Source organism: Neovison vison, chromosome 6, assembly GCF_020171115.1.
Source record: "Neovison vison isolate M4711 chromosome 6, ASM_NN_V1, whole genome shotgun sequence".
Classification (NCBI taxonomy): Eukaryota; Metazoa; Chordata; class Mammalia; order Carnivora; family Mustelidae; genus Neogale; species Neogale vison.
The window spans coordinates 25,839,867-25,981,578 of NC_058096.1; the positions used below are offsets into that span (position 1 = coordinate 25,839,867).

Here is a 141,712-nt window from a genome sequence, read left to right on the forward strand (position 1 = left end):
GTTTGATTAGTTGAGGTGCCTGGGTGGCTCAGTGGGTTAAGCGCCTGCCTCCTGCTCAAGTTATGATCTCAGGGTCCTGGGATCTAGACCCTTACTGGGCTCCCTGCTCAGCAGGGAGTCTGCTTCCCCTCTGCCCCACCCCGCAGCTCTCTCTCAAATAAATAAAATCTTTTAAAAAATAAAATATTTAGTTTTACTTTTACGAAAAAGTACCACATTTACCAGAAAAACAGACACAAAAAGTTGTATTCTTTCTCACTTACCCTTAATGTTAAAGGATTATTTCATAAAGGAAATTATGAAAATCAGAAATGTAAAATTTTGAAATTTTAAAGTATATCTAACTCAACAGGCACACCAACAGTTAACTCAGAAATATGTCTGGATTTCAATTTCTAGCTGGAGTACTCCACACCCAGACATCTGATATTTATACAATGAAATATAAAAATAAACATCTAACAAAATTTTATAAAACAGACTCTTCTCGAACTTCAGACATCAATCCCCAACTTTCCTTTTATCACCTTGAATTTAACAGTGGGCACTGTGCACATTACTAAAGACTAGATTTGGCCCACAGTGAAAAAAGAATCAATAGCTTAGTAGTTAACTCCCAATCTCCTCCCAGCAATGCCAACAGTGAATTTATCCACAGACTGGAAAATAGGTTTGGTTTGTTCTGCCTGCACAACAGGACAATGGATCAGCAGACAGCTAACCCATAATGTCAGCATTACTGAAACTATAGGTGGTAAATCCCTTTAATGCAAATATCTGTATCCCAAGCTTTCAAAGGGATGCTTGTCTAAACGTAAGAGGAGACATAATTTTAAGAGAGACATTTTCTTTACAGTTAAGGATTCCAATATGGCAGCACTAGACTCCATCCGGAATACTGTGAGGGTTAGACTTTCAGAAAATGGATCAAGAAAACTGAAAAGAGCCTGCCAACACTGTTCAATTTCAACTCAGAGCAAAAAGAATTCTAAAACAAATCATCCACTTTTGCTTTCTTGCTTTCTAAAAATGAGAAATTGCTTAAATAGGCATTGAAACCTTAAGTATCTTCTTTAAGCCTGCCATGCATCTAAGGACGAAAGTTTACTCTTCGGGGTTTATTAACCACCTTTAATTTTTAATATGTGATTCAGCCACTCACACTCTGATACAACAAATATTTACTGAGCACTGCCGCAGAGACGGCTTGTTGTCTACTCCAAAATCCCCACCCCCTCTTTCAAAAGTCCTGGCTTTTAGGTGGGCACATGGAGGCTGGATGAAAGACCTGTTCCCTGAGCTTCCCTTTCAGCAAGGCTCTTCCCACCACAGGAGTGAGAGGTGAACAGAAATGTTATGTGGCCGCTCCTGAGAGATGCTCCTAAATAGCAGCTGGCAGGCATTCTTGCTCTGCCCTCTCCCCTTCCTCCACCCTCCTGTTTGGAACGCGGTGCCCATGAAAGAACCTATGTCTGCACACCAAGAGGAGCCTCACCTCACAGGATGACTGAGAAGAAAGCTGGAAGTTGCACAGATGCCTAAGGACTTGGCAAATCAGCCACCACACCCACCCTGGAATGCCCACCTCTAGACTTTAAGGCAAAAGAAAAAATTCCCACCGTTTAAAGTCACTGTTGTTTGCCAGTCTCACGGTACTTGTGGTGAAACCTAATCTTAACTGATTTAAGTCATTTGTGAGATACCTCAAGTGTTGGAATAAACACAAAATGAGTAAGGCAGAATTCCTGCACACAATCAGCTTAAAATTTAGCAGTGAATACGGAGTATAAAGAGCACCAGGGTAGATTATGACAGTTTTTGCCTGTTTATTACATTTTCAAACCAACTCTCCTTCTCTGATTACAGCAACCACTTTCTTTTGGAGTAACTCTTCTCCCATATCACAGGATCAAATTTTAATACCTGTAACCCCATTCCTGAGCCAACCTCAGTTTTTTGGGAAGGTGGAGGAGAAAGAAGAAGTGGAAGGTAGTCCAAGCCTGGTAAGTTAAGGTATCAGCCATTGTAACAAATTCAGGAATGAGCACATGGATTGAACTTGGCCATTTAGAGTCCCACTGCATTAACAGCTATCACTGCAATGTATTGCATAACAAAACAAACCACAATTCAGTGCTTATAGCAACCAACCTCTATCCAGTGTCTCTAGGTCAGCTGGGCCTACCCAGCTTTAGGCCGCAGATTAAGCCCAGTTCTGCTCCATATGGAGTGAATTCACCCAATGGAGTGAATTGGAAGGTCACGTGGTAGAAGGAGCATATGAAAGAAGTAGAAAAGACAATGTAATAAATTGTGCCACATCTTGAGTTCCCAGTACCTTCAGAGTCATGGTATTAAAAAGCTCTAAGCCAGTGGCAGCACGCACCCCATCTTCCAGGCTAAATGGAGGCACATCGCCAACAGCAGAGAAAGAGATAATGTGACAAGAACTGAAGACAGACGGTGAGAAATGAAGGGACAGATACACTAAGTATACTGACTGCTTTACTTTAAAATGGAAAAATGCACGAAAAATATACCAAAAAGAGTAGTGACTTGAGCAAGGTTGTGGGAATTCAGAAAAGTGAGAAGACAAGAGAATTCCTTATAGCAGACATTCATTGAATGATAAGTAAGGATTATTTTCATTGTTCCACATACAAAAGTGACTTTTAGAAAAGTATATAAACTCTCTAGCAGTCATTATTGGTTTGTCAATCTCTCTTCCTTGCCTTCTGTCAAAGAGGCTAGAAAATCTAACTACTCACTTTCCTGGAATCCACAGTTGTCATCTAAGTTCTGGTGATCAGATATAATCAGAAATCCACCAGGGTTTCTCAGGAAAGCTTTTCCTTTCTTGCAAAAATGAAAAAGGCAGCTTTTCCTCCAAATTCCCCTACCCACCCGTCACTATCCTCTTGCCTGTTAGAAAATAGGTTACCTAATTGTAGGGTACATTCTCCACTCTTCAGAGGATACCCAGAATAGTTCCAGAGAGGATAGTCTTGACAAAAATTAGCCAATGAACAACAGCCAGCAGTTGGTTCCTCTGACTTTGTTCTGTGAAACAAATGATTCGATACTGTTAATCAGGTTTTCTGTTACTCGTATTGGAAAGAATTCCTACCTGCCGTAGGCCTAAGTCGAGTTAATATCTGTTTCAGGTCAAGAACCAATCATACACCTGGTCTTTGTACATTATTTTACAGCTTATAACACATTATTGCACACTCTCTTGAGTTACCAGAGTTGAAAGGATTGCAGTTAAAGACAAAATCCTTCACTATCCAAGAAGTCAGGTCTTATCAAATGAGATGGTAAACTGGGAAGCCCACTGTAGCCGTCTAAATGGTAAACAGATTTATGTATTACTGTTATGAGAAAGTGAGAAAGTCATGACAAGTTTTTGGGAAGAAGACTTCATCTGTGTTTGTTTCAGGATGGATTGTGATGGGTGAACTGAAAGAACAGGATCAGAAGCAAAGAGACCCTGTGAAGAAGCACTTGTCTGGTGAATGAAGGATCTACTGACAAAATAAGGCATTCTAGCCAGGTTAGAGTAAGGAGTACCAGAATAGCTGTTAAAGGTTAGAAAACTGGGCAAAATAGATGAAATCTCTATTTTCAAATACTAAAACACAAGAAAGCAAAAGATGTGTTCACAAATACAAAAGAAAAAAATGAGATGAGCCCTACAGTTTACCCCAGTTTTATGCCTGGAGGTACTTCTGGACCATGGTCAACATAGGGAGATGCAAAGCTGGGCTGCGGAGACAAACACTGAGTTGTGGGTGAACAAGATGTCTGGAATTTGCAATAAGTAAATTTTAAATAAGTAAATCTTTCGAAAGGAAGAACTATACAGAAAGAATTTCAGAATACTCTTTTAAGTCTGTACCTGTATACTAAGCTGTGCATGCATAGAGTGAGGGGCTCTGAGAAACTGGACAAAAATTAACTACCGGGGGTGGGGGAGAACTACTGGGGAACTACAATCTGAACAAATGGAACTCACAGAGGAAGGTGTCATTTGAGTTTTATCCAATGAGGATATAGAAACTTCAATGAAGACCTGCTACATACAAGAGAAAGCCTAAGCCAAATTCTTCAGGAAAGGACAAGAAAATCCTTAAAACAAAAGGATAATCTAGACCTCGGAAAGTTTAAAAACAAGCCTCAAAAGATCAAGCTGATCCACTACTAGATATGGAGAATGACCTCTCCTAAGAAACAATACAATCTCAGGGAACAAGGAACAACATCATTAAAAGGCTGAAAGACAAAAAGCTATCTTCATCTTCCTAGAATTCTATATATACAGAATGATTCCTTCAAAACTGAAGGTGAAATAAAGACATTGTCAGACAAACGACAGCTGAAAGAAACTGTTACCAACAGAGCAACACTACAAAAAAAAAAAAGGAAGTTCTCCAAGTAAAAGAAAATTATATGAGCTGCAATATGGATAAACCAGAAGAAGGAAGAACATTGAAATTGGTAAATATGTGATAAATATAAAAGTTATCTTATTCTCTTATTCAATTTATTTAAAATATAGCTCATTAAGGAAATAATGCATTTGGAGTATATAACACATTTGAAATAAAATATACAGCAATATATGATCAGAATAGAGAAATATATTATTGTAAGCTTCTTACATTTTACATCACATGTTATAATTTTATCCCAGGCGGGTTGTGATAAGTTAAAGATGAATCCACAAAACCATGCCTATATTCTAGCCCCCAAATACATACTTATATCCACCTACACATACATGAAATGTAGATAGTAGAGGAGATAAAATAGAGACAAATACTAAACAGAAAAACAAAACAAAACAAAAAACTAATCCAAAGAAGCCCTGCAAAAAGGCAAAAGTAACAAAGAACACATAGGACAAATAGAAAACAAAAAGCAAGATGGTAGATTAACCCAATATATCAATAATTACATTAAATGTAAATGGATTGGACACACCAATTAAAAGAGACCCTCAGACTAAATTTAAAAAGCAAGACGCAACTATGTTTGTCTTTAAAAAAAATGTAGTACTATAAAGACAGGGGAAATGTGGTACTATAAAGACAGACAAAATAAAAAGAGAAGAAAAGATACACATGGAAACATTCATCATGAGAAAGCAGGAGTGGCTATATCAACCTCAGAAAAAGATGATTTCAGAAGAACTATTACCACAGATAAAAGGAAAAGGGTTAACTCATCAAGGAGACATAACAGTACTAACTGCATAAAATGGCATAACTCCTTGGGAAAGCATTTGGCAATTTCTTTTAAAAGTAAATATGTACTTACCATATGATTCCACAATTCCGCTCCTTGGTATTTACCTGCAAGAAAGAAAACATGAACACATAAAGAGATTTTTAAGTGAATATTCATACACTAAAAACAACTCAGGGGGTAACAAATTGTGCAATATTAATAATAAAAAGGAACTACTACAAAAAAGCATCATGAATCTCAAAGTAGCCAATCACAAAAGAATATATACCATCTAATTCCATGTACAGGAAGTTCTAGAAGAGGCAAAACTTGCCTTTAGCGATAAAAATTAGATCAGAGGTGGGGGTGCTTGACCTGGAAGAGGCACAAGGGAATTCAGGGGTTGTGGAAATATTGAATAAATTGATTGGGGTGGTGGCTACACAGTGTATACATTTGTCAAAATTCCTACCTTTAAAGTGTGAATATTTTATTTCTGTAAATTAGGCCTGATTTGTTGACTTAAAAAAAAACTACAAGGGTCGGGAATTTTAGAAAGAATTAACAGGGCAAAATGTCACAGAAAAAAAAACATATAACTATGAAAATTGAAAACAACTTGTTTCGCTCTAGGGAAAGTCCTGGGTGATTTTATAAAGCACTTTCATTGAAAAGATGTGTAGAATCCATGACGCAAGACATTTTAGTTATAACTACCTAGACTGAGAAATTCAAATAGAAAAAACACAAATTATTCTATTTCAGTTAATTCTTCTCAAACTTTAGGGTGCATAGGAATCACCAAAGATGTTACTAAAATACAGGTTCTGTTTCAGGAAATCTTGGGTAAGGGCTGAGGTTCTGCATTTCTAACAACACCAGGTGATGATGATATCACTGGTTCATTTACTGCACTTTGAGCAGCAAGAACACATCATTTTCCTGAGGCATCGATGGTCTGTATCAGGTACCAGTTTGGTCTAGAAGTTTCTCGAACCTATGGAATCCATTCCTGCTATCCGTCAGGTGCAGACTGACAACCCAGTCCGCTTCCTATGTGGTAATGTAAACAGTCCAGGTGCTTACGATGCTGTTGAAAATACCAGTAATTGTCCATCAGCAGCCTAGGGTTCAAGTCCCAGCTCTGTTCGCAACCAACTATAATCTGAGTTAGTCACTCCTAGGCTGCAAAATAAGAGAACAGTTTCTGTTTCTCCTCTCTAGGCGGTTGTAAAGATTACAATAGAAAATGTAAGTGAAAGTACTGCATGAACTATAACCTAAGGGGGGGGGGGCTTAAAACCTCAAGCAAAGTGGGCAAAGGAATTTAAGTAGCAGAGTTTGAACACTAGGCGCAACCTAAAAGTAATGGGAACGGGGTGTCCTGGGATTTTCCCCGTGGGCGTGCAAGGAATGGACCATATTATAGGGGAGGGGAGCCCCATCAAAAAAGTAAAGTTCTGTATTTAAATTATCCCTAAATTACGAAACCTGAAATACGAACTTTTCTGTTATTACATATTTCAACTGGAACCTAACTCGACGTTCAGTGTTAACTACCGCTTCAGTCTACTTATTTCAAACAAAATCCTACCCACGCATCTCTGTCCCCTTCTCCCATCCAACCGTCACTTTTCAGCCCCCGCCCCGGGGCAGTAGTTTCCACTACGCAGAAGGGGGAGGTGGCAACGGACTCCTCTATCTATTCGCCTCGAAGAGGGGCCGTATCTGAGTCGTCTGGTTCCGGAGAGCCGTGAGAGAGACGGCCGGGAGAGGCGGAGTCACGAGAAAGTCCTAGCCCAGGACGCGGCGTCGGTGCAGGCGGAGAGAAGGCGAGTCCGCAGCCGCCGCGCTGGCGCGTAGCTTTACCGTGGACCGTGCCTCTCCGCGCCTCCCCCCAGAAGCCTTCGCGGGATGGCATCGGCGGGAGGGGGCGGGGCCGGGCGCGCGGCTGCAGCCTCCGCCGCGGCCGCCTGCGCTGCGGCCGGAAACAATAGTGGAGGAGCCCGAGCCCCGCGGAACTGCTCCTGCGGCGCGCGGAGCCCACGGTAAAGACCTCGCGCCCCGCATCCCGACCCGCCTGCGACGCGGCCCCGTGGTCCCGCGGTCCCGCCGCCTTCGCGCTCCGAGCCCCGCGGCCCTTCGCACCGGTCCGCGCGGGGCGCCCCGACGGAAGGAGGGACAGACTCCGGTCCGCGGCATCCTGAGCGGCGGGCGCAACCCCAACGCCGGATGTGGACTGGGGGCCTGGCTCCCCGAGGCGCTAAGTCCGGGGCTGACTTGGCCCTTAGACGCCTTCTTCCCGGGTGGGAGAAAGTCCGGGGCGAGGGGACCCCAAGGCACCTCCCAGCCCGGCTTGGACACCCCGGCGCCGGCGGTGCCGGACGCGCACGGGGGAGCCGCTGCCCTGCCTTCCATGCGGGCGCTTGAGACGCTGCCGGGACGGCCTCGGGTGTGCGCGCCTCCACGTGTCTTTTCCCGCCGCGCATCTCCGATGGGAAGTCTCGCAACGTCGAGTTAGCGAAACGCACCCAAGGGTTCCCACAATGAAGACAGCAAAGCGGTGGCCCGAACAGGTCGTTTTCCCTGCATTTAACAGCGTTCAGTAGGTTGAAAGACCCCTGCTGGCGCCGCTAAGCTCTGTGCCTGGGCCGGGATGGGGCAGAGCAGAACCCCCGCATCTGCTTTCCTGCGGATCCCCTCCGCAGCCGAATGAAATACAGGAATCAGAAAAAGGCACTTGGGCATATGACGCCTGTGGCAAACCTTAAGTTTTACCGGCTTCGTGTCCTTACACAGGAAGAGTGGCACTGAAGCGCAAGCATGGCGATGCTCCTTAGAGGGGTCTGTTGCATGAGAGAAACCGCATCCTTCTCCCAGAAGGTCCTAATCCCACCCCGCCGTCAGGTTCTGCAAATTGCATAACTCTCCCTTTCTGTTTCTTGACAGGGGCACTATGAACGAAGAGGAGCAGTTTGTAAACATTGATCTGAATGACGACAACGTTTGCAGTGTTTGTAAACTGGGAACAGACAAAGAAACCCTCTCCTTCTGCCACGTTTGTTTTGAGCTAAATATTGAGGGTAAGGACACGGCGTAGATCATTGTAGGGCATGAACTTGACTTTTGCTGAACTAGTTTATAAGGTAAAATAAAATTTCTTGAATGGTTGGAAATTGTGCCAAGTATGATGTGTGAAGATCTGTTAAAGATTTATGGAAAGGAAGCTGAAGTTCTCACCGCTGTGAACTTAAAAATCTTTTTTTTTTTTTTAAGTCCCACAGTATTAATCCCGTTTTTCCTAATCTAAAAACAAAGTATGAGTATTGACTAGTGAACATGTTTTCTGGGTTGAGACGTTATTAAGTTGTCAAGTTTAAAACAGACCTGTGTGGATGGTTTTGTTCTTTACCTTGTTGGGTAAAATGTAATTGAATTCCTTTGGCCTTCCATGCTGGTACCTGAGGTGAGCTAGAACTCTTTTCCTTAGTGTTGTCTTATCTGGGAAAACTTTTTAAAATTTTTAGATAACCTCTTTTCAATAATCACACACACTTAATAATTTTTAAAAATTAAAAAGTTTTTTTTAACATTTCTTAATATTATCTCAGAAAGCATATGAAAAAGAATTCTACAATTATTAAAAAAAAATGTTACCATGTATTATTTGTCTGGATTGGCGTACAGTTGATGCGTGTATGGACATGAATAGTTTGCCCTCAAGAAAGATGTGGGAGGTGTTTCTTTAATCTTAATGTTATGGACCTTGATTTTTAAAAAATATTTATGACTCTAAAAAGAATCTTAATATTTTTATAATAAAAACATAATTATATGATACTCATTTTCCATTTAAGATCATATCGGTTATAATAGTTTTGCCATTTTACTCTCTGGAAGAATATAGTTGCTGAACATGATCACTGATGCAAGATCTTGAATTTCATGGGGGTAAATAGAATACATACAACTTCAGCTTTAAATAATTATAACTAATTTAAAGGGGCTCGCTTAGAAATATGATTCTTGTATAGCATCTGAATTACTATGTCCTTAATACTACAGTGAAAGATCTAATTTTATGTTCTTTGAAAATCGAGTTGGCCCTATATATTCTTTTACATTGTAGATTTTAATTTGGGGTGGACAAAGGCATTAGACATGATCCAGCTCAAACCTGTATTTTACATGGAAGGAAACTGAGGGCCAAATAAGACTGTTCAAGGTTGCTGTAGTGGTGATACCATGCTGTTGTTAGGGCCAGACACTATAATAAAACACCTTACGTGGATTACCTTATTTAACTTGGAATAGCTCTGAGATGGCTTCTGTAATCCATTTTAAAGGTGATAGATCCTAACCTTTGAGACCTAAGAAGAGCACTTTGAAGTCACACAGCAGTAATTGACAAGCTGGGGTTTGAGGCCTGGTGATCTGTTTCCAGCATATATGATCTTAATTCCATTGATCTATTGTCAGTAGTTATTTTAGTTGATAGGGCTAATATTAGAAACCCCTTTCCCTGAATCCTAATTAGCTATCCTTGCTGCTCCAGCAGCCAGCTTTTCCTAACCAGTGCTTCTGACTAAATCATTAGTGATTTAGTGATTTAGTGATCGTGCTGTGATAGACTATTTCCACAGAAACCTAAACTTCCATAAGTTGCTTTTCTAGCCTTTTTAAAATATGCCTTTTAACTGGCTTTTTGTCATTATATAGAGAGAATATACAAATACTTCTCAGGTACCACTTCTGTAAATATTTCATTTCTGATAGCATCTATTTTTTCTTTAAAAGATTTATTTATTTCAGAGACGTAGCACACTTTCTAAGAGCATGGGGGGTGAGGGCAGAAGGAGCAGAAGGAAAGAGAGAGAGAATCTCGAGCAGACTTCTCACTGAGCATGGGCTATATTTCAGGACACTGCAATCATGGCCTGAGCCAAAATCAAGTCTGACACTTACCAACCAAGCCCCCCAGGTGCCCCGTGATAATGTATTTCTTTTAATTTAATTTTTTATATTTTTAAGATTCTGTTTATCTGAGAGAGAGCATGAATGATGGGGGAGAGACAGAGGGAGAGGCAGACCCCCTGCTGAGCAGGGAGCCCAACATGGGGCAATGTAGGGGTTGATCCCAGGACCCTGAGATCGTGACCAAGCCAAAGGCAGATGCTTAAACAGGCTGAGCCACCCGGGCACCCTGCCCCCTGATAATATTTACCTTAATATGTAAGTAGAAGTTATATGTTGTTGAAATAATAGTTACATTTAACTTAAAAGACAGTTCTCAATTTAAATTACAACTGTTCCATTTTGTACTCTACTACACTCAAGATTTTATATTTTAAAATGTGAATGAAACCTTCATGAGGAAACATTATTTTAGAATTAAGCATTCATCTCAATTTATCTCAACATTTTTATATTTATTGCAGTGACAAGCTAGTTCTTTTTTTTTTTAAGAATTTATTTATTTGGGACACCTGGGTGGCTCAGTCGTAAAGCATCTGCCTTCAGCTCAGGTCATGATCTCAGGGTCCTGGGATCGAGTCCCACATTGGGCTCTCTGCTCCGCAGGGAGCCTGCTTCCTTCTCTCTCTCCCTCTGCTTGTGTCTCTGACTGCTTGTGATCTCTGTCAAATAAATAAATAAAATCTTTAAAAAAAAAAGAATTTATTTATTTATTTGTTTGTCAGAGAGAGAGCGCGCATGCACACACAAGCAGGCAGAGTCTCAGGCAGAGGCAGAGAGAGAATCGGGCTCCCTGCTGAGCAAGGAGACCCATGCAGGACTCAGTCCGAGGAACCTTAGGATCATGACTTAAGCCAAAGGCAGCGGCTTAACCCACTAAGCCACCCAGGTGTCCCAGTGACAAGCTAGTTCTATTATAACCACTTTAACTTACAGGAGAAAAAGGAGGGAAATGAGAACTCTGAATTACACAAAATTTTGGTTTTCATATCAGTATACAGGTTTTTTAAAAAGTCAGTTAAAAAAATGTGATAATAAAGTAATCATATACCTGAAAAATAACAAGGTTAATTCTTATGTCAATAAATGTATTAAAGTCTTTTAAGGTTTCTTTCCCCTGCAAAGCTGTTATCACAATGCCAATTAATGAATGTTAGAATGTAAGAGAACTTATAAAAACATGACATTTAACTTTACTAGTTAGGTCTAATATTTCGCAGTATGGTAATGTTGATCTTACCTGGTTTCTTAGTTTACTAGTGGCTAAATTTGCCCTAAAGCATGCTATTTTCTCTGCTAAGAGACCAGTTAAAAATTTTCTTGAGGAATAATAACAATTTACCTAATTTTGAGTCCACACATTTGTAGTAAACAAAAATATTTTACAGCTTTGGGATTGCTGATTAGGTCACATCAAAACTGGTCTAATCAAATGGCCTCTTGTTTAAAAGTTGTGTGCATGCATATATTTATAAAATGAAAACAAAAGGAGAAAGAGAAATAATAAGACATTTAAATCTTACTGGATTTCGTATTCTGAGCATAGCTTTAAATTGCCTTTTTTCTTTGACTTTATAGTAATTAAAAGGAAATAGTACCTACATTTTGAATACTTCTTCTATACTTCAAGGACCTAAGAAGTGTATTTTGAGAATTCAACTCTTTTAAAGTGCTCATAAGATTGATTTTTCTTTGTACCTGTAATTCACCATTAGAATAATTTGCCTGTGAATTAGAAGACAGATGAATAAACTTCGTAATATTCGTGGCCTATACCCATGGCTCTTAAAACACTATAAACTTGTTTGTGCATCTATGACCAGATACTCTAATATGCCTCATAGTCCATTGTGCCAGAATCTCTACAGTTAGTGACGAAATTGCGTTGCCTTAAGCTATTGAGACTGGGAGAAAGTTAGCCCAGGACGGTCAGGAGCCAGTAATGAAACTCAGTTGTACAAGGTAACAGAGTCAGAAATGAAACTGGAGGGGAGAAAGATCCAGAATTCATTTTGTGCCAAAAAGCTGTGCTGATAATTCTTAGAGCATCCCTACCTTCCTCTAAGAATTGACTTCCTTTCTTTTCTGTGGAGATTTTTTTTCCCCCCCCCTAAGACTGGATCAGTTCCTCTTATGCCAAGCAAGGTTCTAGGCTAACTTGATGGTTGATTAGTAAGCATCACTAATGCTTACTCGTGCATTTCAGCATTCTCCCCCTAATTTGTTGAACTTTCTAGGAAATTTTCTAGAAGCCAACCCAAATTCAGATCCTCGGTATCTTTCTAGCAAGAAAAATCCTAGGTGTTTTTTCTTGGTTAAGGCATGGGTGAACTTAGTGATTACTATTAATCTTGTTCTTTCTTGATTCTGTGTCTTTGACCAAAACACTATTCACATGGTTAGTAGTCAGAGAACAGTGTGAATCTCATCAAGTCCTGATTCGGTTTGGATGTGAAAACTGGTTATTTACTACTGAGTCTGTCGTTAGTTCTTCCACTGTCCTGCTTCTGACATTCCAGCATCTTTCCGCTTCAGTAAAAGGACCCACCCCTTGTGATAGGGAAACTGTGTAAGTAGCTAACTGAATCTGGCATTAGCCTCTTTCACTTGTGTCACATAATTGCAGATATCTTACATTGGTATTAAATAAAGAGAGCATTTTTAAATATAGAACTTATGTGACTTTTGAACTTTAACTGGGTTATCTTTGATATACTTAGAAATACAGCCACGAGATTATTATTTTTTTTTCTTAACTGCCTTTTTGATGCCTTTAAAGTACCTGTGACACTTTAAATAAACTGAATACTTTTTAGTGGCCGTTAACAGTAAAACCTCATTATATGGTCAGAAAGAGGAAGGATGGAAGTTTTCAAGTGGGTTTGGCTGGTGATAAGTTTAAATTGTAGAATGTTTTTAAAGAAAAATAATTGAATCTAGGCTAACAACATCTAATGAAGACTTGGGACTTAACTGGTAAACCATTTATGAGGAACCAGGTTCCACAGTCTTATCCCTGGCTGCTTTGAAGTTACTCCTAACTTTCCCTCCCTTTTAACTTTGTTACATTTTCTAATTCTAAAGTCTAGGATAAACTTAAAACTTAGATTGTACACAAATTTTGGTTGGGAAGTTTTATCCGTTAGGAATGAGATCTGGCTGTATATAACAGGAAATCCAGGTAATAACGGTAAAATAAAATAGAATGGATATTTATATCTCCCATATAAAAAGAAGTTGAGTCTGAAATTGGTATGGTAGCTCCGTGATTAGAAGGTCTCGAGCTGTTTCTGTTTCTCTATCCCACCTTCCTTACCACGTACTTAACCACCTTCAGGGTCATCTGTTAGTAGTCTCCTGCATCTAAAAAGGAGTTTTCCCTGAATTTCCACCTAGTAGTTTCTTAAACATTTCGTTGCCCTTTAAGAGAAGCTGCTCCAAGTAAAATCAGTGTTTTTCAAAGAAAGGGACAAAGAATACTGAGTAGGCAACAGGTGAAAGCAGCCATAGAGAGGCCTTTCTAGTAATTAAAGGTTATTCCACATCGAAGACAAACTATTTGAGCTCCAGCTCCTACCAACAAGTCATGCTCTAATGATTATTCTAATCCTGGAGTTAGAGCTAGAAGGGATTTTAGCAAAATGAAGGATTGTATTCTGAGGATGGGTATGCAGCCAGATCACATGTGGACTTGTTGCCAGAAGGATTTAAGAATATTCAAGTTTTTGACCCATCTCAGTATATAACATGTAATGATTAATGCAACTGTTCTTGAGACATCCTCTCCCAGTATTTTACTCTGTTAGAAGCTTGTGGGATGAAGGAAGTTAGAGATTAGAATCTTAGAAAAACTCTTCCTGCCTTCTCCCTGACTCTGTTGATGATAGACCAACATGGTAATTCCACCTCCCTCACACCTTTACAAGGAAGCTTGCTTTTCTACGGCTGGACACATCTGTCACTGCTCCACTTCTGCTCTGCTGATGAAACATGTGGGCCCGGGACTCAGACCTGGCCTTGCATCTTGGTCCTACCATATCCTAGTTGGCTTTTCTTAGCCAGATCTCTAAGTTTCTGTGTCATACTGGTTCTCACATGTAACCAGGAAGAGCAGTTCATATTTGTATTTCTTAATCTTGAAATTATTGTGCCAGAATCTATTTCAGAAGGCCAAACTCAGTTGTTGCCATTTGTTCCAAGAAGAGTACTTGGCAGAATAACTGTTGGAGCACAGATTTGTTTGTTCCTGATGCTCAGGCTGGGGCTGCACAGTCACCAAAGCGTAGTGATCAGGAGCACAGGTTCCTGAGACCATGTTCCAAAGGTCCAGAAATGCCAGGTCGGGCAGACATTCCAGGGCAGACTGTCGGCATTCAAATTCCCATTTATTAACTGGGAGAACTTGGGCAAGTTACTTATGGGTATCATTACTCTGTCCATTCAGCTAGAGGTATATGCCCATCTTAGTTTTATTTTTTATTTATTTATTTATTTTTAAAGATTCCATTCATTTATTCATCAGAGAGCACAAACGGGGAGCAGCAGGCAGAGCAGACAGAGGGAGAAGCAAGCTCCTGGATGAGCAAGGAGCCCGATGCAGGACTCGATCCCAGGACCCTGGGATCATGACCTGAGCTGAAGGCAGGCTTTGCTTAACCAACTGAGCCACCCAGGCGTCCCGCCCATTTAAGTTTTAAATAGGAAATGATTCATATTTATTTTCTCCCATTTAGAGACACAGTATATAGCTAAAGTGCCAGGAGAAATGACTAGGAAGGTGGGAAACTCTCACTTTGCCAAAGATTTTTAAGCAGAATCAAGCGTTTTTATAGCTAACAGAGCTCTCCCATCAGGACTAAGAGATAAGTGGTAGTAGTTCCATTTGTGTGTGACAAAATGAAAGCTCTGAGGTCAAGTACAGTTGCCTTAAAGTCACATTGATAGTAAATGACACAAGGGATTCAGATCAGGTCTCTCATGTCAGAGTTGTACCACTGTGGGGAATGAACATTTCTGTTTGCCATTTGTCATATTTTAAGAGCTTAAATTATAGACCATAGCCTGATGCCATTCACTCAGTGGTTTTCCTGATGTTTCTGATTAGTTCTGATCATCTATATAGGTTTTTGTTTTTCTGTTTTTTCAGTGTTGGCATACTCTGTCCTAGGCTTTTTATCCTCAATCTTTGGGCTTTCCTAACCTTTTATGTAATGAAAACTAGCAAAATAACTCCTGCCTCCTTTCCCGCTTCTTCCCCAAGGTACACATCAAAATATGCAACTAATTTTTAGACATTTTTATCTGTATAACCCATAAGTTCTTCAAACTAAATGTCCAGATCTAAGCTATTATTCCTACCCTGTCCAGATCTCTTTTCAGAATGAGTGAATGAATAAATAAGCGAATTCCCCCAACATCCTTTTAACCAAAAACATCAGGGCTGGAAGTCAAGCGTGGAGGAGGTGAAGACTTTACAAGCCTAGCTAAAAGATAGGCAAGGTGGCTCCACACAGAGAACCCAGCTATATCTTTTTTTTTCTTTTTTTAAGCTAGAATTTACAGATTTTATTTTTTTATTAAATTGATTTATTTATTTTCAGAAAAACAGTATTCATTAGTTTTTCATCACACCCAGGGCTCCATGCAATCCGTGCCCTCTATAATACCCACCACCTGGTACCCCGACCTCCCACCCCACCCCCGCCACTTCAAACCCCTCACATTGTTTTTCAGAGTCCACAGTCTCTCATGGTTCACCTCCCCTTCCAATTTCCCCCAACTCCCTTCTCCTCTCTAAGACCCCTTGTCCTCCATGATATTTGTTATGCTCCACAAATAAGTGAAACCATATGATAATTGACTCTCTCTGCTTGACTTATTTCACTCAGCATAATCTCTTCCAGTCCCGTCCATCTATATCTTAATTCTTAAAAAGTTCTTCTCAAAGCAGCCTTCCCTACCTTTCCCTGCCCCTTCCCCCCACCACCACTACTCTCCCCACTGTTCTTTTCCTCACAGCACCCTTTTCTTCATGGTACTTGTTAAAATTATTTACTGTAATTGTTGTTTCTCTGTGTGTTTGATGTGCTTCCTCCCCCCATTTGTAATTCCATAAGGGCATGGATTTCTTTTAGAGTCTCTTTTATTTGCTAGTACATAATCAGCAGCAGTACGAGGACTGTCAAGGAATAATGAATATCTGACTGATGAGAGAATCAGTCCAACGGAAACTTCAGAGTACCGCTTTTCTTTACATTTCTTTCCCTTTAAACTTGCTTACAGTGAAACTTCTCTGCTGTTTTTCTGCCCTTTTACAGAATTTCATGAGATCTTTCTGGAGTCTACTAAAGGTTTTATGAATCTTACTAATAGAAATTTGTACCATATTCAAAAAAATAAAATATAGCCAATAATAGTAACTGATGATAATTGGCTCTTTTTCAATCAGGAGGATAAACAGTATTTTTCCCCAAAGACCTTTAACAGGGCTGTGTTTAGAAAGAGGATTTCTAGATTCATTTGATATGTTGCATTTCTCTTATTCTGGACACCCCAGCAGACCAATTTGTGCTCATAATGATGACCCCAAAGCACTGGATGGTCCTGAGTCCTTTTTAAATCAGTGATAAAAGCATATTCCTTAAATCAGTAATTTAAAGTTGAAAACAAGGAAGCAGAATGTACAACCCAGAATATCTTGGAAATAGCATCACAATTTTATAATTATATAATTATTTATAGAAAAAGGGTTAGTTAGAATATTTTAAAATGGCATTCTGATTCAACTTCATAGTTATTTCATCCCATCCTGTGGTCAAAGATGAAAAATGTTTTATGAGATATGGAAATAAGTATAGATTGAAAATCTTTATTATGTAGGTCAAAATTATTCTCAGTAAAGGGATAGAATTTTTGTGATTAAAATAATTTAAAACTGTTACCGGAAAGTTGATAAAGAGAAATCAGCTACCCAGAAATAAGAGTAATTTTTCTATTGCATGCAAAGTAATATTGGCCTGTAAAGAAAGAAGACAAAGATAGGTTTCTCTATTCTATGGAAGAAGTGAAATATCACTCTCAAGTTGGGAAAAGCTTGGTCAACTGTCAGTAGATACTTAAGGCACTTGGACTTTAGATAAGGGACTTACCTAAATAATGGGTATTGTTTGTCAAGTATTATGAACTTTACATGCATTGTTTTATTTCTTAATATAACTGTATGAAGTACTGTGTTATCCCAGTTTGATTAATGAGGAAAGTGAGCAGAGTGTTTAGGTAACTAGTCCAAAATTGCACAGCTTACATACTCAAACCCAGTGCCTCCAACTCTAAAAACCAAGTGCCTAAATCATTTCTTCCTCCAAAGAAAACTGTGCGAACTACTAAAATTTAGTAGGTACTAACTAACTTTTAGGTAGAGTTAGAGATGAATTATACAAATGTGAATATTGAGGCAAGGAACAAAATGGGGTCTCGAGACCTGTAATTTTTAAAAATTATTTCTACCCATATATTATTTGATTCATCCATGTTCATTGGTATATCTGAAAATGTACATTTTCAGATGTACATGAAGAGAGTGGAGTGATGTTGTCTCCATATAGATTATAATCTCAACAAACAATCTGTCAAGAAAATACAGTTTTTAGAACTCTTGGGTTGGACTGGTAATGATCAGAGAGAAGGGACACACACATGTGGCTTGTCTTGTCATCTCCAGAAGAGATTAGCTAATGGAGCATAGACTGACATTTTCTAGAATCATGCAGATGCCAGCTGTTAATGAGGGTAGTGGCTCTGTTGCTGTTCTCTTCCTCTTAACCATCCAGGTAATGGAGGCTCACATTCCCTGATTAGTCTTTCTCTCAAGAACTAGGGTTCTGAGTAAAGGAGGCAGTCAGTGCAAACACAAGTGAAAATGTTAGCACCATTTCTGGAATTGCACACGATGTTCCTTTTGCTCATCAGCCCCAGTAAGTGCCTGGGGATGCTGTGAGAGAGGGAAACGGGTAGTTTGTGAAGTGAGTTTTCTAGTTTCTGAGTTTAGGGGATAATGAGCAATGAACTTAACTACATCAATAGAACATTTTTTAAATATTTAGGACATACATAGAAATACTGCACCTCTGTTGACATTGTAATAATAAAACTTGTAATTTTCAAGGGTTTATTACTAAATATAATATAAAAACAACATAATCTTTATATTTGTATAGCACTTTGGAAATTAGAAGGTACTTTTACAGCACCTTAAATTTAATCTCCACGTTATACAGGAAATTAACATTGTGTATTTCAAATATAGTTGAATTTCAGATATTTTCAAATATATGAAAATATGAAAAATGTATGTGATTGAAACCAAAGTGGCTGACACTGAAAAATTGTGAAAATGTGATATTAACTATAGTTCTAGTTAGAGTGGGTTTAAATTATGCTAATCCAATTTGGCACACCATCTGTTAGGCTTTTGATAAGGGGAATAAACCCATTAAACACAGCCTTGGATTTATAGTTTGTGATAAGGGAATGTCATTTATTTACAAATAAATTTAAATTAGTGTATCTATTTTTGGTTGCTTTTTGCCATTACTTTCTCAGTTGTATACCAGTAAGGCAGAATAATGATTTGTGCATACCCATTAAAATCTAAATTTCATAATTAAAGCTATGTGGTTGGGTCCATGGCAATTTTTTAAGCTCAGTTATTTAGTAAATATTAATTAAGCAACTGCCAGAAATTATTCCAGTATCTGAGGATAAAACATTGAACAAAACAAACATAAATCCCACCATTGCAAAATTTACTTGCGAGGAGGTAAAAGACAGTAGAATAAAGGAATTATATAGCATGTTAGAAGAGGATAAGGAATTATTTCCCTTTATGAGGTATAAATTCAGTCACTAATATATTTTTCCATGTATTACCTTACTTAAAATTCACACTTAATGTTCATTTCCTATGTAGTAATGTGGAGATTTTAGTAGACACTAAAAGCACCTTCCTGTCTCTATAAAGTATTCTATAAATATATTTAAATGACATTTTTAATACCTAAAACTTAGGATAACTGGTGGAATAATATCTACACTGAATTTAAGGAACAAAAATTGCCAGTCTGATTTGAAAACAGCCTAGTTTAGTGGCATTGGGGAATATTTCAAAATTAATATAAGATACTTACACATACATAAAATATGTTAAAATTTTTGTATTCTTTTTACTTCTTCATTAACACTATTAATATTTACCCTGAGAACATTTCTGTTTATTATTATTAAAAAGTCTCCTTTATAATCTTGACTATGTTACTTTGGCTTCTCAGAATATTTTCAGGATATCAACAATTTTCAACTCAATGTCAAGCAACATTCTGGCTGTATTTCTACTACAAAGTAGAATAAATACAATATAGATAAAATACAATTCCTACATACTGTATCAGAAAGTTCTCCGGAAAGCTTTTAGATTACCAGTGTATTTATTAACTGTGTCTGATGAATACTAGCCATGAGTATCTTGAGAAAGAAATTAAGATCTTAATTCATCCAGTTAAGTGTGGATATAGAAAAATTTCATGCTTTTTTACAGACCGTCTTCTTCCTCCCACTCTTCTTAATTCATTTATTTATCCTCTCCTCCATTTGTTTTAACTTGGGTTTACTCATCATCTTACCTACCTACAGTTATCATCTCTGTACCCTGCCAGATTGACCAAAAGAATAATTAGAAGGGCAGAAATGCTTTTGTCTCCTATATTTAAAAGGAAAAATCAAGTGAAAATTCTTTCTTTCCTTTAAACCATAGTTCTTAAAACAGTAGTGTCCGTTCAAGGTCTCCTCTGTCCATGCTCCCATTTCACTCTTCGGCGCCCTATAATTGGTCACCATTTTCAAAATCTGACATTTAACATTTCCCACTTTTTTGAAATACTTGACTCCCTGGATTCTATGATAAAATATATGTCTTCTTATTTCTATCCAGTGTTCTGTCTTTCCAGGTTCATTGACTGTTACAGGTCCCTGAAATACTAGTGTTTCATTGAATTTTGTTCTTGTCTTCTCATATTGCACTACTTGATTTCTTTCACTGCAGTGTCTTCAACCATACCTCTACTTTACCACAGACACAGTGCCACGCCAAACCAAATCTTTCTTCTAAGTGCCAGATCTGTACATTCAACTGCTTGCTAGACCTCTCCAGTTAGATATTCTGAATGTGTCTTGAATTCGTTTCTTGAACTAAATTTATCTCTACTTCCATATACACATGTAATTTATATTTCATTCATCTTTTGTTCACATGAAACTGTGGGCTCCTTATGCAGAGATTTTGGTTCAGTAGGTCTAGAGTTGAGTCTAGAAATTTGCATTTAATAATAATCCCAGGTAACTCTTCGGCAGGTGGTCTCAGGAGCAAACTTTGAAAAAGCACCATTAGTGAATGAAGAGTTCCAGGTTCTTTAGGACTTTCCATGTAGAGTTTTGTAGGTGCAGGGATGTGTAGAGCAGAAATCTTACCTAGGCTCTGCTGTTCAAGCTGTGTGCTCTGGCCGGGATGATTTTCTGATACACAAAGGCAAATTGGCCTGTTAGTTAGCAACAGGTCCTATCTGCTACCCTGCTCCTTCCACCCATCCTCTTTTTGCAGTCTGTCTTTGAGCCCTATTGGTTCTCTCCTGTTTGTTCCTACTTTTCATTCCCACTGCTATAATTTTGTCCAGGCCTTTTTTCCTCCTTAACAAGTATTTCCTCAAGACCATTTAATTCATTTCATAAATTTAATCCCTTTATCCCCATCACTGCCCTGCACCCCCAGTTCTCTCTCAGTATTGAGAAAGGTCTTTAAAGTACAGATCTCTTCGTGTCATTCATTGTCCTAGAACTATCCACTGACTCCTTGCCATTTTCTTCAGGTTAAGTTATTCGCTCCCTAACGTGACTTTTTTTTTTTTTTAAGATTCTATTTATTTATTTGACAGAGAGATCACAAGTAGGCAGAGAGAGGGGGGGAAGCAGGCTCCCCACTTAGCAGAGAGCCCGATGCAGGGCTTGATCCCAGGACCCTGAGATCATGACCTGAGCCGTGAGCAGAGGCCTAACCCACTGAGCCACCCAGGTACCCCTCCCTAACATGACATTTAAGATGCGTTATGATATCCGTTCAACTGGCCACTTGGATCTTTCATTACTCTTCCAAAGGGGTGCCCCCTCCATCTCTGCCCTTTCCACTCCGGTTCCCTCCCTTTCTTTCTCACTTCCATGTCTTTGTCTAAGTTTTTCCTCTGTTCTAAACACCATTTACTTCTCCTTTATCCTAATGTGCGATGGCTCAACTTTTGGGAGTACATATATTATATAGAGGAGATGATGAATATAGAAGCCCTGTGGTAAATATATTTAGTATATTTAGTATGTGATGCAAATGTTAGTATTTAAATTCAGATACAGAAGGATTCTGTTTGCATTTCATCTCAAAAGATGAAATAGTACTGAAAAGATTCCTGTGATTTGTATATTGAACAGCTTCTCCGTTGACAAAATAATGTTTTATGTACATTGAGGAGGCTTGAATTTATTATGAGTTAACCTTTTTCGGGGGGGGGGGTTGGAGGCAGAGAGAGAGGGAGAGAGAAAATCTTAAGTAGGCTCCACGCCCAGCACAGAGCCCCTTATGTGGCTCAGTCTCACGACCCTGCAATACCCGAGCTAAAATCAAGAGTCGGATGCTTAACCTACTGAGCCACCCAGGTGCCCCTGAGTTTACCTTTCTGTGATATGATTTCACTAGGTTTTTCTGCTCTAGCTTTCATCATTTCCTTCATGTAGCAGCTGCTGATTTTTGGGGGAGACAGGAGAACTGTTTTCATTTGAAGGTGGATCCTTTTCCTTGCTACATAAAATTCTCACAGTCTTTTTTTTTTTTTTTTTTTTTAAAGATTTTATTTATTTATTTGACAGAGAGAAATCACAAGTAGATGGAGAGGCAGGCAGAGAGAGAGAGGGAAGCAGGCTGAGCAGAGAGCCCGATGCGGGACTTGATCCCAGGACTCCGAGATCATGACCTGAGCCGAAGGCAGCGGCTTAACCCACTGAGCCACCCAGGTGCCCAAATTCTCACAGTCTTGATAAAACTTGAGAATTTTAGGCATGTGTGTGTCTTTTACAATTTCAGTAACTCAGTCTTTATTGTTTCACTTAGTCCGTTGGAACATACAGTACAATAACTTAAAGCATAATTTGTCTTGGACTAAGGAATGCTGTGTTCTTTCCCAAACCAAAATGTATTTCTTCACAGGCATTTTTTAAATGTTTTTCATTGAAAAAGCAAATTATGCTTATTATAGAAAAATCAAAATACAGGATGCAACAAAAATGTTAAGATTCATAGGCCCACCTATCTACCTTCAATCTCTTGATACTTTTGTTATGTTCTAAATGATTTTCTGCAGTAGATTATGTATGTGCATGTGCACACAGGTATAGTATATTGTATTTAAGATTTTATTTATTTGACAGAGAGAGATACAGAGAGAAAGAGAACACAAGCAGGGAAGTGAGAGAGGGAGAAAGCAGGCTTCCTGCTGAGCAAGGAGCCCAATGGGGGGCTGGATCCCGGGACCCTGGGATCCTGACCTAAGCTGAAGGCAGATGCTTAATGAGCCACCCAGGCGCCCCAATATATTGTATTTAAAAAATGAAATCAAACTTTATGTACCAACTAATAAGCAGCCTTTTCATTTACAATATTCGGAACATCTTTTTCATGTTAGATTAAATTCTACCACTTTTTCTTTAAGGTTGCATCCCATTGTACCCTAATTTATTTAACCACTATCTATTGATGAATGTTTAGGTTCCTTGCAGTTTACCAGTACCAATCTTTATATGTACATCTTTTATGCTTGTCTGATTAAATCCCCATTCCATTGTAGCTTAAATTCTCAGAGGTAGACTTTTAGATCAGAGGCATGTCCCAATTCGCAGCCCTATCATTTGTTTTAATGGCTTCCATTACTGCTGAATTAATACCATGTAATCTTCCAATTAAAAAAAAAAAACTATTTGTTTTGTGAAAGGAAAACTTTGTCATATGTCAGTTCTCTGACCCCTTTGTTTCGTTCTTTCTACTGTAGAATTACTTTGATGCAATTATAACACATGGTCACAATTTTCTATTTTAGCATTTTGCAGTATGATTTATCACCTATCATTGCTTTTTTTTAGCTTTAGTTTTTCTTATCAACTGGTTAATGAATTGTAATGATTGTTTCCCATTAGCCTGAACTTTTACGATTTACTACCTATAGTGGTAAGTGAATTATACATGCTTTCAAATTCACTAATTAATATATCTCTACTAGATTCTGCCAGTTAGCATTTACTTAAGGAATAGAATTTTAAGAACTTAAGAGTTTTAAGAACTGTGATTCCAATGTATACACAAAGTTGAGACGTAAAACTGAGGTTTTAAAATAACTATGGGACAGCTTTTCAGTTTGTTTTTCTTATTTGTAAGATCAATCATTCAGAACCTTAACCAGGTTTCAGGAGATAAAGAGCAAAGAATTCATACCCCTATCACATTTCTGGCTTTTGAACCTGTAATTTTAGGAAAGCGGGGGGCTTGGGGCGGGTGGGGGGAGGGTGGTTTCTGCAAATTAGAGTCTTTCTGTGTCACATACAAGTAGATATTTAAAATTGATAGCTCACAATCATACTACAGTTAATTTGAGTAGCCTTTCAAGAGTCTTTTATGACAGCTTTGTGCACAAAAACAATTTTAGAGTAAATGTCTACACTCAGTTAAAGTTTTGGGGAAAATGGAACAAGTAGAGGTTTACTTGGGTCACTTGGATTATTGACTTAAAACTTTTTATAGTGCAGCTTTAATTGTGCCACCTAAAAAATAGTCTAAATTTGACATATTTTAATGTACTAGAAAAACAAATTTAGCTTTTTGTATTGTGTGCTACTGTGAGCTTAGTATCCCATATGAAACCATCAGTAAGAACATGGGTAGCTTCCATCCATGTTCTCATGCCAAGTACCCTTTTGCTTAATTACCTCTGGACAAACTGCCCTGTCCAGTTTGGTAATCTCGCTACAATGTGGTAATTAAACTTAACTAAAATTAGATAAGGTTAAAACTTTAGTTCTTTGGTCATATCAGCTACATTCAAATGCTTAATAGCTCCAGGTGGCTAGTGGCTACTGTATTGGCTAGCACAGATACAGAACCTGTCCATCATCACAGAAAGTTCTACTGGACATGGCTAGTTAAAAAAACAGGTAGCTAAATTAGGGAATTGTTGCTTTTTGTACTGTTAGTAATAAACAGTCCTTACGTAGGTGTGTCTCCCAAGGGTGCCAGCTGTTACAATGAAAAAGTAAAATTCACTGAGAGGTTCTCTTTCCCCCATCCCCGCCCAAAGATTTTATTTATTTATTTGATAGGCAGAGATCGCAAGTAGACAGAGAGGCAGGCAGAGAGAGAGGAGGAAGCAGGCTCCCCGCTGAGCAGGGGATCATGACCTCAGCGGAAGGCAGAGGCTTTAACCCACTGAGCCACCCAGGCGCCCTGAGAGGTTCTCTTTTTAACAAGTCATTTGCAGTTTATAGATCTCCTTTCCATCCCAGACCTCAGTTCCTTGGTTATTAGAGATGGTGGTTTATCTTTTTACATTCTCTCTCTGAACTCCTGCTCACTGAAATTTGCCCTTATAATTCATTCACTGGATTAAGCTGTTTAACTGCTCAATCCTTCTCTTAGCACACACAAAACTTTAAAATGGAGTAAACATCCTAAGCTGCAATCTGCTGTCTAAAGTCCACCTGTTAGTATATCTTTCTTTAGGGCGGTGATTCTCCCAAATGTGGAAAAGCAAGTTGCTGAACCCATCTGTGTATTGGCTTATTGTGGTTGCCAGCAATTCCATCTGCTAAATGCAGAGATAAGCAATTACCTATTACTTTTAAACAGTATGTTTGATACTTGAATTTGACACACTCTTAAGTGACTCTTCAGCTAAAGGCATAGGGTAGGAGGGAATAGGACACTGTTAGAACCACAGACTCGCGGTGCCTGACTCATGAAGGCATGTAAGACAACCAATAAAAATAGAAGCCTAGCTTGCCGTGGGTGTGGGAAGGAAGCAGGTCCTCCAACTTTCTATTCTTGCCTTCCCACCGCTGGTCTAATTTCCTACCTTTAGTCTCATGACAGGATAGACTATCTGAGCATCCTCCACTGTGAGTGGCTGTGATGGGCAGTAGATACAATAGTAATAACTCATCTTGAATCCTAGCTTGGCTGCTCCTGCTTGCTTATCAGATGAAGAATAGCCTGGTCAAGTGAGGTGTCAAAGCATCATTGGGAAAAAAAGAAAAGCATCATCAGAACAAGCAGTTTTTATACCAAAGCAGTTCAGACCTGATATCACTGCATAGTCTCAGTACAGTACAAGTGTCAGTAGTGAACACAGCTGCATAGCCTGCTGGGTCACAGGTTCCTTACACACTCATGAAGGAAATGATAAAACGGTTTCGAATTAAACAGCACTTGCCCTATTTTCAGACAGTAGCTTCTTCTCATAACTAGCCCGTTGCTGCCAGACTTCTGATTTGGTTCTTAAGAAAAACCAAATTCTAAGTGGAGATATATATGTGTGTGTGTGTGTGTGTGTGTGTGTGTGTGTGTATTTCTTTTTCTTTTCAAATACTTGTAGGCTAACCAAGACTTGTCTGCAATATGGTTGTGGGTGTGCTATCCCTGCTTATAGAGCTATAGAGCTTTTCCTCTCTTTCTTTGGTACAAAATTGGAATCATCCTCACAAAGACTTACCCTCTTAATCCCTTCAGTCTTTCTTGGTTCAACAAAGTTGAGCTCCCCTCCCATTTTTACAATGTACACGTAAGCTCTGGATTCTTCTTCATATGGCCAGCACATAAACGTGCAGGTACTTGTCCTTGCTCTCTTAGCAACCAAGAGAAGATCACCAAATAAAAACACCTTAACTGATAAAATTCTTTAAACTGGGCAAAACGTGAGCATCCATATAAAAGATTTTGAAGCAGAACTGCGTGAAATGTTGCACAGATGTTGGTCATATTGGAAGGCAGTGTGTTTAAGATTTCTTCACAGCATGTTAACAGCCTGGAACTCAAATTCCTAACTCCATTTTCTTGCCTTATTTAAATATTAAGAAAGAACACACAAACCCAGAGTTTGGAAAACCAGTACTGCCAGTTGTGTAATTCTGTTTTATGTCTGAAGTAACTCATGGATGCTCCCTTCAGACTGTCCAGTCTGCTCCTGCCGTGTGTTACTGCTTTACATCCAACTACCGGTGGCATTAGACATGCTGTGCCTGGGGAGCACCAAAGTGGAAGAAGCCATTCCTTTGATTGGGAAATGAAATAAGTAAGCAAATTCAAAATGAAGTCTAATTGACAGAGTAAGCACAAATAAGGCAGCCAGATGATAAGATTCAAGAATGTATGAAGCATAAAGCCAGTAACATCAGTGTAGTCGGCTGAGAAGCATGCTCTTTGACAGGACCAGCTGGTGGACATTAAGAAAAAATTGCTTAGCCTACCTCATTACCACCAAATCATAAATGAGAGGTCTTCCAGCAACTAGGGGTAAAATCCAAGGATGATGGGACATGTAATAGGACTTGATCAGTGTTTGGGGTTTGTGCCTATTTTGTAGCACCATTTAGAGTATCATCTGACTCGGGGGAAAAAATATGTTACTATAAAAGACAGATTAAATATAAGCATGGAGATATCCTTGTTTTAAAAGGGCCACCCACGGTGGTATGTAGACCAAAAAAAAAAAAAAAATTGATTATTTGAGTGGTTTTGCACTTCTGTGGGTTTAACCAAATTTTCTTAAAAGTAAATTTATCTTAAAAGAATAGAAATGAGGATAGCATGCCAGATGGGTTAGTGGGAGAGTTTTCAAAGTATGTGAGAATGGTATAACAAAATCAGAGCTGGAGGTTGGAAAAGATAAAAAAGAAAGATATTGAATAGGAACTTTTTAAAAGACCACTGTTCATATAGAAATATACTGCCTATATAAATTTCTAACTGGCCTCTATCCAGAGGAAACTAGTACTTTAATAAAAGCAATTATGGTTGCCAATTAAAGTCTTGGTTCTCTAATAATAATGACCTCATGATAAAAAAAAATTACAAGGACATTTTTGAAGTATGTTTTAAAGAAGTTTTCATAATAGTTAGGATGTCAATTACATTGGCCTTCAACTTCTTTATTAGTAAGGGAGTTGTAATGCAATTTTTGTTGACCTGGTTCGGAAACTCCTTATAACTCAGCTCCTCAAAAATATCAACTCATTTAATTGTGTTTAGATTCATTCCCTCTCAAAAGCTGCTGAGGGAACAAATTAGTGCTCAGAGCTGTTTATACTTGTAAATGCAATTAAAATTGAAAAGTCAGTAGGCAAACTCACTGGGATCTCTGATAATAGCAATGGTTGTTTCACTTACAATAATTCGAACTGATGAAGTGGAAAAAAACAAAATCACTTCAAGAGTTTATAAAATGGCATGTATATCACAGATACAAATTAAGTGTGCTACTCAGCATTCTTTACTAGACTAAAAAGTAATCTATCTGTTCAAATATACGAAGTAGTCAATATATTATATATGTATAATGTGTTACACTTTTACTTTTTATATTATATTTTTGAATTTTTGTTAACTCTGCTGCTACGTGGGATATTTTAAACCATGTTCATAAAACTAACATTTTCAAATTGAACCTTAAAACTCAGTCAAGTTTTAAATTGTTAGAGAGTTTAACAAAATTAAAGGTAGTGAGCTACAGTCAGCATAAAACAGCCACCTTATATATTCACTGTGTGTAAATTCTATTAAAATTATACAACGGAGAAGTTCATGATTTTGCCTGTCAGATTGAATGATGCCACAAGATTGCCATCTCTTAATCAGTGCCACTCATGAGTTCTTCAGACTAATGGCCCATTAAACTCAATGTAGGAGTAACTTCACTGGAAGATGGCTTTTTTTCATTAACCTCTGAGTACCCTGGCAGAACTGCACAGCCTGGCTCCCTTTACTTGGATGGGCAAAAGTTCATTGTGTAGACTTTGAATGATAATTGGTAGTAAGTTTTGTTTGTTTGTTTGTGTAATATAATTTAAATTCTCCCTTATTTGTTTAATGACTTTTTCTTGAGTACTTACCATGTGCTAGGCATGATGCCGAGGGTGCATGTAAAACAGATATGGTCCTCTTTGTCACAGAACTTCCAGCTGGAGAAGAGGCACCTGCAAAATCTAGTCCGATCAACCAACCCGGGTACATTGGGTAAAAGAAGCTTCTTGGAGTAAGAACTGGACAGGAGATGGGGTGACCTGACAGTGCCGTGGGAGAGGTGATCTGCGGGTGAAGCGAGTTGGGGTGCTGTACTGCTAGATTTTACGGCAGAAGAAAAGCCATCGAGATGGACGGCAAAACATTTGGGATGGGTAAGGGCAGGAGCTGTCAAGGACTGTAGGTTTCCTTCTTGAGCAGTCTTTGGTGCCAGACTGAGGAGGAGAAATGGATTTGGGGTTTGGGCACTGAGAGTCGGGGAAAAGGCATTTGGTTGAGGCAGGGTTTGTTTGAGGAACCACTTGTTTTCATGTCTTTTGTAGGTGACTTTTTCTTGTGAGTATCTCAGAGAATCTGACATTTATGTTAAATTTATGTATTTGCACAGCAAATTGAATATTGTAGTTCTCTGATTTGCTCTTTATCTCAAAAGATTATTTATATGCATGTAATCATATTCTTCTCTGGGTTCCTAGCATTCATTGGGGTAATTTAAGTAAAAGTTAAAAGAAAAATTATATTTAAAGAAAGAGAAGTTATATTCCATGCACCTGAGTGGCTCATTTGGTTGAGCGACTGCCTTCAGCTCAGGTCATGATCCTAGAGTCCTGGGATCGCATCCCTCATCAGGCTCCCAGCTCAGCAGGGGGTCTGCTTCTCCCTCTGACCTTCCCCCTCTCATGCTGGCCTGATCTCATTTTCTCTCTCTCTCAAATAAATAAATAAAATCTTTAAAAAAAAAAAAAATAGAAAAGTTGTATTCCACAAATTACTAAGAGGAACATTGGATAAGAAAAATCTTTACCTTCAAAAGCCCACATTATTCTTTAAATAGACATCTGTTGGCCTGCTGTTAAAGTGCTGGGTATATCACAAAATTCATCATTTCATATAATTCTTTATTTTTTTATCAATAAGTTTTTGAAGCTTCTATGTAAATGCCAAATCCCACAAAAGTAACAGCAAAAAAGTAATTTCTGTAGCATGATTTAGAACCCATTTCATTTAACAAAGAATTTCCTTTCATATAGACAGAAGGAGAAACCTGTAACTTACCATGTTTATTAGATTCAACTAAATCATTGCTCAGTGGATTAAGCTGTGGCCTTGGGCTAACGTTGACGGTTTCAGGGGTTGGCTGTGGCCATGTGTTGGCAGTGACACTGAAGGGAAGCTGCAGAGTAAGGCAGCTCTTTCATCGATCTTCGAATTAGTAAAATAAGCAAGTTCAGGTTCTCTCTCCCTACCTCTGTTTATCCAGAGCAGTAATATTAGAATCAAATAGCAGAGTGGAGCTATTAATTTGGTCTATAATTTGTACTACCTACTTTTTATCTTACCTATGGTCTTAAACATATATAATAAAACTTTAATGTTTTATTCTAATAAGCCAGATTTGTAAATTTCCTTTTTGTGTTAATGCATGGCAGTCTCAAGAGTGTACACCGTGTTATCAAATAGAGCTTTGAGAGTTTGCACTTTAAATATCTTAATGTTGCTGGAAATTTGACCTAATCAGACAATAACTGGTTAAAAAACAGAAACATACCCACACACACAACTGCAGTACAGGTAGCAAAGGCGTAAATAAAATGGGTATGAAAGTCAGTTTAAGTTCAGTTTTTGTGCTCAGTGGAAGACACAAGTCTCAGATATTTGAGTTTCCCGTAATGCTTATTACATTACCACTGCTCAGCAGGTGCACTCACATGGCTTGCTCATGGAGGAACCACCAGTAGCCCGTTTGCACTGGTTTTGGCAAACTCAGCAGGTCCCACCATTGGCTGATGTTACATCATTTTAGAATAAATTAATACAAGCACTTTTATACCTGCCTTAATACCATTAAAGTGCAGATACTTCATTGTCTTACTATTAGTCCCAGAGTTTGGAGTTCAGTTAATAAAGTTGTTACAGCTTCAATTTTTAAAACAAAGGATGAATGCAGAATGTAATTTTTTTCTGAGGAGTCAGCTAAAACCTTTTTTTTTTTTTTTTTTAACCTAGCACCTGAGTTGCTCTCTACTTACCCTGTTGTCAACACTAAGCAGATTTACACTGGTTAATTCTGGCAGGTGTTAAATTTCAGCTCCCCATCCCTTACTCACCTTCAGTATAAAAGCACTGCTGTTTGACTTTAACAATGCAGTTTGAATTTGTGAAGATGTATGAAGGTCTTCTATGTTAAGAAATGTATTGTGTTATTTGAAAATGTATTCAATCTTTAAAAAACAATTGAAATGAGCTACTTAAGCTCTGTTTAAAACTTGGGAGCTAGAAGGGTGCCTGGGTGGCCTAGTCAGTTGGCATCTGCCTCTTGATTTTGGTTCAGGTCGTGATCTCAGGGTCATGAGATTGAGCCCTGCATTGGGCTCTGTGCTCAGTGCAGTCTGCCCGTCCCTCTCCCACTGCCGCGCTCCACACTCAGCGTTCCCCCCCACCCCTCTCTAAAATAAACAAATAAAATAAATCTTTTTATTTTAATGGCGGGAGGTAGAAGAGTGTAATAAGACTATTTCTGCTACTTACGGTATATAATAAACATTTGTGAGTTAAAGAATTATATGGTTATTGTGTCCTAGTGGATTGACTTTACTGCTGTATGAAAAATAATTGTGTGTAATGTGTTTCTTCTAGAAGGTAAAACTATCTTGATAAAGTTTTAGTAAGCTAAAACCAATGTGGAGATATTTTTAGATGCTTTCATTTTCTTAAATAAATCTAACCAGTTCATTGACTTTTTGAGGCTTTCATTAGTGTATTTTTCTGGTTCTGGTGTATCCAGTGAAACATGACTAATTTAAGAATATGATTGCGTGTTTATTGGAAAAAAATTGTCACACATTTCTCTTATAGAGCCTTACAATAGAAATTTTTACAAGTGTGTACTTGAAGGAGAAGTAGTGAACAAAGCACCATACTGTAAAGGCCAACATTTTGTAAATGTAAATTGATGGCTTGCTAGTACTTTTTTATAATTCTGTGCAATAGCATACCTCTGGACCAGCATCCTGGGAAAGGCCTTTATTATTTATAAGAATTTAGTTTTACTGAATATATAGTTCAATTGAAAAAGAAATTATTAGACCATGTTTTATATTATTAACAATATTCTTCAGCATTTTTCCTTTAATATACAAACTACCACAAACTGACGTCGGTGTTTTACTAAGATTTTTGGATAATCTTATTGAAACTTTTAAACAAAATGTTAAGACTTCTGTTTCTTTGTTTTTCTATAGGAGTACCAAAATCAAATCTCCTGCACACCAAATCATTAAGGGGCCATAAAGACTGCTTTGAAAAATACCATTTGATTGCAAATCAGGATTGTCCTCGATCTAAACTTTCAAAAAGTACTTATGAAGAAGTTAAAACCATTTTGAGTAAGAAGATAAACTGGATTATACAGTATGCACAAAATAAGGATCTGTATTCTGATTCTGAATGTTCTAAAAATCCCCAGCATCACTTGTTAAATTTCAGGCATAAGCCAGATAAGAAGTTACTCCCACAGTTTGACTCCCAAGTTCCAAAGTATTCTGCGAAGTGGATAGATGGAAGTACAGGCGGGCCCTCAAACGGTTCACAAAGAATATTGGAGCAGAGGGGAAATACAGACTTTGAGCTTGCAATGTTGCAAGATTCAGGTGCCACTCTATGCCACAACAGTGTATTGTGGCCTCACAGTCACAACCAGGCACAGAAAAAAGAAGAGATAATCTCTAATCCGGAGGCCGATGTCCGGACCCAGCATCCACGGTACAGCAGAGAGGAATGTAAGTAAAATGGGGAGAAAGGTAATGATTGCAGTTTTGGTGACTTTATTTTCTTTTTACCTTTTTATACATGTGGTATGTCAAGAATTTGGCTGTAGAATTATAGATTTTTATAGCTTAATTAAATGACAGGATCACCCTAGCAAAAATGAGGTATCTTGGGCACCTGGGTGCCTCAGTCGGTTAGGCGTCTGACTCTTGATTTCAGCTCAGGTCATGATCTCAGGGTTGTGAGATGAAACCCTGTGTTGGGCCTGTGCTGGGCGTGGAGTCTGCGTAAGAGTCTATCTCTCCACCCCATCTGCCCCCCAAGAAGATTCTCTCTCTCTCCGTCTGCCCTTTCCTCATCTATCCCCCTAAAAATGAGATGTCTTAGATTCTCCATCAGTTCTCTGAAATACTCCTTATTGTGTCGTAAAGCATTCTAATTCTACGGTCCATCATATCTTTTGCCATTTTAAGTTTATTAAACTAAATGTAATTGACAAACAGAAGGAAGTTCCTGTAGTTTTACAAGTACATCTTCAAGCATTGGCTTACACACACTGTCCCCATTGCTCATCCCTACAACACTAACTGACTGTGGGTGGCATTTCAGAAGCCACAATCTGACATTTCACTGAAGGACAAAGGTAATGTGTGCACTTATTTTAAAGTTGGAAAAAGTGAGCCTTTCAGTTTGCATTTATTTCTGCAAAAACTCACAGAAGCTGAGACAATTTTTTTTAAAGATTTTATTTATTTGACAGTGAGAGAACCCTAGTGGGAGTGGGAGAGGAGGAAGCAGGCTCCCTGCTGAGCAGGGATCCTGACGCAGGGCTCGATCCCAGGGATCATGGTCTGGGCCAAAGGCAAACGCTTAACATCTGAGCCACCCAGGTGCCCCAAAGCTGAGTTAATTTTTTTGACTCTAAGTCAAGGGATTTTCGAGCTTGAAGGGACTTTGGGTATATTTTTATGCAATTTCTCGATTCTACATATGAATTACCTAAGGTTACATAACAAGGTAGACAAATCAGTTTTTCAAACTATTTCCGTGGTACTTTTTTGTTTTTCCAGCTGTGCATCATGAACTATGTATTGCTTAAGTATAATCAACTTGATAAGTAGTGACTTCTAGCACTTTTTAAAAACTGAAACAAAGGGAAATAACAGCATCCAATGGATATAATACGAAGTATTCTCTGGCATAACTTTTGATTCAGATGGTGGAGGCGTACTGGGAGTGACGTAAAATGTTTCTTACTGTGGGTTGAAAATGTTCTCCATACTTCAGGAGTTCATGAATGGCTCCTACTAAAGTACCAGTGAATATTGTAGTAGCAGATAAGTGCAAATGTTTTTTAAAAAATTAACTATTAGTTAATTAGTTAGATGTTTTATTTCCCCATGTTACTATGGTAATAATTAACATATTTTCATGTTTCAGTGAATTCGATGACTCTTGGTGAGGTAAAGCAACTGAAAGCAAAGCTCCGACAGGAAATACAGGGTAAAGAATCAGTGTTAATATCTTATGCTTGTGAAAATGTTGATACAGAAAATCCCCTGTGACAGGACACTATTAGCTTTATCTGCATTTAAATTTGGAAATGGGATTAGAACCTATTGGAGTTTCCAGAGCAAAAAGAATAAGAAAACAACTTCTTCATGAAATCAAGAGGACTTCGGTTTTTCGTGTTTCAGTAAAAATGGAGACCTGGAGACCTCTACCTTTGAGCTGAACCTCTGCCCTTCTTAACAGTTTATTGTGCCAGGCACCATATGCTTGCACTCCCTAAGTTCCGCTGGGTTGTGTTTGCCCTGTTTCGTGGGTGTTTTCAAATTAAAAACAATTTCAAACACAGAAGTAGTGAGAATGACCCATCTTTAACAGCTTCAGCTGTTATCAAAAGCATAGCTCATTTTCTGTCATCTCTACTTGCACCCGTTCCTTTGCCCCACTCCCACCCCCAGCATGGATTATTCTGAAACAGGTTCCAGACAACATATTGTTTCTCCACAAATACTTCAGGATTTTCTCTAAAACATAACTTTTTTTTTTTTCAAGTAATCACAACCTCATTATCACCCCTAAAAAAAAGAAAAAAACAGCTAGTAGTCAAATAGTATACTAACACTAACAACAGTTAATGTTCAAATTCCCCAATTGTTTCCTTTTTTTTTTTTTTTAAATATTTGATTCCCATTTTGGTGAGGAAACCACTTCAGAGACATTAAGGTGCTTATAGAGATCACACATTCAATTAATAACAGATTAAGGATTATATTACGTTCCTTCCTTAACTTCACAGCCAGTGTCACAATAATAATCGTAAATTAATAATAGTAAATAGTAGTAACAATTTGTATTTATCAAGTGCTTATTCTATGGAAAGAACTTTACAGGTGTGATCTCATTTACTTCTCCCAGTAGTCCTGTGAGATGCTTATTGTTAATATCAAGGTTATACATAAGAGGAAATGAAAATGTGGTTTAAGTTACTTGCCTGAGACTCATAAAAGCATAGGAACAAGAATTCAGAAATGAAGGTACTCTGATTCCAAAGCCTCTTAGAGGGGTTTCCAGACCTGGGTATGAATAGGCACTTCCTATCCATAAGCCATAGTAGATACTAATTGAACCCATTTATGTATTCAACTACCTTTTAAATCTTTACAGAAGTTTTTGAAGAGTTGACGCATCAAGTTCAAGAAAAAGATTCTTTGGCCTCAGAGCTCCATGTCCGCCACGTTGCCATTGAACAGCTTCTCAAGAACTGTTCCAAGTTACCGTGTCTGCAAGTGGGGCGAACAGGAATGAAGTCACACCTACCCATGAACAACTGAACTAAACTTACACTTACTTCCTTTGCCCTCATGCCCCTACCATTTATTGGGCTGCTAGGCATGCCAACTTTGAAGACGTTGAAGAAAGTTACAGTCCATTTCTTTATGGTCATTAAATTTGCAAAGCTGAAGGCAGTATTTAACATCTTTGTCAAATAAAGCAGATCATTACACTCTTAGTCTTCTAGGATTAATCATTATGGTTTGTTTTGGGAATTTTTCTTCCCTTAATTACTAAATGGCCCCGCTTAATTTACCACATGTGACTGTTGTTACAGTGTGATTTTATTAAACATATTTTTAATGTAATTCACCTATCAAGACAATAGAAAATTTTTAAAAAACTCTTTAGATTAGTCTGAACTACTAAAGATAATTTTAAGAGGGAAATGGAATTCATAATACACCTCTTATTTATTATGAGCAATATTTTAATATGAAAATTTTATATATAAAAATGCTATTTTAGGTACCTTTCCATTCTCTTTATAAATGTGTATTTGAATGCCACTGTATATTATATTTACACTTTCCTGTGTCAGTATGTTCATCCATATTTCATATCACTGTATTTTATTCTCTTAATACACTCTTTTTACTATTACCTTGTTATCCAAAGATAAATGTATTTTGGAGTAGAAATCTATCTAGTTGAATTGTTTTGACTTCTGATAAATCTATGAAAGAGGAATTAATAACTTTTTAAAGCAAGTATCCAAGAAAAAAAAAAGAACATTATTTTTTGCTAACAAAAGCAGTTCTGAGTTAGTTAAGAAGGAAAATGCTAATCTAGTTTTCATATGTCACCTTGTCTCCATAGAAGTAAAAGCCTCTCTACTTCATTATTATTTCCATTCTAATGACTTTGATGTGTTAGAATTTGGACAGAGTAAGTCAAGCCTCACTTCCAGGTCAAATGTAGTATCTGTCAAATTGAATGTGCTGCAAGATTGTTGTCCCATCTTTATAAAAAGCTTCAAATTCTTCTGTTTGCCACTGCAGATACAGTTCAAGAATCCTTAAACTGTCCACATTCTCTTAGCAGCATCACTGAAATTAGTGCCCAAAGAAAACATTGTGAGATTTTTTTTTCTAAACTTTAGAATTTAAAGGAGAAGAGAAGACTGCTTGACACAGAAAAATAAAACTGATTCAAAAAAAAAATAAGCCCATTTCGAAGGGATATTCTTGTAAATTGCCTGTGATGTTTCCAAAGAATTCTGAACTAGTTGGTCATCTCAAACAGCTAGATATGTTTTTTAACAGTGTATTATGTAGTAAAAGCTATAACCAGTGCAGAATTAAAATGGGCTCTAAATTCTGTTTTTAGTTGGTGCTTAGAATGTATTTATGAGGTAAGATTTTTGCTTGAAAGAATCTGCAGAAAAGCCCATTAGCTTGGCAGCTTCATGCATAAAGATACGAATGACTTCTATCTTAAATCTGGCAGCCTGCCCTGGCTTGGGTCAGATTTTAGTCTTGAACACAAACAGTATTTGACTAAGCAAAGAAACGCCTCAATCTAGTAGAAAACAACTTTTTGTAATGATAAGATGTGTTAAATTTGCCTCAAAGTATTAATTGATATCACAGTTGATTTTGCTTTGTTTTGTTTTAAGTATGATGTAACTGTTTTTGGAGCTTTTGAAAAATGTTTTCAATTTTTCTCGATTCTTTTGAGTCATCCAAAATGAATTTAAGATCCAGGGAGTGGGGATACATTGCCTTAGTTTTGATAAGCTTTAAACTGAATGTGTGCAATATCAAAATCTTTATAATTTTACAAGTTGAATAAAGACATTTCCTGATGATGCCAGTAAAGTGCTTAGTTGTTAGGTCACATTTTTTTAATTTGACTTTACTCTTATTTGGCATAATTCATCAAGAATGTTACAAGCCAGTGTGCTTGCACACGTTTGTGCTTCTACTTCTGTCACTTAGGGACAGCCGTCCAAGTTTGGGATGTGTTGCACTTGATACCAGTAGTAGCATATTTCCAGAGTATGAGCCATATGGGGCAGTCCTAAATGCAACAGTGTTAATCCAAAGAAAAGTGTTTGCTTTGTTTCTGGCAAATATGTAGCTTTACTAATTGAGTTTGGAACAATTGGGTGGGATTGTGCATGTACTTATGGTCTTAATTGGAGAGTCTGGTTATTCCATTTAGATATTTCTACCTAAGCTCTTCAAAGGAAAGGTGCTGTTAAAAAAAAAAAAAAATCTGTGGTGCTGGTACTCACATTAGTATTTTATTTGGATGAATATGGCAGTAAAAGAATTTTTTTCTTGAAAGATTTTGTACAGCAGCTTATCCACATATTTGGTAAACTGATTCCTGGGTTAGTTTTCTTTCTTTCTTTCTTTCTTTTTTTTTTTTAAGATTTTATTTATTTATTTGACACAGAGAGATCACAAGTAGGCAGAGAGGCAGGCAGAGAAAGAAGAGAAAGTAGGCTCCCTTCTGAGCAGAGAGCCCCATGCAGGGCTTGATCCCAGGACTCTGAGCTGAAGGCAGAGGCTTAATCCACTGAGCCGCCCAGGCGCCCCTAGTTTTCTTGATTGAATATGCAATTATTGTATATATGCAAAAATAAAAGTAAGGGACAGAGTTAAGTTCTATCTTGAGAGAACATGAAATACTACAAATATTAGTTACCATACTTGGCTATTCTTCAGTGCAGTGGTTAGTACTTTTTGAGGAAGTTTAGAAGAAAATCTTGTATATACCATCAGTTTCAAAAACAGCAAAAGGAAGAAGACTGCCATCAGCTGTTACTAACATTTTCAGAGCTTATATGAGTCAGAGGAGTGAAATAAGACTAATGTTTTTTCATGGTAGATTTCATAATTAGACAAATTGAGTTTTAAAAAATCAACTTGAAGTCGAAAGCAATTTTGATCACACAAGACTATTCACTTTCAAGATTAAAGTTTTCAAATTTGTTCAGACTTTTAATTAAGTTAAAAATCTATTTTAATTTGAGATTATCATCCTTTGATCAAAGCATTTAATACCCAAATTGGTGTCTTCTTTCTTTCTTTCTTTCTTTCTTTCTTTTTGTTAAGGAAAAAGACAAGGCAAGCACTTAGGACCCAGTAACAGGTGATGCAGAGAGCGGATTAGTGGCGTTTTGTTCCATCATGTAGTTCCTTAGATGTTGGAGCAAAGAAATGTTCTTAGTTCTTCAAGTTTTATGCTCATTTCACCACAAAGTGCCCATTTTTGTATACACTTGAGAATTATTTTTTAAAATAACAAGTTCATGTTGGAAAGTGATTTCAAAAGTGTAATCAAATTGTCTTCTATTTTGTTGGCATCTCGACAGGCATCTTGAGATTTCTTGGGTTTTTCATCTGATCACATTCTTTACCACTGAAAATGGTCTAACATGCTTTTCTTGTTGATACATATTTTACCTTGGTGTTTACACTGTTGAAGCTTGTCAATTTTTGCTAAGTTTTTTTTTAATTAATTTTGAGGATCTATTTGTATGTGTGTTGATGCTAACCAGCTTGGGTTTCATTTTGTTTTAGAAGAAATCTGCTTGTGTTATTAAATATTATAAAATGCAATTCAAAATGTATATGCTCTAAACTTAAGAACTTTTAAAGAATAAATTATTTGTGTAGCTTATAAGGAGGTTCAGTTGGTGACCATAAAATTAGGTTGTGACATGAAAATTTTCAAATGGTACAATGTAAAGTTCTTACAGTGTTTTTTTCTGATTTACTGGGATATTGCTTATGCTAAAGTAAGATATATGAGTATTTTTAAGTACTTAATAAAAAGTTTAGTACCCTACCAACTTTTTAAAGATCTGTTGTTCAGATGCAGCTGTAAAGCAAGGGCGATTGATTTTCATTTCAGTGTTTAATTGCATTTTTAACTTAGGGTTGGTGGAAATAATTATTTGAGGAAAATTGTGATGAGAATCAGTAAGGGCTAAAACCTTCAACAGGTTATTCTTGCCACATTAAGTTTTGTGGTAGGGAGGGAAAGAGTTTATTTAGCAGAATAATAAGGTACTAGGGCTCTGGCACAAGCAAAGGGGTGGTGGAGGAGGGTTCTAATACTGCAGAATAACGAGGTCTTGTCCGACACATCAGTGTTCGCCTTCACTTCCTCCCTTCCTAATTGCTCTTTTTACAGTTTAGTCTCACCCCTTCAGCAGCTTGGTTACCTTGCTATGAAACAATCGGAGCAAGGCTCTAGCACTAAGATTGTTTTTAGCACCTAGTTTGTAACATATACGTTCCCTATTCTTCTTAGTTTAAAAAGAACCCAAATTATTAGTGCATTTTGGCAATATTGAATTAGTACACAATTTTAAGCTTACCAAAGGAAAACCAAAAAATCTTGAAGATGAATACTGAGCCCTCACTCCCTCCAAAAAAGTGTTAGTTGGACTTGCCTCAGTTGCATACCCCTCAAAAGGAATTTTGGTAAATGTGTTTTTCTTCAAACATGTAGAGTATTTCCATTCTGCTGCCCCCAAAAGTGGCAATTTAGAAAATGTTCCATAGTGATTTCTGTTAAGTGCCATCATCCCTGCTTTTATAATTTGTATGTGTGTGTTAACCCTGTTTTGAAGCTGAGTAACCTATACTGTGGCCATTGAACCTAGTCTCTCTTTGTTGTTAGAAATTTACTTTACAGAATTGTGCTAAGGTCTTTGGGAAAAGAAAAGGAAACTAGTGGTGAAAAACAAGTCTGTTTTAAAAGCGTTTTAGACATTACCTTGCATTTTTTTTCTTTTAAAACTGCAATAATTTATGTATTTGTATTGTTCTGCCTTGGAACTGTAACTACATATGCTTGTCTACTTTTTTTAATTTTGCAACAATAAAATAATATTTTGTTATCAGCTTCAGCGTGTATTTTTAAATGTACTTTTTTCTTCTTAAATTGTTGACCTATAAGAAGGATCTGGTTTTGCAGGCTTAGGGAATCTCCTTAACCATCATTTTCTAACAGTTTATCTTAATGTTTTGTGAAAATCTCTTTTTTTTTTTTAAGATTTTATTTATTTATTTGAAAGAGAGGCAGTGAGAGAGAGCATGAGTGAGGAGAAGGTCAAAGGGGGAAGCAGACTCCCCGTGGAGCTGGGAGCCCAATGCAGGGCTCAATCCCGGGACTCCGGGATCATGACCTGAGCTGAAAGCAGTCGTCCAACCAACTGAACCACCCAGGCGTCCCATGAAAATCTCTTTTTGATAGTTAACTATTGCCTCTGTCCCAAGAGCCCAGAAACAGGAAGTAAGATTCCTGTGGCTTGTTAGATGTCTGGGTAACTTTTTAAATTGGAGTGTAGTTTCCATACAATAAATACACAGATTTTACTTGTGGTGTTTGAGTTTTAACAAATATACATAACTGGAGAACCATCAACCTTTGCACCCCTCGCTAGTGTCTGCATTCCCTATTTCCCTTCCACTGTTGTGATATCTAGCCCCATAACTTGCATTTGGCTGCTTCAGTTCATAAATGTTATCATAGAGGATGTACTATAGTCACTTGCCTCTGGCTTTTTTCACTCAACTGGATGCTTTGAAATTCTTGCATAGTAACTCAGAGATCACTAGTTGTGACTTCTTTTTTTTTTTCCTGACTAGTGTTCTTTTATTGTATGAATGTATTATAATTTATCCATTCACCTGTGATGGACATCTGAGTTATTTCCAGTTTGGGGCTCATATGAATAAAGCTGTTGCGAATACATTTAAATTGGCTGTGAAAAGAAAATCAGAAATAGAAATTAAAGTATTCGAGGTTACTTGTGGTTAGCATCATGAATCTATTTACAATTAACTATTATTCCCCACAAATGATTTTTAAAATAATGTATATCCTTTTGGATAGCTTAAAATTAGGAAACAAGGACAGTTATACAGAAGATCAGAGGCAGAATACAAAACAAGAGATGATGGAGAACTGGAACATTTAATGGGTTGTAAGAGAACAGGAACCATCCTTGAAGCTCTTTTGAATGTCTAACAATCTAAGTCACACCACTTTGTTTTCCAGAGGAGGCAATGAAGACCAATTGAGTCTGGTTTGGAGAACATACTGGAAAGAGCATCAGACCACAAATGACATTGTTCTCCTGTCTAGCTTTAACTATTTTGTGATGTTAAGGGAAGTTGGTCACTTCACTTTTCTAAGCCTGAATTCACCAAGCTGAAGCAAATAGTAGGTAAAATGCAAGCCTACTGCTCCTTTATCACCTTTGTTCTTGCCCACTTTCTAAGCCTTCATGGGAGTTCTTATAAAATGATTTGTTCTCCCTCATTTTTAAATGTCACTATAGGGCCTGGAATTCTTTGCAGGTATCTTAGAGCCTAGCAAGTAGGTGTGCATGTGTTGGATAGAAAGGGAGAGCAGCAGGCGGAATAATGTCCTTTTCATATCACATGTACTGGTATTCTGAGTTACTGCAAAAGGTTTTACAGGTTTTCTGGTTTCTGATACAGATGATATCTTAGATCACTACTATCTTAAATTACACATGACTTGCAAGTTTGTGTTAGTGGATTTCTCTCTCTCTCTCTCTTGTGTGTGTGTGGGGGGGGGGTGATAGGGGAGGATCCATCTTGAGAACAGCAGTGTCCATCAATGGGAAAAACACCCAGTATCCAATATCCAGTGAGGGCAGCAGGTAAGCTCCTGGCACCTAGTATTGAGTAGCCATTGCTCTGTGTAAATCTGCCCATGAATCTTGGATATTTTGTTCCTGCTGGTTTCCAAGCCTTCTGGGTGATCTCTGCCCATTGAATAAATTCCTTTTCCACCTAAGTCAACTAGTTGCTTTCCCTGGCTTGTAACTGAGAAGTCAGTTACTCCTCACTTCATCCACTGGGTCCATGTCCAATGCCTTTTTTTTTTTTTTAAAGATTTTATTTATTCATCTGACAGAGATCACAAGTAGTCAGAGAGGAAGAGAAGCAGGCTCCCTGCTGAGCAGAGAGCCTGCCTCAGGACTTGATCCCAGGTCCCTGAGATCATGACCTGAGCCCAAGGCTGAGGCTTTAACCCACTGAGCCATCCAGGTGCCCCTGTCCAATGCCCTCTTGCTCTGAGATCTTAACACAGTTGGTTTCTAAAAGTGAACTGCTGAAAGCCCTCGGGACCACCTGGTCTGCCTGTTGGGTCAACTGAAAATGATGGGGGGAATTCTGACAAGAAAGTAAACTTCTGGTAATGAGGATATCCATTTTCCTGTTAAACGTGTTCATTGTTCACACTTGGGGTGACACCGTTCTCCACTAATTACTGAAAGTGCTCATGGTTTTTATCTACCAGGATCTTGGAACAGATGATTTAATATAAACAGTGAAGATCATAACTTTAGCTCAGGGCTTTGCCTGTGTGCTCCCTGATAATACTAAATGACCTTCAGCCCAGTAAGCATCTTTTGAACAAATATCCAAATGAGATCTCAGAGGCAGCACTAGGATTGCATGTCCTCTAGAAAGAAGTAAACCAGTAGTTACCCAAAAAATGCCTAAGGCCTTCATCCAGTGGTTGACTACATTTCTCCACGTATCCCATCTTCCTAACACCTCCATGACTATTTCAGGCCTTCGATAACTCACACTTGTTCTGTCTCTGTTTCTTTTCTATAACACTGGTTCTTCTGAATTTCATGGGACATATGTCACTTGACTGCACCTCCAAAGTTTCTGAATCAATAGGTCAGAGGTGGGACCTATGAATTTTTATCTGACAAATTCCCAGGTGATGCTGATCTGCTGGTCTACATGGCACTTTGCAAACAGCAATCATCCATTGCCCCAGAGTTTACTTTCCAAAAGATGTGATATTACTTCCCTGCTCATACTTTTCTAGATGACCACTGCCAATAAAATGAAAATTAATCCTCAGAGCTCAGTGTTAAAAGCCTTCACCATTTGGCTCCTGCCTATTTTCCATTTAAATTTTTTCATCAGATTGAGACTTGGTTATGTGCCAGAAATTTTCACAAGCCCTTTAGGCTTTGGGCCAAGGGATACAAAAGCCAACAAGACTTTCTTGGTCAACTGAAAAGGATTCCAGCCCATGGTTAAGTTAATAAGGACTGAAAAATGTCCACTGGATTTAGCAACCAAAAATTCAATGAGAACAGTTTTAACAGACCTATGGGAGCAAAAGATCACAATAAATTTAAGTGTGGGTAAAGATGGTAACATAGTGGACCTGGGTGTGATCTCTAAGAATTTTAACCATAAATAAAGTTGAAGTTAGGATGTGGATCCAAGGTTATGTTTTTTAAGTTGAGAAGTACTTGATCATGAGTAAACATTGAGAAGACAGATGTAGTGGAAAGGCTACAGAGGGAGAAGCAGTCATCATAAAAGCAGTAAAGTAGGAAGAGGCAGAACACGGTAGCACATCTAGAATGATTTGTCTTTGAAGCAGGTTAGAATCATCTCAGGCTTTCACATTGGAGAAAAGGCAAAACTACAGATGAAGGTGTTTGAGGGAGATTCATTGGAGAGTAAGGTAAGAAAGTCTCCACCTGGCTGATTCTATTTTCTTTGAGAGAAAAGGAAAAGATGGCGGGGTCGGAGACTCAAAAGTGGTGAAATGCTAACTAGCTGCTTTCTGAGGAGTGAGAGAGGTCCTGGCTCCAAGAGACAGGCTTGCCAGACTGTTCAGGAGAGAGAGCAATCGTGGTCCATGACTTGCCGTTGATTGAGTTTCTGCATTTGCATTCAGATTTTGTTGCTGTAACTATGTACAGAGTAGGACTGTTTCTGCAATTGGAGTAAACTAAACTGAAAGCGCTACTGAAAATCGAATCTGAAACTCAGATAAATTTGTGGCTCAAAAAGGAAATTCACAAAAACCTTATCCAAGAGATAAAATTTCAAACACGGGAAAAATGAGAAATTCGAAGAGCTACTACAGATAGTGTATAGCGGGAAAAAATCAATTCTGGAGCTTTAACTCAAGCAAGCTTTTCAAGCAATTCTTTTCATTCGAAGAGCAGACTAAGACTCTTGTGAAGGCCAAGACCTTCTAGGTCAGTTGGTTATCAAGCGTCAGCAGGGGGAAGTGTCTAACCCACATAAAAGGCAGTTTATAAGTTAGTCGGTATACAGAATGTGAAGGAAAGCTGAGGTGCAGGTACACAGAGTTTCAGATCTGCAACTTTGAAGCAAAGAGAAGGCAATGTAAAAAGAGGATGGCACTTCTAAGAGAAAGAGGTAACAAAATGGGAAGTGAGGGAGGCAGAAGAGGAAGTTCTAAAGAGGAAGGCCATTGCCACACTGCATTGGAGAACTTGGGTTTTAACCCTCCTCTGTCACTGCCGGGCACCGCTCTACCTGTCTTCTCTTAGCGTCTGCTCTCAGCTGTGAAGAGTGGCATTGAACGCTGTGCTCTTTAGGGGAACCGCCAGCCGATATCCTAAAAGGATCACACACTTTATGAAGCCTGTCATGGAAAATCTCCCCCACCCCTGGCGTGAACAGCAGAACTAAGCTGAAAAGGACATAAAGGAAGTGTGGTTTCATTCAAAAAGAAACTGTGAGGTGTTTTTGCAGCAAGATATTTCTATGATCATCTGTGACAAAAGAGAAAAAATGGAAGAATTATCCTGGCTCATAAACAGTTATATGATTGTGTATGTAAAGTCTGGAGAAAGGAAAACCGAAAAAAAAAAAAAAAAAAGCCTAAGTCCTACACCTTATTACTCTCCCACAATCTTATATCCGGGAAAAGTATTTCTCTTAGAAGTAAGGGTGGGATGATTCTGCCACATAATCAGAAGTTGGATCACCTGCAGCTCAGCTCCTGTGACCTGGTTCGGACATTCGCACCTGTGTGCTGAAAATGAAAATGTCAAGCAGTGTGATAATCTGTGTAGTAGAATATCATTTATTCCATCAGCAGAACTGCCATGTATCCTGAGATTACATCTTTCCTATTACAGGAGTAGAAAATTAATTGTTCTTTCTTTCAAAAAGTAATAGCCACAGTAGATGGTAGGTTTTTACTTTTATTTAAGTCCTTAGTTGGTAAAAAGTTAAAATCACAATCTTATGTAAGTGATTAACTTAGTGTTCTCCAGAAAAACAGAACCAGTGTGTTTAATATATACATACATATTCATATTTGTATGAATATGTATATATGTGTATATATGTACACACACCCAGAAAAGGAGATTGACTGATTTTAGGGAATTGGCTCACACAATTGTGGGTGCTGGCAAGTCTAAAATTTGCAGGGCAAGCTAGAAATTCCAGAAAGAGTTAATGTTGCAGTCTTGAACCCAAAAGCAATATGGAAGCAGAATCCTCTCCCCTTCAACAAACCTCATTCTTTTCTCTCAAGGACTTCAACTGATTGGATGAGACCCACCTACACTATGAAGTGTAATCTGGTTTTTTTTTCTTTTTTTTTTTTTAATTTCTTTTCAGCATAACAGTATTCATTGTTTTTGCACCACACCCAGTGCTCCATGCAATACGTGCCCTCCTTAATACCCACCACGTGGCTCCCTCAACCTCCCACTCCCCGCCCCTTCAAAACCCTCAGGTTGTTTTTCAGAGTCCATAGTCTCTCATGGTTCACCTCTCCATCCAATTTCCATCTGTTTTATTCAAAGTCTACCAATTTAAGTATTAACCATATCAAAAAAATCCTTTCACAGCAACACCTAGACTGGTGTTAACCAAACAACTGGGCACCATAGCCTAGTCCAGTTAACACATAAATTCAACCATCACATTTGGTCACTATTTTTTATTTTATTCTAATACTCACTGCATTTGATAAGTCTGAAAACCATGGATCTGACATTACCTTATCCAGGCAGATGCCACTAAGCCACACTACCCCAAAACATTCAGCTTAGGTTATGATCACTAGAGAAGGAACTGTACTCAGTAGCCTCTTCTACTATTCTGAATGTGTCCATGTGCTCTAAGAGAGCTTAGAGGAACAACTTTTCATTATGTCTTAAATAAGTTTCTGAGTAACAAAGGCAGTTATCTACCAATATGTCTCCTCTTAATCCGGTGTTGGTCTTAAATTTAAAAACTGAGTGTTCTACGAAAAGTAAAAGATATATATATATATAACCTCTAGTAGATGCAATAACCAATAATTTTAGGCAAATTATTGAAGGTTTTAGAATATTGAATGTTGGTTGGTACATCTCTTATTATCTTTGCTCTCTCCTACATCCACCAAACAAATAATTCTTTTAAGAGTTATTTTATTTCGGAGAAATACCACCAAATCTCAACCACCATCACCCCAAAGCAAACATTCTTGAAACAAATTTACTTAGTCCTGGGAGGGGGGGCATAGAGTACAAGAGCCCTAGTGCTCCCCAGAACTAACAGGGTAAAAAAAATAACTAGTTTTTGGATATCTCACTGTGGGGAGTTTCTTCCTTTTTGTCCTAATCAGCTAGCTCTGAGACTAGAAAATGCAGTGGCCCCCCTTCTAAGTTGCTGCCACACTACTTCTCAGAAAAGTACCAGAAAAAAAAAAAAAAAAATGTGAAGGCCTTGGGTACCTCTGCTGTCCTTCTGAGAGATTGGGGGAGTTTCCCTTAACAGAAAAGAAAATGCAGGGGGAGTCAAGGGACTGACATGGAAAACCACATTTCCTTTGCTGTCTCCCTCTCTTTTCATCTTCACACCTGTGTGAATAAAGCACCAGCAAACAGAAGTTCACATCCTGCTGGGCTACCCTGCTTTTTATCAAAGTACGGAGGGAATTTGGGTCTAGGATCAACACAAACTGGTCTCGTCTCAGAGAACAAAGAAACCCAGGATGTGAGATACATAAATATCATGGGAAACCACTAAACATGTGGAGCTAAAGGGGCCTTCAAGAGTGTCACAGCTTTGATTTGATTTGATTTCATTTGATTGCAGGAGAGCCCTTCAAAACAAAAAGATTTTTTAAGAACATAAGATGTAACATATATGAACATAGAGATGTTGCTGCTGTTCTCTACATTGAAGACAATGGCGATTCTTGGAGCCAAGCTCCCTTCACATCCTTCTCCACGACTATCCCTGCTGGTACCCCCAAACTGTCACCGGCACCAAACCAATAGGTCCGCTCAACCGACTACAGCCCAGGGGATCTTACGAAACGCTATAAGAAACTGCTTAATCTAGTCTCGCATCCTTCACTTAAGAAAATTCCATTCTACAGAGCTTATTAGCCTCAAAGGCAAGGACCAAATCCCAAATCTCCTGATACCATTTCCAGAGTTCCTGCGAAATACCACCTATAGCTCAGTTCTTACTTTTTATTTCTATCACATAAGATCTTCTGTCAAGGATATTCTGTAAGATATTTATTCACACTCTGATGGACCACAGAAAAAAACCAGGAGAGGAAAACACAGGAAAAAGGAAAAAAATAGAGCAAGTTTTCCCTGCTAAGTAAAGCAAGGTTTTGTCTGAACCAGGACAACTGCTAGTAAATCCAGAGTGTATCCTAGATGTCCTCATTCTGGAAGGTAACCAGGATAGGCTCCAGGAACAGTTCCTAGCAAAACCTGAAGACAGCAAGTGCCTTCCTTACATCAAAAGCCAGTTTCTGCAAGATTTATTCCGAGGAAAAATGAAGGCTTAGAAATACCCATTGCTATTACCTGGGGCGGGGGGGGGGGGGAGCATATGCCCCAATGCTCCTAACTGGTTCTTCAAAACAGAAGAACTTTAACAAGTGTTAAAGTCATGTATTACTATAACTGTATGTTCAAGGGACTGTGCATGACATGAGTGGAATTTCCTCTGACAACAGAAGGAAATGATAGTAGCATGTCTAAAATCCAAGTGCCCCATATTCCATATATATTATATTAATCTGTTTTGCGAGATGATGTATTTCTGAATCACACCCTAGAATCAATGAGAAGAAGGCTAAGCTAAGGTAGTTGGACTAGCAGAGCTCATTAAGCCAAATTCCCCCATAAACAAGTGAATTTGAAATGGAAGCCTAGTTAGAAACAAAGAAACTTTAGAACAAGATCTGAAACTGTGAGGTAAGACACCCTCTTTTGATCATTACCACTAACTTAATGTTCATTAGAAGTAGAAGGAGACCCTACCCAATTACACGCTGCCTTGTGTCCTGTTGTGCTAATGGACAGGAAGAGAAAGAGAGATGACTGCAAAGCAAGAACTGGCTGGTGTCTGAAGGCAGGCCGCAGCTGGCCACACATCTGGGTGTGCTGGATTGTTCTGATCAATTTAGGTGAAATCTCATTCCTGGAGATGCTAGAAATAGCATGAGTGAAATGCCCTAAGAAAACTCAGGAAGTTTGTGTTCCTTCTTCCCCCTTCCTTCTGGAATAATTCGGTATAAGAACTACCAGATGAGACAACTAAGTGAGGTGTCCAGAGGGTGGGAGGGAGGCCTGCTGGTGTGAAGGTTAGAGCTGGAGGTGGGGCCTCCTGATGCTGACAAACCACCTACAAGATAAGGAGAGCACCCATGAGGGCATCAGGGGAGATAAAGGTTTGGCTGTGGGTTGTCAGAGCCTCTGTGGGTTAAAGAGGGCATCTGGGGCGCCTGGGTGGGTCAATGGGTTAAAGCCTCTGCCTTCAGCTCAGGTCATGATCCCAGGGTCCTGGGATCGAGCCCCACATCAGGCCGTCTGCAAAGCAGGGAGCCTGCTACCCTTCCTCTCTCTCTCCCTGCCTCTCTGCCTACTTGTGATCTCTGTCTGCCAAATACATAAATAAAATCTTAAAAAAATAATAAAAATTTAAAAATAAAAATAAAGAGGGTATCTGGAGGAGGAAGAGGGTTACAAACACAGAGACTGATATATTAAGGATAGTGGAAGCCTGGTGTCTCCTTCCTGAAGAGTTACAAATTGGAAAGGGGAAATTCTAGACTGAATTCTGTGGGCTTCATTGGAATTGAAGATAATAGAGTAAACTCATAACTTTCAAGGTGCGTGATAGGTAGGTAGATAGAGGAATACAGATGCAAACGGGTATAACCACACATATACATGCTTGTCCACTGAAAGGGTTGGGACACTAAGCCTGGACAAAAGCAACAAGTATCACCGATTATTCTCTACTGAATCAGGTCCCTTGGGGGAAATGATTAACTTTAGGGCTAGGGCAGGAAAAGAATATGATGAGTCCTTTTGTTCCAAAAAGTAGAAAAGTGCTCAAAAACTGATGTGCACGTGTCAAAAGAACACAGAAGCCCCATTAAAGGGACCCCATCAGCTACATCAGAGACCATTTAAATATCAAAATAATTTGTGAATCAATTGAATAAAATGGGAAAATAGGTGTCCACACTGATTTTTAAAAGTGAATCAATTGAGTTTGTCAGAAGAGATGGAAGAGTTACATAATCTCAAAACACCTCCCCATGAATAATTATGATTTACAAAGTAGAAAAGAGTAACTCTACAGCTCTACCCTGATCAAGTTAATCAAAGCGAGGCTGGGGAGTGAGGGCAAAGGTGGGGTTGGAAGAGGCGCAGACTGCTATTTTCCATCAGAACATGCAGTTTGATTTTTTTTTTAATGATATAAATGTAAAACTGATAAAAATACCAAATTGGGAAAACATTCTCCAATTCTTAGGTGTTATTCTTTGGTCTGATTCACTGAAAGTTAGAAAAAGAAACAATAAATTTTATGAATTAAGGCTATCCCATGGTAAGAAAGTGCTTGAACCAAAAATAAATGACAAGTTTTTTACAAAGAAAAAAATCATATAATGGCTCTCTCAAAACAAATCCTGACCCTTAGGGTTTCAAATGTTACCAATCTGAAAGAATCAATTCAAAAATGTAGTGAATACTACTATGTATTATTGTAGGTCATAAAATACTGTCTGACATGTAGCATCTTCCTGACGAGCAAGGGTCATTTTCCGTGCTTTCTACACCTTATGCAAAATTTCTGTAAGAGGCAGGTATAATTATTATCCCCACTCTACAGATGAGGTGCAGAGAATTTAAGAACCAAGCCCCACATCACACAGTGACAGTGAACTTGGATAGTTTCAAGTCTTAGGCCTATGAATTTAATCATTACACAGGCAGTTTTAACTCTTGACTCTAAACCTCACATTTAATCTGTCATCTTGTTAGGTCCATGATCAAAGGACCAAGACTGATACAAAGCGAAGGTCAAGCAAAGCTTTATTTCACGCCAAGCATTGAGAATCAAACCGACCGTTCGGGGCCACCTCTTACAGAGAGAGCGAGTGACTCCCAGCCTCACAAACTAACTTTCATACAGCAAAGGCCATGTGGTTGGGCCTGGCCACACACAGGTAGCCAATGAGATTGCAACACACAGAGAAAGCTGCACAGTCATGCTAGGTCACACACGGGTGGCCAATTGAATTACAATTCACCCCATAGTAGCTATTTGAACTAGCCTAACACCTTGGTCAGAACTGGAGCTCAAAAGGCGCCCAAAAAACGGGGCCACACTCTATGGTAGCTAGGGAGACAGTATGCGCCCCCACTGATGGGATGTCTCCACCTGACCTGACCCATCCCTGCATTCGGCTGTTATCTCCACCTGACCTGACCCACTCTTGTATTTGGGCTCTGTTATCAGGGACTGGTCGACCATATTTTACTGGATTCCCAGACTTGCTTTTAAGTAAGTTCCCGGGGTGGGCAGGGTCAGTTTAAGTTTTACTGCATAAACAACAAAATCACTGTTTAACCCAGATGAAATCGCTCTGGCTAAATAGGCCCTTAGAATCTAAGGTCTCTTAACATTGTTTAGGAGCTAACTCTTGCCACCAGTAACTATCTCAACCTTAATCCTAACCCTACTATTTAATGTCTTGGTTATTAAGAGGCCTTCTAACTCTGTTATGCCCTCAATGTTTGTGTGCCTCCAGAACTCATGTGTTGAAGACTTTAACCCACAATGTGATGGTGTTAGGAAGCAGGGGATTTGGGGGGGGACTAGGTTTAGGTAAGGTTATGAGGGAGGGGGCCCACAACAGGATTAGTGTCCTCCTAAGAAGAAGAGAGACCAGAATGTTCTCTCCTGCAACACAAACACCCCCTTCCTCCTTCAGCCTCCTCAACCTTGTGAAGACATAGGGAGAAAGCAGACATCTGCAAGCTAGGAAAAGAGCCCTCACCAGGAACCAAATCACCCTCTGTCTTGATCTTGGCTTCCTCAGCCTCCAAAGCTATGAGAAAAAAAATATTTGTTGTTTAACCACCGACTATGTGATTTTTGTTGTAGGGCCTGAGCTGACCAACATTCTTTCCTGAGGCCCAGCCTCTCCCCATCCTTATCCATAGTCCAGACTATCTTCCAAGTCAGCTTTCGGAGACATTTACCAAGTCACATTCATACTTAAAAATGTGTGATATGTTGCCTGAGGGTGAGGTAATCCAAAACTCCCTTTCTTTGGATCCAATTACTTTTACTAACTTTATTTCTAACTACACTCTTCAATGAAATGTTCCCCCCAACTAAGTCGCCAAGCACATCTCATACAACCCCTCCTCTCTGCCTCTATAGATGCTCTCTGGCTGTTTCTGGAATGTCCTGCCCCCGTTCTCTCTCCAGAAATTATTTTTACCTTTTGAGACCCATTTAAAGTGTTTAATCTTCTAAAAAGATTTCTTCAAATTTCTGTGCTCCCTTAACACTTTGCTTATGGCTCCACTTTGGAAAGCCTTTATTTAGGATCTGTTTCAGCCAAAGACTAAAAAATGCCTGAAGGGCAAGGACAGTATCTCCTTGTCTTTGTATCCTCAACTCCTGCACAGAGACTAGTAATAAATGATCATTAAATTAATGCTGAGGGACTGCATTGAATCTATGAATGTACTCTTTCCAGATTTTGGTAGTCAGTAACTTTGGCGGCAGTGGTCATTTTAATGAGCGGAGGTTTATTTTAGAGATAATCTTGCTTATCTAATTTCCTAACATTGCAAATTTCCTGCAATTCCACATCCAGTCCACTGATCAACTATCACACTGAGGATAGCTTGTCAGTACATCTGCCGTGAGTCACTTGCCTGGGGACAAGCGCCTGTCACACATTTACATTTTGCCCTTAAGGTAAAAGCACTTTTTTGTTTTCAGAAAAGGGCAAGAGTCTTGAGAACTAAAACAGTAAATCCAATGCTGACTGTGGTCAGTGATGAAAACCTGGTATCATTTACAAAAATCTATGGTTTTTGGAGGCATGTTCCTGGTTTTACAACCACTGTGACTACTAATGAGTTGCCAATTCCCATGTCCCACTCAGAAGACTTGTGCAAACGGAGCGTGGAACAAGCTCTCTGGCCAAGGTGTTCCTTTGAGAAGGTTTTTCAACTGCTAACTCCAACACTGATGACCTTCAAACTCAAATGAGACTCCACGTTGTATGAAAGGTCACTCGAGGGGAGGCCAGTGAGAGTGATGGCTAAGGACACATCACTTAGGAAGCTCCTACAATATTGTAGATGGCCTGCTGCCATGGAAGGAGACAGAAACATTTCTTTGAAATACCCTGCTATATCATGATTGGAAGTACAGACTGCAGGACACCAAGGTGGCTAAGTTGGTTAAGCGACTGCCTTTGGCTCAGGTCATAACCATGGAGTCCTAGGATTGAGTCCCACGTGCGGCTCCTGCTCAGCAGGGAGTCTCCTTCTCCCTCTGACCCTCCACCTTCTCATGCTCTCCCTCTCTCAAGTAAATAAAGTCTTTTTAAAAAGGAAGTACAGATGTATTACAACACACACACACACACACACACCCTCTAGTTTCTGTGTTTACCGCATGATGTAGCACACTTGAACCTACAAATTAGATTCTTTTCTGGTTAGCAGTAGTATAAAAGAAGAGCACTAAACTAGAAGGCAAGATATTTGACAGGAGAACTTGGGATAAACGCTAATAGCAAATAATGATGAAACTACAAACACCATGGGTCACAAGTTGCTCTAATGGTTTACAACATTAAATTAGTTAGTCCTCTTAACAAACCTAAGAGATGGGTGGGTCCTGGGATGCCTGGGTGGCTCAGTCAGTTAAGTATCTGCCTTCGGCTCAGGTCATGATCCCAGGGTCTTGGGATTGAGCCCCTCATCGGGCTCCCTGCTCAGAGGAGGTCTGCTTCCCTTTTCCTCTGTGCTCTTTTTCAAATAAATAAATAAAATCTTAAAAAATAAAAATAAAAAACCAAGGGGTGAATACTATTACTTTATGGATGGGAAACTGAGGCACAAGATTGAGCTGAGCACTTCATGAGGTTGTAAGTGGTGAGGCTGGCATTTGAGACCAGGCATTCTGACTAACAGGGTCTGGGCTCAGCTGCCATCTCCAACATCTAGTAATTCTAGCATCTGTGTACAAAATGTACTACTGCTCTTCTCGCCTGCTATTATTCTTCCCATTTGTTTGGGTTTTTAAGCACCAGAAGGTTTGCCTTGCAAACAGCCCTCATGCTAAAGAGTATCTGAAAGAAGACATTATACATTCAATTATATTGTGATATTAACTCAATGGATCAGATCATAGATGATCTCTTAGTTTAAAAACTAGGTGACAACTATTAAAAGTTACTACTTCTCTAGCCAGCATTCAAACGCCTGTTCATCAACCTATCCCGAGGTCATAAAAACTCCCATTTTGGGCGCCTGGGTGGCTCAGTGGGTTAAGCCGCTGCCTTCGGCTCAGGTCATGATCTCAGGGTCCTGGGATCGAGTCCCGCATCGGGCTCTCTGCTCAGCGGGGAGCCTGCTTCCTCCTCTCTCTCTGCCTGCCTCTCTGCCTACTTGTAATCTCTCTCTGTCAAATAAATAAATAAAATCTTAAAAAAAAAAAAACAAAAAACTCCCATTTTGTAACGGACACATACACAGGCATCTCCTGTAATTCAACAATCTGCTCCCAACCATCATTACCCGCATTCCCTTTAACACCAACGAAGTGAAAAGTGCTTCTCTTAAACAGAAAGACCACATTGAAACCGCGCTAGATTCAACCCCTCTTGTATGCAAGCATGTTCTCCATTTGGAGAAGCTCTGGAAGCTCTACTCAGCTCCATCATCACTTACAACATTGCATCACTTGATACTAAGGATCAACACAAATCAGGAACTAGAGCGTATCATGCTTAGCGAAATAAGTCAAGCGGAGAAAGACAACTATCATATGTTCTCCCGGATATGAGGAAGTGGAGATACAACATGGGGGGTTAAGGGGGTAGGAGAAGAATAAATGAAACAAGATGGGATCGGGAGGGAGACAAACCATAAGTGACTCTTAATCTCACGAAACAAACTGTGGGTTGCGGGGGGGGGGGGGTTTGGGAAAAGGGGGGTGGGGTTGTGGACATCGGGGAGGGTATGTGCTTTGGTGAGTGCTGTGAAGTGTGTATCCCTGGGGATAAAAATATATGTTTATAAAAAATAAAAAATTTAAAAAAAGAAAAAGAAAAAGAAATGCCACCAAGTGAGAGCAGTGGAGCCTGCAGAATGAGAGAGGTCCCCCCGAGGTGGGGGGGTTGTAGTGCTCCAGTGTCTAGCGGCCTGATCTCAGCAAAAACGTCTGCTGAACTTGATTTGTCTTATTTCACAGCTCTGCTGCCACTAAGATTAAACTTCGGGATTTCATTTCTTCACCCGAAGTGGGGACGTATCCGACTGTCGCTGCTTCTCCGCCTGCAGGTTTTATGGGGGCAGTGAACTAGAGTATATTGTGTTATTAAGCCCTAACCAGGCGGTAAATTACAGGGAGAAAAACAAAAGCGAATTCTGCTGAGGAGGACGGTTTTTGTTTGGCAAGTGAACGGCCGACTCTACTTGACCGAGTGAGCGAATTGTGAAACATTTCTTAGAAATTTATCATCAAAAAAAAATATTTTGTCATCATACTTCATCTTTTTTTTGTCTTTAGGTTAGCCGTAGAAGCAATATTTAAAAGAAAGTTTCCACACGGCTGGTGGAGGGGGCGGTGGTAGGGAAGGGACGCTGTGGGAACACTGGTGCCCTGGCAGTTGCGACAGTTACCGAGTAAACCCTGTTTTGGTAACTGTTAGAATTTTGCTTTTAAATCCATGGATAAATAGGCAGGGGGTGCAGGGGAGAGAATCAAACCCAAATGAGCTCAACCTTCTCAGCTGTCCTGAAACTGCTGAGTATGGGTAGCAGCATCTTTGGCTCACAGAGTTCCAATTTTGTGAAGGGAGGTGATGGGGAACGAAAAAGACAGAGCAATGCCACAAAATAGACAAAAACCGTTCTTTGTCCCAGTTGTGTAAAGACAGTGGGGGGGCAGAAGGGTGAATGGCATTTCCCTGGGAAGCTGAGAGTGTCGGCCTCCCATCAAACCTATTTCTCTGAGCCTTTTCAACCCCTGGCACCCCTAAGGCTGGTGCAAAATTTGGGAGATAAACGGTGAGGCATCTTTGCACCCGAGAAGCAGAAAACTCAGCAGCCTCTGTGCTGCCTTCAATATTCCCTGCTTCCTTCGCTAATGACACAAGCAATGCCCAAAAGACCCTTATTAAACACTTCTGTGTGTTACACTGTAAAACAAACAAAATTCATACACAGGCTATCCCACACCTATCCATGGCCCCCACGCCCATTATTCAAAACAATGTTGAGGGAATAAAACTGAAGCGAGATCATCAAAGATCATGGGATGGGAATTAGTGTTTTAGTTTAGTAAATAGAGAGCCGGAGGGCCCAAGAAGTTGCTGTACTTTCCATTCCCACAAAGCTTCAAAGGTTCCATTGTAGCCATTTTGAGAACACAGAATTATTGTTCAAGGTTAAAACCACCCATTGCAGGAGCCTCCTTTTTTTAAGGCAAGTTCTCAGACTATAAAGAATCAGGATGGGGGCGCCTGGGTCGCTCAGTGGGTTAAGCCTCTGCCTTCGGCTCAGGTCATGATCTCAGTGTCCTGGGATTGAGCCCCGCATTGGGCTCTCTGCTCAGCAGGGAGCTTGCTTCTCCCTCTGTCTCTGCCTGCCTCTCTGACTACTTGTGATCTCTCTCTCTGTCAAATAAAATAAGTAAAATCTTAAAAAAAAAAAAAAAAGAATCAGGATGAAACTTTATACCCTTTTTCTTTTAAAAAGAGTCGCACCAAAATGTTGCCCCAAATTAATGTAATCATAAAAGTCTAAGTATTACATGGTTTCTCTGGAAACAGATTCTCTTCCCCCCTCCAGAGAGGGAGGTAAGCAATCTATTTGCATTACAAATGACCATCTGCAAAAAAATTCATCAGAAGATAAGGGACTCTTACTGGAAATTGGAGAATTCAGAAATGTGTAAAGGTCTATGAGTTTCAAAGATGATTCACCTTTAATTTTGCTGAGAAAACTAATTAGCTCTTCCTCAAGAGGGTTCTGTAAGAAGGCTTTCTCAAGGATCTTTTACAAAGGAAAGTGGAGTGAAAAGAGGAACCCAGTATGCCAGTGGAGAGGGTGGTGAGGACAGAAATGATGCTCCTTAATAAAAATACTGAGGACAGTCTGCTCACCACAACAAACAGACCCATGTGGTCAAAACCATCATGTCTTGGAATAGGAGCTAGCTGAGTGCCTTAGAGAAAAAAAGAGGGTGAAAGCTAATATGTGTTGCTCCCAAACATTTTTAGGCCATCTTTTAAATCCTATGCGATCTCTGCAGGGAACTAAAGGGATTCTTCCATTTTGACCCGCATACCTAGAAGTTTGAGGCCATTTCTGGGAAGCCTAAGCACCACTCCGGGAGACAATTCCCCTGGTGCACCCCCTAGGCGGGGGTGGGGGGATGGGGGGGTGGTTTCTCCCCTGGGTTCACAGAGCCCTTTTACAACCCCTATCATTTCGGCGCCTGTCAGAACCACACTGTTCTTTCTTTACATGTCCAAGAGCACTAACTGATAAGGTAAGAACCAGTGCTTATGTCTGTTTGCATGTGTGAAGATCCTCTGTGCTTAGCAAAGCCTGTGGGTGTTAATTGATTGCTCAATTAAAAGACAAATTAATGAATGTGAAAAAGGCGGCCAGACTTATTAATTGGCTACCCAGATCACACAGTGACTTTGTGTCAAATTAAATCTCAAAGGTCTTAATTTTTTGGCATACATATTCTAGCGAAGGATTTTATTATAACAAGAAAAATTCTGTAGCAAAACTAGCAAAACTTTAGCTCATAACCCAAATGTGTGCCTCAAATTAGCATTTTCTTTTAAAATATTTAAGCAATGACACTGTGCTAAACACTATGGAGAATATTTGAAGATTCAGTGCAAATGTCAGAAAGAATTCTATTCAATTTTTCAACATAATTGTACCTCACTTTGTCTGTGGGCCTAGTACTGTATTGGGATCAAGGACACCGACTCGTGGGACAAGATCCCAGCTCTCAAGGAGCTTGCCAGCTGGTAGGCATCTAACGGAAAACCTAGGGATTCCTTTATATTTATTTATTTACTTAAATAAATACAATTTTTCAGGATACCTGGGTGGCTCAGTCAGTCAAGCATCTGCCTTTGGCTCAGGTCATGATCCCAGGGTCCTGGGATTGAGTCTCACATGAGGCTCCTTGCTCAGTGGGGAGCCTGCTTCTCCCTCTGTCTGCAGCTCCCCTGCTTGTGCTCTCTCTGACAAATAAATAAATAAATACAATCTTTTAAAAAATTTTTTTAAAAATACAAGTTTTTTCCAAGAAAAAAATTTTCCACAGGAAAATAATACATGTCATTAAAAAAAAAAAAAAAAGAAAAGTGGGGAGAAGCCCCTGAAGAAAAAGATTCACTAAAGGGGGAAAAAGGCATCAACTCTAAGTTCTGGTAGGTTCCTGCGAAGACCTGCTGATCCCAGGCACCTGGCACTTCTCAGACTCTTCCCTGCTCTGAAGGGGGTAGCAGGTTGGTGGTGTCCTTGGCATTGTTTCTTAACCCATCATGGCACATATATCTTGAGGCACAGACCAGCCCTTCGCTGCTCTCTCTTCTGGGGTGGCAAGGGTTGGGGGGAAGGGGGGGTAGCACAATAACAAAGCAGAGAGAAAGAAGGGCCAAGAAAGTCAGCTCTAACTCCAGCTCCTGCTCCACCCTCTCCACAGGCGTCATATAATTCCTCTGCCTCGCCCAGTCTCTTCCCCTGGCATTTGTTTTCTGTCCCAGAAATGGCTGGAAACCCTTGCAGGACCACAGTCAGGACCAACTTCATGGACAGGTCACGGTGAAGTTGGACAGGTCACACCAGCTCTAGAGTGAGAAGGGCCTCAAATGCGCTTTATGTGCTACTGTTGCCGCTTGAAATTATTCATTATTCTTTATCAAAAGAGGTCTCATTTTTATTTTGTGCTGGGTCCCAAAAATTATGTTCTCGTGACCCCATTTTTTAAAAACTGAGACATTCAGATCACACGGGCTCCATGTCAGTACAGTGCCTTACCTCACCCCACGCATTATCACGACAGGTCACTGAAGTTTAAATAGTGCTTGACCTTCAAGTCTGCAGTCCTTCCTCTGGGAGGTAGGGAGCATGGAAAAAAGGATTTTTTTGGATTCACTCATAGGATCAACAATGTCCAGACAATGTCAGCCACAAAGTGTGGTCTTCTCATCCGTCACAGTCCACTGACACACTCACAGCCCAAACCGCTTCTGGCATCGACCAAACATCCTCCTGAGTAAACAGACTAGAGCTAATTGGACAAAAGTGACCAAGCAATAATGATGTCACTAAACTTACACAATTCATAGCTTATTTCCTTGGGTCTCAACCTGCAGGTGCCTGAAACGGCAGCATTAGCAACATCTGGGAATTTGTTAGAAATAAACAATCTCAAACCCACTGAATCAAATTCTGGGGGTGCGGCCCAGCATCCTGGGTTTTAACAATCTATGCAGGTGATCCTGATAGCATTGAGAACCACCAGTTGATTAGAAATGGAGGAGACAGTATCTTCTGGTTGCATCAATTATAATAAATGTCTTCCACCCATTCAACCTACAAGAAAAAAATTTATTCATTTCATTCATCCATTTATTTCAATCACAATTACTTTATGCATATGCTAAAATATGCTTGCACACACCTGTGTGTGTGTGTGTGTGTGTGTGTGTTTAAACCACTCAAGTGTGGGGCACCTGGGTGGCTCAGTGGGTTAAGCCTCTGCTCAGCAGGGAGGCTGCTTCCCTCTCTCTCTCTCTCTGCCTGTCTCTCTGCCTACTTGTGATCTCTGTCTGTCAAATGAATCAATAAAATCTTTAAAAAATAAATAAATAAACCACGCAAGTGTGTCAGGCAGTGCAATGAGTACAAGGATAATGGTTTGTGCCATAAAAAGGCTTATATAATGCAATGCAGGGGCAGATGAGAGGCAAATTCATGAACACGAACAGCTCTGCCCGGAATGCCGGATGAGGAGTATTAGAAAGTGAAGCAGGCATTTGGCCAAGAGAGAGATTCCGTGGAGTTTGTTGGAGCAGGGTTAGGGAACATTTAATGAATGCACAGTGCAGCGAGAATTTTGATGTGTCATGAATGCGGAAAGAGTCTTCCAGGCACAGGAAGACCTTGAAGACATGAAGTGGAAAAGAATAGAGTATGTTACCAGATGAGCATGTAATTCTGTGTTGAAATGCAGAATCTGTGAAAAGGATTCATCTGAGAATGAGTCAGAATAGTGAGAGATGGACTTTGGGAAGAAGGGCCCTGGGTTCAGGGCAGAATTCTGGCTTCTCTTGAGAGTGAGAAGACAGGCCTGAGCCGTATAATGGAGGCAGGTAGCACAACCTTCTCAAATTCTTGCTCTGTTGGCCACGTCTGCACTGTGGGATCCCAGGGCAAAGCAGGGAAGCTCTCTGAGACTCTGTTTTAGCAAAAAGAAAAACATATTTGTCCTTTTATCTCACGGATAAAATGAGATGGGCAGAAATGGAGCCAGAGCTCTGTTGCTAGGCCCAGCCCTGGGAAGCTAGAAGTCTCTTCCTGACTCCTGCCAGCCCATATGCCAGAGATTGTTTGTGTATTGCTCTTTTATTCTTTCACATCAGAATCCTCTGTGGGAATGGAGATTCCAAATCTCTGTTGGAGATTTTTTTTTTTTTTTTAAAGAGTAATTTGTAGTTTGGAAAGTTTCCTGAGCAAGGCTATGTTTAAGCATCCACTTTTAGACACCAGACTTGGAGCTCCGCTCTCCCCACCCTCACCTCCCGCAGCCACAGGCCTCTTGAAATCCAGGAGCAGGACACTTTGCAGACAGCAGAATGGGCCCTGGGGCAAGGGAGAACTACCCTTGAACTACCTTTCTAGATGTTTCTGCCAGTTTCATATGCTCAGTCACCCTGACTTTTAAAGCGACAAAGAAATGTGGGCAAGTAAATTACAAAAAAGCTGAGCGGTCAATGAAAAATACATGCGTGCTTGGAAAAAAAAATCCATCTCTTTTGAATGCTACTTTCTTAAGGGGAAAGACCGTCTATGGTTAATTCTGCAGAGCACTTAAATGATACCAAGTAATTTGATGCTTTGAGGGCCTCATTTAAGAAGGAAAACAAAAATAGCTGGGGAAATGTAAATTAGTACCATTTCTATGGACAGCTAGTTGGCAAGATCCATCAAAACTTGAAATACATGTACAAAGTGAGCTGAAAGTTATACTTGTAGGACTATATCTTACAGATATACTCAAATAGGCAAGCTGGTTCTATACAAGGTTATCCAATAAAATATCGTTTGTATTAATAATTTTTTAAAAGATTATAAACAACCAAAATGACTGTGAATAGAGAAGTAGCTAAACAGGTATAACCATAAGATCCTTGACAACTAGAACAAAGAAAGGGGAAACACTCTGCACTGGTATAGAGAAAGCTCTAATATATGCCATTTTTGACAAAAGAGGAAGGCAACATAGGGTGAAGAGTATATTACCATATAAAATCAGAAGAAATAGTTTATATATATTTGTTTGCTTATACAAAGAGTATACCCCAAAATATATAGTACAAAAGAAACATAACATTGGCAATTTCCAAGGGAAGGGAACTTGGGGACTGGGACATGGGTTGGGGGAGAGTTTTCATTCCATACTTGTTTGGGTTTTTTGTATTTAGAGCTGCATGGGTGTATTACCAATTTTTAAAGAATGAAGTAAAGTAAGAGTTCTAAACATGTTTAAAAAATAAGTAAGTCAATTGTTATCCTGAGAAATAAAGTAGAAATTCCAATTTTTCTTTAAAAAATCAATATAAAAGACTATCAACTTTGAAGCTCTTTCTCTTAAAAACTCAATGAAACTTCTCCACTCTTAAAAAAAAAAAAAGTGTTTTTGTTTGTTTTTTATCCTGCTAAGAAAAACAGAATGAACCAACTAAACTTCTTTACCCTTAATCCAAAGAGACAAAACCAAAGAGATGAGCCAAGGAAGAAGAAGTCACAGGAATAGAGATCATGAAAAAGGAGGACAATATATGAAAGTGTGAAACGGGAAGCGACGGTAAACCAAGGGTTTATTCTGATGTCCTCGTTTCAGAAAATTACGTCATTAGACTTGGTAAACTACATGCCACACAAAAATGCATAAAATAATCCATAAAACAAACTGATTGCACAATAAAAAGTAACCAGGCACTTACTCATATAAATGCACAATTTTGCAATGAAACCAAAAAGAAAGTTATTGCATGTGAACTCATAAAGAAAACACCATGCCATGAAATGAATAACTGAGTCAGCAGTAGCCATATAGTAATTATAATAATTTCACACAGCTATTACTTATAATATCTTTAAATGTAGGCAGGAGTCATAACAATAAAACATAATTAAATAAAAGCCATGTACAAGGGACCAAAACAATGGAATCTAGACAAACAGCCCTGAGAGGATCTGTTTAAGTTGAGGGCAGATTGCAGATCATCTGAAGAGAAGAAGGCCTGCATATTCTTCAAGCTGTCCTCCATGAACATTACTCTTCTTGGAGGGCTTCTGCATCATACTAAGTGGCTGTGAATGTAATGTTATACTTCCTGACAAGTGCCTGGAGACATTCTCCGGTGCTGCTGTTAGACAGAATGATAGGTTTTAATCATCAGCAAAGCTAGAACAAAAGCTGAAGACTCTTACAGTCCCATGTGGAAACAGAAGATCTAGCTACCACTGCATAGAAGTGAGTCTATGAGAGGGTCAAGATGTCCCTTAAGAACACTATAGGCCCATTCCAACATATGCATTAATGGTGGATTGATGCTCAATGTGACCAGTGTTTAGTATTTTTACCTGTAAAAGATAAAGACATGGGTTATCAAAAGTCCATCTTCGTCATTTTTTAAAAATATTTTATTTATTTGTCAGAGAGAGAGAGCACAAGCAGGGGGAGCAGCAGGCAGAGGGAGAAACATGCTCTCCCCTGAGCCAGGAGCCCGATGCGGGACTCAATCCCAGGACCTTGGGACCCTGACCTGAGCTGAAGGCAGACGCCTAATTGACCGAGTCACCCAGGCATCCCCATCTTAGTCATTTTTTAAACCCAGAAAAGCACCCAGAGGACATTTAAATTTGAACAAATGTTAAAAGACCAAAAATAATCTGGTCACAAAATGCATGATTGATAACTAAATAGTTGACTTGCATGCAGTACATGGGTGTAAGCAAGAAAAAAAAATAGTTAAATGTTAAAGGATACTTAAATAAGAAAGTTGATTTGGATTTATTTTATCTGAAGTTATTCTTTCTGGCAGTGTATCAGTTAGAATAGCTGATTCAGACTCATATAACAGAACAACCAAAATAACAGTGGTTGAAACAAGAGAACTTTATTTCTCTCTCACATGAAAGAAATCTAAAGCTAAGCAATTCAGGGCTGGTACAGTGGCTCCATAGTCATCAGACTCCAAGTTTCTTCCTTTTTCCTCAACATCTTAGCCAACACAGGGCGGTTTCTATCTTCAAGGTCACCTGCAGCATCCAAGATGGCAGCCACAGCTGAAGAAGGATGAGGGGGACACAACACCCAACCAAATGTGAGGAAATAGAACTATAAACAAAATCTTCTCCTGATCCAGAAATCCTCTCCACAAAGGTAGTAGAGAAAGAAAATATTTTATCATTGAATAAGCATTAAATCAAAATGTGATACACATCACAGGGAATCAGATAAGACACTGCAAAGGCAGAGAGAAATCTCACCCTTCAGCCACATAGGCAGATACAACCCATCATGGACATGTTCTCAAGATAAACAGTAACTAGCCCTTAAGTCATGAGACTTAACAGCACCATTTTATTTCACATAATTCATCCTAAATTTACCTTGCAGCTGAATGCCCATCTGTGCCAGTTAACTGCAGGAAAAACAAACTTCTCACAGTTTTATGACAGGAGGTAGTTTTACAACTGGGAGCCAGGTCAGCTCAAGCGAGGCTCCTGCCCTCCTACTGAAACTTGGAAAGAGTGTGCTATCTTCCTTGGAGGTCTACATGGAAAAGAGATGGTTCCCGAGTTCTTGAGAAAGGCATTCCTGAGCGGAAAAGCTGAAAAAAGCCTATCTAGTTTTCATAAGAATTTATATGCAGTTCAAAGAGAAGAGAAAGCACCTCTAATTGTAAGTTTCTAAAGGAAATGCTCTAAGAAAAAGAAGGGAAGGAAAATCTCTTCCCTTGTTGTCAACAGGGAGAATCAAAACTCATACTTTTCTTTTGTATTTGTCCATATATGTGTCAACGGCTTTGAAGGGATGATCTTATTTACAACAGCAATAAAAATGTCAGAATACCTAAGAATTATCTTAAGAAATGCGCAAAAGCTAAAGGTAGAAAAATTTAAAACCCTCCGAAGAACACAAAATAACGGATCAAAAAGAACGGCGTACTTCTGGTATGAGAAAAAACTCAGTATTATATAAATGTCAGTTATTTGTAAGTCTTTTTATCCTTTCAATACAATAAATAATAACCTTTTTTTTTTAACTAGACAAGATAGTGTTGGAGTACATTTCTAAAAAGGACATGGGCAAAACAGCCAAGAAAACGGACAATGAAGGGCAATGCAAGAGGAGGGGAACTTCTAGATGTTGAAATACAGTTACAGTTGTGTTGTCTGGCTCATGAATAAACAGACCAAGTCACAGAATAAAATGTCTAAAAATAGATCATAATACATAAGAGGATTAAGGATTTTAATTCAGATCAGTAGGGGAAAAGACTCACTATTTAATATATGCTGCTGGGACAAGTAGGTAGTCTTCTGTGGGGGGATTAGCATAGAAACTACATTTCACAATGCACACCAGAAAAAATTTTTAATGAATCAAAAAATGAAATAGAAAATAGAGCCATAAATCTACAGAAGAAAACAAGGGAAGATCTTTCTGACGAGGACTCCAACATTCAGAAATTTTAAAAGGAGAGCAAATTAGGGGTACTTGGGTAGCTCAGTCCATTATGCATCTGTCTTCAGCTCAGGTTATGATCTTGAAGTCCTAGAATCGAGCGCTACATGAGGCTCCCTGCTCGGTGGGGTGTCTTCTCCCTCTCCCTTTGCCCCTCTGACCCCACCCCCCCTACTGCTTGTGCTCTCTCACTCTGCTCTGTTTCAAATACAAAAACAAATAAAATATTTTTAAAAATTGATAAATTCAATCACATAATCAATCAAAATGTCTGTGTGATAAAACAAAACAAACAAGAGAATCAAAAACAGAAAGCCTATAAGCTAAATCAAAACAAATGACAAATTAGTAAAGATATTCAAGTAGATAATTCACCAAAAAGGAAATATAAATGGGTCTCAACTATATGAAAATGAGGTGCAATGCTCCTCATAAAATAAGGAATAGAGATTGAAACTATCATTTTTATCTGCTGGATGGATTTAAAAACCGTAAGTTTGATAATACACAGTGTTGATTAAAGTGTGGAAAAACTGGCACTCTCATAAATTGGTGGGACTATAACTTGGTACAACCCATAATGGAATGTAAATGGACAACATCTACAAGAATAACAAATTCATAACATACTCTTGGAATTAACAATTCCAATTTTAATTTTTTATTTTACAGAAATACCTGCACATTTGTAAAGTGGTATTTGTACACAGTTACTCACTGATGCAATTTTTGTAACAGCATAAAACTGGAAACAACCCAAAATAATATAGTGCAGCTATAAAAAGAATGAGAAAGCTATTTATGTACTCTTATATAATTAGCTGCAAAATATATCAATAAATATGAAAAAATGTAGAACAATTTGTATCCTATGCTGTCTGCCATTTATATAAAAAGGACAGAGCATAACAAGTGCATTTATTTATATATTATAAAGTTAATTCTCATTTCATTCTCTCCCTCCCTCTCTCCCCTAAAAAAAATACAAAAAAATTTCAGGATTAATGAAATAAATATGGTTAACTTATTGGAATGAGGGTGCCAACTGGGACAACAAGGGAGGATGGGATGGGAAGGATACTCCTCAGTGCACAGAATTTCACAGGTATGTTAATCAAGCAGGTCTGGTTTGTTTTTTTTTTTTCAAATTTTTATTTAAATTCTAGTTAATTAACATACAGTGCATGTTATTATTTTTAAAATAACAATTTAAAAATTTTAAACAGAATCGCTATAAGCACATGCAAATTAGGCCATAATTAATTTCCTTTCAGTCAAAGCTGAAAAAAATGTAAATTAAAATCATAAGTGTCTATAATTTTTTAAAATATTTCTATACTTAAATATGTAGAAGGCCAGTAGCAGAAACCCTGGGTCTAAAGCCTTTTTATTGAATATTTACCTGGGAAGCTCAGATTTATAGTGTATCGGGAAAGGAATAGGCATGTGATTTAGATGTTTCTATTTGTTAATGTATTTATAATTTAGTAAAATAAATTACTTTCTCAATTCAGCCAGATGGAATTTCATCGGTAAAATTGATTTTAAAAAGAAAAAAAAACTTTAATTGGCTAGGATTTGATCATTCCTATTTAGAATCTTCCCAGAGTACCTTCTTGGAAAGTCCTCAGCATCTACAATGTTGTGGCAATTGACCTCATTATTAATCTTGGTAAAAGAGAGCTTTCCAAGAAATGAGCTTCTACAGCCTCACTCACATAATTTGTAATTCAAGTAAGTATTGCAGTATTGCACAGAATTTGCCCAGATTACTAAATCTGATATCTTTCTTTATAAATTTCTTTAGACCTGAGTTTTTTTTTTTCTGAGTAAATGCAAAGCTTCGCATGGAAAATGTGAATGCAGGAATGCCTGGGTGGCTCAGGTGGTTGAGCATCCGACTGGGGCTCAGGTCATAGTCTCGGGGTCTTGGAATGGAGTCTCATGTCAGACTCTGCACCCAGAGTCTGCTTCTCCCTCTCCCTCTGTGCGTGCGCTCTCTCTCGCTCAAGTAAATAAAGATAAATAAGTAAATCTTTTTTAAAAAATAAAAGTAAATAAATAAAAATAAAAAGAAGGTTCTCGGCTTCTATTGACAGGCACCTGGGTATTGAAGACGCTAACTGAACAGAAAAGAGGATGTAGCCATCTGCCCCTGGTTTGGAGGCAGTGATGGGAGTTTGAAAATATCCTGTGGAAACTTCTGAAATGTTGTTTTTTACATTAGCTTACTGATGTCAGCTCACTCAGCTGACCATGCTTCTTTGTTTCATGGGTTGTGACCAAGAGACAAACTCAAGTAGCTTCAGGTATGAGACTGGTAAAACAATTGTGTCATAGAGTAAGTAAGGCAAACTGAAGGGAGCACCTCCCTTCCAAGGACTCAAAATTCATCGCTTTTTAAAAGTCTGAGCTGATTAAGCCAAAGACAAACAACAACAACAAACAAGGATCCGAAGTCTACGGGCCAAATTCAGCCCCTCGGCTAACACTTTGATACTCTACGACTCATTATACCTAGAACCTGTTTTGACTCATTCAGATCTGTTTCTGCTCCCCCCAGGTCACTATGGAAGACTTTTAAAGGATCCTATCAAGAAGAGTCAACACTTCACTGGGCCACGAATCTGCTCCAAGTTCTAAGTTCTAAAGACCCAGAGATGATTAAGACAAGTCCATTCCTCGAGGAAGTCCCAGACCCAGCTGGATACTGGCAACATCCTTTGTTCAGTCTCCTGTCTCCTGTCTCCTGCAATCATCAGGAATACTTCTCTGTAACATTACTAGATAAAGCCAACTTTACTTTCTTTAAAGTCAGGGTTTGGTGTAATATTTATAAGACTCATTTCCTTTATGGTAAATAATAAAAACTCATTCATACCATTGCCTGCTCTTGCCTACCCACATCTCACCTTCTCTGTTCTTCCTGTCGATGAAGCCCTGGGACACCCACAGACCTAGATTTCAACTGAGTTCTGTTAGCCTACAATTCTGGTTAACGTTTTTGATCTTTTTCTTTATGAGTCTCTTAAAATGGACCTGAATCTTTGGATATCAAACCCACTAAATCCAGACCTAGTTTCCTGGACTCTCAACCTTGCCTTCTCTCTCATGTTAAAAAAACAAAACTCCACTGAGTAAATTTAAAGATCAATTTGACTTTATGATTCATGAATGGGGCAGCATCCCATTTTAGCAGATGGGAAGGAGTTCCAAGGAGCTGGACAAAATGGAAGACTTAGAGGCAGAAGGAGTCAGAGCAAGAAGTTCCTCTGGCAAAGACTGGATAGTTTCAGGCAAGGTTACCCCCCTTTGGAGGAATGCAGAGGTCCATCAGGCAGATTGCCTCACTAGTGCTGGCCAAATAATTCCAGACCGACTGGTTAAAGATTACATTTTTGGGACAGGCTGCAACTACAATTAGGATAAGTAGTAAGGGGTGCCTGGGTGGCTCAGTGGGTTAAAGCCTCTGCCTTCGGCTCAGGTCATGATCCCAGGGTCCTAGGATCGAGCCCCACATCGGGCTCTCTGCTCAGTGGGGAGTCTGCTTCCTCCTCTCTCTCTCTGCCTGCCTCTCTGCCTGCTTGTAATCTCTGCCTGTCAAATAAATAAATAAAATCTTAAAAAAAAAAATAAAAGGATAAGTAGTAAGTCTTCATTTGCAGACATGGGTCTTAGTACAAGTGACACCATTTGGAGCCTGTTATCTCTTTAACACTAGTTTGCATGACATTTGACTTTGATTTCCTTTCTGTAAGCAGGGCACCCTTCACCACCTTCTCTCCCCCCATAACAGGTGTTTCTATACAAAGATGCAGTCTCCTTTCTGCACTCTTAGCTCCTCAAGCTCACAGTTTGTCCTGAGACTTCTCAGCCTGTCCCAACCTCTTGTTACTCATGATTCCCCTGATACTTCGGAAAGTATCATTCTATAGGGGCGCCTGGGTGGCTCAGGTGGGTTAAGCCTCTGCCTTCAGCTGAGGTCATGGTTTCAGGGTCCTGGGATCGAGCCCCACGTCAGGCTTTCTGCTCAGCGGGGAGTCTGCTTCCCCCTCTCTCTGTCAAATAAATAAATAAAATCTTAAAAAGAAAAGAAAAGAAAGTATCTTACTATAAAGCTGCCTTTAGAAAGGCAAAAAAAATTAAAGTGCAAATAAAATATTTAAAGATGTAACTCATACACTAGAGACCTCCTCTTTAAAGAAAACTTCATTTCCATGATCCATTAAAAAGGGTAACACAGCAATAGGAAGGCTTCAGCTGAAGAAGAAAAGTCGTTCATCTATCTAACTTATTTGCCCCTATTAGTCTGTTCTCCATTAGTTCCCAAATTATCTTTCTTTCATCGAAGAAACTATCCAAATAATTATACAATTATGTGATAGACCATTTTTGGCCACTTACTTAATTCTTATCTGAGAAGCTGCTCTCTCTTTCCTCTAGATATTGGTTTCCCATGTGGTTTCCACTCCAAGTTTTTAATTTTAATTAATGAAATCCATCCCCATTCCTGTAGCCACAGGACCTTTCTAACCTGTACATTCAGGTTCACCAATACAACTACTTGTTTTCTTTCCCACCCATTTATTCTCACTAATCCTCAAAAGGCACAGTGATTAGGGCTCAGCGGACATTTCCTTTAGGGATAATTTTTTTAAAAACATAAATAACATAGAATTACTTTATCATACACTTGAAACTAATACAACACTGTATGCTAACATTAAACATTAAACAATAGAACACTTCATGTTAAAATTTAATTATTTTTAAATAAAATAAAAACCTATATATTAAAAACAACAACATAAATAGAGGTACCTGCATGGCTCAGTCAAATGTCTGACTCTTGATTTGGGCTCAGGTCATGATCTCAAGGTTGTGAGATCAAGCCCAGCATCAGGCTCTGAGCTGGGCATGGAACCTGCCTGAGATTCTCTCTCTCCTTCTTCCTCTCTATAAAACAAAACAAAACAAAAAATCCACACTTAAGTAACCTAAAAAAACACCATTTACTTCTAAATCTGCTTTCTGAATATATATTAAGTTTTAGGGGTAGGAGTGGTGAAAGAGAAAAGTCAAACTCAAGATTATTCCCAGTCATCTTGATTTCACAGACTTCACATAGTTAATCTTTGGTGAAATTCTAGAATTACACCACTTTGTAAATATGGGAAGAAGGCTAGACTCAGACGTCTGTCTTTCGAGCCTTGATATTCACTTTTGACTTGATTGCTATACCATGCCTAAAATAATAGTCTCCATTGATTGTTTCAAAACTGCTATATTTCTTAAAACCACAAATCACAATTCCTTTTTAAAATACAAACTGCTTTTCTTTCTTTCTTTTTTTAGACACGGGGAGGACCAGATAGATAAAGACAAAATCTTTTTTTTTTAATTTTTTTAATTTTTTATTAAAATCACATAATGTATTATTTGCCCCCAGGGTACAGGTCTGTGAATTGCCAGGTTTACACACTTCACAGCACTCACCATAGCACACACCTTCCCCAATGTCCATAATCCCCCCCACCCTCTCCCTACCCCCCTCCCTCCAGCAACCCTCAGTTTGTTTTGTGAGATTAAGAATCTCTTACGGTTTGTCTCCCTCCCGATCCCATCTTGTTTCATTTTTTCCTTCCCTACCCCCCACACTCCCCACATTGCCTCTCAAATTCCTCATATCAGGGAGATCATATGATAATTGGAGAAAGACAAAATCTTAAGCAGGTTTCACAGCCCTGAAATCATGACACTTAACTGACTGAGCTGCTGAGGCATCCCTAATCACAATCATTTTGATAGTAAGTGAATATAAATAGTATAGGAATATGAATAGCGCTAGAAGTCCAGGCAATTTCAGTTTTCCCCAAATCACCACCACCCCAACCCCCTGTCAGTTTTTTTTTTTTTGAGTGTTTTTTTAAATTTATTTATTTGTCAGAGAGAGAGCTCGCACGCACAAGCAGAGGAAGCGGTAGGCAGAGGGTGAAGAAGGGTCCCCACTGGGCAAGGAGCCCAATGTGGGACTGGATCCCAGGACTCTGGGATCATGACCTGAGCTGAAGGCAGACGCTTAACTGACTGAGCTGCCCAGGTACACCCCCCCAAGTCAGTTGTTAACATACTTTCTACACAACCATTATTATGTGATGATTTGGTCCCAAGGCAGAGGAGAGAACCTATTCAACACTTCATGGAGGAATTCTACCACATGAATTCCTAAAGGGAAACACGTTTAGAGTTCCAACTGAGACTGTCCCAAGTACATCATATTCCCAGAGTTATGAAATTCAACTCTGCTCTGGCATCAAGAAAAGAGGCATGAAGAGATGGGTAGTGCCGGCAGTGGGGCGGATGGGGGGTAGCCGGCGTGCATGTGAAGGCCTGGTGTGAGTGGCCATAAGATTCTGGCAGCTGGAATAAGGAAGTCCCTACCAACAGGAAAGAAGGGGACTCCATGGCAACCACAAACCAGAAAGTGCACAGAAAAGATGTTTACAGAATGCATTCTCACAACCAAGAGAATATATGTTTTATTTGACCTTAAGGACTTTTTATGAAATATTTGGGAACTTTTCTAAGAAGAAAACCGTAATCACCTGTCACTGCTGGAAAGTGCTGATAGCCTGGCATCATGGGAGATTGCCTGGCTTTTTGTGGCTGCTGCCCAAAACCGGTAACCACTCAGTCAAGTGTAAGCTAAAATTTAATTACTTTCCTTCATTGTTTATGTATTTCTGCTGAATGAGGACATGTTAGCAATGATTTTATATTCATTAGGAGGATGGAATGTCACAGCAAGTCAATCACAGTCATAATGCAAATACCAAGACATACTTGTATGTTTTCCCAGAATTTACGATGTTCAGTTGGAATTAAATACCAAATCTCTAGCGACATAACCCTATAAATAGATCTAAATGCACTTTTTCTCTCAATGTGAACACACAGATGACAGAAGTTTGTGAGCTGTGTTCAATAGCTTCCAAAGAACACCAACTTTCTAGCTGCAAAAGCAAATTTTTTCAGAATTAAATTTAAAGCTGTTTTTTATAACTAAAAACTGAAAACTATTCTTCTAGAAATAACCAAGGGAAAATATGTATGTTTTCAAAGGGAAAAGAATAATGATCAAACATATCACATTTGCCAAAATGGAGGGCATGGGAATATGTTAGGTGTAGATACACTAGAAGCTTGAAAACAAAAGTGGCTAAAAGAGAAGAAATAGATCAGCAATTATGAATCTTTTTGGAATTGTTACTTACAATCCACAATTATACATTTTGTTTTATGATATATTTTATTCTCTAGAAGCATGCAACCCTTTCCATAGCTGTTATAGTTAACTGCATTTGGATATGAGTTTAAGAATATAACTACGTATGCAGGTATGTAATAAAACCAAGATTGTTATCAGGTACAGCCAGTGATCTCTTGTGAGTAATCCCAGGCATGTTTAACTCCTTCCATTAAAATTATAACATGCTCGACCCAGTTCCTCCTACTGTGGGCTCTCATTTAATATGAGAAAAGAAGGTAGAGAAAATTAAATTCTGAGCATACTATCAAAAAGAAATTTTCCCATGGGTTTAAAGTGCAATGCAAAACTGTTGTCAATAATATTGTAGGGTGCCTGGGTGGCTTAGTGGGTTAAAGGCTCTGCCTTTGGCTCAGGTCATGATCCCAGGTCCCGGGATCAAGCCCCTCATAGGCTCTCTGCTCAGCAGGGAGCCTGCTTCCTCCTCTCTCTCTGCCTATTTGTGATCTCTGTCTGTCAAATAAATAAATAAAATATTTTAAAAAAATAATATTGTAAAGTAATGAAAAACTTACACTAAGAAGAAGGAACAGATATGAGACCCTGCTACCATTTATTTGCCATAATTTTGCAACTCTGGTGAATCTTCTACTCCTCTATAATATGGCCTGTGAGGGGTTTAGAATGTATGCTTCTTTGAAATAGTTAAGAAATTTACTTATTTACAAAATATTTAACAAGCCCACCAATAATCACAAAAGAGGATTTCTTTATTAAAGAGATTGAGAGTGCTATGAATGCACAGTAGAGAAACCCAACCTAAACTAGTAGAAGAAGAAGGTCAGAGAGATCCTCCTGGGGGCTGACTGGGGGCTTGAATCCTGAAGGATGAGAGAAAAGGGATTTGGAGAGTAAGTGAAGGTCTTGGGAAGAAAGGGAAAGAACAGGGCATCTTCTAGAAACTGAAAAAAATGACTGAGGCATCAACAATGGGGAGAGAAATGAGAAAGACAAGGGGTGATGAAGGGCACCTGGGTGACTCGGTTGGTTAAGCATCTGACTCTTAATTTCCGCTCAGGTCTGATCTCAAGGTTGTGAGTTCAAGCCCTGAGTGGGGCTGCATACTGGGCATGTGCCAGATAAATATATACATACATACAGACAGACAGACAAGGGAGGGAAGGCAGGAGAGATGGGGAATAAGGACAACAAGGTAGACGTGTCAAATTTTCTGCTGGAAAAATATGGATAGACCAAATCTAGCAAAGCTAGATGTATTATCAGTGTTTTTCAGGAATTTTGATTTTTTTTTTCCTTTGGAGTAGGAGAATGAAGCCACGTAAAAGCCACATATGGAACTGGTACAAAGAGAATCATGTATCAGAGACACCACTCCAGCCAGCTTCACTGGAGATTGTGCATTAGTCCTGAAGAAAAGAGGTAGTAGAAGGGCACATGGGTAGCTCAGTCCAAACAGCATGTGACCCTTGATCTCAGGGCCATGAGTACAAGCCCCATGATAAGTGTGGAGATTAAATACATACATACAGAAGCTTTAAAAAAGAAAGAAAAGAAAAGAGGTAGTGGACTGTCACACCAGAAGACTAGTAGTGTCAGACCCCAATAGTACAGGGAGACATGGATGAAACTGAGATGCATTTAAGAAGCACACTCAGCAGGATGTGGTAAAAACTGGGCTGAGTCTGAAGGAGGAGTGAGTTAGGCTGAGGTGTGGGGGTGAACGGAGATAGAGGGAAATAGTACTCAACAGGGAGACTAATGGTCAGAGGGAAGCCAGGTATAGACAGAGAAAAGCGGGTGTTGACAAAGATCATATACACCAAGTATTCTCTGGGGTGTGGCCATTTGAGCCCAGACAAGATATCCAGCGATGGATGTTAGATGAAAGATAACAGTACAGAGCTATCTGTGGGTTGGATTTGATCACTCAGCCAAAAGAGCTCTTTGAAGAATGGACTCTGGAATTTAATCAAAATCAGAACCTTCCCAATCATAGTTTTCTCTAGCTAGATTTTTAAAATATAGGTGTGGTGCATGCACACGCCAATTTTCTATACTCAACACTTTATATAGTTAGAAAAGAAATTATGCAGTAAGCATTTTTAGTTAATTCTTTTTTTTTCAAGATTTTATTTATTTGTCAGAAAAAGAGAGAGAGCATGAGCACAGGGAGTGGCAGGCAGAGGGAGAAGCAGGCTCCCCACTGAGCAAGGAGCCCAATGCAGGGCTCTATCCCAGGATCCTGGGATCATGACCGGAGACAAAGGCAGACAGTTAATTGACTGAGCCACCCAGGCAGGCAGCCCATTTTTAGGCAATTCTAATGCTATTCAAGATGTATACCTTTACTGAAAATATTAAAAACAATATTGCCCAGCAGACTCTTACCCAGGGTTTGATCAACTTGAAAAGTAAATATGGAGTATTATGCCTCCATCAGAAAGGATGAATACCCAACTTTTGTAGCAACATGGACGGGAAGAGATTATGCTGAGTGAAATAAGTCAAGCAGAGAGAGTCAATTATCATATGGTTTCACTTATTTGTGGAGCATAACAAATAGCATGGAGGACAAGGGGCGTTAGAGAGGAGAAGGGAATTTGGGTAAATTGGAAGGGGAGGTGAACCATGAGAGACTATGGACTCTGAAAAAACAATCTGAGGGGTTTGAAGTGGCGGGGGGTGGGAGGTTGGGGAACCAGGTGGTGGGTATTATAGAGGGCACAGCTTGCATGGAGCACTGGGTGTGGTGAAAAAATAATGAATACTGTTTTTCTGAAAATAAATAAATTGAAAAAAAAAAGTAAATACAAAATGAAATATGTAGGATAATTCTGGTCCCAATCAAAATATTTCTTTCTGGGATACCTGGCTGGCTCAATGAGAAGATCATGGGACTCTTGATCTTAGGGTTGTGAGTTAGAGCCCCAAGTGGGATGTAGAGACTTTTTTTTTTTTTTTTTTTTTTTACGATTTTATTTCTTTGACAGAGAGAGCAAAAGAGCACAAGCAGGGGGAGCAGCAGAGAGAGAGGGAGAATCAGGCTCCTCACTGAGCAGGGAGCCGGATATGGGACTCCATCCCAGCATCCCAGGATCCTGACCTGAGCCAAAGGCAGATGCTTAACCATCTGAGCCACCCAGGTGCCCCTAGACACTGCTTTTAAAAAAACCAACTTCAAAATATTACATTCCCTTTATTATGTCAGAGGAGTCAGACTATAGATCAGCATCCAAGGAAAGATTTTAGCTTCCCTGTTCATTGAGACTTATCTTCAAGATCCTAAATTCACCAAATCTCATCTTTTTTCTTACCTATAATTGTTACTTGCCTTTGTAATGTTCCTCTCTCCCTCTCCTCCTCTGCCCTATCTACCTACCTTCTCTCTCTCCAGAGAGAGAGAAAGAAAGAGAAGGCTTCTCAATGTGCTAAGGGTTTGCCAGATAGCTCACTATGATTTTGAAGCTGTCAGTGAACAGTTTTGCTTAAAAAAAAATTACATTAAATTTAAAAATTGATTATTTTCTATTCCACTGGACAAGATGCCCACCCCACTGAAAACCTAACCACCATCAAGTTCCAGACTCAAACCTAGTGCTTTTTAGCTATTTTTCCAGAATAAATGGAAGGGACAGTAAGTGGGCAACTTGGGCTCATTCAGAGGTATGAGGAGAGAGAAGGAAGCTGAATACGTTCTTGCCATTCTCAAAGGTACCTTAATAGGCTAATGTACAAAATTCTACTGTGCCACAGGGACATGCTAACTAGGACAGTAGTTAGAACTAATTAAACAGTCAGATTTAAATAGAGTGGTTATTCTCACTTGTCTGCTCTCTCTTGGTCTCTCTTTCTCTCATTTTTTTTTTTTTTAAACCGCTCATCCCTTTCTATCCTACTTCACTTTTTTCACTAAAAATAAAATTGCCCAAGCCATCACCATCATTAAATCATGAAAACAACAACAGAAAAAACCAAATAGAGGAACCTTCCCCAGAATACCTAGCCAGTACTCCTTAAAACTGTCAGGGTCATAAAGAAAGGCAGGGGTGGCCTGTCAAGGTGTCAAGGTCATGAAAAATAAGGAAAACAGAAAATCTCCAGACCAAAGGGACCAAGAGATACGGCAACTAATGCAATGTTGTCACATGGATGGGATCCTGGCAGGAAAAAAAAAGGTATTTAGTGGAAAAACTAGTGAAATTCAAATAGTCTGGATTTGTAGCAGTGGACCAATGCTGATATTTTAGTCTTAAAAAATGTGCCACAGGAATGTAAAATGTTAACATCAGGAGTACTGGCTAAGCGTATACTAGAATTCTGCACTTACTTTGTTAATCTACACTTATTCCAAAATAAAAAGATCATTCATAAATAAATAAATAAATAAATAAAACCTTCATTTCATCTTCTTCCCCCAATAGTGATAACACCTAAACATAAATAATATTTTATATTATACAATGCAGTGTGCTCATCTCTGATTTGCATGATTTAATTTAATACTTAGAGCAACTGCAAGCATGGCCAGAATTGGTGTTATGGTTCCCATTTTATGGGTGAGGAAACAGAAGCTTTGGGAGGTAGTAACTTGCCCAGAGTTCACTATGTTGGTTACCATGCAAACTATTTTTACAAGCTTATTTTTGCAAGGAGACTTCAAAAATATAGCAGCTCAAAAAAATAAATTAATAAAAACAAAATCCAAAAGAAATCTTTTTTACAAAATGGAGCTAGAATTAACATATAAATTTAGGATGTACATGCTTATTGGTATATTTTGATATTGCAATAGGATTACTACCATAGCATTAGCTACTACTTCTTCCAAAAAAGCCCATTTGATTATTTATTTCTCTCTCATGTCATGGTCTAGAGACAGCATGGAATTGTCTGAGGACCTCGGCTCCTTCTATCTTGTCACTTTCTTGGGTTTTGCCCTTCACAGGTGAATGCAGTCTACATTCCCACTGGGGGGACAAGCAGATAACCTCTTCTTGAACACAGTAAGAACTGTGTAAGAACATTATACAGAACTGCCCACATCACTCTTACCTGCAACCCACTGGCCAAAACTTACAGGAAGGCTGGAGAATGTTGTCAAGCTGGAGAATATACCAGAGCAATGGGCACTAAACGGAAGAAAACAGGAGGGAATCATGGGGACAATGAACAGAATCTGCCATGATCACCAAGCTCCTTAGAAGTGGAACACGGTCTTTAATCAAGGTTTACTGTTTTTGAGTTTGGCACTATTCCTGTTGACTGCTGAATACACATTTGTACTCTCTACTCATCTCTGTATAAAAGGAAAACAAGTAATGAATTCAGTTAATATTTTATTTTACATTTTAATATTTTTTAATAACTAAATTTACCACTTAATAAAATCATTGACTTATTAGTCATTTCCCTCTGGGTCACATTCATTAAAAAAAAAAAGATTCCATTTATTTTGGGAGAAAAAGAGCACGTGTGCGTGCGCATACACACGCACACATGGGTGGGGGGAGGGGCAGAGGGAGAGGGAGAATCTTAATTTTATTTTACTTTTTATTTACTTTTTTAATTAACTATTTTTATTAACATATAATGTATTATTTTCCCCAGGGGTACAGGTCTGTGAATCATCAGGCTTACACATTTCACAGCACTCACCATAGCACATACCCTCCCCAATGTCCATGACCCCACTACCCTCTCCATCCTCCCCTCCCCCCATCAATGCTCAGTCTGTTCTGTGAGATTAAGAATCTGGAGAGAAAGAATCTTAAGCAAACTGTGTGCCAAGAGCAGAGCGTGACATGGGGCTTGATCCCACAACCCTGAGATCATGACCTGAGCCAAAATCAAGAGCCAGACACTCAAACTACTAAATGACCCAGGCGCCCCTGGGTCACATTCTTGTGATGTTTATGTTTTTTGTGATTTTTTAAAAGTGTGTGTGTGTTCTGGATCACATAGCCAGGGTAGCACTTTCTTCCACTTTTCTCTTAAAGCTAAAGAAAGACTAAGGAATGGAAAAATCATGGAAGAGAACTCCACTGTTCTGAGCTGTGTGGTCTATTTCGCCAGTCACCATGTGATCTCAGAAAAAATATATCTGATCTCTTATGTCCAGGATCAAATCTAGGTTTTGTGGAACCTAAAGATTATATATGATTTAGAGATCTACTCAAAGAAAAATTATACAATTATAATCCAAAATTAAATATGGAAGTACTTAGAGCAAGAAATTAAATCATGGGATGCCTGGGTGGCTCAGTTGGTTAAGTGGCTGCCTTCGGCTCAGGTCATGATCCCAGCGTCCTGGGATCGAGCCCCGCGTCAGGCTCCTTGCTCAGCAGGGAGACTGCTTCTCCCTCTGCCTCTGCTGCCACTCTGCCTGCCTGTGCGCTCTCTCTCTCTCTCTCTAACAAATAAATAAATAAAATCTTAAAAAAAATTAAATCATAACGAAACAATTTTAAAGCTAACAAATACCACAGTTTCACAAAATCCTGATAATAAGATATTTTTATGTTGCCTCACATGCTGCTATAATACTTTTCCTCCTACATTTTCAGCTGCATACTCTTAGATCATCTTTTCATATGATGACAATTTCATAATATTTTTTAAAGGGAATAAAAAGAATGATTAATTGAAATTTGTTTTTCTCTTATTGATGGTTGGCCATCCACTTTTTTTGGCACCCATTTTTTTTTATTATTATTTTTGAAGACTTCATTTGTTTATTTATTTGTCAGAGAGAGAGCACACACAAGCAGGCAGAGGCAGAGAGAGAAGCAGGCTCCCTCCTGAGCAAGGAGCCTGATGTGGGACTCGATCCCAGGACCCTGGGATCATGACCTGAGCTGAAGGCAGTGGCTTATCTGACTGAGCCACCCAGGTGTCCCTGGCACCCACTTTTAAAAAGCACCCACTTAGTTGTACTTGCTCTTTGTACTGGTTTTGCCTTACAAACACAACAATTACAATAAATTCTATTTTGTGGGATTCCCATCAAAAAGAAAAATGATGTGACTATAATTATATGTGCCACATTATCAAGTAAATTACTGAACAGGAGGAAGCGCCATTTTGACAAGGCTTCAAAAACAACTGAATTCCCACGGCTTACTTTTTTTTTTTTTTTTGCCATTTTTGTATTTTTACTGGGTTTCCAATTTTGCTGAGACTTTTTAAAAAAGATTTTACTTATTTGTCAGAGAGAGAGAGAGCAAACAAACAGGGGGAGTAGCAGGCAGAGAGAGAAGTTGGCTCCCCACTGAGCAAGGAGCCTGATGTGGGGCTCTCAATCCCAGGACCCGGGGATCATGACCTGAGCTGAAGGCAGATGATTAACTGACTGAGCCACTCAGGTGTCTCTTATTAAGACATTTTTTAGAGCAATTTAAGATTAGAAGAAAATTGAGAGGAAGAGACAGAAATTTACCATTTACCCCCCACCCCCACACATATAGAGCCTCCCCCATTACCCTCATCACTCATCAGAATGCCTCATTCTTAGTTTCATTTCAAAGATGAATGTACATTGCCACATTATAATCACCCAAAGACCACAGTTTATTTCAGGGTGCACTCTTGGTGGTGTACATTTTATGGGTTTGGACAAATGTATGGTGACACTCCCTGCCCGCCATCCCTGTCTCACACACACACACACATAACCCCTGGTAATGACAGATCTTTTTACTGTCTTCTTGCCTCTTCCAGAATGTCCATCAGTTGGAATCATATAGTGTGGAGACTTTTCAGATTGGCTTCTCTCACTTGGTAATACCCACTCACGTTTCCCCATGTCTTTTCATGGTCTGCTTACAATCTCACACATCCAATGACTAGAAAACATCCCCCCAAACTAGCTTCTTCCCTTCATTTCAAGCCTTCTTTCTTCTCTACTGTCCACAGAGCCAAGGGCTATCAGAACTGGAGACTGAGTGGGAACAAAAGGGCACCACAGGCCTATCTGGAAAGCTACTCCACCCAGGAACAGCTAGCAGCAACTTATCCACTCATGGAAATAACCTAAAAACACCTAAACATATTCCACTACACGTCATCTAAAGGCATCCTCAACTCAGCGTCACTCAGCCAGTTGCCAAAAATGCTCCAAGGTCACCCAACAGGAGGTGACACATGATGGAGAAGTCAGAAAGGAAAAAGACAGCAGTAATCTGGGCTATGGCTCCTCTTGTAAAGTTTACGGAAATGCTTGAGGATGTAACCACATTGTTACGGCCCTTCCTAGAGCTTTGGAAGGAACCTGTGTTCCTGAAGTGCCCTACAGCTCCCACTTTACCTGCTTCACAATAAACCTGCTGCCTTTCCTCACAGGTAGAACAGAGATCACATTGGCCTCGCTTACTGAAAGGACTGGGTGGGGAAGAGATGCAGAATCCCTGAAAATGACAGGCTCCTGGGAAAGCAGATGCATGTACATTTGACACGGGGATTCTGTAGAGAATTTGCCTCCAAACCTAGCCTCTCGGTGAATGCTACATGATTATCTTTCTGGCTGACTTCCGTCCCAGGGTGCTTTCTTTTCCTTTTATCCTCATTTTTACTGTCATTCTGGTACCCTCTTCCCCGACTTTGCTTATATATGTCTCTTCTCCCGTGTTTTATTTTCTGTTTTTTTCTGCTTCGCTTTTTCCCCACCAGCCACTCTTCTCCCCCTCAGCCCACCATTCCTGTCGTTTGTGTCCACTTAGCTGCCAAGCTGCTCCTTGAGCTTTTTCTAAGCTGCTTTCCATATCTTTAAAACCTACAGATGCTGGGATAGCCATCAATCTGGAAGTGACAGGCAGCCGTGTGATGCCTGACTCTCCAGATGGGGTTTCAGGGTGACCCTGTCTGATCACCAGGATCAACTTATGAAATACAGCCACTGAAGAAATTCATGGCAGGCAAACTCCCCACACGATGTGGGGCAACAACATGATGGATGGGCCTGTGATGATGGCTAGCTCCTCGCTTACCCTCAGTCCATGAATTTTGGTTCATGAATTTCTTCCAGCAGGGACTGAGTTTTCCCAGAGATGAGATAACAACACCCAGCCCAGAGACGGGCGCTGGGCTTATTACTTGCTTAGGGATATCATCCGCATTACTCAGTAAAGCAAATTATTACTGATAATATAAGGTTTCAGTCCCTTTTCGTGGTTTTTACATTAAACAGATAGTCTGGCATATGGATCAAGATTCCCAGCACTGTAAAAAATTCTTTTCTGAAGTAGGGACAAAACATGGAATTTAAGTAACAGGAAAGATTTATATGTAGGAGCTTAATAATCCTCCTTGTCATCTGCTTATTCTTTTAGGGAAATTACTATTACAGCTCACTATAATCTTAATCCTTCATAGTTTCTTTTTTTTTCCCTTAATACATGACCCCTTTTTTAGTATGAGGAATGAATCAGAAGTCTGAATACAAAAAAAAAAAAAATTGGGTGACTTTAATATGCCTGCTAACATTATCTCATTAATCCTCATGGTGCTTCTGAAAGATGTATGCAATGTATTTTTATCTCCATTTTACAGAATGTGAAACCTAGATATCCCAAAGCTCTTTAACATACTTCAGATCACAGAGGGGCTCAGTAATATAGTCAGAAATAAAAGCCAGCTTTTCTTACAAGAAGGTCTCTGACAATTAATCAGAATCACAGCAAGTCTGCTCTTTCTTTGATGACTAGAAGTTTCATCTGAAGCCAAAAGCTGATTTAGCCATTAATAAAGTCATCACAGCTGGTAATTTTATATCTTTAGGAGAATTTCAGTCTAAAAAACCTGTAATATAATATGCAGCCCCTGCTTAGATTTGAAACATCACAGCAAAGATATCTACTAAAAATTCTTTAAAAGTAGATCTTCTCCCTTACTTCATTTTTAAAATTTAGAAGTCATTCTTCTGGAAACCAGAATCTATAGACCTCAGTGGAAAAAGAAGGGATGATATAGAGTCAAGATTTTGTACAAATACAGTTGAGTATCTTGGAAATTGGACTCAGTTACCTCTTAGGGATTCTGGTTCCTGGTTCCGAACCAACACTGCCAAGTACGAGCAATAATAATGGCCACGTCTACATGGAACTGATGTGGCAAAAATCACCCCCTAGATCCCCAGTGCTTGCCTTAGCCTAATGAGCAAGGTATTTAATGCATAATTATCACCTACAAAGGGGAGGATGAGATTCACATGTACCACTATCACTGTGACCAACGTCTTCCCACCTGCAGACCATCCTAATGTTCCTGGAGCACATCAACTATTTTCCACTACTTAACAATTTCCAACCAAGGGATCACTTCCATCAACCTTCCACAAAAAGTATTTCCCATTTCTATGATGTCCAAGGTTTTATATTTGGACTGCCATCATGTCACTTTCATTGCACAAATAATAACCAATTCAATGGTGATTCCATTTTATTGAGCATAATAATCACTTGGGGTGCAATGTTAAACTTCCTTAGGCCTCCAGCAATGGTGATTCAGATAGGAAGGCAGACTCAACATTTAAACAAGAACCCCAAGGGATTTTTGATACAGGCATTCCCAAGGACCACTCTAAGAAAACAAAACAAAAAAAACCACCTCTCTTTAATGTCCCTATTCCAAAAAAAAGAAATGGAGACTCAGAAAAGTTTCTCACCCAAGACCATTCATTCATGCAATCAGTCATTTAGTCAACAGATACTGTGAATATAGATGCTCAGACACTATTGGTTTGTGCAGAACCTGGCCTGGTTCCCATTCCACAGCTCTTTCTACTCTGGCTGCTGCCATATGCTGTGGAAGTTCCAAACAATACCTGAGACAGGCAGGGGGGTGGTCAGGAAAGGCTTTGTGGGGCAGGTAGAATTTAGAATTAAGGCATGGACAAGGGGCGCCCGGGTGGCTCGGTGGGTGAAAGCCTCTGCCTTCGGTTCGGGTCATGATCCCAGGGTCCTTGGATTGAGGCCCGCATTGGGCTCTCTGCTCAGCAGGGAGCCTGCTTCCCTTCCTCTCTCTCTGCCTGCCTCTCTACCTACCTGTGATCTCTGTCTGTCAAATGAATGAATAAAATCTTAAAAAAAAAAAATTAAGGCATGGATAAAATTCCAGCTGTCAGCATGAGGAGAGGGTAACTGGCCCAGCAAAGATAGTAATAACGGACAAGGGCTTGTGTCCTGCACTTCAGGTTGTACCAAGATGAGTGAGAATAAAAATGAAAGAACAGTGACACATCTCAGAGTACCCCTACCCCCACTGACATGTTTCAGGAGACTGCTTATCTCCTGTATCTCTGCATAGTTCTTAAAGCTACATTCAAGTTTCTTGGGGTTCCCACTGGAACAGGAGAATCCCACTAGCAGTGACCCAAGTTCTCCCTACCCAAGAACCCTCCAGTTTACAGTGTCAGCATCTTTCTTCTATGGGAAAAACTTCTTCCTCATGAATAACTTACAGATTCATGATTGGGAATGAGATGAAAAAGACTAGATGCAAAAACCAGAAAAAAGTGTAAGTATGACATGGGGTAAGTCCTCAGGATCCTGGGGCCTTGGGAGAGAGAAGAAAAACATTAATCAAGATGTGTAATCAAGGGGTACCTCACTGGTTCAACTGGTGGAGCATGTGACTCTTGATCTTGGGGTCACAAGTTTGAGCTCCAGACTGGGCATACAGCTTACATTAAAAAATAAATAAGTAAAAAGATGTATAGGCATGGAGTAATTTCTCAGGGCACTTTGGTTCTCAGCCCAGGCTGCCTATTAGAATCACCTAAGGAGCTTCTGAGAAAATCCCAATGCCTTGGACCCCTACAACCAATGGATTTAGGAGCTGAAGGGTAGATTCCAGACATTGGTACATTTTAAAAGCTGTCTAGGTCATTCTACTATGCATGCTGGGTTGTGAACACTGATCTATAAGGCAGAGATTGCAGCATTATTTACAATAATCAAGATAAGGGAAACACCTAAGTGTCCATTGATGGATGAATGGGTCAAGAAATTGTGATTGACATGTATATATATCTATGTATCTGTTTAGGTATTATTCAGCCATAAAAAAGGAAGAAATCCTGCCACTTGAGACTTGCCATTGGACAGACCTTCAGGCCATTACACTAAGTGAAATAAGTCAGAGAGAACAAATACTGCACAATCTCACTTAAATATGGAATCTAAAAAACAAACAAAGACACAAACCAAAAACCCAAACTCATAGAAATAGAGATCAAATCTGTGGTTACCAGAGGCAGAGGTTGGAGTGAGGGAGGCAGGTTTTGATGAATGTCAGTGAAAAGGTACGAACTTTTAGATATAAAATATGTAACTACTAGGGATGTCATATACAGCAAGCAATTATGCTATATACCTTAAACTCATATGGTGCTATATGTCAATTATATCTCAATAAAATGAAAAATAAAAACAAAATGGCAGAGCTTGAAGATTAAAAGATGCAATATAAGGAGCACCTGGGTGGCTCAGTGGGATAAGCCTCTGTCTTCAGGTCAGGTCATGATCTCAGGGTCCTGGGATCGAGTCCACATTGGGCTCTCTGCTCAGCGGGGAGCCTGCTTCCCCCTCTCTCTCTGCCTGCCTCCCTGCCTACTTCTGAACTTTCTGTCAAATAAATAAATAAAATCTTCTTTTTTAAGTGCAATATAAGAGGCGCCTGGGTGGCTCAGTGGATTAAAGCCTCTGCCTTCGGCTCAGGTAATGATCTTGGGGTCCTGAGATCGAGACCGGCATCAGGCTCTCTGCTCAGCAGGGAGCCTGCTTCCCCCTCTCTCTCTGCCTGCCTCTCTGCCTATTTGTGATCTCTATCAAATAAATGGATAAAATCTTTAAAAAATGCAATATAAATGTGCTAGAGCCAATGATTTGAGCTGCAGGCAGCTGAGAACAGACTGATTACAATCTGTGACTAAGAGATTGAGCAAGAGAGGCTTAAGGAATCCAAGGAACATGTTAAAGGCATTAGCCAGTACCTGAGGTTGGCCCCTAGGGTTCTTGGCTGTGGAAAATCTAAGTAGTAAGCCAATGTGTGCCAGACTAAATATCCTGCTTTTTTTCAAATACATACATACATAAAACCTATTATTATTTCCAGTTTTCAAATAAGGAAACTAATCATGCAGGGGTAAGTTTGCCCAAAGCTCTTAACAGGGCATTTGCTCAAAAATAAAGAAATAAATATTAAATCAAACTGATTTTGATATAGGCAACAAAGTATGTTTGGTTGAATTAGAAAACATTGCCATTTTTGTAGGTTAAAAGTAGTTTGATACAGGTGATTTTACAGAGCTTGTCCTAATACATTCCCATCCGATCTTGTCTTCAGGTATGTTTCTTATTCAGTTGTTATTCCTCTCAAGTTTATACAGAAAATATAACTGTATCTTGGCCTGATATTTGTCTGCAGCCTTCTTCTAAATACTATTTCCAACATGCCAGAATTCTCTATATTCATATATCAACTTATCTATCTTTCTGTTTGCCTCATATCAACAATCAGTCCCACCTGATAAAGAGTTTAAACCAAGGAAAGCAGAGTAAACAAATGACTCTCCCTGACGACAAAAATCAGACTAACAGACCTTTCATAAGCTACCAACTCTAGCAGGAAGAACGGAGATTTATTTAACTAGCCAGCTGCCGGGTTTCTGTGAGAAAAGAAACAAAGCTGGCAGCAACATAACAGAAACAAAACCTGTGAACTTAGTCTCTAGCTTCTTTAATAAAAGGAAAGAAGAGCAACCTTCTCTCCCCTTAGAATGTTATCCTAGAGGAAACTATGCTAGCTTTAAATTAGGTTCAATAAGTAAGACTGCTCAGGAAAGTTTAATGTGATTGCCATCCGATTAACTCCCTTCTCTATCACAGGGTACTGTTTTTTTAATTCAGTCTTACTAGATTGTCTTGAATAAGTTCCATGGGGCCCAAACCACCTCTATCTTATTCAGCTCTTGGGGAAGAATATGTTTCTAAAAGGAGTTAATGTAGTCACAACACAATGGCTGGTTTTCTAATACCATTTGCCAACAATTGGCAATGGGTTATTCGACAAGTTATTTAAATCCTCTGGGCCTCCCTTGACTCATGGGGAGGGGACAGGGATTGAATGCTTCTTCAGGTCTGTAATTCCAATGCACAGAAGAGATTGTAGTTGAGTTAGTCTTGTGAACTAGTTAACATTTCTTCGTTGATGTTTCTACACTCTTCCTCTGGTCTGTTCATCAGTCCACTCTATATATACCCAAAAACACACCAGAGAAGGGCAGGGATGCAAAACTATGAATCAGATTACAAAGAATTCCCAGGAAGCTTCTTGATGTATCTGAGTTTTCTTGACCATATTAGATTTACAATAGCAAGGGACAAAACTGCAATATGCAGAAGTTAGGGTCTCTTCACGCACTATCTGATTCAATTTAGATATAATTTCAGAATCATTTTTCCTTCCATGAAGTCTACATTTTCACTGTAGTACAGTGAAGATTCTATTCATTCTCCATTTAGAAACAGCTGAAATTTTTCTGTGAAAAGCCAGTTTCTCCTCTGTGGTAGAAGACCAGATAATAGCATCTTCTTAGCAAGGTCAAACTTCTGAAGTTCTCTGTCCTTGTGAAGAGACATATCCCCCAGGTGATATATGGCATATGGTCCACTCCATTCTGAAGGAGGAAAAATGACCCCAAACACACTCTCAACTCTCTATTTACCAATCTCTTCATATTCCTTTTTACAAGGTTATAGGTAGCACCAAAAGGACTATAATATAAAGGGGAAAACAAAAAAAGAAGTGGGGGGAGAAAACAGAGAAAGATGTGGCACTCTCCACATCTACTGGAAAAGCCTTGAACCCTAAACTTACATCCCTGTACATGTCTAGATATGTAACAGAAAGAGGTCTTGGACTCTCAATTCCCTAATGAAGTTTGAAGAATGTATTTAAATTAATAACTTTTTGGAACATTTCATTGTAGCATTTATGAAACAGCTATGAAGCAATATCACTGTCCTGGTCAGGGGCTGAGGACCCCACATACATGATGATCCTGTTATCTGCTGCTGTGTAACCGAGCAATCCAAACCCAGGTGGCTCAAAGCGGTACTCACTTTAGGATCCTTAGTAGAGGTGAGAGAGCCACCTAGACCACCCTTGAAGACTGAGGCACTCATTTCCCTGTTCCCGGGGAGTGTTGGCAGCCAACAGATGGTTCTCAGCTAAGTTCCTCCCCGGCAATCACACTACTCCAAAAAGAACCACCCGGTCCAATGGCCAGTCCCCATTTAAAGACTGGTCCTTCTCTTGGGATTGGCTAATGTCTTTTTGACAACTCCACTGCAGTTCAAGCCTTCCTCTGTGCAATCTGACCTCCTTTCCTCCCTGTAAGACTTGAACTCAAGTGCACTCCCCAATAAGTCTTTGCATAATGAAGCTCTATGTCAGAGCTGGTTTTCCAGGAAACTCAATAAAAAATCTAACAGCATCTGGGATGACAACAATGATGGAGGAAGTCTGTTTACTTTGGAAACCCTGGGGGGTCCAGGTGAGACTGAATTAGCCACTTGGGGCACGCATTAGTTACACTTAGTTACACTTGCTCCCATCAGGGAAACCTCAGAATGGCAACCACACAACCAAGGGAAGTGGCTCTGCGTGCTTCCTGGGGTGAGCTTTGTTCTCTATTCCCTTCAGCATTGTGCTGGAAAACTGGCTCTGTTGGTGGGGTGGGGGGCTGAGAGGGTGGGGAGAGCTCTGATAGATAGGCCTCACTGAAATCCCTGGAATAGTCTGGCTGGTTTCACACTATTGATGTTTAACAACTGGGCTCATATAATTCTTAAATATTTCCCAATAAGCTCTTGGGGACCAGTAAGGGCCACCGCCCCTCCCCCCCCCCCCCCCCCCCCGCCCAGGGCACCAGTGCCTGTGAGCACATGGTGCTGTTCAGACTCGCAAGGCAGCATGAGCACGAAACTTGGTATAAGCAGGAAAATGAGCAGAAAATCCGGTATAAGTCTGTCAGGGGCTTAGGATTGTTGTGGCATGAGAATAAGAAGAAGATCATAGTAACTAAACACAGGCTCTCTGGGTGATCTGAATGCAAGGTAGACAGACAATACGGGAGGGTAAAAGCTAAGAACCGAGAGGCAGTGACGCTAGATGCAGGGACTGAGAAGCAGTGACAACCATGAGTAAGCAGATGGTAACGAAAGGTAACTAAGTGGTGGCAAGAAAAGAAACGGAAAGACAGTCCACGTAATACAGAGACCGGAAGAGTCCCTGAGCAGTCCCAGTGGTGGCCCGTCCACTGGAGAGCAATCACCTTGCACCATGGGCACGGTGCCTGCAGAGCTGCTTTCCACCCCAGACAGCAGCGTGGAAACGAGTGCGCTGCCCCTCCCGCTGCATCTCCGTCTTCCTCATTTGCACACACGTCCTCACAATCAGCCGTTATTATTTGAAGCAATCAGAAAGAATCCGTTGCTTGAAAAGACACGAGCTTATTAACCCCAGGTCACCGTCTGAACTGAAGAGCCACGAGCCAGAAACACACGCGGTGTACAAAGGTTGTTGACATCACCAGATGCAATCTAAAATAGAAACCGCAACCAAGGGAGAGAGACAGAGCCATTTTCTTCTGAGGATTTAAATATTCAAGGGTTGAAATATCCATCAGAACCAGCATAATTAAATCATTCTTTTACCGTGCAAGTGAAGGTTAGGACTGTTAGGGTCTTGGGTACCATTCAGTCATTCATTCAACAAATAGGGAATGAATGTCTATTCTAAAAGCCAACAGTATACGTTGGGATCCAGGGATCCAATAGTAATTAGAAACAGACACAAACTCTCCATCATGGAGACTAGAGTTTAGTGGAAGAAATGCATATTTTATTTTTAAAAAAACTGTCCAGAAAAAACATAGAACTTGACCATGCTAAGTGCTAAGAAGGAGAGTGAGAGTTAAATGGTTCATGAGATTTCACAGTGAGGTTAAGGAGGACAGGCTTTGTTGCGGAGTTCAGAGAATTCCCTAAGAAGCGATAAGGTATTGAGATCTGAACAACGAGCTCCAGTGAATAGAGGAGGACACAGTATTGAAGAAAACTGGAAACAATTTGTGCCAAAGCGTATGCAAAGGGAGGAACATGGGGACTGGCCAAACTTTGGATTAGAAGCAGAGTCCGGGACCAGCGGTGTCCATACCACACAGAAGCTCCATTTCCACAGGAAATGGAGAAATTTCAGGCCCCACTCCAGATCTTCTTAATCTACTTCATTCTGCATTTTAACAAGATTCCCAGGTGAACTGTATAAATTATAGCATTTGGGAGACGAAAAGAAGACTGGTGTGGCTACGTCTAAGAAAGTGAGAGGTGAGGCGCTGTATGAGACAAGAGGGGACAGGCAAACAGAAAACAAACACCCAGAGCTTCACTGGCCACATTGAAGAGTTTGGCTTTAAACTGAAAGTACTGGGAAGTTAAGAAGTGTAGATGTGTTGGGAGAAAGTAGGAAGGAATTGAGCTACAATGTAGAAACTTATTAGACTGGAGCTGAATTAAATGTGATTTGCAATTAGACTATTACAACAGACCAGGCAGGAGAATGTGAAAGTTTAAGGGCTGGACATTGAGGTGGAGTTGGAAAGAAGTGAAGGAATCTAAAAAATTGTCAGGAAATAACAAGACACAATGATAGCTTGGATTTGGAAAGGGAGAGTGATAAAATATAGGATGCTTTCAGACATACACAAGTTATTTTCATGGTGCTTGCTGATTTTTACTATCTTATTCACAGCAGCAACAATTATGCAAACAGGTCCACAATATTTGTTGAATAAATGAAAGATTGAACTGAAAAGAAAGTGTGAGGCATAGTTTTAGGGAGATGATCATGAGTTAGGCTTTGGAATCGTTGGGGGCTGAACTGTGTCCTCCAAAAAGATATGCTATAGTCCTAACCCCCAGTACCTCTGAATGTGACCTTATTTGGAATTAGGGTCTTTGTAGATGATAATCAAGTCAAAATGAGGTCATGTGGGATTACTGTAGGCCCTAAATCTGATGTAATGACTGGTGTCCCTATAAGGAGAGAGAGATTTAGAGACATGCAGACACACACATAGGGAAAGACAGGCACTCAAAGCTAAAGGCAAAAATTGGAGTGATACTTCTACAAGCTATGCATGCTGATTTCAGGCAACCACCAAGCCCTGGAAAAGAGAGGCACGGAACAGATCCTCCCTCAGAGCTTCCAGCAGGAACCAACCCTGCTGACACCTTGATTTCAGATTTCTGGCCTCCAGAACTGTGAGGGAATACATTTCTGTTGCCTTAAGCCTCCCAGTTTGAGGTATTTTGTTACAGTGGCCTTAGAAAACTAATACAGAAATGCATTCCTGATATCCAAGAAGAAATATTTCTTTTGTCAGCAGTTTGAAATTTAGAGCTGAAACTGAGCAATTACCCTAATGAAGACTCTTAGCCAGAACCTTCTATTAAGATAAACACCTTAAATTATATCCCTTTTAACCATAGTGCCCTAGGAAATATGGTATCCACCTTTGTTGTAAAGAATGGTCTTTGAGATCCCATGTACCCTTTTGGCAATCTAAGGATTGAGACAAGAAAGATAGAGAAGAAAAGGAGATATTAGGAAAGAAAACAAGATGAGGGAAAGAGCATCAAGACAGTTGTTCTTTAGGAGTGCTCCAAATTCTGCTTCAAGGCTCAGAAAATGCTTTTTTTCTGTTTGAGACTGTTGTGTTATCTAATAACTAGATTCATTATCTCATGTGTTATCTAATGACTGGACTACAGTAGCTGCCCAGAAGTCTTTTGGAGATTTCCTCTAATTTAGTCATTACTTTTTAAGAAGGGCTGGGAGATAACATTTCTGGGCCTTTCCTAGGATGTAATCATCATCAATTCCCTCCAAGATTCTAAGGGTCATCCTTTTTTCTCATGGGCCTGTCGACGTCACAGGTATCAGAGATCAAATTGTTCCAACAAGTTCATCATCCATGCTGTTCTATATCCAGCGCAGCCTCCAATATAATTGTGTTTGAGTTCCAACTGGTTGGGAATTTGGATTATCTGGGAATGAAGAACTCTTTATTCATCTTGCCTGGGCCTCTGTAGTTTCTGTGTGTGACGGGTAGTCCATGCCTCCTTAAGAGCTGGCCAGGAGAGATTACCCTAGGATTGTCCTAAAGAGAGTATGGCTTTGAGCAGGGCTATGAATTAATATGAGCCACTAAAGATCAACCAGCAACAAAGACATTTCACATACAGACAATTTCAAATGACACGTGCTTCAAGAGTTCACATCTAGCTCAGTCACCAGAGCTTGGAAGCATAGCTTTATAGATATAATTCATGAGAGGTACTGAAGGATTTCAAGTTGGTCTACCTAATACAGCCAAACTCACGGAATGTAATTCTATTGTAAAGGCCTATTTAGCCAGAGCAGCTCCATCCTGACCCTGCCCCCCCCTTCAGGGAACTTACTTAAAAACCAGTCCCAGGGGCACCTGGGTGGCTCAGTGGGTTGGGGCCTCTGCCTTCGGCTCAGGTCATGATCCCAGGGTCCTGGGATCGAGCCCCACGTCGGGCTCTCTGCTCAGCAGGGAGCCTGCTTCCTCCTCTCTCTCTGCCTGTCTCTCTGCCTCCTTGTGATCTCTGTCTGTCAAATAAATAAAAAATCTTTAAAAAACAAAAAACAAAAAACAAAAACAGTCCCAGGTAACAAAGCCCAAATACAAGGGTGGGTCAGGCCAGGTGGAGGTATCCAATCCGTGGGGGTGCATACAGTCTCCCTAGCTACCAAAAAGTATGGGCTCCACCCTTTGGGTGCCCTTTGGGTGCCAATTCTGACCAAGGTGATAGGCTAGTTCAAATATCTACTATAGGGTAAATTATAATTCAATTGGTCACTTCTGTGTGACCTAGAAGGACTGTGCAGCTTTCTCTGTGTTACAATCTCATTGGTCACCTGTGCATGGCCAGGCCCAACCACATGGCCTTTGCCCTTAAAAGCTAGTCTGTAAGGCAGAGAGAGGTCACCTCTTTGCAAGGGATGGCCCTGGCCGGTCAGTTTGATTTTCGATGCCTGGGGAGAAATAAAGCTTTGTATGACCTCTGCTTTGTATCAGTCTCACTCCTTTGACCATGGACCCAACACTATCTGATAAATGATTCCTGAATGAAACTCTATCTCGAACTCTCTCTTGGAATTCCTGGAACATACAGACCAAATCAAATCAAACATACAAACCAATCCCCCTGGTCCTAAAAATCAGAAGTAAATATTTCCACAACTCTAAGCCAAACCAAACAAAAAGCCTCTAGGCAATACACAGAAATGGATTTGTGCAGTAGAGAACTACAAGTGGTCAGAGAGAAATGGTTAAGGGATCTCTAGCCATGCCTCTTTCTCCCACTGAATTCTTACCTCTCTCCTGGGCTCCCCTTACTGCCAACTGCTTAACTAAATAAACTTTTGTGCTACACGGATCCTCTCTGCAGACCTAGTCATGAGCCAAAATCTTATTTTTCCCCTTCCCCAACAGTAACAACCACCAAAACTAAAATAAAAGAAAGTACAAAAGCATGAGTAAATGTTCAATTTACATGCCACTGCCAAAATTGCCCATGCTTCGGGGAACAGACTGATGCTGATAACCTAGGAAGCAGCTCTCATTCATCTGGCAAGCTTACAGCACAGCAGTAGTGCCCTTGCCCTCCTCCTTCCCCAGCTGGAGAGGCTGAAGCTAGTCTTCCTACCTCAGCACTTGCTACTGAATCCACATTGGGCATGAGTTGGCTCCTGCAGACTCACTAAAGCGCAAATGTCAGGAGGATTGGAGTGGACAGAAGAGAGAAATAAGTAATTTAAGACTCTGATCTCTGCTCTGATAAGAAGAGTCCAGTGTCATCAAGACAAAGGAACACTGAGAATTTGGGGAGTTGGAAGCCAGCCCTGGCAACTGGGCTATACTTACTACCTTCTTTCATGGCCTCTTTAGAGGTGCCTGAGGCTCTGTAGCCAGTCTTCTTCCTTATCTTGTAAGATCTGGAGAGGGAGGGAGAAGGGAGAGAGCACCTCAAGCAGGCTCACACTTGCTCAGTGAGAGCACGGATCCCAGGCTTTAGGATAATGTGGGCCTTTTCTTGGGAGAAGATCAAGTGACCAGAAATCTTTTTTTAGCCAAGAGCAGTGGTTCTGTCATTGAAAACTCTGCCTGGATGAAGCTGTTAAGCTCGATTGATCTGGATCAGGGAAGGGATATGAAGCTGTACGGAGTGGAGAGTACAAAGATAGCAAAAATATAGAAAAGACAAATAGTCTTCACTACTACTCACTCATTTCCTGTACATAGTGTTCATGAAGATTTAAGAGAAACAAAACCAGCAGAGGGAGAGGGAGAGAAATGGGTGGGTGGGAGGGGAAAGGAGGAAGAAGAGGAGGAGGGGTAAGGGGAAAGGAGGATGAAAAGAAGGAGGAGGATAAAAGGAAGGGAGACAGAAGAGGAAGAAGTGATTGAAGAGGAATACAATGAGGATTTAAAGCTAATGCTGAACCCCATCTGGCTTCCCTAGCCGCTGGCTCTCCTGCTCCCTGTAGCCAGGACCTGTAAGGATTATCCAGGACCAGCTTTTGTCAGTTCCTATTCCACAGGCAGAAAACATAGCCACCTGGGTGGTTCAGTTGGTTAAGCAACTGCCTTCAAGTCAGGTCATGATCCTGGAGTCCCGGAATCCAGTCCCACATCGGGCTCCCAGCTCCATGGGGAGTCTGCTTCTCCCTCTGACCTTCTTCCCTCTCAATCTCTCTCACTGTCTCTCTCTCAAATAAATAAATAAAATAATAATAATAATAATAATAATAATGTGATACTTACTCATAGCCTTCCTTCTGGTAATGACTCAGAATTAACTCAAACTCCTAGGACAGGTTCTAGTGACCCAGTAAGAAAAGCTATATCCCATAGTTGCCCACTGGCCAAAGTTCTTTTGCTACTAAACAAGCTCCGGACTTAGTATCATGTATTTTCCTACCACATATTCCACTTTACTTTCCTCGTTCCTGACTAGTTATTTTCCTAATACTCCAGCCCCTTCTTCAAAACCTGCCATCATCCACTTTCAACTAGAGGAATAGAGTCTCTATCCTTCTCCCATCTAATTCTTGTCTTGGCTCCTGTTATTGTCTATTCTTCCATCCTGGGTCTCCAAAAATATAAATCTTCTTGTTACCAGAGGGGAGGTGGGTTGTGGAGAATGGGCAAAATAGGTGAGAGGGATTAAAAAGTACCTGGATGGCTCAGTCCATTAAGCATTGGGCTTCAGCTCAGGTCATGATCCCAGGGACCTGGGATTGAGTCCCACATTGGGCTTCTTGTTCAGTAGAGAGCCTGCTCCCCGCTCTGCCTGCATTGCCCCCTGCTTGTGCTTTCTCTCACATGTTCACTCTCTCTCTGTCAAATAAATAACTAAAATCTTAAAAAATAAAAATAAAAGGTACACTTATCATGATGAGCACTATAACGTGTAGGATTGTTGAATCACTACATTGTATACTTGAAGCTAATATAACGCTGTATGTTAACTACACTGAAATTAAAATTAAAAATTTAATCTAAAAAAGACATTTTAAATGTATATGTAGAGAGAGAAATGCTCAGAATCTTCAACAAAATTCGAATAAACTAAATTCAATAGTACATTAAAAGAACTATACACCATGACCAAGTCAGATTTATCCCCAGCCTACAAGGATGATTCAACTTTGAAAATCAGTGAATCCATATTAACATAACAAAGGATAAAATCACATAATCGTCTCAATTGCCACATAAAAGGCATTTGACAAAATTCAATACCCTTTCATGATAAAAACACTCAGCAAACTAGAAATAGAAGGAAATTACCTCAAATTAATAAAGGCCATATACGAAATGCGCATAGCTAACATCATATTCAAGAGGACAAACTGAAAGTTTGTCCTCTAAGATCAGGAACAAGGTATGGATACCCACTCTCACCACTTTTATTCAACATAGTACTGGAAGTCCTAGACAGAGAAATGAGGCAAGAAAATGAAATAAAGTCATCTAATTTGGAAAGGAAGAAGTATTATCTCTGTTCACAAATGATTATGATCTTATATGTAAAACCTTAAAGATTCCACCAAAAAAAAAGTTAGAACTAATAAATGAACTCAGCAAAATTGCACAATACAAAATCAACATGCAAAAATCAGTTATAGTTCTATGCACTAACAATGAATACTCTAAAAAGGAAATTAACAATTCCATTCACAAAACATCAAAAATAATAAAATAAGAATAAACATAACTAATATGATGATTCATAGACCATAACTATCGCTGAAAGAAATAAAGAAGACACCAATAGGGGCATCTGGGTGGCTCAGGCAGTTAAGCATCTTGACTTTGGCTCAGGTCATGATTTTGGGGTCCTGGGATCAGGTCTTGTGTCAGACTCTGCTCTCAGTGGGGAGTCTGCTTTTCCCTCTCCCTCTGCCCTTCCCCCTGCTCATTCTCTCTTTCTCTCTCTCTTTCTCTCAAATAAACTAATAAAATCTTTTTTTAAAAAAAGAAAAAGAAAAGAAAAGGAAGATACTAATAAATGGGAAGACATCCATGTTCGTAAATCAGAAGACTTAACATTACTAAAATGTCCATACTACCCAAAATGATCTACAGATTTAATGTACTCCCTATCAAAATCCCAATGGTATTTTTTTAAACAGAAATAGAAAAGAAATCCTGAAATTCATATGAATCTCAAAGGACTCCAAATAGCCAAAACACTCCTGAGAAAAAAGAACAAATCTGGAGGCCTCACACTTCCTGATTTCAAAACATATTACAAAGCTATAGTAACCGATGCAGTATGCTACTATCATAAGGACAGATGTATATGCCAACAAACAGAAGAGAGTGCCCAGAAATAACCCTCATATACATGGTCAAATAATCTTCAATAAGGATACCAAGTCTACAAAACAGAGAAAGGATAATTTTCAGCAACAAATGGTGCTGGGGAAACTAGGTATCTTTCTGCAAAAGAATGAAGTTGGGTCCTTGCCTTATACCATATACAAAAATCAACTAAAAAATGGATAAAGACCTAAACAAAAGTCCTGAACTTTTAAAACTATAAGAAGGAAACACAGAGGAAAACTCCCTGATTTTGGATTGGGCAATGATTTCTCGGATATGACACCAAAGGAGAGGCAACAAAACTGAAAATAGACCAACAGGAGTACATCAAACTTAAAAACTTCTGCACATCAAAGAAAAGAATGGGAAAAAATTTTGCAAACCATATATTTGACATCCTACAACTCTTACAACAAGAACCAAAAAAAGCTGGGCGCCTGGGTGGCTCAGTGGGTTAAGCCGCTGCCTTTGGCTCAGGTCATGATCTCAGGGTCCTGGGATCGAGGCCCGCATCGGGCTCTCTGCTCAGCAGGGAGCCTGCTTCCTCCTCTCTCTCTGCCTGCCTCTCTGCCTGCTTGTGATCTCTCTCTGTCAAATAAATAAATAAAATCTTTTAAAAAAAAAAAAAAGAACCAAAAAAAGCAAATAACCTGATTGAAAAGTGAGTGAAGGACTTGAATAGATGTTTCTTCAAAGAAGACTAACAAATTGCCAGAAAGCATATGAAAACAATAATCAATGATTATCATAAAATGCAAACAAATAATGCATGCCCATTAAAATGCTGCTTTCAAGAGGAGGAGGAGGAAGAAAAAAAAGGAGGAGGAGGTAGTGGATGAGGAGGAAGAGGAGGGGAGCAGCAAGGGGGGAAGAGAAGGAGAAAAGAAGTGTTGGTAGAGATGTGGAGAAATTAGAACATCTGTGCCCTGTCAGTAGGAATGTAAAATGGTACAACTACTATGTAAAACAATATGGAGGTTCCTCAAAAAATTAGAAATAGAATTATCATATGACCCAGGAATCCAACTTCTTGTTATATACACAAAGAATTGAAAAAAGGATAAAACACACACACACACACAAAATGGGATATCAGTCAGCCTTTAAAAAGAAGGAAATCCTGTCACATGGATGAACCATGATGACATCATGCTATATGAAATAAATCAGTCACAAAAAAGATATATACAACATGACTCCACTTATACAAAGTACTAAAGTAGTCAAACTCATAGAAACAAAATAAAATGTGATCACCAAAGGCTGAGGCTAAGGGGTGAATGAGTACTTGTTCAACGGGTAGAGTTCCAGTTTTGCAAGATGAAAAAGTTCTAGAGAGCTGTTGTGCAATATGTATATACTTAACACTATCGTACTACCCAGTTAAAAATGCTTAATATAGTAAATTTTGTGTTATGTGTCCTTTACTACAATTTATTAAAATGTCAAACAACCCAAGGGCCCATCAGCAGATGAATGGATAAACAAATTGTGGCTATATACATAAAGGGAATTCAGCCATAAAAAGGCACAGAGTACATGTGATAACCTGGTGAACCTCAAAATCACTATGCTAAGTGAAAGACACCAGATACAAAAATTCACATATTGTATGACTCCATTTATAGGAAGTTTTCAGAATTGGTTTAGTCACATATACAGAAAGCAAATTAATGACTTCCAGGGATGGGGAAGGGGAAAATGGGGAATAACTAACTGTTCAGTAGATACAGAACTTTCTTTAGGGACGTTGAATTAGACATAGGTAGTCATCAGTCAACATTGTGAATGTACTAAATGCCACTGAATTATTAACTTTAAAATAGTTAATTTTAGGGCTGCCTCGGTGGCTCAGTTGGTACACCATCCAACTCTTGGTCTTCAGGTTGAGTTCAAGCCCCACAATGGGTGTGGAATCTACTTTAAAAAATAAATAAATAACGGGGCGCCTGGGTGCCACAGTCACTTGAGGATCAACTCTTGGTTTCTGCTCAGGGCATGATCTCAGGGTTGTCAGATTGAGCCTCACACCGAGCTCAGGATGTGGGGTTGGTGGGGGGGGGTTGCTTGAGATTCTCTCTCCTTCTGCCTCTGCCCCTCCCATTCCTGCTCTCTAAAATAAACAAATAAATCATTAAAAATAAATAAAGTAGTTAATTTTATATTGTGTGAATTTCACTTCAATTAAAAAAAATAAACCATTATACATATGCCAAGCTCTTGGACCAACAATCTCTTACTATCTACAAATATTAAATAATACAATTGGGACCACCCACCATAAATCCCCTGTTTTAAATCCTACCACCTTACATGCAAATGTGTGGACATCCACACCTTACCTCATTGGTAACTACCTCATTACATGCTAAGAAAACAAGGTATCTGTGTCATTTAAAGTTAACTCTTCCAAATCCCTCCATCTTTCTTTCAGCTCATTCTTCTAACTTTCCCTCTTCTCTTAAATATTCCATTTCTTCTTTTCTATTCTTTTCTCCTCTTAGCCTATAAATAGTACCAAGTCTTCCCCGCAACCAAATCCCACTAATGCTGTATTGCTTTCTATAATTTGTCTCCTTCCATTCTCTGCCAAGTTTCTCAAAGAGCAGTCAACACAGAGTGAAGTCACTTGGGCTTCCACTTACCATTCACCTCCCCAAGCCCCCATGCTATCAAATTTAATAAATGTGTAAGGCGTTATTTTAAAAAATGAGTCCATGGGGCACCTGGGTGGCTCAGTGGGTTAAAGCCTCTGCCTTCAGCTCAGGTCATGATCCCAGGGTCCTGGGATAGAGCCCGCATCAGGCTCTCTGCTCAGCGGGGAGCCTGCTTCCTCCTCTCTCTCTGCCTGCTTCTCTGCCTACTTGTGATCTTTATCTGTCAAATAAATAAATAAAATATTTAAAAAAAAAAATAAGTCCTTTGCTTTCCATGGTCTTTGGTTGCTATTTTCTCCATCTACTTTTTTTTTTTAATTTTAATTTTTTTAGTTTTATTTAAATTCAAGAATACATACAGTGTAATGATAGTTTCAGGTGTACTATTTAGTGATTCAACACTTATATACAATACCTGGTGCTCATCATAAGCACAATCCTCAATCACCATCAAATATTTAACTCACTCCTCACACACCTTCCCTCTGGTAGCCATTAATTTGTACTCTATATTTAAGAGTCTGTTTCTTGGTTTGCCTGCTTCATGATCACTTGTTTTGTTTCTTGAATTCTACATATGAGTGAAATCATATGGTACTTTTCTTTCTCTGACTGACTTCATTCACTTAACATAATATTCTATAGCTCCATCCATGTCCTTATGAATGGCAAGGTTTCATTGTTTTTTTTTTTTACCAATTTATTTATTTTCAGAGAAACAGTATTCATTATTTTTTCACCACATCTACTTTTAAAATATTCTTGTTCCCAAAGACCTGTTGTTAGCCCATTCATGCTGCATGCTCCAGTGTAATTTCCTCTACTCTTGAGGTTTTAACAACCACCTACATGAAGATGATGAGTCTCTCACCTATACCTCTGATTGAGACTTTCCCCAAAGCTGCAGACACCTACCCAGTTTCTTTCCTTTTTTTTTTTTTATTTCTTTTCAGCATAACAGTATTCATTGTTTTTGTACCACCCCCAGTGCTCCATGCAATCCGTGCCCTCTCTAATACCCGCCACCTGGTTCCCCCAACCTCCCACCCACCTACCCAGTTTCTTACTCAAACTTTCCACCTGGGTGCCCCTTAGGAACCCCAAACTCAGCATGTCTAAGATAGCACATCAGCCTTCATACAAAGCTTTCTCTCTCTGTATCACCCTCAGCCACCCAATTAGCCAAGCCAAAAACCCGAGAGTCACCTTTGAATCCTTGCAATTCCTCATGCCACTTTCTCCTTTAAATGTATCTTAGAAATCACCCAATTCTGCTAATTATACCCCTTAAGTATTTCTCAGATTTCTAGATGAGACGATGAAACCATGTCAACCCCTCCCTCAAATTCTCCTATGCCTTTCCATCGCACACAACATAAAATGAAAATTCCAAGGCCCCACATCATCTGCCATCCCTCCCAAACCACATGGCCTATAGTTTGGCTCTCATTCCAGGCCTCTAGCCACATGTGTCTCTTTCTGTTCCTCAAACATCCAAGTTCATTCGTATCTCTAGGTTGTGCCACTCTAGGTTTCCTCTTCCTGGAAAGGTTTCCTGCCAGTTCTTTGCACGGTTGGCTCTTTCCTTGTATCCATTTCTCAACACAAAAGATATCTTCAAGAGCCCTCATGTTGCCCCACTATCTTCAACAAGCAGACTCTTGAACACATCACCCCTTTTATTATTTTTCATGGCATTTATCATTTTTTGAATCATCTGATCTGTATATTCCTCACTGTTTCCTTTACTAGGATAAGCAGTTATCATTTTGGGAAAATACATTTGCTTAACTTGGTTTTGGTCCTTCTCCCTGCTAGAATTTAAAATGTATGAGAGCTGAGACCTTGTATATATCCTATATAGCACATTCCAGTCCCTCTTCTGGCAGATCATGGATTCCTAGTGTGGTATTGCTCCTGGTGTGATATTGCTGATGTCCTAGCATGCTTTATGCCTGCTCTTAACTGAAATATGACAGAGGAAGAGAAAGACAAGAAAACGTTCCCCATTCACTTTCTGAGAGGAGTCTGGAGCTCCCAGTTTCTGAGTGGTGCTAAAATTATCTAAGCCCTCATAGTGATAGCACCATGTTCACATAAATACTCCATGACTCAACATTTATTAGGCACCTTCTATGTGCCTTGTACTATATTAAGGGTTGAGTAGGTGTGATATTATGATTTATATTAAGAAATATATATTTGGTCTTTGTGCCAGTTTCTGGCACAGAACTCCTAAAACTCTTGCGATATCCTAAGTGATGAGAGCGATAAAGGCGTCTTTTGTTGTGTTTTGGTGAGTGACTTTTAGACCTAAAGATGGGGTTGATTGCCAGAAAAACCTGCCATGTGATTTGAGGGCTAGAACTGTCAGTCCCACTTTCCTGACCTCCTGGAAGGGGAGAGGGGCTGAAGAGAGTCCAGTAACCAATGGCTAATGATTTAATCAATCATCTATGTAATTAAACCTCCATAAAACCCCAAAAGGATGGGATTTGGAGAGCTTCCAGATTGCTGCACATGTAGAGATTTGAAGAAGAATGGTATGCCTGGAGAGCACCTGGAGGCTCCATGCCCTTTCCCACCTACCTTGACCCATGTTATCTCTTCATCTGCCTACTATTGGTTCTTATCCTTTAATTCCTTTGTAATAAATTGGTAACCTAGCAAGTAAACAGATTTCCTGTGTTCTATAAGCCACTCTAGCAAATAAATCAAGCCCAAGGAGGGGGTTCTGGGAACCTCTAGTTTCTAGTCAATTGGTCAGAAGTGCACAAATCACCTGGATTTGTGACTGATGTCTGAAGTCCAAGGAGGGAAACTTGGAACTCTCCAGTCTGTAGCTACTTGATCACAGAAGCATGGGTAACAACACAGGTAACAGGCACAGATTGCTGAAGCTGAGGGCAGTCTTGTGGGATGAAGCTTTTTTTTTTTTTTAAGATGCAGAGGGGCAGAGAGAGAATCTTTTTGTTGTTGTTGTTGAAGGAGGTTTGTTTGTTTTTGTGATTTTTAAAATTCTTTTAAATTTATTTTCAGTGTACCAGAATTGTTTATGCACCACACCCATTGCTCCATGCAATACATGCCCTCCGTAATACCCACCACCAGCTCACCCAACCTTCCACCCCCTGCCCCTTCAAACCCTCAGATTGTTTTTCAGAGTCCATAGTCTCTCGTGGTTTGTCTCCCCCTCCAATTTCCCCCAACTCTCTTCTCCTCTCCATCTCCCCATGTCCTCCATGTTATTTCTTATGCTCCACAAATAAGTGGAACCATATGATAATTGACTCCAGAGAGAGAATCTTAAGCTGGTCCCATGCCCTGTGTGGAGCCTGATGCAGGGCTCAATCTCACAACCCTGAGATCATGACCTAAGCTGGAATCAGGAGTCAGATGCTTAACCGACTGAGCCACCCAGGAGCCCCCCGGAGAGGGGGGGAAGGGGAGACTTTAACCTGTGGAATCTGATGCCATCTCCCAGTAGATAGTATCAGAATTGAATTAAATTGTGGAACAGCTGGCTGGTGTCAGAGAATTGTTTGGTGCTGTGGGTAAAAAACCCACATGTTGGAACCAGGTGCTCAGAAGCTTTAGTGGTTACACTGGGGAATTCAGCACTCTCTCTGACCTTAAAAAGCTCATTTTTATCAGGGAAGACACACCAGCAACTCTAATTGTGGTAATCAAATAAGCCAGATTATCGGAGACAATTCTGATTGCTGGGTCCCGTGTACTGCTTTGTGATTCACAATACATTGAGTTTGTAAAGATCCACTTAACTTATAAAAGATAAGTATAAATTCATGTATCAAAGAACTCATACAAAGTTCTTTGGGAGTATAAGAGAATTAATTCTGATGGCATGATCAGGGGAAACTTCACAGAAGATCAGTTAGTTGGCTCTCCTTGCTATGTAAATATAGCATTTTTCCAACTGGAGAAGAGAAACAGCATTACAGCAAAGATAAAAATATGAATAAATGTGAGTAGGATCATCAAGTTCCGGGGAGGGGGGAGAGAAAAAGAAAAAAAAAAAAAACCACAAAGGTAAATGGCTACAGAATGATGGGAATTTTGTGGTTGAAAGCCTTGAATAACATGGTGAGGAACGTTGATTTTTTTTTTTCCTCCCCCTTGAATTCGTTGGTTCCACACACTATGCTCAACTGGGTGGCTTAGTCAGTTAAGCATCCGACTCTTGATTTCAGCTCAAATCATGATCTCAGGGCTGTGAGATGGTTCCCCAAGTCAGACTCCAAGCTCGGCACACAGTCTGCTTGAGATTCTCTCTCTCTCCCTCTGCCCCTTCTCCCATGCTATAAATAAATGGATAAACAAACAAACAAATAAATAAATCTTAAAAAAAAAAAAGAATTACCTGGACAGCTTTTTTAAAAAACTTATTTCTGGGGGTCACATCTGGATAATCTGGATAATCTGACTCAGACCATTTGTAATGGATCCCTGGAATCTTCCTGAGAAATTTGTATGATGAGCTCAGGTTGGGAAACATGGTTATAGAAAATGCAGGAAGCCCTTCTTCACTGGCCCTACAAAGATCCAAAACTGCTCAGTTCAGTCTTCAGGAGTTCCCAAATAGGCCAGGAAGTAGACAGTTCCATATCTATTGGAAAACAGGCTCTAAATTTAGTCCAGCTGTTACTGCCCATTGCCCAGAGTGCTTGGGCACTCAATGTCCATTGGGCCTGCAGCCTTCTCCCACCCTCAACATGTACCCACTGCACACAACTGAAATTCTGACTCAGTGTCCTCATCAGCAATCAGTTTTCTGCGAGACCTGTAGCTTCTGGAAGAACTCCAAGTTACTTGGTTGGGGTCTGACAACCTGCCCACCCCTGAAACGCCTCTCTCTATGGGACTGGACCATTGCTGAAGGTTTTACTCCAAAGCAGAGAGAACCCCAGGGACAGCTGTCTTCACCAGGATCATCAGAGTTGTGTCAAAGGTTTTTAGCAGAAGGATGACATAATTGGGCCTATGTTTCAGGAGGATGGATTACCAAAAAATAGAGGCAAATGCAGGAACACATTTAGAAAGCTGCTCTTCTAGTTTAGAGGGAAAGAGATTGAAGAATTTTGCAAAGCAGCAGCCAAGAAAATGCAGAGGAAGGGAGTGGGACCATGGGTACAGATTAGGGGCAGAAGAAACAAAAGAAAAGATAATGCCAAGGTTTCTAGTTTTATAAAGTGAAGTTTTAGCTGAATTAGCTATTTGCTTCCATAGAACTTGTTACTTATTTTTAAATTTTACTCTAAGTTTTCATTGTGTGGGAAGAACCATCACTCAGTCATATCTCAGTGTCGCAGCCCATTTGCAAAAAACACTGTAACAAGTACCACAGTGTGAAAGCCTTTCTCCTGGCCTGAGCTCATTTTCTCCATCGCAAATATCAAAAGCGCCTGGAAATGCACAAAGCGATCATTTCAAGGACCAAAAGTAATGCCATTATTCTCACCCCAAAGTAATGCCTTCAAACATTATTTTAGAAAAATAGCAAACATTAATAGTTTATCTTTTTTTAAAATTATTTTTTATTTTTTTAATTTCTTTTCAGTGTACCAGAATTTGTGGTTTATGCACCACACCGAGTGCTCCATGCCCTCCATAATACCCACCGCCAGGTTCACCCATCCTCCCCACCGCCTGCCCCTTCAAAAAATAGAGTTTTTCAGAGTCCACAGTCTCTCATGGTTCGTCTCCCCCTCCAATTTCCCTCAACGCCCTTCTCCTCTCCATCTTCCCATGTCCTCTGTGTTATTAACAGTTTATCTTAAAGATGAGACTCCTTTTGCTTTCAAAATTGCTAACCTAAAAAAAAAAAAGGCAGACCTTTCATCTTTTTGTCTCCCTTTATTTTTTTCACATGACTACTTCAGCTTTTTTTTTTAAAGATTTTATTTATTTATTTGACAGACAGAGATCACAAGTAGGCAGAGAGGCAGACAGAGAGAGGAGGAAGCAGGCTCCCCACTGAGCAGAGAGCCCTATGCGGGACTCGATCCCAGGACCCTGAGATCATGACCTGAGCTGAAGGGAGCGGCTTAACCCACTGAGCCACCCAGGTGGCCCGACTACTTCAGCTTTATTTAAAATTTTTACTTCTCACTAATTTGAACTCATTGAACGCTCTCCTAAGTATCCAAGAGAATATTTCTCTTGAGATTCTGAGAGATGTGCTTAGTTTTAGGGTAGATTTACTTTTGGACCTTACAAGTATCATTCAATTTCTAGAGCTGTCCTAAAAATAACCCTCTAACATTCAAATGCTGTCCAGTTGTCCTATCTTGATTCCCTGAAAGACTATAACCGCCTCCTTTACTCTGCTTCAAGCTGCCAAGTAGAACCAACAGTAAAAGTAAGCAGTAAACCAGGTGATGAATTCCTCACTCCTGCCTTGGCTAATGTCCAACTCTAAATTGGAACACAAGTACACCCTCGGGTTTTACTTACAAAGAAACCTGATTCAAATGCTGAGCCCCCCCACCCCTGAAATGTAAGTTTGTCTTTCTGACTTGCCAGCCATAACCACTGGAGAAGTCACTACAAACCTGTAAACAAAGCAACTCTTTCTTCTACCAGAATTTTGTTTTTCCTGGCTTTCTTCAATCAACAAAATAAGGTGATGATTACCAAACTCCACTTCTCTTATGTCCCCCAATTACTTTCCCACTGTGGAGAGAGATTGAACAACATGGACTGCAAACTCATTTTCCTCTTTGATGAGTCTGTTTCAGTCCCCTATGTTCAGGAAGGAGGAACAACCCATCTTCCCAAAGAGCAGATGAATAATTGCTTACAAATAAGAAGCACGCTCCTGGCCAGAGGAAGGGGGTTGCAACTCCCTCCATGGTATCACGTCTGCTGCCAAACAGCAATTGGTAGGCTGCCCCCTGATTTTCCACACTCCAGATTCAGAGGGAGGGATGGTCCTTGTTCAGATGAACCAGAGAAGAGAGAAAATAAAGGAGCAGCAGGTGTGGCCTAATTCCCTGCAGCCTGAACTTCTGACAAGAAAAGCCTCCTCCACCTGCATGTAAGAACAAAGCTTAACCACAACAGGAATTTGGGATCTGAGGCCAAGTTACCAACAATGGTTTGGAACGGCCTGAAACCAAGTTGCAAAGAAAGTCAACACAAGCTAGGACCTGATGGGATGTTTGAGGCCTCGACATGTTTCTTCTTTGTCTTCTTCCTCCCCAGTTGCTGTTTAAGAGTAGAGATGGCAGGACCTGGACTCAGAGTTCTCAGGAAATTCAAGAAGAAATGCCTCTATGTTTTTAATTTCTTGAGGAATCTCCACACTGTTCTCCAAAGAGGCCGCACCAACTTGCATTCCCACCAACAGTGTAAGAGGGTTCCCCTTTCTCCACATCCCCTCCAACACATGTTGTTTCCTGTCTTGTTAATTTTGGCCATTCTAACTGGTGTAAGGTGGTATCTCAATGTGGTTTTAATTTGAATCTCCCTGATGGCTAGTGATGATGAACATTTTTTCATATGTCTGATAGCCATTTTTATGTCTTTATTGGAGAAGTGTCTGTCCATATCTTCTGCCCATTTTTTGATATGATTGTCTGTTTTGTGTGTGTTGAGTTTGAGGAGTTCATTATAGATCCTGGATATCAACCTTTTGTCTGTACTGTCGTTTGCAAATATCTTCTCCCATTCCATGGGTTGCCTCTTTGTTTTCTTGACTGTTTCCTTTGCTGTGCAGAAGCTTTCGATTTTGATGAAGTCCCAAAAGTTCATCTTCGCTTTTGTTTCCTTTGCCTTTGGAGACCTATCTTGAAAGAAGTTGCTGTGGCTGATATCGAAGAGATTACTGCCTATGTTCTCCTCTAGGATTCTGATGGATTCCTGTCTCAGTGTGGAGATTCCTCAAGAAATTAAAAATAGAACTTCCCTATGACCCTGCAATTGCACTCCCGGGTATTTATCCCAAAGATACAGATGTAGTGAAAAGAAGGGCCATCTGTACCCCAATGTTTATAGCAGCAATGGCCACGGTCGCCAAACTGTGGAAAGAACCAAGATGCCCTTCAACGGATGAATGGGTAAGGAAGATGTGGTCCATATATACTATGGAGTATTATGCCTCCATCAGAAAAGACGAATACCCAACTTTCGTAGCAACATGGACGGGACTGGAAGAGATTATGCTGAATGAAATAAGTCAAGCAGAGAGAGTCAATTATCATATGGTTTCACTTATTTGTGGAGCATAACAAAAAGCATGGAAGACATGGGGAGTTAGAGAGAAGGGGGTTGGGGTAAATTGGAAGGGGAGGTGAATCATGAGAGCCTATGGACTCTGAAAAACAATCTGAGGGGTTTGAAGTGGCGGGGAGTGGGAGGTCGTGGTACCAGGTGGTGGGTATTATAGAGGGCACGGATTGCATGCAGCACTGGGTGTGGTGAAAAAATAATGATACTGTTATGCTGAAAATAAAAAAAAAAAAAAAAGAAATGCCTCTATGGAACAAAACTAAATTTACATATCTTCTGAAAAATGCCCTCACTTTTAGTAAAATCCTGTGTACTGGCAAGTGGAGCAAATCCAGCTGTATTACTCCCATGAAGAAAAGGAGAGAGGATGTAAAAGAGCCAAAGGTGTCTATACTGCAAGCCTGACGGCCACATCAGATTTTCAACCCCTCCCACAGGGGTAAACATAGGCTCCACGTTACAGGCATTGTGATTGAAGCTTGGAAATGTCACATCACTAGCTCCAGGTCAAATGACTAATAGAAGATAAAGTCTAAATCTGAACCTAGTATGGCCAGACTTCAACCCCCGGGTTTGTCCTTTGTTCTAGTGGCTTCCAAATGCTAGCTCCTGGGTTTATGCTAGCTCAGCCATTCTCAGGACCCACCTGGGTAGCTCTGTCAAAATGCCTGCACCACAGGCTTTAGGAAATCAAATCCAATAGGTCTGGAATGAGACCTGAGAAACTGTGTTTTTTAAGAAATCTCCTTGACATTATTCTGCTGCCAGACTTGGAAACCAAGTCTCCTAAGCTTTTTCCCCCGGCAATTAATTAATTGATTTCATGGAAATCTTCGCTCATCTCTGAAATCAAAGTATAATTCACCTGTCACTCTTAGGCAATGTATCTGCTCTATGAACCATGGAAATTATTTTCAACATATTTAAAGTTCCAGCATTCCTTTAGAAATTGTCCTTGATGGGGTGTCTGGATGGCTCAGTGGGTTAAGCCTCTGTCTTTGACTCCGGTCTTGATCTCAGAGTCCTGGGATCAAGCCCTGCATCAGGCTCTCTACTCAGCAGGGAGCCTGCCTCCCCCTCTCTCTCTGCCTGACTCTCTGCCTACTTGTGATCTCTGTCTGTCAAATAAATAAATAAAATCTTAAAAAAAGAAAGAAAGAAAGAAAATGTCCTTAAGTTGGGACTTAGGGATGCTTCCTCACGTTCAAAAAGTCCATTCTTAGGGCTAATTTATCACCGACCATTGTCTTGCTGCAAAACTTCGTAGTTTCCGGCAGAGTTGCAGACTTTCCTTACCTCCTGGTGGCTCACCATGCCAGGACTACTGATGCTCAGGGCAAAATCCCCATCTCTCAGATATTTTTGATTTACTACACCTTTGGGGCTTTATTTATTTTAGACATAGGCCTATGCACATGTTTCAACCAATTTTCTAAAATACACTTCTTCCTAAGACAGCTGTTATTTTGGCTTCTTGCTAAGGACTCTGTTGAGCATATCTTTGGGACCTGAGGTGAAGCTTTTTATACCCTTATACTCTCCAGTTAAAGGTTCTCCCCCCACCCCAGGTTGAGGTCTCCAAAGCTATTTCTTCTACTCCCTCATCCCTTTTCTGTTTAGGGATCCACAGCTAGACTAAAGCAAAGTTCGGTGAATTGTGATCCAGGGTCAAATCCAGCCTGGCACCCGTTTTTGTAAATAATCTTTTATTGGAACCCAACCAGCCGCATTCATTTGCCTGCCTCCGGCTGCTCTCACACTACAGTAGCAAAAGCAAGTAGCTCCAAGTAGACAGAGACCATCTGCCTTCAAAGCCAGACGTCTTTGCTATCTGGCCCTTTACAGAAAAAGGTTGCCAATCCCTGGACTAAAGGAACATTTCTAGTGAAAATATTTATAAGTTTTCCTCTGACAGAGAAATATCACCTATACCTCCAGGGTCACCTCAAACCACATATACTATGAGAGTTTTGTTGTTTGCCTGTTTTTCTTTATTTCTAATCCATAACTGCAGGGTACAACATTCATGCTCTTTTTTCAATACCATGTTTGGATTTCACTGGTTATTAAAGAGGCACTATTGGGACCTAACAACGACAGACAGTCTTGTCGATAAAAGCCACTCTTTAATACATAATGAATCACCTTGCTACTTGTGTGAGGGTAACTGGTATGGAGAAGACTATGGGAATCTCTATTAATTTGTCATAATTCTCTCCAATTAACCTTTCCTCCATCTACTAAAAAGAACCCCAGTTTCACCAACTTGTAACTTGTGTTGCTGATAAGAAAAAGAAACAACTTTTCTTTTCAGTTTCTCCAAGCTGTCTCGATAACTGTCGACCGTACAAAGTATGTATCTAATAAAATATTAACCCAGGAAAATACATTTTTAGGGGGAAAACAATCTCATTTCTTCCTATGAAAATAAAAAACAACATGCCTTAAAAGCCTCATCACTGTTTTCAAATCCCACAAAAGTCACTTTAAGAATCTTGGGGATTTGATAATTCACGACTGTAGAAGAGCAACTGGCTTTTTTTTTTTTTTTTTTTAAGATTTCACTTATTTATTTGACACACAGAGAGAGATCATAGGTAGGCAGAGAGGCAGGCAGAGAGAAAGGAAGGGAAGCAGGCCCCCTGCTGAGCAGAGAGCTTGATGTGGGGCTCAATCCCAGGACCCTGAGATCATGACCTGAGCCGATGGCAGAGGCTTAACCCACTGAGCCATCCAGGTGCCCCAAGAACAACTGGCTTTTTTTTTTGGGGGGGGGTTATTGCTTTTTTTTTTCTTTTTCCAATTTATTTATTTTCAGAAAAACAGTATTCATTATTTTTTCACCACACCCAGTGCTCCATGCAAGCCGTGCCCCCTATAATACCCACCACCTGGTACCCCAACCTCCCACCCACCCCCCCGCCACTTCAAACCCCTCGGATTGTTTTTCAGAGTCCATAGTCTCTCATGGTTCACCTCCCCTTCCAATTTACCCAAATTCCCTACTCCTCTCTAACGCCCCTTGTCCTCCATGCTATTTGTTATGCTCCACAAATAAGTGAAACCATATGATAATTGACTCTCTCTGCTTGACTTATTTCACTCAGCATAATCTCTTCCAGTCCCGTCCATGTTGCTACAAAAGTTGGGTATTCATCCTTTCTGATGGAGGCATAATACTCCATAGTGTATATGGACCACATCCTCCTTATCCATTCATCCGTTGAAGGGCATGTTGGTTCTTTCCATAGTCGCCATTGCTGCTATAAACATTGGGCTTTTAACTGAAATCTGCAGCTTGTCTTTATACTCTCCAGCCTGGCGAAGTTATTGAATTTAAAAGTACCAGCGCGCCCTCTTGTGGTGCATTGCAGTTACTATTCTTTTCTACCGTTCATTTAGAAGTTCAGCAGCAAACCCTTAAATTTTATACGCAAGTCTCTTTACAAGAGACCACTCTATCTTAACATTTCACCTGTGATTGATTCCTATGGAACAATAACCAATAATACATGCTCACAGAATGAACTGCTAAAATTACACTGGGCTGTAATGAAATATGATTATCTCTGTTTGATACCCACCCTGAGTTCCCAAGAACAGAAATAAAACTATCACCCATTTTTGTCCATAGACTACTTCGTAGGAGAAAGAAACATAAAACCTACAACTATCATGTTCTGGCATATCAGGTATTCTAAAGAATTTCTACCTACTCCACTTCCCAGTTGGAGGATGTGGCTGTATACATAAGTGTAAATATTTTTATTAAAGGCCACAAGAAGATTTCTATATATAGAAAAACAAAAAGGCTTTATGAAAGTCAAATCTACATCCCAATCTCTGGTTCTCTCCTTCCAAGGGGAGCTCTGGGTACCTGTTCTGGACTCTTGACTATGCATTCATTGGTTTTGGCTACACTGCAAGCTTGTAGTGTAGCCAAATGTTATCTTTTGGCAATGGTGAGACAAACTACCCATAATGTCTCCTCTGGATGGCCTGAGCTTTTTTTGTTGTTACTTTTTAAAATATGTACAAGTCCTACCACTTATCAGCATAACTGGAAACCCTTGAGCAAGTTACTTTCATGCTCTCGGCTTTACATCCTCATCTCTAAAATGGAGGTGTTAATACTGACAGTCTTCTAGAGCTGTCATGAGGATTAAACAAAGGATGAAAGTTAAGGTATCTGTTTTAGGGCTGGGTGCATAAGGAGATTCGTAACTGTTACCATCAATATTACTATTAGGTTTCTGAACATTTCAACACTGATTTCTTAAAATTCCCCTTCTCTCTTTAATCACTCTCCACTTTTCCGTATATTTTTGGTCTGTTCTATCAAATTTTTGTTTATATTTGCCTTTGTTTACGGTGTGGCAATGGAAAAGCTAAATTTAAAAGCAGGGGTTTGGGCACCTGGGCAGCTCAGTCCGTTAAGCGTCTGCCTTCGGCTCAGGTCATGATCCCAGAGTCCTGGGACTGAGCCCCGCATCAGGCTCCCGGCTCAGCAAGGAGTCTGCTTCTCCCTCTGTCCCTCACCCCACTCAAGCTCTCTCTTTCTCAAGTAAATAAATAAAATGTTTAAAACAAAAACAAGCAAACAAACAAGTAAATAAAAGTGTGGGTTCTTGGGGCACCTGGCTGGCTTAATCTGTCGAGCATACAACTCTTGATCTTGGAGTCATGAGTTCAGGCCCCACGTTGGCGGTAGAAATTACTTAAAAAAAAAAAAAAAAAAAAAAAAGTGTAAGTCCTTGTTTCAGAACCCTGCATTTCAATAGATTTGCCAGTTGTCTCTAACACATGAAGACTGCATCAGAGGGCCAAAACCTAAAAATGTGAATGTTGGAATATCTTGGTGCCACTCAGGTATAAATCTTTGGACACTCTTTTTATCGGAGAGCTCAAATAGGACTTTTGACAAGATGTTTTAAGAGTATGGAGCACAATATAATGAAGTACTTACTGTTTGTTCTTTTCAGTGGTCAGGAGATTCTTTTTGCATTAATATGGAAGTTTCAAAGGCTAGTTGTTTTTGTGGGGAAAAAAAAAAATCTTCCCACATCATGGATCTGTCTATATTAGAAGAAGAATAAACATTGAATATGGCACATTACTGGACAGAAGAGAGGCTCCAACTATTGAGGGTTATTTTTTTGTCTACAGCTTCATCAAACATCAGGAGTGACTCTCTAGGTCAACTCCAGCTGAAAAGTACTTATTTTAAAGATATTTATTTATTGATTGATTTGAGAGACATACACACAGAGAAAGAGAGTACAAGCAGGGGGGAGCAGCAGGCAAAGGGAGAGGGAGAAGCAGACTCCTGCTGAGCAGGGAGCCTGATGCAGGACTTGATTCCAGAACCCTGAGATCATGACCTGAGCCAAAGGCAGACACTTACTGACTGAGCCACCCAGGAGTCCCCAGATAGTATTTAATAAGGCAGATTTTTACCTATGCCCTCCCTGGTATCTGCGATTGTTGTCTGTTACCAAGGAATTAAATATTGAGTTGCAAGGTATGATCACTATAGTAACCAGAAGGGCACTGGAACGTTGAAAACGCAGATGTTAAATTTAGATCAAAGTGAGTAAATGTCACATTATCAATCTTATTCCTGTAGGAGCTAATTTTCTTCAACAGATTTTCTTTATACATCACATGAAAGGCCCTTTTTTCTCCTTTGTGCCAATTTTCAAACCATTTAAATTAACACTTTTTTTTTTTTTTGGTTTGTTTTCAGAAATCACTGGTTTGAGTTTTTCAAACTCTAACTTAAAATAACCATATCCCAATGCTATTTAGCTTTCAGTGGATGACAAACAATACAAACGCCTTATGCTTTCTGGATACACACTTTTAAATGATCCTTTTTTTTCTCTTTTACATCAGAAATGCACCATCTGACCTGCATTGTGACTGTTTGCTGTGAATCATTCAAGGCATTTCGTAGGGGGTTAGTGCTTTTTGAGGTGTTAACTTCCCTACCCACAAACAAACATCTTTCAAACTACCCAGATGAGATCAAACAATTGATGGCATTTATATTTTTCTAGGTGTTAGAAAGAAGTATTCAATCCCACAAAATTAAACGACTTTGAGGGGGAAAATGTGACATGTGGATGTTTGACATCAAAGACAGAAATATCTTCAGTCTCTATTCAGTGTTCCCAAACTCCAAGCTGCCTTTTTAATTTTTTTTTTTTCTCCATTCTCTTTCCCTCCTGACTCTCTGAATTATAATTAGGAACTTGGAGGGTAGATTCGACCTTCCCTTTGTGCTCTTTTTTGATAATGTGCAAAGTCTAAGGGAGGATTGTTCTGCTTCTTCACAAATGACTGATTCTGTTTCTTTGGTGTTCCTGACACAGATCTGTAGTGTTTTGGCAACTGTCTTATCAACAGTATGCTCCTAAAGGACTGTGATCCACATACCGCAAAAATACATGTTAGTCATGTGTCTTCCTTGTCCATCACCAACTGTTGTCTAAGTATAACGGATATTCCTGACCCAGCTTTATAACACTTTCAGGAGAAGGAGGGCTTCCTTGGATCATGTCTCTGGAAGAGTCAGGTGAAGGGCTGTATTACGGAAAACTGTGTCTTGTTTCTAATTAGACACTCCCGCCCCCCACCAATAGAGCAAGCATCTCCTACTGGTCAGGACTGAGGAGGAGGTGCACAGTCTCCACTGTTTCCATGGTTCAACATGATCAGCTGGATGCAGTCCATAATCAAATATATCCTCTCTTTCTTCTACCAAAAGTCCAAGAAGGAGGCACAGTTCATTACCAAAGAGAATCCTGCTACTAACTGGTCCAGACACCTAAACAGGTCAAAGGATGTTCGCAGGTGAAATATTTATTTTCCAATGAGCTGCCTGGGGGTCTTTACAGAGGTTTTTCTTGAGAGGGAGCCTGGGAATCCCTTTCCTCTGCAATCTCTTTTCTCTCCCCACTTCTTCCCCAATGATGCCTAACCTCCTCCATGGAATGCTGGCTACATCTTGAGAGTAAAGAAGGCAGTAAGATTCCTTCAGGTCGTGATGACCATTTTTTCTAGACAACTCAATCTCCATCAGTCTCCCTTGTAAGAAGAGGCTGAGGCATTTCAGAATCTTTGGACTGGAGCATTTAAGATAAAAATAGACCCTGGGATGACTAGCTGGCTCAGTCAGTGGAACATGTGACTCTTGATCTCAGGGTTGTGGGTTTGCGTCCCACATTGGGTGTAGAGATCACTTAAAAATAAAATCTTAATGAGCACCTGGGTGGCTCAGCCAGTTAAGCATCTGCCTTTGACTCCTTGATCAGTGTGGAGCTTATTTTTCCCTCTCCCTCTCTCACCCTCTCTCAAATAAATAAAATCTTTAAAATAAATAAATGAAATCTTAAAAATTAAAATAAAAGCAAATGCTTTTTCTTACATTAACTTTTACAGAATCACATGTTTTATGTGCTTTAAGTTCCATTTGAGTCTCTATTACAAAAATCTCATCAGAGATAAAGAAGAAAGATTATATACATATTATAATGTACACTCTGTGTGTGTGTGTGTGTGTGTGTGTGTGTGTGTGTGTGTGTATTCCCCAGTCAAAAAATCCAAACATAAATTAGTGCCTTCTTTGAACCAGGAATTGTAGGGAATACAGAAATGAATAATTTATAGGCACAATCTTAGTGTCTGTGAATTTAGAAATTAACTAGGGGTGGGGTGAAGGTGGTAAATAAAACATAAAAAGTTAATGGCAGTGCAGTCCTGTAAGAACTTGCATCTAGAGATGAGTACACTGTGGTCTTTACACTGAGGAACATCCACTCTGGTTAAGTGGGAGGAGACAGGCATAAGAACAGAAAAGAAAGCACCACGTACCTTGGTTAATTTTCCTGGATTTAGTCTTCAGAGAGCCCCTTCCAGAGGAAAGCTGTGCCATTTTACACAGACGTTCACATTCCACACCTGGTGCTTAACTACAATGAAACAGACACAGCCATAGAATGCCAAGAGTCAAGATGCCAAGACGAAGAGATGACACAGGTTTGAATAAAGTTCAAGATGCTGAGATCACTGAAGGATGTCTTAGTTTGCTAGGGCTGCCATAACAAAGTACCACTGACAGAATGGCTTATACAGCAGCAAGTTATTTCCTCCTAGTTCTGGAGGCTGGAACTCTTAAGATCAAGGTATTGGTGGGGTTGGTTCCTTCTAAAGGCTTTTCTCCTTGGCTTATAGATGGCTGTCTTCCTCTGGTGTCTTCCCCTGGTCCTCACTCCATGTGTGTCTGTCTTTTCACCTCCTCTTCTTATAAGGACACCACAAATGACCTCATTTCACCTTAATCATCTCTTTAAGGGTCATATCTCTAATTACTGTCACATTCTTAGGTACTGAGGGAGGGGGTAGGACTTCACAAAGATTCTTACCTTGACCAAACTTTGGTCAAGCTTTTCTGAGCTCCCTTTTTCACTAGGCCTGAACTTGGGTTCCCATGTAGACTTCCTTGTAGACTATTTCTAGCAAGAATCCTGCTAAGTCAGTTTAACAAGAAACTCCCATATTTGCTATCTGATCACCCTCAATATCTGATTGGGTTCCTCATGACCTACCTTTCCTCAGATAATATCTAATCTCCCTCACCTAACTTCAGCAAGAATCCTGTCAGGTTTTGTTTTGTTTTGTTTTGTTTTTTTAGACATAATCCTCCCTTACCTATAATATATCATCTTAGTAATTTTCTGTCCCCTGATCCCCAACCCTGGTTTGTGGCTACAAATTTCCATTTTTCTTTGTATTTGAATTTGAGCCCAATCTCTCTCCCTTATTATAACCCCCTCCCCACCCACATTTTCTGGGCCCCTATATCTATTTTGATAGTCCTCTGAATCAATTCTGTCTTAGTGTTTCTTAACAAATGAATGATTTGGATGAGTAATGGATGAATAATTTTCTCTTTAACAGACTCCAACATATGAACTTTGGAGAGGACAAAATTTAGCCCATAACATAGGGTCTCAAAACTTTGGGTCAAGTATAGTAAGGAAGTTCCAGCTATGAACTCCTCCTTCAGGAAGGGGGGGAGGGCAGAAAGAAAAGGGAGAGAGAGAAAGGGAGAGAAGGAGAATAAGAGAAGGAAGGAGAAAGAGAGAGAGAAGGTTTTTATTTTTTTAGAGTTCTCTAGGACATCAGTTGGTGGGGACAACCTGAAGCTCTGCACTGGGGAGTAAGGAGCAGAGAATGGGACAAAATGATTGTCTTCCTGTGGGACCACATTTCTGTATGGTTTAAGAAAAATAAGCTCAAGGAAAAAACGAAGAAATGCTATGACATTCTGCCATATGTATCTCATGGTAATTTAAATTCTCACGACTATTCCATCACCAAAGAAGCATTTTTATAATTATTACCAGTTATTGATTACCTACTAGTTTAGCCCAACAGGGAAGTTAAGGGCAAGAGCCCTTGAGCCAGACAACCTTGCATTTGAGTTCCAGCTCTACCACTTACCATGTGACCTTGAACAATTCACCTTCTTTGTGCTTCATTTTTTCATCTGGAAAATGTGAATAATGATTGTGTCTTCCTCAGAGGTCTCTAGTGAGGGTTACATAAGAGAGTGAAGATTATTGTTATTTATTATTGATATATCTCAGGGACTTTATAGAGTAGGTATTTAATATATTTTACCTATTTTAATCTTCTACAAAAATCCTATGAGGTATATATATCATCAGCCCCATAGTCTGCTGGTATCTCACTTACCCTGCCATCACTGTAGACAATTTCCATGAGGAGATTCGTGAAAGATTTGTTCCCTAAAATGGGTGGTAAAAGATGCTTCAAGATCAGTTCCTTCCTCTCTTCTTTGGTTGGTACATTCTATTGAGTAACTGTTCTTCTGGCACAGTTCCTATGACAACCTCTCTCTGGGATGTTTTTCTGCTCACCCATAGTACTTGTGGCTCTTCTTGTTACAAGAAAAAAAACAAAAGAAGAAGAAGAAAGAAAAGAAAAAAAAAATCCATCAAATAAAGCCTTACATAAAGGTCTTTGTTAATGGGAAATCTCAGAAAGGAGCCATGATGCTACATCAACCGAAGGCAATAAATTGCTTTAACCTGTTTTTGTTTGTTATAAAGCCCACATGCACTCACTCTCTCCAGTACAATAATCGAGGACACATACAATTAGATCTCATAGTTACCAGTACAGAGGAAAGCAGAAGTAGTTTCACTTTGATGTTGGAGCTTTTAAAAGATCTTTTTCCTGATATTTCCTTTGGTTTTATTGTCTGTTGTAATTTGCTTTACAATACTGTGGTATACAAACGTTAGGAACTCTGTGCTAGAAATTTAATTCTAATCTACCTACACCCTAGGGCTCAATTAGCATATGATGTGGCCAAATAGAATTAACACCCTAAGAACTGGCCAGGCAGCATTCAAAGGTATTTTTGTCAAAATCAACTTCAAGGGTGCCTGGGTGGTTCAGTTGGTTAAAGGTCTGCCTTTGGTTCAGGTCATGATTTCATGACGTCAGGGTTCTGAGAGCAAGCCCAGTGTTGGGCTCCCATTCAGGGGGTTTGCTTCTCCCTCTTGCTCTCCCCTTATTCGTGCTCTCTCACTCAAATAAATACATAAAATCTTTAAATAAAAATCAACTTCAGAAGTTTTATTATTGAGTGTGTTAGAAAGAATTTCTGATTGGCAAAATTAGTGGAGTTTAAGTTATGTGATTGTTAGCATCTGGGCATCTCCATCATTGCAGAAACAACGTATATACAAGAATCTATCCAGGTCAGTAGTTCCTACCAGGGGGACAGTTCTTACCATAGGAGCATATGGTGCTACACCTCTCCCATCAGCAGATGATCCTATCATCGGATCTGACCAAAAGGCTTAACCCTCCCTCCAGCAGAATATGCCTGTCTTCATCTTGGAGACAGCCTTTCATGAGGAGACTAGTCATTGCATCAGGGGTTGAGACTAGTAATATTCCAAGCATATACAGGCTGCATGATCGTTTTGTGTCTGCTTGCCTGCAAATATTTGTTTAGAATAACGTGGTCTGAAATGTGCTTTTGCTACAACAGCCAGGTAAAAAGTGGTGTGTTGGAAACCCAGAGATGACACACCATGTAACTACTGATAAAGTTCAAAATTACCTGACATTCGTGGAACAGAAAACTGGATTAAGCTGAGTCAAATTCTCATACTCTATTCTGTAACACATACCTCATAAGAATCCTCTTTATCTGAATTTCTTCCTGTCACACTGTTATTGGTCTTCATTCATGGGTTCACTGATCTTTATGCAAGTGTAGTCTACTGGTCAGAATAGCCAGGCAATGTGGCAATGCTCTTGCTTTCATAACCATCATTCAGGTACTAAGTCATAAATCCTCATGCTAGCTCCCAGATTTTTTTTTCCCTTTTATTTTATTTTATTTTTTTTTAAGATTTTATGTATTTATTTGACAGAGAGAAATCACAAGTAGATGGAGAGGCAGGCAGAGAGAGAGGGAAGCAGGCTCCCTGCTGAGCAGAGAGCTCGATGCGGGACTTGATCCCAGGACCCTGAGATCATGACCTGAGCCGAAGGCAGCGGCTTAACCCACTGAGCCACCCAGGCGCCCCTTTTTTTCCCTTTTAAATAGACTTTATTTTTTGAACAGCTTTAGGTTCACAGCAGAAGTGAATGGAAGGTACTCAGATTTCCCTTTACCCTCTCACATACACACACAGCCTCCCCCAGTATCAACATCCCCTGTCGGACTGGCCCACTCGTTACAACTGGTGAACCTATATATATATTTTTTAAAGATTTTATTTTTACTTATTTGAGAGAGAGGCAGTGAGAGAGAGCATGAGCGAAGAGAAGGTCAGAGGGAGAAGCAGACTCTCCATGGAGCTGGGAGCCCAATGCGGGACTCGATCCCCAGACTCCAGGATCATGACCTGAGCCGAAGGCCGTTGTCCAACCAACTGAGCCACCCAGGAGTCCCTGGTGAACCTATACTGACACATCATTATCACCTAAAGTTCATAGTATACACCAGGATTCACTCCTGGTGTCATAGATTTATAATATTTTTAAAGTAGGCTCCCCACCTAACACAGAACCCAACTTCCGGCCTTGAACTCACAACCCCTAGTTTAAGACCTAGGCTGAGATCATGAGTCAGATTCTTAACTGGGTGGAATATATTCTATGGATTTTGACAAAGTATAACATGTATCCATCATTCCAGTATCAAACAGAGTAGTCTCAATCACCTAAAGATCCTCTGTGTTCTGCCTCTTTATCCTCCCTTTCCCTTACACCCCAGCAACCACTGATCTTTTTCTGTCTCGATAGTTTTGCCTTTTCCAAAATGTCTTATAGTAGGAATTACACAGTATGTAGCCTTCTCAGATTGACTTCTTTCACTTACTAGTATGCATTTAAGGTTCTTCCCTATCTCATCATAGCTTGATAACTCATTCCCTTTTACTGCTGAATAATATTCCATTGGCTGGATGGACCACAGTTTGTTTATCCATTCACCTATGAATGGACATCTTCGTTGCTTCCAGGTTTGGGCAATTATGAAGAAAGCTGCTACAAACATTCATGTGCAGGATTTTGTATAGACATAAATTTTCAACTCCTTTGGGGCACTACTATGGAGTGTTATTGCTGAATCATATGGTTTTATAAAAAACCACCAAACTCTTCCAAAGTGGCTGTACCATTTTGCATTCCCAACAGCAGTGAGTGAGAGAGTTCCTATTGCTCTAAAGTCTCACATTTGTTTGTTGTCAGGATTCTGGATTTTGGCCATTCTAACACATGTGTAGTTACAGCTCATTAGTATTTTAATTTACATTTCCCTAATGATACATGAAGTAGAGCATCTTTCCATATACTTGTTTGCTAACTGGATATCTTCTTTGGTGAGATGTCTGTCAGGTCTTTTTAAATCAGGTTGTTCATGTTCTTACTGCTGAGTTTCAAAAGTTCGTTATATATTTTGGATAATAGCCATTCTTCAGACATATCTTTATAAAGATTCTCCTCTAGTCTATGACTTGTCTTGACATTCTCTTGACCAGAGTCATTTTTAATGTAGCAAAAACATGCATATTTGTTTGTGCATTGGATTTACTCACTCTTTCATTCATTCAACATATATTTAATAAGCACTTGCTAAGTATGAGGCACTGTGCCAGGGATGCAGAAGGCAGGGGTAACCAACACACAGGCATGGGGTTGCACTTGCCTCTAAGCTAAACTACTTACATTTTAAATCATATAACTTGTATTTACCTTTTGTGATTTATCCTCTAAAATATTGTGGAGCCTGTCCTCTCCTCTTTATTCCCACAGACTACCCTGATTATTCTCCTTATCATGGTAGATATTCACAACTAACTAGTCTCATTTTTCAATGAGAAAAATTCCTTCCAATTCCTCTTCTATGTACGTGACAATTATCCTTCTAAAATTTAAATAGAATCAGGTCATATTTTTTTATTTAAAAAGTATGTATGACCCACAGTTGGAATGGGCATCAGTTTCATTCCACAACACTGGAGTGTAAGAAACATCATTTCTCTTAACTTCTCTAGAATAGTCAAATTATGCTGAGCTCTCTTCTACTTAGTTGGTGAGAAAGTCAAGTTCAGTCTTTTTATCAGGCTTATTCTTTCCACCAAGAAGCTTTTGAAGTTTACAAGGATCTCACACACTGCATTCAAGAATGGGCCCTCCGGTCTTAGTCTACAATGCTCATTACTGACCTTCCTCTTGACTGTATTCCGATGGTCCTACAAAAGTAGGTAATGTCAAGTCTAGCTCTTTAAAGAAGGAGTTTTTGTCCAGAAATATAGAAGCCTCTGAAACGGGGACACCTGGGCGGCTCAGTTGTTTAAGCGTCTGCCTTGAGCTCAGGTCATGATCTCAGGGTCCTGAGATTGAGCTGTTCATGCTCATGAACCACCCCTGTTCATGCTCTCTCTCTCAAATAAATAAATAAAATCTTAAAAACAAAGCAAAAAATTTTAAAAAGGCTCTGAAACAAGAAAAATACAAAAGTTAATCACCTTCTCTGGTGGGAGAAAATAAAAATACATAAAACTAGAGAAACAAAACACTAGCTAATATTTCACATTATCCTGCCTCACAGAGAGAGTCCAAACCTAGGTCCAAAGTGTGACAGTAAGAGACATATCCGTACTACCCGATTTCACCTTCACCCCAAAGTGTGCTGCGGCAGGTTCACATCAGCTTACAAGCGCCAACTGTTAAATTTTCAGGAATGTTGTGAGCCAGTTGCATAACACAGCTATTATTTAAAATTATATTATATAAATCTCATTCCCTCTCCCCTCCCACCTCCCTAAAGAGTCCTCCCGTCCCCATATGAGCTCCCAAAACACTTGGTGTTTTTTTTTTAATTTTTTAAAGATTTTGTTCATTTATTTGACAGAGACACAGCGAGAGAGGGAACACAAGCAGAGGGAAATGGGAGAGGGAAAAGCAGGCTTCCCGGCAGGCAGGGAGCCCAATGAGGGGCTCAATCCCAGGACCCTGGGATCATGACCTGAGCCGAAGGCAGATGCCCAATGACTGAGCCACCCACGTGCCCCAAAACACTTTAAAACTACTTGTATTACAAGGAATCTGACATTGTTCTTAATTGTTGTTTTCAGTAAAATATCAAGACTATGAGCTTGTCAATAAGATTTTTTTAAAGATTTTATTTATTTATTTGACAAAGACACAGGCAGAGAGGGAACACAAGCAGGAGGAGTTAGAGAGGGAGAAGTAGGCTTCCCAGGGGCCCCATGTGGGGCTCGATTTCAGGGGCCCCATGTGGGGCTCGATTCCAGGACCCTGAGATCATGACCTGAGTCGAAGGCAGACGCTTAATGACTGAGCCACCCAGGCGCCCCAATAAGATTTTTTATTTGTATTCGTCTCCCTTGCTCCAAGTAGAGGGCCTGGCACATGATAGGAAGTCAATAACTGTCGGGTGAGTGAGGGAGGGAATGGCTCAGAGGTTAAACCTATTGCCTTCCTGATTGTGTTGGGATCTGCCCTCTATCCAGCAGCACTCAGTTTCCTAGATCAAGCCCTGCATGTGCATGAGCCTGAGTCCTTCCATTCTTTCATCAGTCACTGAGATGCCTAAATTATAACCATTACCGCTATTCCTGGGCACAACAGTCACCACAGGAAAAGACTGGTTTCCCTTCACAAGAGATGTGACTTTCATTCTCCAAGGCTTTTACTCTGGGGGAGGGTTAAAGTTCAGAGGAAACACAAGTAGTAAAGAAACAAAGAACCTTTAACAGTTTCTCTGAGGTATAGAAAGCTGATTAGAAACACCTCATTCCTAGCTAAGGCCCTGTAGTCCAGGAGCCTGAAGGAGAAAGTCCATCTGGCTGGTCGGTAAACCAATGCAGGGCTCTCTTCAGCCCAGTTGACGTTGTGGAGGCAGAAAGTGGATGTGGTAAAAAATTACAGGCATGGCTGACGTGGTAACATTTTTGGGTGGGTTGACAGATGGACAAATGGGTCAGGAGGATTGCTCATTGCAGAGCTACACCTGGGAAAGATTCCTTTCATCCTTTAAAAAGAGTGTGATGAACGTTTTGGAAAGTTCATGACAGAAATGTGTCAAAGACCAAAAAAACAAAGATTGAAAATGATCCCTTTTGATTTCAGACTATGCAACCCCAAGTACAGAACTGCTTGACCTAATTTCTGATTCCACAAACAGCTTTGGGGAAATTGTCATTGCTTTGCCCTAGTCTTCCCAGAACAAGAACCAAACGTCCCTGAGGATACCAAATGACACCCCCCCCACCAAGCTGGCACTGGCAAAGACGTAGGCTATTTGCAGAGAGTGTGCCGCCTCTGCTGTGAGTGGGCAGTAAACTACCAGGGAGATTCATGCTGCCTGCCTGGAGACCGGGTTGCTAGGTGCCTCTGAAGTAGTGAGATCGAGAGGTGTACATTATTTCCCCCACAGTTCTTATTTTACACTGTGACGGTTGTAGCCTGGAAACAGAAGCAAAGAATAGCGTCGATAGTGTTAGGAATAATAGCCAGTCAAGTGCCCTATGGGCAGAAGGAACAGGGCTGAGGCTTTTATCAGGAGTAGAAGAAATAACGTAATGAGATTTGGTTTCATCATAATTGCTTAAGCAGCCTGGGTGAGAACTAATTGTGAGTTCATCTGGCTCCAAAGAAACCCCACCTCTTCCCTTCTCCAGAATGGTACTAAAATATCAGCATTGCATCACCAGAAATCACTCCCATTGGTGGCCTTTCTTGAGAAGACCAGCATCCTCTGTCTCTCTGAAAGTCACTGGAATCTGTAGAGACCTAGGAATTTATATCTTTCCAAGACAAATAAAATATTCTTGGCACTCATTTGTCACTTGAAAACTCAGAGTCCTTGCCCATTATTATATCATAGAGGAAGTGTTGTTTTAAAAATGTGGGAGTGATGAAATGCAGAGAAGGAAATGAAGGGACAAGTTATAGGCTCTACATCACTACTCAGCCCTGTCATTCTTGGGCTCGGGAAGTCCTGGGTTTCAAAACCAGGCTGTTCGCTGATAATATCTTGACACTCCTGGGCTCTCTCAAAAGGCTCCTGTGACTGTTTTTCTGAAAATAAATAAATTGAAAAATAAAATAAAATAAAATTTAAAAAAAAAAAAAAGGCTCCTGTGGCCCTAGAGAGACAAGTACTTTTGCTCAGAAAGTTGGTCACCTAATTCTCCACAGAGCAGAGCTAGCATTGGAAGACATCAACTTGAATTACATATTAGTAGTCTGAATTACAAAGCTAGATGAAAGCTAAGTAATGCTACTAGAATATGCTTATTTGTATTCTGTGTGAAATCTGAGAATGAGGTGAGTTGATATATAGTAGTAGAAAGAATATGGATTCAAATCCTGGGTTCAACTCCAGACTTTGATGCTTATGAACTGCAGGCAAGTTACTTACTTTCTCTGAGGATCAGATTCCACTGAGAAATTAGTTAAGAATATCAGTCCCCTTGCAGGATCTATGCAGGATGAGAAATAATATGAAAAGTACCTCTATGGCACTTGGAACAGAGGATGTACAATATAAATGGTAGCACATGTCACAGTCTGTCTCATGGCAAAAGAGCCTAATCTGAGTGGCTTCCTGTGTACGACACTGTGGAGGTTACAAAGACATATCAAGTGTGACTCTTGTCTTCTGAACTAATAACTATTAATAATTTAGTTAGATGGGGAAGGAACTGAGGGCAGAGGGGGGAGTATGGACCGTCTGAAGCAAGCAGCAATCAAACATTACAGAATTAGAGTCTTAACTGCACAGTACAAATTTGAGGCAGAGTAAGAGTTTATGAAAAGAATAATGTGGGAGGGGCGATAGCTTTAATGACTGAACAGAAAAACAAGCACAAGCATGATTTGCCAACCACTAAGATTTACACAGAAATCAAACTGTAGATTTAACAAAAGCAGAAGACCAACCCACTGAGAAGAGGTTCGATTTAGCATCCAAAGGACATGCTAGCAAAACCAGCCAGCTCTGGTTGCTAATGCCCCAAGGTCACCGTCTTGAAGAAGACTGGAGTACTTTGAAAGTTCTAAGAATGGACCTTGACTGGCCTCACCTATGGTGGATAGGAGATGTGTGACCATCTTTATTTTTCAAGGAAAGTCTGCTTACAGTTAGAAAATGAGGAGCAGAAATAAATCATCAAACTCTACAAATGATCCAACCAAAGTAAAGTTTAAAATGTATGACTTTATTAGTTAAATGGCTTACTCTACTGATCTCCCTTGTCATATATACTTTTAAATATATGTTGGGCTTAAGCCCAACTCCAAAACATGGATAAACAATAAATAGTACTTTATTTTTTGAAAATCATGGTAATCTAAATTGGCACCCCCCACAAAAATCTAACCATCAATATGGATCCACCCCCCCATAGTGGGACAAGGAAAGAAATCAGAATAGTGCTAATTAGGTTATACCCATGCTTTATATTTTATATGGATTTGCCTAAATAACATATGAACTTGAATATAAATGATGCTTTCTCCAAAAATTATTCCAAAGAAATAAAAGGAATTGCCTTTTAATAGTCTCTACAAATTCTTTCCTGTTCAATTCAAAACCATGAGAGACTATGGACTCTGAAAAACAATCTGAGGGGTTTGAAGTGGCGGGGGGGTGGGAGGTTGGGGTACCAGGTGGTGGGTATTATAGAGGGCACAGCTTGCATGGAGCACTGGGTGTGATGAAAAAATAATGAATAATGTTTTTCTGAAAATAAATAAATTGGAAAAAAAAAGCTAATTGCATATTTTGAATAGATGGTATAGTTTTTCCCAATTTTTTTCTTAGAGATAAAAATCTACCTAATATTTCATCCCGTACAAAGTCTCTCTTGTTATGTAAGACCTATTCAATTATCCTGATTCAGTCTCAATCAGTGGAAGCTAAAATGCTTGTAGAAGTCAGCTAATGGAGTTGATTAAAAAAAAAAAGAAGAAGAAGAAGGCAAAAATATTTTCCAATTTGAAATTATTCCTGGAGGTATGAATTCTAGGTAATCTTTTCCTCCAAATTCACATGTTGAAATCCCAACCCTCCAAGTGATGATGTTTGGAGGTGGGACATTTTGGAGGTGATTGGGTCATGAGAGTAAAGCCTTTTGTCAGCAGGTTTAGTGTTCTCACCAAACACCAAATCTACCAGCACCTTGATCTTGGGCTTCCCAACCTCCAGAACCACAAGAAATATATGTTGGTTGTTTAAGCCAGTCTACAGCACTTTTGTTATAGCAGCCTGAATACACAAAGATAACCCACATATGAAATAAACCAGCTGGGGAATAGACATGATGACTGAACATATACATTTGTTAATACTTTTCAGAAACCCCACTAAAGCATGGTAAATAACCCTTTTTTTCAAAACATCAAACCATAAAGACAAAGAATGAGGAAAGACAGGACACCAAATATTAATGAAAGGTAACCGAGGTACCAGATCTGAGAGTGCTGGGTCCCAAGATGGTGGCAGGAAAGCAAAGCAGCACTGGGGCACCTGGCTGGCTCAGTCAGAAGAGCATGGGACTCTTGATCTTGGGGTTATGAGTTTGAACCCCACAGAGGATGTAGAGATTACTTAAATAAATAAAACTTTTTAAAAAAAAGCTGACAAGCATTGATTACAAACAAGTTTTGGAAACTGATGGCACTGGACAGCTCTGAAAGTAGGACTGAAGGTAGAATAAATAAATAAGACACAGAGCCTCAAAAGCCCTACTTGGGGGTGCCTGGATGGCCAGTTGGTTAAGTGTCTGATTCTTGGTTTTAGCTCAGGTCACAATTTCAAGGTTGTGAGATGAGCCTTGCATCAGGCTTAGTGCTCTGCGTGCAGTCTGAGATACTCTCTCTCTCTCTCTTTCTCCTTCTGCCCTCCTCCCCAACCCTGCTCATGCTCTCTCTCTCAAATAAACAAATAATTTTTTTATTTTTTAAATCCCCTATTTACCCAAAACAAATACAAAGCCTAGAAGTTTATTTTCTAACAAAACTAAACCAGAGAATCCTGGGAGACTTGGAGGAGGGGTGCTGCAATACTAAATAGAAAATTAAGAACAGGTGGATGCTGGCATATTGGGAATGAAACTTCATCCCTGCCCCTAGTCCTCTATCCCTGCCTGTCTTGCTCTCAGAATGGTAGCAGTCAAAGCTGAACCTTCCAGGAAAAAGTTCGAAGCTCTTTCTCCAGTGAATCCAACCAAATTCACTAAGGTATAAAATGAAAGAGAAACCATAGGCCGGTACAGTCCAATATGGTAGCCACTAGCCACTTGTAATGATTTGCATTAAAACTTTGATTAATTAAATTAAGTAAAATTTAAGCATCAGTTCCTCCACTGCACTAGCCACATCTCATGCAACGCTGGTTAGTGGTTAGGATATGGGACACTGTACCAGCAGAACACCTCTATCATCAAATAAAATTATATTAGATAGCACTCTTCTAGATAGATCTCCCTACAGCAAAGCCAACAATCTCCACTACATTCTAAGTGTGCCACACTCTTAAATATATGCAAACACAAAAGACCACTAGATACCTAAGACATCTTTAATAGAAAGAAGAGTCACAGTATAAGCAAACTGGAAGAACAAGATGATACAGAGAGAAGAGAACATTTTATTACTAATATCTTCCTGGAGAGAAGAAAAGGTACTAGTTCAATGAAACAAGTATAGCCTGTTTAAAAAAAAATCAGTAAATACATATAAGAAATTAGAAATTTTAAAAATACAATGGTATACCTGAAAAACTCAATAAAAATATTAGAAGATAAAACTGGAGAAATCTCTCAGAAAGCAGAGCCAAAAAAGATAAAAAATGGAAAAGGGGAGGAAAAAATGAGAAAATTAGAGGACAAGTTCACAAGTTCAACATTCAGATGAAAGGAGTTCCCAAGAAACAGGACAGAGAAAATGAGGGGAGAAAGTTACTTATGAAACATTTCAAGTGTATTTCCCAGAACAGAGTGACCTAAGTATCCAGACTAAAAGAGAACCCCGAGTACCCAGGCAATGGCTGAGAATAAACCACACCAAAGTCATGTCATTGTGAAATCTTAAAACACTGGGACAAAAGCAAGCTTCTGGGTGGGGGTTGGGGGCAGATGTTCACCTAAAAAGATGGAGAATGTGAATAGCTTTGGATTTTTCAACAGCACATTGGAAGTAGAAGAGCAACACCTTAAAAATTCTGGGGGAAAATATTTCTCAACATAGATGTCCCTATTCAGCCAAACTATCAATTCAATGTGAGGGAGAATAAGGACATTTTCAGATATTCAGGGTATCAAAAATTTTACATCAACTGTATCCTCTCTCAGACAGCCACTTAAAGGCCATGTTTTACAGTGGGTAAACCAGGTATGGCCAGGTCCCTCAGTCAGTTAAGTGCCTGCCTTAGCTCAAGTCATGATCCCAGGGTCTGGGATCAAGTCCTACATCAGGCTACTTACGGAGTGGGAAGCCCAATTCTCCCTCTGCCTGCTGTTTTCTCCCTCTTTCTCTCTCTCCCCCTGACAAAAAAATAAATAAATAATCTTTTAAAAAAAAAAAAAAAAGGTGATGCTTCACAGTGGCTAAACCCAAAACAAGGAAGACACGAAACACTGGAGACAGGAATTCTATAGGAGAGAGAGGTAGAAGGAACTATAGAAAGGGAGCCTGGGGGGCGCCTGGGGGTCTCAGTGGGTTGGGGCCTCTGCCTTCGGCTCGGGTCATGATCTCGGAGTCCTGGGATCGAGCCCCACATCAGGCTCTGCTCAAGCAGGGAGTCTGCTTCCTCCTCTTTCTGCCTGCCTCTCTGCCTACTTGTGATCTCTGTTTGTCAAATAAATAAAAATCTTTAAAAAAAAAAAAAGAAAAGAAAGGGAGCCTGGGTGGCTCAGTCAGTTAAGCAGCTGCCTCTGGCTTAGGTCCTGGGATCAAGTCCCGAGTCCCACATAGGGCTCCGGGCTCAGTTTCTCCCCTCCTCCTCTGCTCTCTCTGTCAAATAAATAAAATCTTTAAAAAAAAAATTATAGAACCCTGGTCAAGATAAATTTTGGAGTCAGAGGTGTGGGGATGCCCTGAGAATAGCCATTCTAGATTAGGGCAGGTTAGGGTGCTTCAGGAATATGCAGTGCCAGAATATCTCGTGTCTGAACATTCCAAGAGATTTAAGCACTGGCAGATAGTTTTTCTTAAGATTTTATTTATTTATTTTAGAGAGAGAGAAAGGGAGACAGAGTGAGAGATCAAGTATAAGCAGGAGTGGGGAGAAAGGTTTGGGGGTCAAGACAGGGGGAGAGGGAGAGAGAAAATCCCAAGCAGACTCCATATTGGGGCTGGGGGCAAAGCCCCATGCAGAGCTCGATCCTATAACACTGAGATCATGACCTAAGCCAAAATGAAGAGTTGGATGCTTAACCGACTCAGCCACCCAGGCCCCCAAAGCAACTGGCTGATAGTTTCAATTAGAAATACAGAGAGAACAAATTTTTTAAAAATTTGAGGACAATTATTTGATCCAGGGAAAACACAATTGTGAGGGGGAGGAATAATCATACTCGTATAAAGCATTGTATTCTACAAGGCATAGCTGTGAATGGCATTCATCATCATCATCATAATGCAATAATTTTGCTCTAACCTAAATTATGAAATAAATATAGTAGACAGATGGAGAGGAAAAAAATAAAGGCCTGTGATAGAGTGGGGTATAGACATGAAGACTAAAGAAAAATCACCATTATCCAAAATGGGATATACTAATAGATAATGACTGAAATTAAAAAAAACTCAAGAATAAAAATACTGTCAAACAGGAAGGTCAGTCATACACCAAAGAAAAGATAAAGTAAAATAAAAGAGCTGAAAGTGTTTGCTTCTGGGTAAAAGGAAATAGATGAGAAAGACCAAGGGTTGTTTTTTATTCTTCGTGATGGTGGTTTGTATTACCCTGTTGACTTATTTTATTATTTAAACTTTGTGCACCTATTGACTTTGATTTTTTAAAAATTGAGGGGGAAATGCCACATGGGAAAAAAATCCAAACTTGCTGTCCAAAATATTGCATGAATAACTATTTGTATCTTGGTGAAAATCTCAAACGATAGCATCAGACTCAAATTCCCTTCATGGCTAAGGTTACCATCTTTCCTTCTAAGCTTCCCATAGGTTTCAGTTCTACACCATAATTCCTGCCTCCAAATTCTTCCATTCAATTTCTCTATGCTTCTCCCCATGTTTGTTTAGAGATATAAACCTGGGACTTCTAGATAGTCCTACATACTTAATCTGCCCCTCTAATTATATCAAAATCCTTGGGAACCAGAAGTATGTCTTGTGCTACTTTGAAAACCTAGCACCTGATTCCATTCTTGCAACAGTATGTACACATATAGATATTTCCTGGTGATAATTTATTGAACATAGATGATTTGATACAGTCACTTTCCACATGTCATCCAATTTAATGCTAAAACAACTCTGCAAAGTGAGTTTAATAATTGCTATCTTAAAAATGAAGTGGAGGAAAAATATAGGGCAGTGAAAATTTCACCTTAACTCTGGGTGTAAAATGATCACATATTTCTTTATTTTGGTTAAATGCAATCAAGCTGTTTAGAGCTACAATCAGCTGGCAGGAAATTCCATTTCAGTCATTTCTGGACTGACCTCCTCCATTCACATTTCCAGGAAATGCAAAGGTTGGGAATGGGGATATCTTCCACACTCCACAATTTTGAAAGAAAGGCATATGGTCTCCACTGGACCCTCCTGATATGCTCATTGTTTGGGTCACATGATCTGTCCCTGAGGGAAGCCGTATTCACAACTTGAACAAGGGTCTCTGTCATCTCAGTTCCTGAAGCCCTGTCTCCTAGAGTCCCTCCTCCCTAGCATCCTATAGCAATCAACCCATCTGGGAGTTGACAAGCAGGACCTGTGCTACTTTTTTGGGAAACCACCTAAACCTCCTTCCTCCTGCGGGACTCAAGGAATTGCTTGCTTATATCCGGTTCTATTTCCATCCCCAATACCTCTCCACCTTGCCAAAGCTCTTATCTTTCTTCTCCTCCGGAGAAGAGAATGGATCCCCAAAATGGATCTAGTCTTTCAAAACAAAACAAAACAAAACAAAATAAAAAAAGGAATGAAGCCATCCTCTGGCAACATCTGCTTTCCACTCAGCAGTCCAAAGTCCCTAGGGCAAAGGAACACAATGGTTTGGCTACTTCCTTGGAATGAGAAAAGGAAAAATACCTTTAGCAATGAAAACAAAGATTTTTTTTTTTTTAAATTATAGACCAATAAAATTAAAATCCTACTTCTACATATAAATACACATATACAATAGATATTTACAGAATTGTATTCATAATATACACAGTTGAATGAATGCCTGAATGAAAAGATTTTCATTGTAAAAGCAGTAACTTTTATTACAATGACCTGTCTTATTCTCCAGTCTTCTACTATTGCCTTTGAACCACATTCCAAACCCAGGGAAAAAACATGTTTATAAAACTACAAAGGTCAAGGCCAGTAATGGAAATTGATTTTACATGCTCAGTGGAGTGTTTTTAAAACCATGGAATAGTCTCAGGAAAAAGAAATCTATTTAATTACTCGACAGTCTTTTGTAGTCCATTAAAAAGGCTCCACAATTGTCTACCTCTTCTGAACCAACTTAACATAAATCCCTCCCCTTAAAGAAGCACTTCTTAGAAATTGCACAGAATGCACCCTTCTGAGGAGGGAGAAACTCCAGAGGATGAACTCAAACTGAGAACAATGATTCTACATGAAGACAAGCTGCTTCCTTTAAATGTTTTTAATGAGGCTGAAATTTTCACTCAAAGTTCCTGCCTAATACCTGAGTAGCTGATCCCTTTGAACTTATATTTTTTTCCCTTCACTGTCTGTCTGATAAGATGATGGGGAAGAAATCAATAGTCTCTGTTTCAGGAGTAATTATGATACATTTTTGCCTTCATTCTTTTTGAATTTCAGTCTATCACTAAAAGTCTTTTTCCCACATTCCAAAGCAAATTCGTGGTAATTTGAAATATGAGATTACTGTAATTAACAACTGACTGCTTTCTTAAATTCTTACCATTTTAGTTGGAAATAAAGAAGAAAATGGTATATAAATTAGATTCAAGGAGCTGCATATGTGGTTGACTACTTGCTTATGCGAGCAAGTACACTTACCTTGATAAGTCAATACTCAAACAAGTCTTCTGGGATAACTGTTCTCCACCTAGGAATGTCAGACTGCAAGTTCTCCTAAAGATCATTGTGTTCACTAGATCATTAATTGAATTAATTCCATTTAATTAAAGTTCTTGAATAAGCACATGGTCAAGCAGTATTTTCTGGAATTTTAGTCTTTCTAGATAAGCCATAATTAATTAATTAATACTGTATCTATTGTAGGACAGTAACAGGGAAACCAGGATAAATGGCTTGTGCTACCACAGGTAGTTTGAAACAAATTATATTTCAGACGCATTTATAGTGCTCTCTCCCCATACTAACATGTCTTCACAATGTTATTATTGTTATGTCCAGGTAGGTTCTCATCGAAGGCTTCCTTCACCTTCTAGGCTTTTTTTTTTTAAGATTTTTATTTATTTATTTGATAGAGAGAGGGAATATCAGCAGGGGGAATGGGAGAGGGAGAAGCAGACACCCCGCTGAGCAGGGAACTCAACGCACTGCTCGATTCTTGGACCCTGGGATCATGACCTGAGCCAAAGGCAGATGCTTAATGACTGAGCCACCCAGGCGCCCCTCACTTTCTTATCTTAATTGAAATTTAGCTTTCTCTTGATTCCTTCCCTTGCAGTCAATTCCAGTGAGGGCTGCTTCCTTACTAGTCCTAAACCTGCAAGAGAGTTGCCGTTTTCTTCCTCCAGACTATGGTTTTCAGCTTCAAGAAAAACAAACACAACAACAACAAAACAGCCTCAACAATTTCTATTATTCTTTTGAAATTTATGTTATTTACTTATATTAGAGAGACTCACCTTTGTCAGTTACCCATGACCTTCCATAAGGTTTTGAATTACTAGGTCAGTTTTTTCTCCATCTATGATAGGCTAACAAATGGAATGGCAAAACATTGAATCCCTGGAACCTGTAAATGCTACCTTACTTGGAAAAGGAGTCGATGGATTAAATTAAGAATCTTGAGATGAGATTGTCTTATATTATCTGTATGGGCTCTAAATGCTGTCACATGTTTCTTAGCAAGAGAGAGACAGAGGGAATCTTGACATACACACAAAGAAGGCAGTGTGAAGATGAAACAGAGAGAGTTGAAGATGCTGACCTTGAAGACTGGAGTGATGCTGCCACAAGCCAAGAATGACAGTAGCCATCAGAAGTTGGAAGAGAGGGACACCTGGGTGGCTCAGTCAGTTAAACATCTGACTTCAGCTCAGGTCATGATCTTGAGGTCCCAAGATCGAGCCCCACATCAGGCTCTGTGCTCAGTGGGAGTGTTCTTGTCCCTCTGCCCCTCCCCCTGCTCATGCTCTCTCTCTCTCTCTCAAATAAATAAAATCAGAAGAAGAAGAAGAAGCAGCTAGAAGAGAAAAGTATCCTAATGTTCCAATGTCCCTTAGAACCTTCAGAGGGAGGACAACCCTGCCAACATCAACAGCCCAGTGGTACTGATTTTGGACTTCTGGCCTCCAGAACTGAAAAAGAATAAATTGTTATTGTTTTAAGCCAGCAAGTGTGTGGCATTTTGTAATAGAAGCCTAGGATATTAACATATTATCCTATTTCTTATTTTCATTCTCTAAGACTTTACCACTTATATCATGCCATGAAGTCATATAGAAAACCAATAAAGAAGGAATCATAAAAGCCCATGAATAGTCTCAAGAAAAAGGGAGTGATCAGTACCTTTAAATATTATCAAAAGTGTAAAGACTTTAAAGTGTCTGTTATATTGGGCAATTAGGAAGTTTTCAGTAACAAAAAGAAGAATGATTTCAACATGGTGGTAGGGTTGGCAGTCCATATCCAGTATCTAGTATATCAAGCAGTGAATAGGAACTCAAAAGACAAAATTAATAAGGATAGATCCAATTTTCAAACAGTGTGCTTGCACATAGAAACAGATATATGTTTATCTGGAGTAGAATATAAACCCAAACTCAATTATTCTTAAAAGGGAGACTTGAGGATATTCATAAGAAAACAACCAATAAAGGCAAAAGGAAAGAAACACAAGAGGAAAGAAACTTGATAAAATGAGGTCTCTGAAGAGTTGGGAAGGCTAAGAACAGGCTATGTTAAAAGATCAGGCATGAAAGATACAAGGACACTGCTTCCTCTGAGATGGGAATGAAACAATAAAAATGGGTATAGAGGCAACTAATTTTGCATTAGCATGTGGCAGATTACCATTTTCTATTTGTATGTTCTTTAATAATGTGACCATGTCATTCCCCCATCCAAAGACAGTCATTCTCCTACCCTTGAAACTAGGCTGTTTTTAATGACTTGCTGGACCAATAGAATACAATACAACTGACATTCCAGGACCTCCAAGGCATTGTTACACATTTTGGAACACTGGATCTTGGGACACTCCTTTTCAGACCTAGCCACCATGTTGTGAGCAGCCAAACAGAGTCACTGGATAGGCTGGCCCCACATTGGTGCTCTGGTCAACAGCCTTGTGGAAGAGATATCTTGGGCAACCAGCCAAATCATATCTTCAACTATCTATAGGCCAAGTTGAGTGTCTTTTTTCATGTTGCAATCATATGAGACACCCAAAATGAGAACTGCTCAGCTGTGCCCACAAACCCACATAAACTTAAGGGAAAAATAATTCTTTTAAGCCACTAAATCTTGGGGTGTTTTGTTATCCAGTCAAGGCTAATTGGAACACAGGAGAAGGGGGAATTAAAAGAAAGTTAAAGCTTTATTTTCTCTTAGTTAATTAAAATACTAAATGAGGGGCGCCTGGGTGGCTCAGTGGGTTAAAGCCTCTGCCTTGGGCTCAGGTCATGTTCCCAGGGTCCTGGGATCGAGCCCTGCATCGGGCTCTCTGCTTAGCAGGGAGCCTGCTTCCTCCTCTCTCTCTCTCTGCCTGCCTCTGCCTACTTGTGATCTCTCTGGCTCTCTGTGTCAAATAAATAAAATCTTTAAAAAAATAAAATAAAATAAAATGCTAAATGATTTGGGATAGCTAATATGAAGAATGAAACAGATAATTGATCAGTCTCATGTAGAAAAATTATTACACGCTGTCAAGCGCCCAATTCATGTCATAGACCTAAATCTGTAATGGCATCAACCCCCTTTATGATTTTTCTCTAGTAGAATGCAAAAGAGGCATAAGTTTGAGGTTCAGCAGTGCGGATAAACAGAAAAGCAAGGGAGAAAAGGGTGGTGCCGAGAAAGTGGTTAAGCAGTATATCAGTGCCTAGGACCAGGGCTAACTGATACTTTAGACACACAGTCCAGGGTCCACAGAAATGTTTTTTGTTTGTTTGTTTGTTTTAGAAATATTTTAATTTCTTTTTTGAATCAGAAGAAAACTTTCAGGGCACCTGGGTGGCTCGGTTGGTTGGACGTCTGCTCTTGGCTCAGGTCATGATCCCAGGGTCCTGGGATGGAGCCCCACATTGGGCTCCCTGTTCAATATAGTGCCTGCTTCTCCCTCTCTCTCTCCCTGTGCTGCTCCTCCCTGCTTGTGTGCATGCGTGTGCTCTCTCTCTCTCTCTCTGCCAAATAAATAAAATCTTAAAAAAAGAAAAGAAAAACTTTCAGACCAAAGAAAATGTTATATTTACTTTTTATAGGTGCAATTGTAAAACATACCATTCTTTTTCTTTTTCAATGGAGAAAGGGGCCTATGAAGGCAAAAACGCCCAGGTCCATGAAAGTCATTGTGTGGTCCTGCCTAGGAGAGACAGAAATATGAGGAAAAAAGGAGGAGTCAAGGGTCAGAAGTCTTGAGGAAACTCTTATGAATTTGTAGTCAAATTAGGATAGTAAGAAATGTAAAAGGATAAGGGATTGTGATGAGGAGTGGAAATTGAGAGGTTTAAGTTTTCAGAAAAGGAGAAGGGTCTCACAGCCCTTCTCCAGAAACTCTAGGAGATGATGCTGAGAAGTGGGAAGAGAGGTGACTGTCAGAGCAGAGGAGATCAAGGACCATGGTGGGTAGGAGGTTAAAAAGGTCATTAGCATTGAAAGTGATCCAAGATGGTGGTAGGAGTTAGAAAGACTAGGATTTTAGATGGACAAAAACTTTTTATATAAAAATTGAAGTATTGTAAGAAACAAAGACTTTTTTTTTCTTAGTCGACATGTATTGACAAAATTCACTCTAAGTGGAATTGTGAGAAGCTCCTTAATTTTTAAAATAATAAAATATATGTCAAGTATTTTTTCTACCAAAACTAATGTGAATTTTTTTTCTTTTTTTTTTTTAATTGAAGTATAATTGACATAAAACATTACATTGGTTTCAGGTATACAGCATAATAATGATCTGGTATTTTTATATATTGCAAAATGATCACAATGTCTAGTCAATGTCTGTCACCATGCATGATTATGAAGTATTTTGTGTGTATGATGAGAACTATTCTCAGCAACTTTCAAATATGCAATATAGTATTATTAGGTATAGTCATCAAATTTTAAAGATTTTTATTTATTTATTTGACAGACAGAGATCACAACTAGGCAGAGAGAGAAGGAGAGGAAGCAGGCTCCTTGCCAAGCAGAGAGCCCAATGTAGGGCTCGATCCCAGGACCCTGGGATCGTGAACTGAGCCAAAGGCAAAGGCTTTAACCCACTGAGCCACCCAGGTGCCCCAGTCATCAAATTTTAAAAATTAATTTCAGGATAGGAAAAGTACAGGCATGACATAAAATACAGATAGCTAAATGGAGGGATTAGTAAGCAATGCAAATAAATTTGTCCTATACGACAAACATTAAAACCCAAATAACTATTCAACATACTAGAAAAAAATATATTTCAATTCATGTATCAGTAGAGGTCTATTTTCTTTATTATGTAAAAACCTGCAACAAAACAGTAAGAAGATAGGTAAGGGTTCTGAACCCTGTTCTAACACGTGCTGTTTTTTCCCACTCCACCAATCAATCTTCTGACATCAGCTACATGTACTGCAATTAACTCAATTCTTTTTTTTTTTTTAAAGATTTTATTAATTCATTTGACAGAGATCACAAGTAGGCAGAGAGGTAGGCAGAGAGGCAGGCAGAGAGGGGGAAGGGAAGCAGGCTCCCTGCGGATCAGAGAGCCTGATGCGGGGCTCGATCCCAGGACCCTGAGATCATGACCTGAGCCCAAGGCAGAGGCTTTAACCCACTGAGCCACCCAGGCGCGCCTCAATTCTAACACCACCCAGAGATTACATCAGATTCCACAGGTTAAGGGCTCATTTCCACAAGACTACCCTCCAGTTCAGATACCAATCACAAGTTCAGGTTAACAATGCTTCTGCCTGATCAGGTATAAATTAGAAGTTCCCACAACTCTGTCCTTGGATTCGATTAACTTGCTAGAGCAACTCACAAATCTCATAAACCCATTTACCCATATGATTACTAGTTTATTGCAAGAGATATTAAAGGATACAATCAACAAGCAGATTAAGAGATGCAGAGGGTGAGGTCTGAACAAAGGCTCTTCAGTCTTAGTGAAGTTTGGGGTCCAGCATTGTGGCACATGCAAGAGTTCTCCATCTCACCAACCCGGAAGTTCTCCAAACTGACTGCTTCTGGATTTTTACAGAGGCTTCATTACATAGGCATGACTGATGAAATCATTCATCATTGGTGATTGACTCAATCTCTGTTCCCCCTCTCCTCCCGAGGTCAGGAGGATGGGACTGAAAGTGTCAACCCTCTACTCACATGGTTGGTTCTCCTAGCAATGAGCCCCCAGCCTTGGGTGGGGTCCAAAATCACCTCACTGACATAACCACTCTCATTACTTAGGAAACTCCTCAATTCCACAGTTTTAAAAAGCTCTATGCCGGGGTGCATGGGTGGCTCAGTCAGTTAAGCATCTGCCTTTGGCTAAGGTCCAGCTAGGGTCATAGTCCAGGGGTTATGGGGTGTTGGGATTGGCCCACCCCTGAGTCGAGCTCCTAGCTCAGCAGGAAGTCTGCTTGTCCCTCTTCCTCTGCCCCTCCTCTCTGCTCATGTTCTCTCTCTCTCTCTCTCAAATAAATAAATAAAATCTTATAAATACATACATACATACACACATAGCTCTGTGCCAGAAATGGGGATAAAAACCAAAACATATATTTCTTACTATGAATCACAGTATCACAATATAGGCAAAGGATATGGTTAATAAAGCACAGAAAGGGAAATACAGAGCTAAGCATTTGAAAAGACGTTCATTCTCACTCAAAGTAGGAGAATCACAAATTAAAACTTCAATAAAATAATTTTCAATTATCAAACTGGCAAAGGAAAAAAAGAATTAAATATTGTGTTGGCAAGGATAATGAGACACTGACTCTGAAACATCACTGATGGGTGTATAAATTAGCACACAGCCTATGGACAGCAATTTTGTCAATATCTACCACAACATTAAAAAAGCAAATAACTTTTGACCCAGAAATCTCACTTCTAGGAACTGATTCCACAAATAACTTGCAAATATAAAAGATGACATAGGTAAAATGTTATGTATAGTAGCTTTGTTTGAAATGAAAGAAGACTTTTTTTTTAAGAAGTAAAATTTGTATGTACTAATAGAAAAAATTATTTAAAATATTTTAAGCAAAAAAAAAAAAAGAGTTTTCAGAACAGTGTCTGTAATATCTTATCACTCGTAGGGGTGTCTGGGTGGCTCAGTTAGTTGAACGACTGCCTTCGGCTCAGGTCATGATCCCAGGGTCCTGGGAATGAGACCCCTGCATTGGGCTCCCTGCTCAGTGGGGAGCCTGCTTCTCCCTCTCCCTCTGCTGCTCTGCCTGCTTGTGTCTCTTGCTCTCTCTGTCAAATAAATAAATAAAATCTTTAAAAAAAATCTTATCACTTGTATATTTCTAAGAAATAATTTATACATAAATATGCATACATATACATAAAAACATATTATTCTGTTGTCATAAAATATCTCTGGAAGGATATCCAAAAATTGGTGGTGAGAGTTCCTTCCAGAAAGAGTTAGTGGGGACCTGGAAGAAAAGGGGGAAGACGGTTTTTATTTTCACATTCTTTTATTTTTAAGATTTTATTTATTATTTGACAGAGAAACACATAGCGAGATAGGGAACATAAGCAGGGTGGTCTGAGAGGGAGATGCAGGCTTCCTGCTGAGCAGAGAGCCTGATTCAAGGCTCAATCTCAGAACTCTGGGATCATGACCTGAGCTGAAAGGAGTTGCTTAACCAACTGAGCCACCCAGGAGCCCCCATTTCACATTCTTTTTGTGAGGAACCACTTGATAGTCCTCGGTAATCATGTAAGTTACCAGATTAGTTGAGGAAGGGTAATGGGTGTTAGAATGGAGTATCATACAACTCAAAGAAAGAGGACATGAGTGAAGAGTCAAGGTTTGGAAGTGTACTTGTAAGTGAAACTCTAAATGAATATCACTTCCTGTCCCTGAGATTCAAATGAAAAAAGAATGACTAGCATCTTTAAAGAAAGCTGCCTGAGAACTGATGATGTCAAGGAAAAGCCCACTTTACATTAGAACAAGAATACAGTGAGTTCCATGAAGAGATTGAGAATGTTGTAGAGAATAGAATATTTCCAGAAAGCAGTAGAAAGGGTTGTGAGAGAGGTCAGCAGTGGGAAGCAAGGAGAGGATGACTCAGAGAGGAAAAACACAACGCAGGATAGAGAAGAAAATAGAAAGAAATGCCTGAAGAGCCTGCGTTCTAGACTAAAGGGTGCCAACCATGAAAAGCATGAAAGGAATTAATAGCTAACAAAATTCTGTGGTTCTGTCAGTGTCCGTTGAGTTGAGGCCCCAGCTGACCCAATGGTGTCAGCCTGGTCTATAAGTGCTGTTTATAGCCTGCTGCACAGGCTAGAACCCATGTGTCATCCACTGTTTGACTATGGCATTTATTCTATGGACTCTTTACACAGTGGGCCTAATAGAAATTCAATCAATAAATTCTTTCTGTGCCAACACAAAATTCAACAGTAGGTACTACAGACCACCCACAAGGAGGGCCTTTCTCCAAACCTCATCATCAACTTGAAATTTCACTTTCTGATCTATTTTTCCCACATGCTCACTGATTCACTATAACTGAACTTGCTTTTGCCTTCATTGAGACCTCTAGTCAAACAGAACAGAGAAAAAATGTTAAAGGTCATCTACCCTAGTGGTTCTCAACTCTGGCTGCTCAAAAGAAATCACTTGGCATTGCAACAGCATGGATGGACATTGAGGTCATTCTGGTAAATGGAATAAGTCAGACAAAGAAAGAAATATTGTATGATCTCACTTGTATTTAGAACCTAAAACAAACAACCAAAATAAAAAGCAAACTCACTGAAACAGGGATTAGGAGAGTGGTTGACGGGGGTAGGAAGTACTGAGAACCGGCGAAGGTGGTTAAAGGATACAGACTTCTGGTTATAAGATGACTGGGAAATTTAATGTACAGCATGACTATAGTTATGTAGTACATACTTCAGAGCGGCTTAGAGTAAATCTTAAAAGTTCTCAGTACCAAAAAGTTAACTGAGATGATAAATCTGTTAACAAACCCTACTGCAGTTACCATTTCACAATATATACATATATCAATCCATCATGTTGTATACCTTAAATTTACGCAATGTAATGGCCCATGAATTATCAAAAAAAAAAAAAAAGCTGAAGTAAAAAAGAAATCACCTGACATGCTCCAAAAAACCAAAACAAAACAAAAAACAGATACCTAGGTTATACCTCTCAATCCTTTTTAATTGTTCTAAGATGGGGATCAAGAATAATATTTTTTAAAAATTTCACCAGGTAATTCTAAATATAGCCAAATTTGAGAGCAAATTTACTTCAACACTTGTTATAAAGATGAAGGAACTAAGGGAGACAACCCAGGGTCAAGCCTCTAGAAAGTGGAAGGAGGGTTGGAACACAGGTCTCCTTGCTCTGGGTCTAGTACTCATACCCTCAATTCATATTGCTTTGACCCATGATTCTATCCTTTCTCCCAGCTTCACTTGGCTCTTTCCCCAACCCAAGGCAACAATCAAAAATACCAAAATGTGAAGCACTTGGGTGGCTCAATCAGTTAAGTGCATGTCTTCAGCTCAGGTCATGACCTCAGGGTCCTGGGTCCCCTCTCATTGGGAGTCTGCTTCTCTCGCTCTTCCTCTGCCCCTTCTTCCTGCTTTTGTGCTCTCTCTCTCTTTCTCAAATAAATAAATGAATAAAATTTTTTAAAAAACGTGATCAGCATGACCTTCACATGAATCCACATGTCTAGCTATCAACAACTGGACTTCTGTTCCATTGTAGACTGCTGTGCATTGTTTGATTGTCACTTAATGGTACCACTTGGCATCACCACAGATTCATGTTCTCTACTTGGCCATCCTTATTTCACCTTTCTTTGTTCTTTGTCATGATGCTCAGAGAGGCTGCTCCAAATCTTTTCCATGTCCCTTCAGTCATCCGCCCGCCTTAGCTACGTACACCCTCAGCAAACTAACCCATCTGACACAAAGCCATTTATTTCCCTAGCATCTCCTCTGCCTGAAATCACCTCCATATTTAAACCTATCCTCTTACCAGTCTAACTTTTGTCTGTAATTTGATTTAACTCCTCTTGTTTTTCTCTAGTACATGTCCTGTCTCTCCCATAACTCTTCTTTCTCCAGTCAGTCATCTCTTCTCCACTGCCTCTTCCCTCTCAGCTTAAACACACTTAGTAATTTTCCCCAGCCTAAAGGCAATCTTCCTTTACAATTACTGCCCTATGAAGTTACTAGCCACCATCCCTCTTTCTTTCTTAATAAGATACTATTATCCAGCAAAGCAAGTTTAAATGAGTTTTATATTGTAAAGCTCTTAGAAGAATACTGGCTCATAACTCAGAGTAAGTGATCTATCTATCTATCCATTCATCTATCTATCATCTATGATATCTAAGATGTTTGCTATCATCTATTTGTTATCTATCGTCTATCTATCTATCTATCTATCTATCTATCATCTAGCTATGATCTGTCTTCCCATCACCATCCAGCAAAGCTGTATCCATCACTCAAGGCTCTGTTCAAATGGCCTCACCTCCTTTCTTGATCAGCAATGACAGGCCAAATTAATGCATGCTTTCTTTCTTTTACCAAGTCATTTAGAGCATGGTGAATCAGAGCATTGCTTCTGCAGTCCAAGTGCCTGGTTTTGTCACTTACTTAATACCA

The 141,712-nt window shown here is 39.7% G+C and overlaps 1 protein-coding gene and 1 long non-coding RNA gene across 4 annotated transcripts; one reads left to right on the forward strand and one right to left on the reverse strand.

The window, feature by feature from the left end:
• Nucleotides 1-7,195: 7,195 nt before the first annotated feature.
• Nucleotides 7,196-37,580, forward strand: C6H21orf91 (chromosome 6 C21orf91 homolog). 3 transcript variants are annotated; one of them, XM_044251093.1, is made up of 5 exons: nt 7,196-7,277; nt 8,179-8,312; nt 31,816-32,352; nt 33,782-33,844; nt 35,015-37,580. In XM_044251093.1, exons 2-5 carry the CDS (start codon nt 8,186-8,188, stop codon nt 35,179-35,181), a joined length of 894 nt encoding a protein of 297 aa, XP_044107028.1. In that variant the 5' UTR covers nt 7,196-7,277; nt 8,179-8,185; the 3' UTR covers nt 35,182-37,580. The 3 variants fall into 3 exon arrangements, with proteins under 3 accessions (XP_044107028.1, XP_044107030.1, XP_044107029.1); XM_044251094.1 differs by lacking the exon at nt 7,196-7,277 and adding an exon at nt 28,504-28,728 and having other exon boundaries at nt 8,236-8,312; XM_044251095.1 differs by lacking the exon at nt 33,782-33,844 and having other exon boundaries at nt 35,015-35,101.
• Nucleotides 37,581-76,848: 39,268 nt separating this feature from the next.
• On the reverse strand, nt 76,849-116,756 carry LOC122908372. The gene is made up of 5 exons (XR_006384958.1): nt 116,450-116,756; nt 116,195-116,281; nt 114,563-114,660; nt 111,654-111,763; nt 76,849-76,929 (listed from the first exon to the last, which is right to left on the reverse strand). It is a non-coding gene; the product is annotated as an uncharacterized LOC122908372 (long non-coding RNA).
• Between the last annotated feature and the right edge of the window lie 24,956 nt (nt 116,757-141,712).

Coding starts and splice junctions, on each gene's coding strand:
- C6H21orf91 (XM_044251093.1), top strand. CDS start 8,186: ATGAACGAAGAGGAGCAGTTTGTAAACATTGATCTGAATGACGACAAC. Junction 8,313..31,815: donor TTTTGAGCTAAATATTGAGG/GTAAGGACACGG, acceptor GTTTTTCTATAG/GAGTACCAAAATCAAATCTC. Junction 32,353..33,781: donor ACGGTACAGCAGAGAGGAAT/GTAAGTAAAATG, acceptor TTCATGTTTCAG/TGAATTCGATGACTCTTGGT.